At 41.4% G+C, this 122621-nt stretch overlaps 9 protein-coding genes across 20 annotated transcripts; 6 read left to right on the top strand and 3 right to left on the bottom strand.

Annotated features, from left to right (window-relative positions):
• Positions 1–14435: 14435 nt before the first annotated feature.
• Positions 14436–16919, top strand: klf2b (Kruppel like factor 2b). The gene is made up of 3 exons (XM_010746430.3): positions 14436–14804; positions 14987–15899; positions 16044–16919. The coding sequence occupies exons 1-3, from the start codon at positions 14733–14735 to the stop codon at positions 16217–16219; spliced, it is 1161 nt and encodes a 386-aa protein (XP_010744732.3). The 5' UTR covers positions 14436–14732; the 3' UTR covers positions 16220–16919.
• A 185-nt stretch (positions 16920–17104) lies between these two features.
• Positions 17105–35484, bottom strand: LOC104931428 (epidermal growth factor receptor substrate 15-like 1). Of its 7 annotated transcripts, none has more exons than XM_019254248.2 (25): positions 35339–35484; positions 34901–34942; positions 34289–34378; positions 34128–34175; positions 33939–34034; positions 33760–33825; positions 33550–33675; positions 33384–33443; positions 33008–33274; positions 30237–30394; positions 29738–29903; positions 29423–29485; positions 27893–27978; positions 27102–27174; positions 26685–26846; positions 26023–26220; positions 25330–25494; positions 24856–24967; positions 24547–24686; positions 24277–24338; positions 24116–24176; positions 22806–22891; positions 22454–22517; positions 20223–20239; positions 17105–19758 (listed from the first exon to the last, which is right to left on the bottom strand). In XM_019254248.2, the coding sequence occupies exons 1-25, from the start codon at positions 35363–35365 to the stop codon at positions 19689–19691; spliced, it is 2505 nt and encodes an 834-aa protein (XP_019109793.2). In that variant the 5' UTR covers positions 35366–35484; the 3' UTR covers positions 17105–19688. The 7 variants fall into 7 exon arrangements, 6 of the variants coding, with proteins under 6 accessions (XP_019109793.2, XP_019109787.2, XP_019109791.2 ...); XR_003463874.1 differs by lacking the exon at positions 20223–20239 and adding an exon at positions 20960–21096 and having other exon boundaries at positions 19675–19758; XM_019254242.2 differs by lacking the exons at positions 20223–20239; positions 24277–24338 and adding an exon at positions 20960–21096 and having other exon boundaries at positions 35339–35483.
• Positions 35485–37804: 2320 nt separating this feature from the next.
• calr3b (calreticulin 3b) lies at positions 37805–41332 on the bottom strand. Its single transcript, XM_019254258.2, has 9 exons — positions 41146–41332; positions 40591–40692; positions 40128–40331; positions 39932–40026; positions 39614–39823; positions 39383–39496; positions 39151–39294; positions 38968–39060; positions 37805–38878 (listed from the first exon to the last, which is right to left on the bottom strand). The coding sequence occupies exons 1-9, from the start codon at positions 41240–41242 to the stop codon at positions 38663–38665; spliced, it is 1275 nt and encodes a 424-aa protein (XP_019109803.1). The 5' UTR covers positions 41243–41332; the 3' UTR covers positions 37805–38662.
• A 1511-nt stretch (positions 41333–42843) lies between these two features.
• Positions 42844–70525, top strand: LOC104931426 (dynein heavy chain 8, axonemal). Of its 3 annotated transcripts, none has more exons than XM_027289229.1 (92): positions 42844–43013; positions 43530–43639; positions 43800–43919; positions 44374–44458; positions 44847–44998; positions 45151–45337; positions 45486–45649; positions 45761–45937; positions 46106–46219; positions 46799–46906; positions 47014–47115; positions 47968–48105; positions 48193–48390; positions 48481–48557; positions 48685–48784; positions 48883–49002; positions 49093–49228; positions 49359–49546; positions 49628–49708; positions 49838–49954; positions 50414–50536; positions 50625–50724; positions 50811–50899; positions 50993–51099; positions 51209–51275; positions 51352–51475; positions 51607–51776; positions 51870–51996; positions 52166–52401; positions 52589–52690; positions 52774–52887; positions 52977–53039; positions 53438–53538; positions 53676–53813; positions 54050–54290; positions 54416–54615; positions 54764–54917; positions 55017–55180; positions 55474–55576; positions 55801–55905; positions 56077–56238; positions 56405–56629; positions 56741–56913; positions 57012–57190; positions 57268–57455; positions 57558–57644; positions 57735–57842; positions 57920–58054; positions 58150–58311; positions 58408–58654; positions 58783–59024; positions 59130–59270; positions 59342–59573; positions 59660–59802; positions 59885–60019; positions 60088–60210; positions 60290–60503; positions 60591–60700; positions 60789–60952; positions 61038–61230; positions 61320–61442; positions 61530–61660; positions 61765–61918; positions 62064–62228; positions 62410–62636; positions 62720–62838; positions 62923–63026; positions 63215–63391; positions 63481–63648; positions 63809–64024; positions 64207–64344; positions 64450–64577; positions 64709–64880; positions 64982–65137; positions 65231–65386; positions 65795–65977; positions 66150–66255; positions 66337–66589; positions 66854–67044; positions 67131–67252; positions 67333–67445; positions 67518–67720; positions 67817–67890; positions 67978–68130; positions 68259–68531; positions 68619–68720; positions 68816–68976; positions 69077–69233; positions 69314–69466; positions 69659–69848; positions 69946–70067; positions 70161–70525. In XM_027289229.1, exons 2-92 carry the CDS (start codon positions 43595–43597, stop codon positions 70446–70448), a joined length of 13578 nt encoding a protein of 4525 aa, XP_027145030.1. In that variant the 5' UTR covers positions 42844–43013; positions 43530–43594; the 3' UTR covers positions 70449–70525. The 3 variants fall into 3 exon arrangements, with proteins under 3 accessions (XP_027145030.1, XP_027145028.1, XP_019109781.2); XM_027289227.1 differs by having other exon boundaries at positions 42845–43003; positions 43785–43919; XM_019254236.2 differs by having other exon boundaries at positions 42845–43013; positions 43785–43919.
• A 123-nt stretch (positions 70526–70648) lies between these two features.
• Positions 70649–75937, top strand: LOC104931442 (excitatory amino acid transporter 4-like). The gene is made up of 11 exons (XM_010746457.3): positions 70649–71390; positions 71585–71722; positions 71874–72081; positions 72160–72202; positions 72283–72346; positions 72453–72627; positions 72705–72938; positions 73068–73259; positions 73479–73613; positions 73825–75524; positions 75833–75937. Exons 1-10 carry the CDS (start codon positions 71210–71212, stop codon positions 73922–73924), a joined length of 1470 nt encoding a protein of 489 aa, XP_010744759.3. The 5' UTR covers positions 70649–71209; the 3' UTR covers positions 73925–75524; positions 75833–75937.
• Positions 75937–84841, top strand: LOC104931441 (caytaxin-like). Its single transcript, XM_027289252.1, has 13 exons — positions 75937–76019; positions 78008–78118; positions 79275–79327; positions 79412–79639; positions 80012–80170; positions 81179–81281; positions 81433–81564; positions 81653–81739; positions 81976–82074; positions 82453–82488; positions 82588–82635; positions 82943–82989; positions 84146–84841. Exons 2-12 carry the CDS (start codon positions 78042–78044, stop codon positions 82980–82982), a joined length of 1062 nt encoding a protein of 353 aa, XP_027145053.1. The 5' UTR covers positions 75937–76019; positions 78008–78041; the 3' UTR covers positions 82983–82989; positions 84146–84841.
• Positions 84842–87519: 2678 nt separating this feature from the next.
• Positions 87520–90055, top strand: LOC104931425 (nicotinamide riboside kinase 2). Of its 2 annotated transcripts, XM_010746426.3 has the most exons (8): positions 87520–87708; positions 87786–87876; positions 88657–88705; positions 88945–89113; positions 89214–89285; positions 89365–89471; positions 89585–89670; positions 89754–90055. In XM_010746426.3, exons 1-7 carry the CDS (start codon positions 87683–87685, stop codon positions 89668–89670), a joined length of 600 nt encoding a protein of 199 aa, XP_010744728.1. In that variant the 5' UTR covers positions 87520–87682; the 3' UTR covers positions 89754–90055. The 2 variants fall into 2 exon arrangements, with proteins under 2 accessions (XP_010744728.1, XP_019109800.1); XM_019254255.2 differs by lacking the exons at positions 87520–87708; positions 88657–88705 and having other exon boundaries at positions 87787–87876.
• Positions 90056–90541: 486 nt separating this feature from the next.
• loxl5b (lysyl oxidase-like 5b) lies at positions 90542–101114 on the top strand. Of its 2 annotated transcripts, none has more exons than XM_019254254.2 (8): positions 90542–91387; positions 95571–96206; positions 96642–96750; positions 97179–97316; positions 97515–97671; positions 99649–99744; positions 99821–99936; positions 100066–101114. In XM_019254254.2, exons 2-8 carry the CDS (start codon positions 95669–95671, stop codon positions 100070–100072), a joined length of 1161 nt encoding a protein of 386 aa, XP_019109799.2. In that variant the 5' UTR covers positions 90542–91387; positions 95571–95668; the 3' UTR covers positions 100073–101114. The 2 variants fall into 2 exon arrangements, with proteins under 2 accessions (XP_019109799.2, XP_010744727.3); XM_010746425.3 differs by lacking the exon at positions 90542–91387 and adding an exon at positions 91404–91533.
• A 5365-nt stretch (positions 101115–106479) lies between these two features.
• LOC104931422 (hypothetical protein) lies at positions 106480–114650 on the bottom strand. 2 transcript variants are annotated; one of them, XM_027291471.1, is made up of 3 exons: positions 112780–114650; positions 110984–111634; positions 106480–107088 (listed from the first exon to the last, which is right to left on the bottom strand). In XM_027291471.1, exons 1-2 carry the CDS (start codon positions 113797–113799, stop codon positions 111089–111091), a joined length of 1566 nt encoding a protein of 521 aa, XP_027147272.1. In that variant the 5' UTR covers positions 113800–114650; the 3' UTR covers positions 106480–107088; positions 110984–111088. The 2 variants fall into 2 exon arrangements, with proteins under 2 accessions (XP_027147272.1, XP_010744724.3); XM_010746422.3 differs by having other exon boundaries at positions 106480–107091; positions 112780–114649.
• Positions 114651–122621: the final 7971 nt, after the last annotated feature.

Below are 122621 nucleotides of genomic sequence, written 5' to 3'. Positions count from 1 at the left end.
AATGTAGTTTCTTCTTACTTGTAAAGGACTATTTTTACATGGTAGTTTTTGGGAAGTAAGCTTTCTAGATGCTTCTTCCACCACCGATGTTTGTTTTTTTGCAAATGCAGCCAAAAAAACTAAAAGATTAGGCAAAATGCTATTTCCTCTGTCAGGCGGGAGGACTTTTGAGGAGAAACGAAAGCTTACAGCTTTTAGGTTAAAAACCACATTTTAACTGTGGAATTTTGATTCTCCAGAGAAGTCATCAGTCAAACAGAGGACAGGACTGAGTTGTAGTTTCTTTAAGCTCAAGAGACAGCGCCAACAGTCCCACTTTTTAAGTGTAGATAGAGATATTCCCAGATGAGGCTTAGACAGGCCTAACCCCGAATGATGAATTAGGCTATTCACCTCTCCCGAATCCACACAGACCTCTGTGTGTTTTGTCACATGAAAACACAAGGTTGCCTCTTGTACGCCGGGCCCAAGTATGTAAAAACAGAGGAAATAGCTGAAAGAAAAGGTGCAATTTTTCTTCATCTCAGAGAGTGTGTGAGTGTGTGTTGGTGCACTGCACGACTCCAGAGAGAGAGAGAGAGAGAGTGAGAAAAAGTGAGAGCGCTTGCATGCATGCATGAGAAGCACATGGAGGGAAAGTGAGAGCGCGAAGGGAGAAAGAGAAACCGACCTCTAATTCGCTGATCTCAGCTGATTACATTTTCCCGTCCAGACGGTAGACATTCCTCCAACCTGTGGCCACAACCATCGGGCCCCTTGGTTTTAACTCTGCAGCAGAGTCCCATTAGACGTAAACAAGCGTGAGTCTATGCAGGCCGCAGAAACAGGTGGGCGTGAGGGGGGCGACAGTGGTCACTGAAACGCTGCGAAGAGGTCAAGAGACACAAAAATCACCAAAACTTTAGAGAGACAACACGAGGATTGAGATTTTCTTCATCATTTTTTAACCTCTGATTTTCTCACGGGCATCAAAAAGGGAGAGGCGAACGTCGCCTCGCGGTTTCTGTCTGTTTACACGGCTGTGAAAACACAACATCTGCTCCACAAAGAGTTAAACATCAGATCTGTTTGCTGCTCTAAGTACAGGCTTCCAATGTGATCTGATCAGAGCGAAGCTGTCATTCCCACAGGCACTAAACCACTTCACATCTCTGAGGCTGGCATGTGAAACACTGGGGAGGCATGACATGGCAGAATTTAGTACGATTTGTAGAAAATCCATCCTGTCCGACTCTCACAGGCCTGTGTGTTTCTGAAGACATAATCCTACCTGGGCACACAATATAAATCTGAATATTAATACAAAGGGTCTGTTCGAGCTGCGTGGGCCGCGTTACAACGGGTCGTCCACTAATCAGATGATCTGCGGTTCAATCCCCGGCTCCTCCAGCCGCTTATCGAAGTGTATCAGAGATCACTGAACCCCAAATTGACGCCGAAGGCTTTGTGTGAATGCATATGCCTGGTTAGCTCCCAAAAACTGATGAGCAGTTGGCACCTTGCATGAGAACCACGAGCGTGTGAATGAGATACGTAGTGTAAAAGCACTCGGAGTGGTCAGAAATCTAGAAAGACGCTATATAAGTCTTTCTATTCTACTACACATACATACGTTACCGTGTTTCACCTCTGTGAGCCTCAAACAGTTATTTAAATAAAATTGTTAGAGATGTTTAAAGGGGGAAATCTGTCCTTGGTTGAACAGCTACAGGCTCCATCAGACCTGTTTGTCAGAAAACTTTGGCGAGATTCAACAAAGGATTGAACTTTTCCCTCCAGCTCTCTGTTTTCTTTGTTGACACAGGTATTTCTGCTTCTCTCCGTGTGAACGACCCAGAGTGGAAATACACAGGTAATGTACAAATATTTTCAAAATCATACTCGAAGAAACGTACGACACATACGCATAGTCAAAACATACACCTCGGGCCAACAGGCTGCATCAGTTTTTCCGCTATGAAGGCCACAAAGGTCAGGGAAACACTGGCAGCTTTTCAACAAACCCCCCCCGCACTCCTCCCTCCCCTTTCTCTGTTCCTCAGCAGGTCACACGTTTACTATCAACAGGAAACATCTTTCACAGCAAAGGAAGTGTTACTCTCTAATTGGCCTGATGTGATTCAATGACCAAAGTGCTGTCAGCCAATGGGTGGAGGCTTATTTTAAGAGGAGGTATAAAAAAGAACAGAGGCCCTTCCAGAAAGCTTAGACGGCACAAAGTTCTCACACTGGCTACATGGTGTGCTCTCGGGGCTCGACTTCTGCAAAGTTGTTAAGACTCTACATAGACGCATTACTAAGCACATCTGGTTTCATTGTTGTTTCATGGATCCCATAACACATCATGAAACCACAGTCTAAGCAAAAGAAGATGGGGGGAAACCCAGAGTGTTAAAAAAAAAACTGACCTCGTTATGATTCTCCAGTCTTGGCAAACGTGTTCCCCGCTCGCACATTTTATGAACAGAGAAAAATGATCCATGTATCCAGTAGCCTGTAATATATCAAATCATAAATCATAGAGGAGCTAACTGGCGTATGAAGGTGAGAGGAAGGTCCAATTGAGAGGGATTTACTGTTTGTTTTTTTTTTACTTTTGGAGCTCTGCCTCATGACAGAGCAGTGTCAGTGATGCCACATTCTCATTTTTAGTCTGCACATTCCTGAAGGTGATTGTTCTTGCCAGCTTTGACTCTTTTTTTTTGCATGAGAGCAGATCCAAAAATATCATAACACAGAGAGGGTGACATTAGGGGGAACGCGAGACCCAAGCGACGGGGGTACTATGACGGAGTTCCCTGATTAGTGTGTTACCACGCGGAGACAAAGGGCTCTCTGAAATCACAGGAAACAGAACAATCAAAGAGCCCGGCGCACATTCCAAGAAAAGCAGCGCGCCACAGAAACACAACATGATCCAGGACATTGCTGCGTCTGGACGTTTGATGAAAGCTTTAGCTGAGCAAGTGCAATGAATTATTAGTAAAAAAACGGGTGCTGAAATCTTAAATTACTACAACGCAGTCGGTGACTTTGTTCGCTGTGCCGGACATTTTTTCTCGCTGAGAGAAGGAAAATCAAAAGAAGAAATGAATTGGAGCCATATTTGGATTAGAAGTGGCCTTAATTATAACTTCCACACTGTTTGAATCTGTCTTATCCAGCTGACAGGTATTTTCATAGACTTGATTATGCAAAACCAAGAAACCCTCAAAACTATAGGATCCCCTGCTTGCCCCTACCACCACCATCAGGCCCACACATCTTCTTCATGAACCATTAGATTAGCCTGGACTCAGGAAATAACTGGCTCCTTCCCTTTCTCCAAAATGGCAGCTCTGTTTCCGCAGCATTGGTTTGCTGGATTAGAACAATTCCCCACCAGCCCATAATTTGTGGGATTCTCATAACATGCCACACCCTGCCATACATTTCCATTATAACCCCATTTTGTCCTCTGATGAGGATATTTCAGGATGAAGCAGGATGGTCGTTTTTTTTTTATTTCTGGTGAAGGACCCTCTGGTTTTTTGGGGGTCTGCTCTCGGTTAAGCCGTGCACAGATGAGCTTCCAGCCGCTAAATGTCTCAGATTTCTCCTCAATTGTTCGGTAGCAGGTAACAACAGGGTTGGGTGGAAAACCCTCAATGTGGGTGCACAAATTCTAGGTCAAGTAGAGATGAAGGGGATCTATTTTCAGCAAAAATATGCTGTTTATCTCTGTGTGTAAAACCCATAGGGAACCTCTTCCCCCACAAGTCAGGCCCACTTCTCTAACTTGTGGTGTATGTGGCTACCTATGTAATACAGTCCTTAGATGATCTGTTTTTGTTTCTCCTCTGTTGGATCTTTTTCATGTGTGTTAGAAACTAACTCCCAAACTTATTAGCAACAACTAATACTGAGTTAAATCCAGTTTTAAGACCTTGTCGGAGATTTTGACAAGATTGGAGACGAAAAATCCCTTGTTTGAGTACTAAATGGAGAGAACAGATCAAGCTGTGAGTGTTTTCTCTGTATTTCCAGGCCAACAGCGTATCAGTCAGGCTTGTGCAACGCAATGGGGCGAGGGCGAAAAATACCAGATGAGTATAAATCTTAGCACGGTCGACCTCAGAGTCTGAGAAAACAAATTAGGGCACGGCAGTCCCCTTGGCTCACTCCGAGACACACACACACACATTATATACACAACTGGCGTACATGTGTTCCTGTTGTTAATAGCCTGATTTGAAAGACAACATTCGACATTTGGGCCTCATCGCAAGGCAAGTATGTGATATCACGTGTCGTGAGCCTGTGTGAGGTCCCCCACGCCGTTCAGATGATTGTAAGACAAAGCACAAAAGCGAGATGCAGAGATCGAGAAAACAATGTAAACGCGGCGCTCACGTTACTGTTCAGCTCAGCAGGAAGATTACAGCATGATGTCTGAACTGTGAGTGATGCATCAGTTTCCTGATAGTGATTTAGACAAAGAAGCTTTAACTAATCACATGGCAGAAAAAAAAACCCCGACCATTTTGTTCCATTACACCATCCCAGATACGACACATATATGCATGGCTGCACACACACACACACACACATGCACATTTAAAAATTCAAACGTTACTCGTGCACTCTTCCCAGAAACATTATGTCGAAGCGTTTAGCAGCAGCAGAAGCGTTTGCCGCTTCATGAAGGTGCACCACACTGAGCAGAGGGGAACTGTGATTGTTCATTGCAAACATGCAAGCCACCTCAGTTTTGCGTTAACCCACAAAACACAAGTGCCTGCAGCAGTCACACACACACACGAAACACACTTCAGGAAATTATGGCCAAACTGTGAGAAGATTCACTGTTCAAAAAACAGGAAGCGGTTACCAGCTGCATTAAACCAGAGTACGCCGCTGTAACACTGAAAACACACACTTGACAACATGCAATATATAACTACTTTAAACACTCTAAAGCAGAACTGAGAAAAAGATGTTCCACCGCCTCCGAAAATTCATTTTTTTATTCGATTTATTTGCATAGGAGAGCGCTGCGTTATTTATTTATGCTACTAGAATGTAGTTCCTCAAAGAAGCAGCCCCTGTCATTAGAAAGTTGTAGCGACCGACATGCATGCAGGCCTCCTCTATCTCTATCTCTATCTTATCTCTATCCCTTTAACAAAAGAATGTCTGAATTGCATAATATGCCAAGTAGATAAGTAGTGAAGGCTTATACCTGGCCCTGAGGTGAACAGAGCAGCTGTGTTTCAGAATGTCACCCAGAGCCGCGGGGCTCCCCATCCCAAAAAGAGCACACATGCATTTATGGATCAAGTTTGTTTATCCCCTCGGCCTGCCGCAGGTTGAAGTGCCTGGACACGCTGACGATTAAGCGAAAGGCTTAGATGGGAACAAAAAAGGGTAAAAAAAGAAGAAGAAGGGAGTTAATCGAGCCACTATCTGGGGGCGGGTTAATGTCAGCGACAACACACATGCAACAGGTCCTGTGACGAGCCGGTGTGAGAACAGGTTCTGACAGTTAAGCTGAGCCGCAAAAACAAGATGGGCCTGATAAGTGCTCGAGGGAGAGTTCAGGTGAATTTAAAGTGGTCAGTCAAGGTTGAGGGGGTGGTGGTGGGGGGTGGGGGACCTCGAGCTCTCTCCAAAAGGTCATTGACTCTTCCAAGCAGCCACTTTGACCTCTGACCCTTTGAAGAAGCCTGCGAGACCCGTGGTCACAGGGTCAGATGTCGGGGGAGGAAGAGAGTTGCTCTGTCTCGGCTTTCCCCGCTCTGTCACAGCGAATGTAGTTGCTAAGCACTGTGTGTGTGTGTGTGTGTGTTTGACTTACTGTGACAGTATGAGATGAACACATATTTTGGGAATAGTCAGTTGATGAATAAGATACTCCGTCGCAACGCCGTGGTGCAGTTACGTCAACAGTAGTAATCGTCCATTCACAAATAGAGCTGACTCTGTCTTGACATATTGGAAAAATATGCATTGAAGCCTAAACTGGACTTCCATGGCGACTATATTTCTCTGTAATCATTACGTCATTAGATTTTTTTTAATTTCAGCTTAGTCTTCAAACCTCCACATTTCATAAGAACCAGCCCTCGTCTATCTTCACCTGACAAAAAAAGCCCATAAATTACAGCCTGATCAATGGCGGGCCCCATTCGGGAAGCGAGTGAAGAGGCACAGATGATACAAGAGATACGGGTTATTAAAGAGCGGCGAGGAGCAGGAGGGGGGTTTGAAGTTAACCAGTCGGGTGAGGCCCCTGAGCCATTACAGCGGGTTAATTATACCTTAGTTGAAGTGTTAAATAGACCAGTAACCTGCGCTTTGGTGCCGTTTATTGAAGCCAGGTGTAGTAAATAAATCAATTAGGTATGTGGCTGCAGAAGTAATTTGACTCAGCTTGGCTCCTCTGGGGCGTTTTTTGAAGCTATCTTTGATTTTTTTTTGTCGTTGGGGGGGCTGTGTGGCTATTTTCAGTTCTGCTACAGTTGCAAAATAAAAAAAAAAAACACAACGTTATTTAAAACAGGTGGAAATCCTCCAAACGTGAACGTTCTGTACAGATTTCAAATCAGTTTACATCAATGAATCGCACATAGCCACAAAAGAAACTGCTGAAAGTTAGAGAGGAAACCGACGTGTGGCTCAGCAAACCACTCTCGCTCCGTTGAGGTAGCACACTTCACACATGATGAACTGAATATTTTTCATTGGTGTGGATCCTCTCTTCGCATCGTGGACCCACCTGGTTAGCTGAAAAACCACACTACAAACACCAGTTCCTGTCAGCAGGGTAAGAGTGAAAGAGGGACACATCAAAATATGAATGCTGCGCGTGCCAAATGGTCGGTACACACCGGATCTCGTTTTGTTTGTCAACCACAGGTTGTTATCGTCTCTGGGTTTTCGCAGCCAAGCCCAAAAATCTAAATTACTCAGTTGTAGATACACCCTACGCACCTGATCACTCCCTTTAACTGCTCTAACTGTTCAGAGGAGAAAACACATCGATTTGGCACTTGTTACACCCAAAAATCATGAAATCATCTGTATTTTTCTGACTGTGAAACTTACGCTGTGGTCGTAATTCTGATCAATTAAACAATAATACAGTTTCATTATTACAATGTGAGAGCCGACAATAGGATGGGAAAAAAAAGATGATACCGAGCACGCTGCGCTGGAAACCATCCGTCAGCATTTTTCTCACCCCTCACCCCGCTTAAGAAACAAGGGGTGTTTTATGACAGTTTGACTCTGGGTTAATGTCCCCGTGCTCCTTTGAGATAACATCTGTAATGTGCAGAGGAACTTGTCTGAGCCCCCCTGTGCTACAGCCCGATGAGTTATTGACTGAGTGAGTGAGTCCTGGATGGCTTGCAAGGAAACTTGCGATGGCTCCTGGCCTTGGGTCGTGGAAGAGAACAGGCTTCACCTGCGTGGATTTGAGTCTCCGACCTGCCGTGTTAGACATTTGATTTAAGACCTTTAAATTAGTTAAAATGATTACACCTGGAAGTGAGGCTTTACACATATTTTACTAACTTTGAATTACTTAAAAATTCTCATGATGTCAGTAATTAGAGGAGGTTCTGATATATTTAAAATCAGTTTTGATATAACGGGTACTTTAGTTTTGTGCTTTCCTAAAGCTAGAGGATTCACAAGAGAAGATGAAGCAACAATGACAGAGATATGACTTTTCTTATCGAAACCACTGGATCCTACATTTCCCGTAATGTTGCCTGATTCTGCTTTGGGTTAATGAGTAATCGGAAAAGTAGCGGGGAGCAAGAAATTGTTGGGTCAAGTCAAACATGGAGTCATTTGAAGCCATCCCACGCGATAAGTTTGTAAGCGTCAAGCCCAACTTTTGCAAAGCTTTCCCCTGAGGCAGCATCGGCTTTATACAGCTGGAGGTTGTGTGTGTGACTGAACTTCTTCATGACATTTAAGATTAACATGTGTAAAATATCTTGACACATCTGAGGCCCTGACCCCGAGATTGAGAAACAGTTCTTCTAGTCATATTCCCCGCTCTGTCTTCATCACATCCAACTATTTTTTTTTTCACCGATATATCTTGAACTCTTGACCGCTCTAGTTGACATGTCACCGACTCCCATAATGAAACAAACGCAGTGACTTCTACTCGCTACGCATTGATTTCAACATCGCGTTCAATTTCAACATCCTCATTTTCCCAAAACAACTCATCAATAAGCTTTCAACAGTTTCCCTCCAGGAAGGCATCAAGCCGTGTTTTCAATGTCATCCATTTAGAAAAACACAACGCCATTCATGAGTACGGGATCAATATCCACTCTCTCTGAAAGAGCGCGGGTCTGTGAAAACAGACGAGTGCACTCAAGGAATCGTAACCAGGTGTAGGGGAGGAAATACCTGGAGCATTCCTCGCTGGAGGAATGTTTTTATTAGCCTTTTTACAAATGTCGCCATTTCGAGGTGTGTACACTATAAAGTGCACTACAGGCTGGATCACTCCATCAAGCAGAGCGTTGCTTCAATGGGGAACCTGTGTCGAGGCCGGGGTTATGCTATTTGAACAGCTGGCACAGTTTAGTTCGGCATGTTCAAATGTGCACAGGTCTGAGGCTGTCGTACCGCACAGAGGAATAAAAACACACAGGCCCCCCCGAGCTTTGGGCAGGATAGACTCAAATATATACAGTGTCATCATACTGAAAGTGAAACAGTCGAGTTAACCCGCTTGACATGGGATGGGTCAGAAATCAGAGAACAGAGAAGACACATCGAACGATCAGTGAAAGTGTCAGCTTTGAAGGCATCGTTGGACATTTTCGGGGGGGAAGTGTTTGCTTCTTGCAAAGAGCTAAAAGCGAAATATTCCACCACTCACTATGCTGAAACTTTGATTTTTTAAGTACAGATTGAACAAACAAGATATAACACGTTGTTAGCTTTGGACAGAGGCTGTTCCCACCTGTTTCCAGCCTTAGCACGACAACAGCTTCCAGGTTGTAACTTCATATTCATACAAACATCACAGAGGTATTTTTATCTGATCCTATTCTCCCAAAAAATAACTATTTCTTAAGTTGCGCCGAGCGCCCGGTCAGCTCTTTGAATGTGTCACGTGTCTGTAAATGTTCCAGTCTTTTTCAGAGTGGCCCACTTCAAGCCCCCCGAGAGCCTGCCAATTCTCATTTATCAAATAAAAAGCACCTTTCTTAGCACTTTGGAGAGAAAAAAACAACATTTTCACAGCCAGTGAAGCCATGTGTGTGTGGTATGACGAGAGGGACCGGTGTGATTCCTGGTGTTAACAGCTAATAAATTGGGGGCCCATCCCCCCCGCCTCCCCTCCTCCTCCTCTCCGGTGCTCTACTGGCTCAATTATATCCACATGTAGCCATTTATTCCTGCCATGTTAGCCGGAGTGAGCTGCATATTTTTAAAAGAGTTGGTTTCCATAACACTTGCTGAAAGCTACGCTTGGTTGTCGAGACACATGTTTTGGGGGGTTCTCGTGGAAGCCAGACGCTGGCTCTGTTTTAATGCGGAGGTGCTGTGGGACGCAGCGGGGGCGAGCATGTGCCCTTTGTTTTCAAAAGTCTCACCTGGAGTCATGTGTTTAGAGACAATTAACGGGTTTATTACCTGGATAGAAAAATTCTGGGAGAAGGAAGGAAAGGTGGTGCGGGTTGTCTTAAGAACTTTTCTCCAAAGATACAGAGGATTTTTTTGGTATTATGAGGTTAAAGTGTTGGTGCAGCTTCTTAAACTGTATGTTTCTAATATTCAGTCTGCCCTCGTTAATGTAAACGACTTGCTGTCTCTATTAAAGAAACCTTAAATGTTGCAGTCGTGTTTGCCTTCATGGTAGAAAACGTCAGGAGTTTGAATTGGCCTCTCTGTGTTCTCAGGTAGTTTACCTTTACAACTTAACAATGTAAACAGCCCGGGTACTGTCATGCGACACATTATTCAAATGACTGCGGCGCAATTAAGTAGTGTATATACAGCAGGTTACCAGCAGCTCTGTTTGTTGACAGTTATCTTTAACAGTGAAACTCAACTTTCTTCAGTCATGCTAATTCACTACAGAAACCCAGTTGAATGTTCCCCGGCAGGTACGAATGTGTGTTCAGGACTATCTGCCCCGTCCCCGTGCTGTTTTTTTAACGAATGTTTGAGGTTTTTCTGAAATTGGAGCAGGACTAGAGCCAGCTCTTTGAATGTCACGCCGTTGGCGCGTGCCAACCTTTTCTGCTAAACATTCGGTCCGCCTTCACCCCCCTTCTTTTTCCGAAGGGGGGGTTGGAGAGCCTCAATGCTATCATTCTTTGATTCTGTTTGAATCTGGCCGCGTGTGAGCAGGAAAAGGAGCCAAACGTGCTTCCTGAGTGGTCCGGGGGGAAACTCTGTAATAAGCAAGGGGTGGGTGGTTAAAAATAACCGGGCTATATAAGCCTGGAGCAGGATCCCACTCACTCTCATACTCTCACTGACTCTCGCTCAGTCAGGACGTCCCGTGCAGGCAGGCAGGCCCCGGCGCTACATCTCACACTCACACACTGTTTTTCCATGGAAGTTTAGCAGAGTATGCCACATGAGGCAGAGCTGATGTGTCCAAATCCTCACCACAGTGACGGAACACTTACAGACCTGACCCAGACATAATGCGAGCCTGTGTTCATGTCACTGAATTAAAAACAGCCCAATAACAACTTACGGGGTGACAACACACAAGATTTCATAATGGAGATTATGAGACGAGCCGTGTGATACATCATTAGTCTGGTTTTTAAGAAGGTTTTAGATTTGACTTCTTAAATCTAAAAATGTTACAGGCGTATTTGTTTGTGTTTTTGTCCAAAACTTTGTATATGAGGAGACTTTAAGGTGTTATCTGCTTTTCCACAACCACTGAGGGACTGGACACAAGTCATGCATGTATTTTTTATTTTTTTTGCAAATTGAGGCATACTGATTTTGATGGAGGACTTTTATTTGTAAGAAAGCGTTTGTATTTTGGTCAAAATGATTCATGTAGATAGATACATGTCATGAGAGGGAGGGGGACAGAAGTAGCAATAAGTTCCTCCTCCTCCGTGTAAGATTTTGTTAGTGTTGCATAAGAGAACTTAATCATTAAACTTTTGTACAGATTTCATTGCATTTTTTTATTATTTGCATCTTGTTTTTTTTTATTTCTTATTTTTTCTGTCACGTTTGAAAATAAAATCTGAACGCAGACTTTGTGGCTCGTAAAACATCTTGCCGATAACCTAAATGAACAGAGAAGTCGGCAGCACGTATACAACAAATTTTATTATTGTGAAATGACACACGGGTTGCCCAATGGAAAAAGGATTGTGTAAATTGCGTCGATTCAGGGAAAGAGATTTTCAGAAGTTTCTGAGGAAATGTTGCTCATTCACATTCAACACTTATTTCATACCAAGATTTCAGTGGTTCCTCTTCTGCGGGGAAAGTAAAATAAACAGCTCACGCCGGGGCTGCAGGTAGGGAGACAGTGCTCTGACTCAGAGGACACGGGGTCAAGAGTCTGAGGAGGACGGCGAATCCCTGCAACAAGGTGTTTGTCCTATTTTTGACCTCTGACCTCTCTGTGCAAGCAAAAAAAAAAGAGAAATTCCTTACAGAGATTAACTGAGTACCACCTTTTTATGAACTTCTCACAAACTTCCACCGAGGAATGTTTTCATGTGGGCTGCTGCAGTGAAAAGCGCGTCCCACCCATCGTATGTGAGGTCCTGTATTTTCGACTCGACGTGCCCAAATGAAATTCTATCGCCGCGTACGTACATTTCTCCACAGGAAGTGATGGATCAGAATGAAACACTGTTTCTTAAACGTCATGAGAATTAGTGAGGGCTCCTTTCAGGGGAACACCAAAACTCGCCAAGTACAGCTTTCTTTCTTTTTTTTTCTTCTTTTGCCTGTCTTATCCCTCTGCTGCGCGTCACAGTGTGTGGAGTTTCAACATGAAACTTAGAGCAAATTTTTCTCTCCTGACTGGCTGACATTTGAATCCGCCAGGTGCAGGGTTGTCTGGTGAAGTCTTTATAAAGTTCTGGTGCAAATCTCCTGTTAATCAGGTCTGGCTACATTGTGACATTTAACCGCATGCATGCAAATAATGGATTAGGCTGAAAATATGACAAGCGTAGCGTGTTGTGTGAATTTTATATATATATGACCAACCATGCTTGGTCTGTAGTCATTTTGGGTTTATTCAAATTGAACTCAAACAACGTGTTATTCTCTGAGTTTTATGGGAGTCCAGTTTTGTTCCCGTTGGACAGATCCAGTCTAGCTGTTTGCCCACTTGTTTTCAGACTTCATGTTAAGCTAAGCAAATCAGCTTCCTGGCTGTAGCTTCATAACAAACACGGAGATATGAGAGCCATATCGATGTTCTCACCTCAGCAAGAAAGCACAGTGTTTACCCCCCCCAAAAAAATGACTTTAAACAAGACACTGAAAAGTCTAAGAGCTTTACACAAAAGCATAAAATCAACCAAAATGTATCAAACAGCACAAACAGATAATATACCTGTTTCTACATATTAGATGCCCACGGCGGGTGACGTGCAACAGCTTGAACGCGCAGAAAACAGAACCATCTTTCTGCGAGTGAATTGTGTGATATGAATATAACTACGAGAGGTCAAAGAATAGATGAGGTTCCTTAAATTAAACTTCGGGAGCATTACAAAGCATTAAAGGTGGCTGAGTAACAGAGGAAGTGAGAACACTCTCACTGGTAGCCGAGCAGAGCAGCTCTGCCTGCACAGGGGTCAGAGTCAACGGTCAGGAGTTCAGGCCAGCCACTCCGTCGCCATTAAAAACACACTTCCTCTCCGGCCTTACTGGACTGCTGCCGTGTGACGCACTTTCCACTGAACACACAGCACAGATCAGGGATCAGGATGTGGAAACCTCACGACTGCACTGACAGAGTGGACTGTTAGTGTTGCTGCTGCTGCTGGTGGTGCTGGTGCTGGTGGTGGACATGACAGGTTGATGAGAGATGTCATGTGGATTTGTTCTGTGTTTGTTCAGGTCATCATCACACCGAGTACTTGAGTACTCTGAGATACTCGAATAGTTTCATTTGACACCACTTTATCCTTCAGCTGCACGACAGTCGGGAGTGAATTATTTACTTGTAAGTGGACAGATTAAGATAAAACTGATAAGGTGGATTAAACTGTGCCAACATAAATACAGTAAAACTGAGCTCCATCTGGCTGGTTACTGTAATACTAGTGATACCGAGAGTGACATTTAAATGCAATACTTGTACTTGTAATGGAGTATTTTTACTCCTTCCCCCTCTTCTAAAGATTGTGGGATCGAACTAAAAAACACATCTTTGATTGTGTTGCCTTTATTTCTAACTTTATTACATCTTGTATTAAATTGTGCATTATGTCAAAGGGAGTGATGAGCAAGTGTGATCCTAAAATCCAGAGAGCCGAATTCAACAGGCCAAGAAAACAATATGTGTATTAACATTTATTCATGCATTTCAAACAGAGCTACGGTTTGGCCTAATGACCTCTGGAGCCAGAGGATTCCTGCTGGGGAGAAAAAATCAGCCTCGACTGTCTGTCATGTCAGAAACCAGATCCCTGAGCAGAAAACAGTAAACAGGCGCGCAGAGAGTTGTGATGTAAATGTCGCCCTCCAATCGACTCTGTTATGTCATTTACACCTGAATGCGACGTCACTTTAAATCGTGTTTACATTACAAGAGTTTAGGTGCGTTGAAAAAAACCGTGAAAAACCGTTTCAGACCGACCCTGGCGCCTGTTTAGACAAGCCTGCTGTGCGAGAATAAAACTATCTTCCATTAATGATAATGAGCCGAGAGGGAGACGCACAACAGCAGCAGCAGAAGCGCGCACACATTAGAGAGGATCTATATCTGCATCAACTTTAATATACAAGAAGCTGATTGTTTAGAGTCATTATAATGGATAAATAAAAATAAATGATGCAGTCACAAAACATAAATTTGGATTTTGGTGCCATACTCTCAATGATCTGCTTTCTGTTGACTCTCCTGTCATAGCTCTGTCTTTAATTCTCTGACTCTAATTATATTTTATTACTGTTCATCACAAAACATATCTCCTTTGTGTGTTGTGATGATTAAGTGAGGTACTGACAGCCTTCATATTAAGCTCCGGTGCGGCTTGGCCTCGATCCCTCTTCTGTCATTAGGCTTGTTCTTTTCTGCATATTACGTAAGTATCTATGGTTGCTATATTGCTCGTGTGTTTGTAATTTGCCAGCGATTTTTTTCCAACTGGCTCGGTCGGTGGGTTGGTCTCTGTGTTTTTTTGCGTCAGCCCGTAGGGGGGGAGGTCCCACACTTTATAGGCAGGTCTGCGCTGCGCTTGGACTGTCACACTGCGCACTGAGCAATGCTGCCTGCAGGAGCCGCTTTATAAAGAGCTAAATTTACCAGATTTTACGTTGTTTCCTGAGCTCTCACAATTGGCCAGGCGAACTCGGCTTAGTGAGTTATAAGCTTCGGAGGACCTCCTACCACTTTTAAACTTGTTCATGTCTCTTTGGAGCGCAGCTGTGGAGAGGCGACAGTGAGAAAGAAAAAGACGCACAGAGTCTCTGGTGCGGCTGCCGCTCGACACAAACGCGACTTTGACAAGAGATAGTTTTTTTATTATTTCACCAAAACGATGGCCTTATCCGGAGTGATGCTGCCGTCATTTTCGACATTCTCAAACCAAAGAGAGAAAACCTGGGAAAACGTAAGTTAACAAAAAAACATTTTGTCTTTAAAGATTTGTGGAGAAATGCGCGCTGCTGTCACCTGTTTTCATATGTGGAGCTGAACTTATCTGCTCCGCAGTAAAGTTATTTAAAGAAAGTTAGAGCTGCAATCTTCTTTACTTTTCTTTTTAAATCTGATCATATCTGTTTAATCTTTCAGAGATGGAAAGGAGACATGGACAAACTAGTCTCCACCAACTGCTCCATGCTTGAAATGGTACACAACCTGGACAATCACAGCAAAAAGGACGACGAGGATCTGAGTAACTATTTGGATCTGGATTTTATTCTCGCCAACACAACTTGCTCAGACAGCGCGGCGGAATTTGTGGGCACAGTTGACCACAGCATGTACACGACGGGGAACTCTGTCCCATCCTATCCAGCTGCAGACGACCACCGCTCCCCACCGCCCCCGTACGGCGCCAGCCTCATGACAGAGCTGCTCCGCGCCGAGGGAACCAACAACTATGGCATTACGCGCAACCCAGGCGTACAGGGTAGATTTTACGCCAACACGGCGCATTTTCCCCGCCAGGACATCAAAGTAGAGCCACCCATGGACGGTTATGGCCCCGTTATGGGCATGGTGCCCCAAAGCTGTGGCAAAATCAAGCAAGAAGGGAACGTTTCGTGCATGATGTCTTTCGAGCAGCCCAGGGTGGCCATCTCTCCGCGGGCAGCCAGCAACATGACCCCGCCTCTCAGCCCCGATGACCAGGGAGCTTCGGACTGCCAGGCACAGCTGTGCCAGCCCATGAACTTCTCACAGAAGTATCACACACCAGCGGCTTTCCCGCACCACCCTCAGGCTCCCCAGATGCAGATGTCCTACCACGGTCCGCACACTGCATTTGGCATGTACGATGAAGGTCTCAGCCTGCAGCCAGGCGCGCAAAGGGTGATGCTCACACCGCCCTCATCTCCCCTCGAGCTGCTGGAGTCCAAACCCAAGAGAGGGCGTCGCACATGGCCACGGAAGCGCACGGCCACGCACACCTGCACCTTTGCTGGCTGCGGGAAAACCTACACCAAGAGCTCCCACCTGAAGGCACATCTCCGAACTCACACCGGTAAGCTTGAGCCCTAAAAAATCCACCATGATAAATGGTTCTGTGCGCAATTACGCACAGACCTGCATAGCTCCAAAAACAATGTTTCCAAATTACAGCACATTTCAACACACTAAACCATTTTCCATTCCTTTGTCCTCGCAGGTGAGAAGCCGTACCACTGCAGCTGGGAAGGCTGTGGATGGAAATTCGCCCGCTCCGATGAGCTCACCCGTCATTTCCGCAAACACACAGGCCACAGGCCCTTCCAGTGCCACCTGTGCGAACGCGCCTTCTCCAGGTCTGACCACCTGGCACTTCACATGAAGAGACACATGTGAAGGAGCCCACATAAGGACTTCAGGGTTCATTGGGGAGGGAGAGGGGTTGTGTTATTTTTTATTGTGATGCAACTGATGTATTTTTTATTTAAATCCACATGACCAAAGTCTTTTATATATATATATAATATTGAATTTAAAAAAAACAAAACAAACGTTTGTGTTATTATTTTATAATAACGTAGCTGGTACTACTTTGGTTCCATAAAAGCTTTAGAAAAGCTTTGTTTGCTTTAGAGCAGGCAGACCAAGAAGGGGCTGGCCCTGTATATACTACTCTTCTTTGACAGAACTGGAATGCTGTGTTTGACACAAAAGTGCCTTTCTATGACTGTGCTACTGTAAAACTCTTCATGACAGAACGACATGGCCACACAAAAACAAGTTCATGTTCTTGTTTCTTGTGTAGGAGTGAGATGCACATACAGTTGCCTAACATGTGCAAAGACAATGTTTTATTTAAACTGCCTCAATGTCTGAATGGCCTGAACAGTTTTTATTTTATTTTATTGCTTCCTACTATCTGGAGTTGATGTTGTCTCCTCTTGTGTGAAAACTCTTGGATCCAGCCCCCCTCTGTTCACTCTCAGGGCTTGATGTCCTGTGCATTATTTTTCACTTAAATTTATATAAATATGTACATGGATTTTATACTGTAAAATGTATTTATTGTAAATATTAAAAAAACAATGAAATTGGACTTTTGACTTGTGACCTTTTCATGCATGCCTAGTCATTCTGGCTATATCTCGTTCACACATTTAATTTGATGAACCACAACCACCCACTCAACAACAGGTTTCATACCTTGCTTACAAATGGTCCAAGTAAGAGCAGCAGGACCTGCAGGCCATCAGCTCAGTTACACTAAATAGGTTATACATGTTGCCATTGTATACGCACTTTAATTTAAAACATGGGCACTTGATTTCCACTGTGATGTTTTGCAGCTGCAAGACAGAGAAGGGCAGCCGCTTGTGGGCTTAACCTATAAATACAAACACTCCATTTCCATAATTACAGAGTGAGCCAGGAGCCGTCTGGACAGAGGGGCACAGCAAACCCTCATCAGGGAGCCCTTAGACTCCCTTTCTGATGGGTAGAAATTATAGTAAGGACATCAAAGAGCCTTAATACTACAATTACACACAGTCACTCTGCACTATAGTTTCAAAGTAGTTGAGTCTGTGCACATCATGTCTGCATGGTGTCAGTGAGCATTTGTTTCTCCCGCATCAAAGAGCAGCGCTGAGTATCAAAGCCAGATGGCGTTTCCAAAAAAAAAAAAAGAAGAAGAAGAAAAAAGTAGATTAGATAAATATTAAACATTTTTCTTCAAATGTGTGGCTGGTGACTGACACGAGACTCTTCTTTCTGTTGCCACGATGTTTAAAACTTTAAAATAACTTGATTAACACCACACCTTCCATCAAGACCCTGCGGTTATTTCATCTCTTCAGCCATAACAAAATATACACTGTCTGCGACTTAGATGTGTCGATCGACTGTTTACTCTTATTGATATAAAAAAAAAAAGAGGAAGTATACACTAGGTAAAAAAAAAATCTGCAGTGGTAGATGCAAATGTATCAGTCTCATTTCACCTTTTTTGTTCCAATATCAATGCAGAACTAGGAGACAAAAACAATTCTTTTAAGATTCAGTGTCCATTTTTATCTGCCTGTAAGCTCTAAGAATAGAGTTGACCTAAGTTGCTCCTTCACAACACGTCATCTCTGTGCAATGTTGAGCTATTGTTCCTCGAGGCCGTCTAACGTAAATTTTATACCGAGCAACTGACGTTTTCATTTTCATAACTACAAAAACTATTCGTGACCTGCTGTGACACAATATTTCAAAAGACAAGTCTTACCTTGTTTTCAGGAATGTTAAAAATCACTTTTATTCAATTAAAAGTTATTACAGTTTGGAGCAACTGTTAATAATCACATACATATTGTGCAATACTACATGTTGATATGTTGATAAATAAGGCCCTGTCACTCTGTACATATCCAGTCAACTCTGGAATATACAGTGCATACATTATGTGCCGAATAAACCTGATTAGTGTTGGATAATTACGGATGCAATATTTTAAGGCGTTTTAAACAAATGTCCTCCGAGTGGATCATGAGACATTAAAGAAAAACAAAACCAAAAAAAAAAAAAAAAAGGATCCAAGAGTTGATCTGAAGGTTGAGAGAACAGAGAAGCACGTTGCATGTGCATCAGTGGTAGTGTGAAAGCGAAGTGTAACAGCACCAGTATAAACAATGTAAGTTCACACCATTTCCATTTTATAGAGGCGTTTAGTTGTACGGGAGCCAACCAATGATAAACCATCTGACAAACACGAGCTGCTGGGACGGTGCGGAATAATCTTTGTTCATAAGGAAGGAAGACCTCAATGATTATCGCTAGCATTATTGAAAATAGGTGACCAATAAACTTGGGGCTAAATCATATTTAACCAGAGCTATGTTAGTTAGGACTAAAATGCTTATAAGAAGTTCCCCAAACATCATGCTCTTACTTTGACATGTGCATCCCTGTTAATGGTTTTGATTATATTCAAAACTTTCTTCAATCCATGTCCATAAATAATCCATACGCAGGCATGGGACGGCAAGAAACACTAGTAAAAAAAATCTATATCATGCCACTATCATTAAGATCCGGTCCTTCAAGACAGGTTTGGTTTTTGTTTTTTTTAAAGGATGCTCTTCCGTGGCTTGTACGTAAAACCATCGTCGGATAATACGAAGGAGTTTCTTACAAAGAGGAAAGAAAGCGGACAGAATCGATCATAGGCCAACAGAGTAATCCGCGTAAATGAATTTCAATAGGATTATTTCTGAGTAATTAAAGGTTATATAAAACAGTTTATACAGTGCATTTTACAAGTACTTCATACACCACAGATTCAATGTTTCTGTATATAAATAAAACAGTAAAATATTCTTTAAAAGGTTATTTCTTTTCTTGCAGCAGAAAGCCTTTTTTTTGGATAAGTCAGGGTGATTAGCAATAGTAAGATATGGAGCTAGATATAGGTTGTAGTCGAGTACCCTGCTGGTTCAGGTTGCGTTAAAATCGCTATGTTCTTGCAGGATGAAGCCAGGCTTAAAATCAAGTGGCTCCGTATTGTCCCTGATTATAGTTGCCATGTAGTTTTGGGAGCAGTGAACCTTAACCGGGTTGCTAAACGTGGAGTCATTTGACATGAGTCCAGTCACGGCTGGAGAATCACTGGTCTCTTACACAAATTGGTAACAGGGGCTGCTAGTCATGTTGGGCCAGTGTCGGTGCTGCTGTCATGAGCCTGCGGATAGGAGGACCGTACGGCAGAAGAGAGAGGACCAGAAGCTGTGGTGGGGGTTCATGCCTGGTCAGGAGCTGGGCATGTCGGCCCTGCTCAGAGCGATAGCCAGCTCCAGGTCCTGTTGTTCCTGGAGCCGCAGCCTCCTCAGCCTCTCCTGCTCCTCGCGCTCGCTCTCCCGCTTGGCCCACTCCAGCTGCTGGTTCTCACTTCCAAACTAGAGCGGAGAAAGGAATAGTTAGACGCGGACAAAGATGCGGATTTAGGCTGAAATGTCAACACAAACAAGAGAGTAGTCACTGGGAGAAAGCAAGATGGATGCAAGTCTACAAATTAAATGTTTCTAATTAGGCAAAGACTACGTCAAACGCAACAGAAATAATTGGATATATAGCGGTAAATTGAGGAAAACAAACTGTCATTTAGATTTCACTTGACGTCACAAAAAAAAGGCAAAAAAAGCAGAACTAGAAGCTTCCTACACAAAACACAGTGATGTACTACTGCAAGAAATTACTGGTCACATATTTCCCGTAAACATCCAGTGCTTTTGGATCAATGTGACTGGAGATATTTATTGAAAATGGTGCTCATGAATCACCGTACTCAGATTATGCAGTGCAGACAGGGTTTTTTTCACATGCAAAAGGATTGACCACCACACCCTTTGTACAGTCTTACCTTGACATATTCAGATCCTGGCAGAAAAAACAAAAGTTACAATACAAGGCTCGATATGAAAAAAAAAAGAGAAAGAGAGAGAGACCACAAATCCCTTTTTCACAACTGTCATGCTTGCACGAGGGATAAAATAAATTCATGTCATGTCAGATGATACAAACCAGACACAAAAAAAGCTGCCATGCATCATTTGTCCACTTGAGAACACACTCGGCGGTTAGGCTATACACGACTGGCAAAGAAGCGGAAGATGAAGGACAAAGAGGCAGATTTACTTTCTGCTGTGCTCTGCTTCGAGGCATGTCATGCTTTGACAGCAAATAAGCCTATACCTTGTACTTCCAGAAAAAAATGCTCCTCGAGTGCTACCTGACCGGGCAAGTTCACTAACTCGCTGACTTAAATGTGTATACATTCTGACTTCCTTTTACTGAGCCTAAAAAGACAACAGCGAGCATGCAAAAGCCCCTTTACCAAGACAGACGGAGGCAACAAACAACATGATAGACACGAGTACGGGGGGGGGCTGTCCATGTCAGGCATGTAAAGCATTCGATTTCCTTTCACACCCATGTGAAGTCAGTCGGTTGTTAGTCGACAGCCAAGTAAGCACGGCGACCCTAAGGTCGCTCGCTAGTGTCTTGTGTGAGAAAGTTAACAGAATGAGGCCCAGTGACAGAGAGCTGACACCTACGAGCTTTCAGCTGTACAGAAAACTGTAAGCAGGCTACACTTACAGAGCCAAAATCTGCAAAACCCACAGGGCAGTCTTTGGACGTTTTACTCGAGTGTGTCGTTACAAACGAGTCTTTACTGTCTACAGCGGAGAAAACGCTCGGCTGGGTCGGCTCGGATGCAGTCAAACTGAGCGCACCTACCGGAGAAGGAAGACATTTCAAAAGTAAATACCAAAATCCATGTAAGATAACACAATTTATCCCCTTTTAGTTCAGGATGATAGCCTCCTGGGATACAACAAAAAAATATGCTCTCACTAAAAGAGGCTAATGTGTAATATTGTGCTGCTTCATGTTCACAGGAAGCCAACAGTTTAAAGCTGAAGGCTTCTTGAGCAGTCACCCAGGGGAAAGCGATATTGGTTCAAAAAAAGGTGTTAACCACATTTTTTGAGTAACGCTCACTGATGCATTGAAGCTTAACAAGCAAAGTGTGCCTTTTTTTGGAACGCACAATTGTAAAAGATGGACCCACCCTTGTCTACAGTAAGCTTCGAAGACATTTCCTATTTTTAATGGTGTTATAATGTAGCAATACTTATTCATCTCTCAAACTTTGTGCAGCAGTGCCACACTGGCTGCATCTGCAGATTGAAACGATGAGCAAACAAAGCTCTTCCACTTCCAACTTATTAAAAATGTCTTTTTTTTAAAATAAATGATGTGTTACACTTGTAAATAAATTCCTGAAAAGTTGCTTTGCAGGCAAATAGATAAAAATAATATCAAATCATATGCAACTGGATTAAAAAATGATTGTGCAACTGTCCCTGTGCTGCAAACATTCAGAGCAGTCCACGACTTTAAGAGTGGGCTTCTCACTTCCCCATAAATGTACGACGCACATCTCTGAAGTCGGGCTCGTTGGCCAACTCGGGCCACTCATCTCTGCCCTCTCTCTATGTGGTAAAAACAAAGGGGAACACCAACTTTCTCACGCTGCGGCTTCTGCTAAAAGAATAACTGCAAGGTCACAACGGAAGGGCATGTGCTTGGCATGTTCCGTGGGTGGCAGAGGACCGTGTGACTGTGCACGCAGATATAAACACGATGAACGTGAGCGTTTAATGTATCTAAAAAGGCTCAGAGATAGTGACGTCATAACACCGTGCACGAGCACTGGCTGTTTCAACCGTTGGAGACTAAAATGAATAACCCTTAACAAAGGTGCTGCCATTTTTTTTTTTTTTTAACCAACAGTTTTCCTGTTTACAACTTCAAAAGAAAGCACTTTCTCTGCAGCCTTGCAGCTCAACAGGGAAGTCAATCACAAGAACCACCCCGAACATGTCGTGCCTTTACATTTCAGTGACAGGCTGCAAAGCTCTTGTACTCTGCTACGGGCAACATTGGCATGAACAGTATTGAATTAAACCTGGTTTTCACCAACATTACATGCTAATCATGTAATTCATTGAACCGTTAAGCTGCAAGTACAGTCACGTTCGAGCACACACACACACACACTCACAGACACACAAAATCAGGGCTTACCATAGGGAGGTGCAGGTCGGTTAGGCACATTCTTCTTTGAAGGGAGCACGGGGTTGTCCGACTTCTGTTCACACACACACACACACACACACACACAAGGGGAAAGACAAAAAAAAAAAATCTTTCAACCATCACAAAAAAAGATGACTCTAACAGAAATGTCAGCCAAAATGAAAAGCCTTTGGCCTCGTACCAGAGGGTGTGTTTTCATAAATGTGATAAACTGGCAGAAAAAATAAGAAATCACTCATGATGAGAGTTAAAAAAAAAATAACAACACAGCTTTCTACAGCTTAAGTGGAAAATTATGCTTTATGGTGCAACTGATTCAAAAAGAGTCTCCAGAGCGTACCTTTGACATCTGACTAAAGTCGGCAAATCCACCCGCCTTTCCTCCGAAAGAGTTGCTTCCAAAGGGGTCCGCTGTCCCAAACACATCTGTGAGAATACATTAAAATGCATTCGGAACATTTGAATATGTTTATGGAAAGAGCCAGAAACTATAATGAAGTTCAGCCCCAAACCACACACACACACAAAACCATCTCTGCATCTTGCTTATTCTGAAAAGGGCCTGCGTGCTATTTTCAGAGTGGGGGGGTGGGGTGGGGGATGTGGCATGACCGTTTAATTTTCCATGACATTTCACAAAAACCTGGAAAGCGGAGGTCTTGTTTAACCTGACGTATGCATCTGATCAGCTAATTAAAGGCGTCAGTTGGCGTACTGTTAACCAGAACTGTGCCCGGGTTGTTTTGAAGCTCCGGCGGTATGCCGCTTAATGAAAAAAAACACAGCAAACTGCAGATGGTTACAGTGAAAAAACAAAACATTGTAACAGAATATGTTTGTTGTAGGAGCGCGACCACAAGAGAACCCATTCATGTGAAGGACGCGCTGTTTTTCTTTTTACGCGCACTAACTCGGCTAAAGGCCTACAGTTGACTCTGTGTTCATCTGAAGGTGTGCAGCATGGCAGAGCATCGACCAGAGGTCGCCACTAACTTAAAACAACTTCCGCGCCGAATGAGGCAGAACAGTTCTATGGCAGCAGATATAAAGACGGGGACAGAGGCAGCAGGGAACTGGTTAAAGGAGTGGCAGTGTATTCTAGTAGCGCAGGACCAGCAGTCACAGAGTTTCTGTTATGTTTGGCTCCCGCAAGCCTCCTGTTTTTCCAGGGGTAGGGGGGAGTATTTTTAGTTGGCCAGTAGTTAAATGCGTAGGTACTCGACTAAAAATAGCCCTAAACCACAGGAAAAATTGAAGCCGCAGTGAGTAAAAATTGTTTGCCCCTAATGCCCCTCCAAAAATAAAATCTAAATCTAACACGTCACTAAGAATGGCAAAGAATGAGTCTTTGAGAAAAGGTTTCACAACTAGAACGTTCTTTCACCTTCAGTTAATAAGAGTGCCATTCTGGGAAACCTGCATGGACAACATGCACGTATTTAGTACAGGGATGACTGTGCGCTTACGCTTTTTAAAAAAAATATATGACAAAGTGACACATAGCACAGTTTATTCTGCTGCAGTGTCGTCAAAGCTCATCTCTCTGACTAAAATAGTATCAAAAAATAATCAACTACATCTTAACTGAAAATTTTTATCTTAACCAACTTTTTAACAGTTACAAGAGAGAAAGTTTGAAGTGCAATGTACCTGAATCTTTCGGTTTTGGGCTGTTTGATGTGAAACGGTCACCACTGCTGAAGGCACTTGGCTGAGAAAGACAAAGAAGCAAAAACAAAAGTACAGTAAGCAAGCTATTCAAAGGATCTTGTTTAAAATACACACACACACACACACACAATCATACTCACAATGACCACGTCAGCATAACCACTAGGAATCTCTCTTTTGTAGCGCTGGTTTGCTTTTCCAGCTATCGACAACGGTAAAACACGTCACAACTTGTTTCTATTAGCACTGATGACTACAGCAAGTCATTAAACCAAAAAAAAAAAGGAGCTATCATTTCAAGCTTTTTGACAAAAGAGCATTGGGATTCTCACACACTGCAAACAAAAGGACGACAATCAGCACTTCAAACGAACATCTTTTAAGTGGTGAAGAGAAGAGGTGATCGATACCTTGGCTGGTGGCGTTGGTTTTCTACCAAAGGGGTCCGAGGATCCGAACAGGTCCGTCTTGTCCGTTCTCTTGAAGAAATCTTCAGACGAGGTGCCCTTAAAGGGATCGCTTTCTTTGAAAGGATCTCCTCCAAATGGATCTAGAAAAAAAAAAAAGGCCAAAGCAGTGAGAAAAACAGCGACTGGCATGGCTGAGTATGGATCATCCCCAGCCTATAAAAACAAATAATCACCCAAAAATACATTTTCGATAATACTTCACAACTTGGCATTTGCTCTCTACAAGAATACACAAGAAGGAATTCAGACCTGTGAAGGGGTCGGACTTAAAGGGATCCTCTGTCTGGAAAGGGTCTGCTGGAGGCTCCTTAGCACTGCTGTTGTTGTTGAACATGGCTATCTTTGACTTGAAAGAGTTGTCCTGATGAATGAACCCAGAAACAGATCGTCACTATCGAAACGTTACAGCAGAACACACTTTCAAAATAAAGTGATTAACATGGAAACATAATGGCATACGTTTCTTCTCCACCAACATATTCAGAAACTAAAATCATTTGGGACTACAAAACCTGGCAGCGTGAGCATATTTATGTTTGAGGCATGTGAATAGGCATGAACAGGCATATTAGGAGAAGGTCACCTCCTCATTTCCTTTTTAGGCGGTTGAAATCAAAAACTTTAAACCGGGAATCATTAGGAGAAAAAAAAGCACAAAGAGTTTCTGGTTTCTAGGTTAAATTCTTGTGGTGAAAAAGGAGTATTTATTCGTGATCTCCTCACTGTGCTTCTGAAACCTCCGTTCTCCTTCTCGGCGAACCCTTCACTTAAGTCCGGCAGGTTGCTCAAGTTTCCTCCGTTGATGTCGCTCAAAGCGCTGTTGTATTGCTCAATGGTCTTGGTCACCTCTTTCTGGCTGTCCTGGATCATCGACAGCTTACTGCGAGCCTAAAAACACAGAAAACATCCGAGTGGATTAACCCTGCTGTCTCGTTTTAAACAAAGGTGTTCAAAACTAGAGCTACTATGATTTCAAGCCACATTTTTTTTTATAGTCAAATATTTTGAAGAATGGCTTTACCTTCACCAATCATGTAAGCGGTGGTTAGTGGTTAGGCTGATCAAAAAACCCCAAAAACTAAACCACTACGATATGACAGTTTCACTTCAGCGTGCTTCGAACTTCATGCTTCAGAGCGTGCATACTTTGGCACAAAGGTCACAGAAGTAAAAGTAAAACTAATGTTTCCAAAAGTGAGTCTGCACTTCTTAAAAAAAACACTGCTAGCAGAACAAACTCCACAGCTTGTACATAAACATAAAACCCTAAAACCGTATTATGACGGACTTCCAGAGCTTAATTTGTATCAATCCTCCTATCTTTATGCCGCACAATGATGAACTGATCAGAGAGCTTATTGGCTAAAAGTTGCAGAACATCCTAATGTAACCTGTAGTTACTCCGCCTGCACTGACCTGGTTGATCTCTTCCTGAGTGGTTTTGAGCGACTTAATGATGCTGTCCAGCTGGACGCGACCAGAGAGCAGGCTCTGCTCCAGCTGGGCCTCCTCCTCCTGCAGCCGGCTCAGGTCCACCTTGCTGCGGCTCAGTTCGTCCTCCTGGCTTTGGAGGTCGGTCTCCTGAGAGCGGATCTGGCTCTGCAGGGACGAGATCTGGAGGGTGAAAGCAGAGAAATATAGAAGAATGTAAATGTAGCTGTAAGCATACTACCTTATATCAGACATTGGACATTATAGTAAGATGGTGGTCCTTATGCTTACTTTAAAAATGAACCGGTCTTAAAGAATCAGCAATGCAATGCTTCACCTACTGTTGCCTGTCATTTGCTCAAAAGGCTTGTAAGCAAAACATATGAAACAGCTAGTGTATTTTAAAACACAATATTGTGCAACACTTTCCAAACCTCAACCTAAACTGACTCAGTGTTTGACATTTGATAACATCTGTTATTGCACTCCACATATAAGTATAAAGTATTATCAACTCTGCACAAAAGGACTGCACCAAAAATAATAACAATGTGGTACAGCCATGTCACTGGATACAACACAGCATTTTTTTTGTTTATATATTTAATTATATTATATATACACACTTAATAACTTGCGTCACTAACCATCTGCGACTCTTCTTGACACTTCTGCTTGACGTCGTTGAGCATTCCCTCCAGCTTGGATCGCTGCTGGTCCATCTCCTCCAGACGTTCCTGCGCGACCTGCTTCTGCGACTCCAGGTCCTGTAGGGTGCTGCTCTCCCTGTCCAAGCTGTTCTGCATGTCCTGAGGGTCAGCCAAGCAAACACAAACACACACACACACACACACACACACACACACACACACAGTTGTTTACATGGTACAGCTACAAGTATCGTCTTTATTCAGCTATTAACTCTATAACTAGTTTAACCAGTTCACATTAACTCTACAGTGATTAAGTTGACTTAAACACCTAAAGAAAACGATCTGAATGGCTTCATAAGTTTGCCTTACACATTTCTAAACACACTGAATGTATTTTCAGGCTGCTCTTACCTGAACTTCACTATTTTGATGTCTGATGGCTTCCTCCTTTTCCCTGATCTCCTGCTCCAGAATAAATTTCTCTCTGAAAGGCGAACATGGTGAAACATGGGAGAAGAGTAAGTAAACAACATTTTGTTATTACTTCCTAAGAAAGCCTCTGTTGGCCGAGTCTAAAAAGAAAGAAACTGTCAAATGACATGTGGAATGAATTTTTAAAAAAACAGACAGAAATCACAAAGAGAGATACTCTCCCCTTGATCTGTCACTTCACTTGACGCTGTATAAACTGTCCTGATGTTGTAAACGTGAGGCAAAAGAATGGTTCAAAGTAGCTGTTGTAGACACTGCTTGGCATGATGTGAGACAGAAGAGGTATCTGTTGCAACCATTTGATTAGTATTATTTCAATAAACCTTTGTGACAACAGAGACTGTTCAGTGTATCAGTGCGATCACATCCTAATAATTTGAAATACTGTCTCCAGGTCTGCAAAGTGGGTTACTTGTACTCTAATTTAAATGTCAAAGCATGTGAGATGACCTATTTAAGATATTAGCATAACTGCAAGTATTGAATCCACATGTTAATAGTGGCTCAGACTGACCCAAAGCAAGGCTCCAGAGCTGAAATCTAATAAGAGCACCCAGCTAAATAAAGATTATTTGACGAAAATATCAAATATTTTAAGCTTTGATGCTGAACATCTCTTCAATGCAACCTCCCCTTGTGTTTTTTTTTTTTTTTTCCTAGAGGAAGAGAAACAAAGTTATCCTCCTGCTACTCAGAATGCAGGGGCTCACCTCTGCAGCTGAGCTATTTCCTGGCTGAGGTCATCCAGCTCTTTGATGCCTGTCAGCTCGGCCGACCCCGTGGAGCTGGTGCTGTCCTGAGGCGAGACACAAAGACGAGAGGAGTGAGAAAGAGGGGAAGCGAGGAAAAAAAAAAAGGTAGGCGAGGAAGTATGACGGAGCAGATAGAAGGTGAGACCGGAGTGGCAACGTAGCAGGTAGGACAGGGGCGACATTGGATGTGGAAAAGATGGGGACAAGACGGGGGACACAAAGGGGACACAAAATTTAAAAAAAAGGATGGAGAGAGATGAAGGGACATAAATGGAGCGCAGGGGGAGAGAGGAGCTCCATGCTGACACGTCTAACAAAACAAAAGACACAGGAAGGAAACACAACCACCTCGCACAGCTAGGGAGGGAGCAGGAGTTACAGACAATACATGGATGAGGAGAAATGCACACACACAGACACAAAGAATTCAAACACTCCAGTGAAACCTGACTTATATAGTATGTCAACATTCAACGCATGAAGACAAATCAAGGAGTCTCAAAATCACAGTATTCCTAGAAAAATCCTCTCTTTTACAAACTCTGCTCAGACTTATGCTACACTTTCTATTTCCCCATAAATTTGTTTTGTTAACTATCGTGTTCGACCTCAAAAAGGGAACTGTGTATTGAAGCTATCGGTTTGTAATGATAGTACTTGCGTAAGAATTACGAAAGAGTGTGTATTTGTACTGTATTTCTTTGAATGCTCTTGCTTAATATGTTTCGCTCTGTTCACGACATTAATCTCTTTATAATAAACCGTAGTAGATCAGACTTTTGATGTGGAAGGCTCAAGAGGTTATTTATTAGTGATGCCTGCTTCTTTGTAGTCAGATTTGAACCGAGACACTTGAGGCAGCTAATCCAAGATGTTTGCTGACGTGTCTACTGATCATAATGTGAAAAAACAAGCAAACTTTTTCTTTCTTTATGCAGATCAAGCAGCCCGATGTCTGTTTCAATGCTCTGAAACTGACTTTGAGTTGACTGGAGCCTGTCTTTACAAACACATCTTTGGCTTGAACATATTTTGATGTTTATTTAATCACTGGTTGGCCAAAGCACAACATCGCTACATGCTATAATTTCTCTATATTCATCACCAACAACAAGTAAAGTAAATGTCACCACTTGTTTAACTAGAATCACAAACATTAACTATGCTATGGTTGGGCATTACTTGGCATTGGATGCTGTTGCAGACCATTGAAGATGAAACAGCAGCAGGTGGCAGTGTTTGCCTTCAGAAAAGACAAATTTGGAGAAAATCCAACACGTGACAAATCTTTTGCAAAGAATAAACAAGATCTAAGAAGTTCTGTGTTCAGCTTTGTTGGGAAAATAAACTTGGAAACCAATAAGTTAATACAAAGTAATACAATACACGGTCCTGTTTATACACCTAGTGCTTCAGACTGGAGATGGAGTGTGACAGAATATGACAGAACAAAAGCGCCACCTTGTGACACAAAGCTCGAGTACTCACTCTGCGCATGTGAGCAAGTGCAGCGAGTTCAGGTCTCCCAGCTGACATAAGCCCCGCATAGCCCTGTCAGACAGGATAGAAGAGAGCTCAAAAAAGCAAAAAGCGGAAAAAAGAAAAACAAGGAAACGCGAGGCTGGAAAAACAGAAAGCAGCACTCGCCGCTTAAAATGCATAAAGTAGCAGCAGAACATAAGACTCTGGAGGTACATGTGCAAGTAAAAAAAAAAAGATTTGGAAGATAGGAAGAATTTCAGTAAATAAAGATGGTGAAAGATGAAGCGGTGCTGTTGCAGTCGGCTGAAGTTGAGGACTCACAGGACCCGCTGCTGAAGGTGTAGTCCTTTCCGATGGAGGGATCATGTCTGGTGTTAGAGTGGACGGAGGGTCTATGCCTTTAGTGGCCTTCTGCTGGATCAGATACATGGCCAGAGAGAACTGCTCCCGGGTCAGCTTACCTGTCTGTTTAGTGTCAGCAAGTCCCCTGCAAAGAGGACGAGAAACCGGACTCAAAGAAGAAGATACTGTATTCTTTATGAGGAATAACGCTCACTGTCCACTGATAAGAATGTCCTCTGATAGGTTAGCATCTGGCACAACAAATCATTTTTGCATCTTATGTTCTGGAGAAGACGATGATGATTTAAACTGTCCACCAGATGGAGCTATAAATCTAAACTTAAAGAGACCAGCTGTGCACAGGCATGGAGGATTCAGCATCATTTAGGTACCCAGGTAAAAGCTCTAGTAAGACTGGTTCTGTAGGACATGGTTATTTCTTGACAGTGTAAATTAAGAATGAAATGATGAATCTCACCATATCTGTGCCAGCATAGTCTGGGAGAGACTGGACAGCATGAAGATCTCGATGACCTCAGTTCCATTAACCAGGCCGTCGTTGTCGGTGTCGGTTTTCTTGAAGATGTCATCGTATCGCTCTCTGTCCGCCACCGGCACGACCCAGTTCACTGCCGGCTGGAATTAACAAACGACAACGTTAGTGCGATTTTAGATGTTTTTTAACAGGCGGTATTCATGTACTGTACTGTAGTAGTTAAAAGTATAAGTGTACCCGGTGACCATTGAGGAAAACTATACTAGATTTTCTACTTTCTGTGACAATGACAGCTGGAGAGATAGACATGAGATTAACTTCAGAGGGAATGACATTCGGGTCGCTGCGGTGAGGACTTTAACCATGATTTATTGAAGCTACTGCGATTAAATGAGTCTCTGCTGCTACTTAACTCTGTTCAATACCTGTACTGTACCTGTGTACTGTATATATCTACAAAGGTCATATATTTGTATATATCCAAATGTAGCACATCCATATACATACATGTACATACACACCCTAGTCTGTCTGTTGTTTCTTTTCAAACTGTTTAGTCTGAACGTAATGTGTTGTGTTGTAATGTGTGTGTTTTATGTTTCATGTAGCACCATGGTCCTTAGTGAAACACTGTCTCCTTTCACTGTGTATTGTGTATACGGTTGAAATGACTTGACTTGATAGTATATATGGAAGAAATCTGGCAAGTTAGACAGAAAATATAAATCTGGGGAAATGGTAATTAAAGAAAGAGAGAGAAACCGGAATGAGACGTGGCCTGATGAAATAACAAAGACGAAGAAATCACAACAGGTGTCATGAGAGCCATGTCAGATGACCTCTGAACAAGTGTGAACAGTGTCTTGCTTCAGGAAACCTGTTTCTCTAAAAGTCACGGGTGAGAAAATCCCTGCAGCTTTACCAAAGCACAGGGAAACACATTAGTCTGTGCATACTGCTCAAAACAATGTGGAAGAACAAGTCCATGCATCAGCAAGAGAAAAGAATCAATAGATGAAATGCTGGTTTTACCTTGTGTCACAAGTGCAGAGCCCGGTGTGTTCCTACTTTTCCGGTATGAGCAAGTAAACCGATTCATTCATTTGTTTCAGCTTATGACTCGACAACAGCTAACCACATTCAGAATAGTGATCCCAAGATTGTTCTTGACTAAACGACACTAATTTGAGCAATAAATCAAGCATCCTTTTTTTTTTAGGATTCAGCAAAGACACCTGTGTGAAACTACAAAAAATTAACAAGGCATGACATCCTGTGAGTCTTGTTTCGGTCGGCATGAACAAACCAAGACTAGAAAACTAGTAAATTAAGTGACAACTCAATATCATCAATTATCAACTTTTAGTAGAACTATATGTGAAAATCTGATCATATCTAATAATTTCACAAAATTCTGCATTTTAATTAAAACACTTTTTGTTTTACTTGAATGATGAGTGAAAAATAAATCACTGAATTTACAGTGCTGTAGTACTCGACCGCATTTCTACTCTGTCGTGTCTCTGGATTTTACTTCAAGACCATTTCCAAGACTTTCATGCTGGCGCACCACTGATGAGGGTAAAACAAATGATGGTGGAAGAGGCGGAGTTAGTTAGTTCCAGTCTGTAGTTTTAAAGTTCAAACACCTGTGTGGCACAGAAAAACTAAAGAGAGGACAGGAGGCTTCAGGTCGAGGTTTAACCACAAGACAGCAAGACAACAGCTGCTGCGAGTTGTTCCAACAAATCAAACTCGTCAATTTCAGGATTTCTTTATTTGAATATTTGACGTGTTGTTAAAAATAGTTAAATAAATAATGCTACACAATAAATAAAAGGCTTTAAATAGATTCCATGGTCAGTGATTAGTACTGACCGGGTTGTTGCTGCCCTCCTTCACGCACACTCGAATATGATTGTGTCTCTCTGTGAGGAGAACTCGGCCAAATCTCATGTAATAAAATTTGGCTAAACCACAAAGAGTTCATGCAAAACAGCGTTACACAATACAGCAGCAGAAAGCTGGGCGGTGGAGGCCTCACCGGCACAGGGACGTGCAGAGCCGGGAGTGGTGGAGCTTCTTCTCACGCACGGCGAATCGGAGGGCTCCATGAGCCACGTCAAGACTATTTAAACCATCGGGGCGGCTTGTTTTGTGTGGTGTGAGCTCGCTTCGTTGGTGAGGAGTATTTATGGGACTGGGCAGGGTTTAGTTTAGTTTATCTTACTGATCACACGTAGACTATTTCTGTTACTCATTAGTTCAGGGGTGCTGTTTTTGATGTGTGTTTTGTTTTTAATTATTAGATTTAGATTAGTTTCTCGTTTTCATTCAGCTTAGATAATATGCTCTGTTAGAGTTTGTTATATTTGTTTGTTCTTTTAAACAGCACTCGTGCGCCCTTTCTTCCCTTTTGCCTCGCCTCCTTTTGTTAAGAACAATTTGAACTTTCATTTAATAAATACCTTTGTTGATTAACCACAACATCTTGGTTTTATGTTACTGCCTCATACCCCTATATCGGGTTGTAACAATGTGATATTAAAGCAACATTGTGTAATTTTTCTACCATAAAATAACCATCAGGCTGCTCCGCCTCAACTCTGTCATTTACAGTTTCCTGAGTTTCCTGAGAGACAGTTTACTGCTGCAAGCCACAGTTACTATTATCTAATGTTAGTTACTATGAGGTCAGAGCACTGAGGGAGGGTTTTTACTACATGAAGAGAAACACAAGTGAAGCGACGTACCGGTGAGCTGGATTTAAAGGAGTGTTTCGGAGAGAGGTTGACTGCACTGGTGTTAAGAAGAGTAGCACTGCCCAGAGGAGGAGTGCTTCGCAGGGAATCCTTAAGAGGAGCGGGGCCGGCCATGAACCCGGACAGAGCAGGAAGCACAGCGACGGCACCTGGCAGTCCACTTGCAAACTTCTTTCTTTTTGAAGGGGGGATGAGGGAAGTAGGTAAGGTAGCTGGGATAGGCTCGTTTTCCATGGTGCGATACACGAGATGCATGGCCTAGAAAAGAGGACGGCGGATCATTTCTTAATGTAATATGAATATAAAGAATATTCGACAACAAGCATTCGCTTCACAGTGAAATTTAAGTCAACGAAAAGCAGCTTACCACCGTGAATTCTTCTTTGTCCAAGCTTCCATCTTTGTCGACATCACTCAGGTCCCAAATCTACAGAAACAAAAAGTTAATGAAGATTTAGTTTGCTCTGATATGAATACAGTGCAAAGTAAGGGAAGGGCGTCATGTGGCACATCACTCTGAAATGTAATATCACCTTTCCTAACACATCCAGAGGTAGCTTGGAGTTGATCAAAATAGGCCTGACTTTATCACCAAAGAGGAGACCGTTTACAGGAGCGAGGCTCTCAAAGATGCCTTCGAACTTCCCTTTTTCATCAGGCTGGGGGAAGAAAAACAAATCAAGTTAAGGTGCTGATTTTCTTATACCCTTCAAGGATTTTCTTAAGAAATGGCATCAACTCACCCTAATCGCCCACTGTGCATCAGGTCCTGCAGTCGAAGCACTTAATAACGGGCTGTTAGTGTCTTTCTGTAAAAAATTAAAACAGTGTCTGTTCATTTCTCTGCCCAGTGTGTTCTTCTATCACATCATTCGACAATATTCAGTCAGAGAACCGTTTGGACGGTCGATTCATGACTCACAAATTTGGGAGCGGCTAAGGTTTGATTGAGATTGTTAAGGCTGATGTCATTTCCACCCTGCGCTGAGGCCACCAGTCTCAAAGCTATGAAGAAACCCTGCAAAAGAAAAAAAAAAAGAGGAACAAATCTGGCGTTTTTATGCACATGTCAACTGCTTTTTTAACTAACTTGTGAGAAATGACGCATTACCCGCTTATCCAAATAGCCTTTTCTTTCCGAATCCGCCAAATCCCAAATCTAAAATAAACGACAGGAACAAAAAAAAAGGTTTAAAAGCTGATCACCCGGTGAATAAATATACATATACGAGCGTGTTTAAGTGTGTATATGTATGCGAGTGTTTGACCCACCTTCCCCAGCGTGCTGTCCGACAGCCCTGACTTCTTCAGGAACTGAGCTGCATCTCCGGCCGATATTTTGCCCGTGTTTCCAGGATCCAGCTACAACAAAGAATTAATAACAAAAACACTGAGTGGATTTACAGCACACACCAGGGTTCCCACACCTTTTTCATGAACAAATTCAAGCACTATTCAAGCACCTTCAAGCACCAGTTTTTCCATTTTTCCAGCACCTTTAAATAGGTAGCCTACTAGTTGTGTTTGCCATGATGGTCATGGGAAGCGCAGCGGTGCCACTGTATGGCATAATAATATGGGTCTAATTAGCATTATTTCATATGGTGGTAGATTGACTGTTTTGATTTTTAACTAATTGTGAATTGGCTTGTATTTCTCAGCTTGTGAGCGGTGTATTGTGTAACTACCATAGCGCAATAACAGTGACAAATAGACATCACACAAATTTCAAGCATTTTCAAGCACTGAATTGAAATTCAAGCATTTTCAAGGAATTCAAGCACCCATGGGAACCCTGGTTTACAGCATACACACACATATATAAGTGTGTTCAGTCATTGATTTACACATGACAGATCATATTTAGCTCCAGGTCCACCATACCTGTCTGTAGTAGGTCTCATAGGCTGGGGAACCACTGGATAACTGCAGACAGAGACAAACATGACAACACATGAAGCTCAGCTGTCAGAAAGCAAAAAGAAAACAGCTCTGACGTTAGCAGGCAGATAAACACAGCTTCAATGTGTCTAAAGGTTCGTTTTGTTCGGTTTTAACCAGTATTCAGTCCTGTCTGTAATCTAATTACTCCCATCTGACGTTACTTTCCTGCCAGCATTAGCTTCCTTCTCCAGTAACTTTGCTATCCTGACTTCACCGAGCTAACTGGCATCGAGAGGCCGCTCACGCAGCCGCGCTCGCTGATATTCACCAAACTTCTACACTAACGACGCGCTGGAGCCGTGCCGAGGCTGAGTCTGTCCCTGGAAGGTGTCCACGCTTCAAATCTGACACTTTTCTTCACGTATTCACAGTTGTTACCTGACTGAGAGTCATGAGCGCCGCCATATTTCCTGGTGTCTCGGGACCGCGCACACGCCCCTTAACCGAGCGGGCACGAGCGGCGACAGATGGGGAGGGAAGCCTGGTTCCTGTTGGTGTTCAAGGGCCTGGAGCTGTGTTCAAGGGCCTGGAGCTGTGTTCAAGGGCCTTGAGTCGTGTTCAAGGACCTGGAGCCGTGTTCAAGGACCTAGACCTGGACCTGTGTTCAAGGACCTGGAGCTGTGTTCAAGGACCTGGAGCCGTGGTCAAGGACTTGGACCTGAGGTCAGGACTTGGACCTTTGTTTAAGGACCTGGACCTGTGTTTAAGGACCTAGACCTGGACCTGTGGTCGGGACCTGGACCTGTGTTCAAGGACCTGGACCTGTGGTCAGGTCAGGATCCGGACCTGTGTTCAAGGTCCTGGAGCTGTGGTCAGGACCTGGACCTGGAGCTGTGGTCAGGACCTGGACCTGGACCTGTGGTCAGGACCCGGACCTGTGTTCAAGGACCCGGACCTGTGGTCAGGATCCGGACCTGAGGTCAGGACCCGGACCTGTGGTCAGGACCTGGACCTGTGTTCAAGGACCTGGAGCTGTGGTCTGGACCTGTGTTCAAGGACCTGGACCTGTGTTAAAGGACCTGGACCTGAAAAAGTATATTTGGTCATTTTATTATACTTTCTATACATTTAAACAGCATGTGATGCTAAATACATTTATTTGGTTACATTATAATATATTGATTGATCATATTACTATGTAATTATGTAAAATAATTAAAAAATAAAACAGTTACACTAAATGAAGGATAGGATACGTATGTTGCCTACATTTCCATTTATTTCATATGGAAAGATGAAAATGAAATTCAGTGTAAAACAAAAAAAAACAAAAACAATGCATAAACTAATGTGGAAAAGTAGAAAAATATTCAAACACTGAGTTTCATCAAACACTGAGTCTCAATTATCTGCACCCTCACAGGCACCGTTATTTTGGTAAAAATTGTCAGTTATTATCACAGAAATTGTAGACCCCCTAGGGGTCGTGGACCCCTGGTTGAAGACCCCTGGATTTGTGTGTTCACATTGTCAATAGATCTTTTTCAAAAGCAGCCATTTTGACATGACGTAGTAGGTAAATATGGGTGTTTCCAATGATACTAATTACTTTACTAATTTCATTCAGGTCAAACAGAGTCAGGGTGCTGCTGTAGTGCATGTTGGCTTCAGGCAGACATTGCTGGGAAATTAAGCCAATGCAGAAGTGCCAAAAACTACAGAGCCCGTTCAGAGGCTGCTTGAGGTCGGCTACAGAACATTAAACAGAACCTTAATTAGTATCATTGGAAACACCTGTGTGAAAAAGGTTACTGCCTTAGTACACTGTGCGTAGAGTTGTGATGTCTTAATTTGAGTACGGCTGATGTGCTCTTACTGGAAATATCCGCTTTTTCTTCTTCTTGTACAACTTAAATTTGTATGTTGTGGTATTTCCTACAACCGCTTCAGCTCTAGCAGTTTTCTCAGCCGCTATTTTTATGATGCCGGTGGTCCACACTCAACTTTTTGACCGTTATGAGTGCACCATCTGGTTACTTATAGTACACTGCATTTTGCCGTATCTGACCTTTTTCACAGTAGCCGTTTTGACATGAAATAGTCAGAGGATCAACTCAGGTGTTTCCAGTGCTGCTAATTCAAATTCAGCTCCACACAGCAGGGTGTCAAAAGGCAGCTTTATTGCCCAGAGCCACAGAAACCAACCAGTATGTCTACTTCTGCTGCTGGAATATGCAGGAATATGCATCCTTTTGTTGTTTTACCAAACCTTGAGGCCCTGTCTTGTTGGGAGAACTTTAAAAATTGTACTTTTCTGCTGATATTTTTCTCATATATGGTATAAGTTATCGTGTATGTCAACTGGCATGTGGTAAACCTGGATTTGAGTAGATTTCCAGTAGCAGGAGTACACCTGCAGGTTGGTTTCGGTGGCTCTCAGCGATGAAGCTGCATTTTGCATACTGCTGTGTGTAGAACCTGACACATACACAGTTCAAAGAGAACGAGAGGAACCAGTAGATCAGGAGCCACATTCAAATTTTGTCCCCAAAAAAGAGATTTCAGAAATTTAACTCATTAGTGCTTGAATGAGACACAGCACTTTATAAAAGTTTAGTATTTGTAGATGAGTATTCCCTCTGCTAAAATAAAACCGGTTTCTTATTCCTACAGTTAAAGGAACTTTTCTTCTTGTCTTCTAGCACAAATCTTCAAAAGAAAAGAACCTCCTTAAAATTGAACAGGGATCACAGAGACACCTTCACCATTATACATCAGCTTTTTTTATCCCACTGGGACAGCAGGTTCTGTTTTCATTATGTAAAACACTCCGAATTGGACAATTTACATTTTGACCACACACATCCAACAAGTGCATGTGCAGTACAAACGATGACCAGGCGATAAGGTTATAATCTTTTAATAAAAACTTTGGTATCAATAACATTCTGTCCAATAAAAATGTGTGTGTGTGTGTGACCCTTAGTGATGTCATGAGTCACGACAGGGGTTCGCCATCTGTTTTTCCAGATTTTCAGGATATTATGCAGGTCCCATCACATTACCACAAAGACATGTTGAACTCATGCCATTTCAATGCAGACAAACAGTTTGATTGATGACGATTAAAGTTCGGTCTAAACACTTCAATTATGCCTTAAAGAGTGTGGAAAGGAAAAGAAGTCAGTGCCACAGACACAACCAAAATAAGTTACATTACATCAGTTTTGATTTCTGTCTGTATTTTGTGATTTGAGTCTTACAGTTTATGTATCGTATGTTGAGTTGCGTGCGTTTTATATTTCACCAGGCTGCAACAGAAACCTTACATCGGGGACAGTACGGCTAAAACTCGAATGGCTTATTTGTATTCTCTGCAAATTTCAAATTTGTCACATGTTTTTTTTTTTAAACCACAGTTTCTGGTAAACTCTGCAAATAAAGTAGATCAAGAAAATCAAGAAAACATTGGATGTCAGCGCCTCCTTATTCTCTGTTATTACAAAATGAGGAATGGACTTTATAGGTGGAAAACTTTAGAATCAATCCAGCAGTTTAAGGGCAACAGGGTAATATCATGACCAAAATGATAGAGAAACTAAATCCATTAACATCCATTTGCCACCCTACACTACATTTGCCCCCCCAAGTTGGGTTGTGTCCAAATCTCAGGGAAAGGATGCACAGCAGCCACAATACCCCTGGGACATAAAGGACAGAGTTTCTAAAGGAGGGACAGACAAAATCTCTGGCCACACCTCCTCAAAGCTCATCTTTCTGGTTTACGTCCTCCTCCTCCATTTCTGAAAGTGCCTCCTCTATCTCATCCTTTGGCTCTTCCTCATCTGCGTCTTCATCCTCCTCCTCTTCTTCCTCGTCCTCCTCATCAGCAGCTTCAGTATCTTGTTCTTTGGTCTTCTCCTCCTCTTCTTTTCGTTTCAGGTCATCTATCTCTTGTTTCATTTTTCTCTCTGGTTCCTGTTGTTGAAGTTTAGATAAATTAATTCACTGGCAACACTTTCATGTGTTGTACAAATGACAATATTTTTTTAAAAACAGCAGCATACCTTTGTCACACCCCATGTTTCCTTTGCAATGTCATCTGCTTCCTTCACATCGTCTGTGATCACAAAGTTATCGAAGATGGTACCAGATTTCACCTATAAAAACAATAAAAAGTATTACACTGTAGTTTAGGCATCACTACGTCAATAACATTACCACAACAAGATGATCTCCTGCTCTCTCACCTGCCAGAGATCAAGACCAAGGACACCAATGTTGTCAAACTTGTAAATGTTTGAATCAGGGCTGTATTCAGGATTGTCGATCTCAGGATGCACCCAAGATCCTTTGTAGTCGGGGTTGTCGATCTGCTTAGGTTTCCATTCACCCTGCCACACAGAAATGATTTATCAATGCAAGGGCACTAGTAGAGTGAACAGTGTGAGCTTTAGCCATGACGATCCCAATTCACCCTACCTTGTACTCTGGGTTGGGGATCATGGGTGGCTCCCACTCTCCGTCCATATCCTCATCCCAATCTTCAGGCTTTTTGGCATCAGGGTCTGGGATGTTTTCAGCTTTGTCCCAGTCCTAAAGAAGAACAAATAATCTCAAATTTCAGCTGATGCAAAGCAGAACAAAAGTAAACAATACGCTAGATGAGGTTAATTAAACTGATTACTTCACAGTACTAGTTTGTTTATTTACCTCTGGCTTGGTGTCGTCAGCATCATCAATCTTGGCACGATCGTCCCAGTCCTCTGGCTTCTTGGCTTCGGGGTCCTTAATTTTCTTTGGGGGCAGGAAGTCCCAGTCTTCCTCCAGACTGCCAGATTCTACCTTCTCGTTGTCAATCTTCACCTCATAGGTCTGATCTGGATTCAGGATGAGTGTGTACAGGTGGGTCAGCTCATCATCCTAGAAGAGACAGAATGTGCTTGGGTTAAGCCACTGATGCAGAGGTTGTGCGTGATTATATAGTGCAAGAAAAATATGAATTTGTATATTTAAAAACACCAGAATTACCTTGCACTTAATTTCTTTCTTGATGAGGTGATTCTTGCCCTTGTAATTGAAGATGACGTGGACTTTCTTGGTGCTGTATCCACAGATATCAGGGCCTGGATAAAATCAATTGAATACATTTATTTTTCTGTTATTATAACAATTGAATTATAATGTAAATGTAATGCCCATTAGCGTGAACATCATCATCACTTACCAAACATTATGTAGTATGAGGATTCTCCATGCATCTCGGTCTGTTCCAAGTCAGCGGGGAAGACCTTCACGTAGCCGCCGCCACAGTCGATCTTTTGCTCATGCTTGACTGTAAACTGAATGACCAGAGACTTGCCCTCGTTGCTGAAAGGGTCAAAGCGGGCAGAGGCAGCATAGAAACGAGCATCCTGGCTTGTCTGCAGACCTGAAAAAGAAAGTGAAAGGGAAATCTTCAGCTCATTTAGAAACAAGTTAGACTGAATGTTATTAAGACAACGCCTCCACTGAGAGAGCCGTAATGTCTTGTTGTAGTGGCTGTTGACCTTTCCAAATGATCCAACTAAAATTTTAAATTCAATATTTACACCAAGGGCCACAGGTGAAAGGTGCAGGATCAACACTTAGGGAGCTGTTCCTCTTAGTAAACACACGTGAATTTGGATTTATAGAGTGGATTTTATTACCTTTGTCTTTCTCGGCATCTCCATAAAAGTTTCCAGCCGTCAGCTTCCACTCTCCGTAGTCAGATTTGTGTTTGGAGTTTATCCAGCGACTTCTCCACTCATCTGAACAAAAATAAATAAATAAATAAATAAGTTTGCTGAGGTTCAACACCTCTTTCAGAGCTACTTCCCTAAAAAAAAAAACACATTACACCAACTTGTTTATTCATTGGTGTTAGTCTTATACAGTCAAAACGAGGAAATTCATGTGTTTTTCTAACACAAATCACACATTTATTCTGCACAAGGAGCAGCTTAAGTGTCAGTGTAGGGTATGGGTGTTAGCTCTGGGGCCTTGCTAAAGTTAGCCAGCCAGCAACAACCCATTTGAAGTTTAAAAAACAAACAAACAATAAAGTAATATTTCGCTGAAAACTAGCTGATAAAACATGTTTCGTGACGACAAGCTTCCAAAAAAAGAAGAAACTCGATGATGAATATTTACAAAACGTCGGCTAACAGTCAAGCTAACGTGCAATGAATTAACCTTAACGTCAATGTGAGGCCAAAACTTACCACCGTCCAGAAACTCCTCCCGAAAGTAAACCGTTGCATGGACGCAGTACACCGCCAACAACACCGCAACTACACCCAACACTTGCATTTTCCCCATCTCAGGTCTGCTTTCCACTTGCTGCCGATGTCCTTTGCTGAGCGTGAGTGTGAATATTGTGGAGAAGAGAATATTTTAGAGTCGCTCCAGCGAACAGATGTCTGCCTCTCATTGGACAACGAGACGGTGTGCTTGGACCAATCACAGTAGACCACGAAACATATGTCTCCCCCAGAGGCTGGTCCAGGATCAGTGTTTAAATTATTTAGACGTGTCGTTATGGCAACCCCCCAGCAGGGGGTGCTAATTACAACAGACTATGAAGTGGATAAAATGAATTAAATTAGATTAGATTAGATTAAATATACTTTATTCATGCCACCACGGGGAAATTTACTTGTTACAGTAGCAGAGGAAAGTGTAGCACACACTACAGAATTAGAAAAAAGTAGAAAAGGCACAAAAAAAAAACAATAAACAGACAGAAATATCTATAACCTACAATAAACACGAAAAACAAACAACCTTCAAAAACAGTACTGAAGGATAAAAGTGGCATGATATATAAAAAGAGTATTGTAATGTAAAGTTACCATCGTGTAAGAGATATTGCAAAGAAAGTGACCGTGATACAAAAAATAATATTACTGCAAGAGTGGTGACCATAATATAAATAATATTACAAAAGTAAGTGGCCATGATATAAATAATAAAAATGTACTGTGGTAGTACTGTCTCCAATCAGTCGATCAATAAATGAATCAGACTGTATTTGTATTGCATTTGCATACAGGCAAAATGTAACACAAAGTGTCCACACACTCAAAACAACGCCCAACACCCACCACATCCTCTTTTATAAGCAAAAACACAAGCTGAGGTAACACTTATCATTTTGCAGTGAGGAAATACCGGAGGGAGGGTTAAAAAAAATAAAATTAAACGATAATGAAATAATAAATAATAATAAAACACAATAAAGTGTATAGAAGAATCCAACAACAGCATAAAAACACAGTAAACAGTCATTCAAATTAGACCTATAAAGATATAAGACTATATGCAATTAAATTAGACTGTTGAAAATGACTCAGCATAGTCTGTACAGAGATAGTGCAAACTAAAAATAATGACTTGTGTGTTGCAAAATGTCCAGAAAACAGTTCAGCTGAGTCTGAAATTGTCAAGTTTGTGTATTGTCTTTTGGGAAACAAAATAAAAGGAAAAAGAAAAAAAAAAACAGTTACATCTATAAATGGATAGACAAACTAAAAAAATAACTATATGTAAAAATAAAAGTAAATAAAAGCAGCATTCATTGTTCTATTAAATAAAGTTTGTAAAAGATGTTTCTAGCAGCCAACCATCATCATATCGTCTCCATATAAAGCTGGTTATGTGTTAACAACACTGAGGTTTAACTACTATTTCAAAAAAAGACACCTAATCAGAAGCACGAAAGAAGTATTGAGATGATAAAACACTCACAGAAAAAAAAAACAATTAGACATAATTAAAAGTGACATTAACCTGCTCATAGATAGACTTAATGAAAACAAATATGAGTTAGTAAAAGCCCTTTACCTTTTCTTATATTTTCTTTTTTTTTTTTTGAAGATTGGCCAGAAACGTTGAGATTTAAACGACATTTAAATTAACGGACAGGTCGCGTGGCAACCATCAACGACCAACGGTTAGCAACGGTTACAGTTGGACGGCTAAATTTGGACGAACAACGACAACGCACTGTCAGCGGTCAAAAAACATATTTTCTAACAACAACAGACAGAAAATGTGGCCTGAGGGCATCTATATCAGGTGGTGAGTGTAGGTAAGGATTGAAAATTATAGTTTTAATAAATGTTAAACTGTCAGCTGACTCAGTTTGCTAACGGCTAGCGGTTAAAAGCTAACGTCCCTCCAACTGTCAGTGCTAGCATTAATTTGACAGCTATCGCAATAAATTATAATTACTTTTTATTAAACTTTAAATGAGCTGGGAGCGTGTTTGGGAGAAAAAACAAACAAACTGATACTCGTTTTCAACGTTAACTTTTAATGCTAGTTGAACGTTAGGGTGCATCATATTCCGTCCCCACATACATGTAACGTTAATATAACGTTAAGATAACGTCAGATATATGTTATACCTGTTTAAAGTGTGTCAGCTTAAATAAAAAAAATGAAAAAACACACTTATTTATTAGCTTACATATATAACCACCTCATAAAAAATGAAAAAACACACTTATTTATTAGCTTACATATATTACCACCTCATAGAAGTGGAAGTATTTGCTAGATCCACCAGTTACACTGCATGTTTTCTTTTATTTATTTATTCCAGAGAAGGTAAACAACAGAACAGAGTATTTCAGCAGTAAGGAGGTGATTTTGGTGCCTGAGCTCTTCATGATGGATGCACCTAATCTGAAGGCAAACAATCATGGATCTCTGGTAAATGGATTTAACACCTTCACACAAAGGCTTACATACAAGTATATACAAGAAGTAAACAAGTCCATGTAGTCTATGTATATATATGGTGTGGTAAAGCTTTTTTTAACTGTGCCCTACTATTTACAACCATTGTCTCTCTCAGGGCCAATGCAAACAGACGAGAGAAGAGCGAGATAAGCTCCTCACCCCAGCACACGAGTACATGATTAACATCCTGGCTGAGAGGCTGTCCTTGGAGCCAACAGCAGTGGAGGGATTTATTTCAGATTCTTCATCTGTGAGTTGTGTCCGTGTATTTTTTTTTAAAACAATGCACAGGATATCTTATCAGAGAGGTGATTAATCATTTCCAGTGGTTTTGGACAGTTTGGTTGTCCATGCAGCCACAATTTATTTTTTTTAAGTTCACGTTTTGTTTTCAATCTGACTATCATATGCTTGCTTGTAAAGGTTTATGATGTGACCAAAAACATTTCAGATTGCCAAGACTCATCATATTGGTCTTCTGTGTGCCACTGACTTTTTTTTAACTACAGTACCAATGGATTGGACAATGCAGAAATAACGTTATGGATGTTCGGGAATGTTTCTGATGACATAATGTAATGCAGTACCGTTGTGGCTTTCTTCCTTCTGTTTCTTTTTAAGACAGAGACAGGAACATTGTGTTTTTGATTTAATGTCACCTGTGTTACCATGTGAGTTTCATTTTTTGTCTTTGTGCTCAACAGCTGGCTGCTTTTGATAATTTCTTCGCAAAAGGAGGTTGTAAAACCATTTCCTTTGTCTATCAAACGTGTGAACTCCCAGCAACAGGTAGGCATAATATAGAAAGATTATTAGTCGCTGGCTAAGACTGGTTCAAAATAGTCCTTGTTTACAGATTCTAACCTGAATTTCCAGATATCAGAAATCTAAATCTAAAAGAAAAACAGCCAAGTTCTTTTTTAACTAAATTATTGCAGTGAGTTATTCACAGGTCAGATACATGTATTTGTAAGAGATGATCCATGGGTCTGATTACTGTATGTGACAGGATGGCTCAATTTTTAGATGAGTAATTTTTATCATTTTGGGGAAGTAGTCTTAACCAAGTCTACTGAAATTTAATTGATTCTATTTACTTTTGATATCAGCAGTGAATTATTTTACATGTCTGTTCCAGTTTTCCATCTCATTAAAATTCATTTGGATTTCATTTCAGAATCCGGGCACACAAATCCTAAGAATACCAAAGGAAAAAATATATTGAGGCTGTTCATAGCCGATTTGTCTAAGACCTGCCTGACAGGCATTTGCTGCTCTTTCACACGGCCTAGAGTGGACATTCCTGTCACTTCAGAAAACATCCATGAAGTAAGACAGTCTTATATGTGTCAAGTGTGTATGTATGTATACGTTTTAGGGCTGTAACACATAATAATCATTGTGACTAAAATAGTTATATGTAACAGTAAAAGTTTTCATTGTAGATATTGAATGGATGTTCTTTTCTTGATGATGTGTAGGAAATCTTCTTTAAAATGATTGATGCCAGAGATGGCCTCCTGAAAGGAACAATGAATGCCTTGAGCTTCGTGCTACCAGCTCTGGAAACAGGGCAAAACTGGGGTGTCTTAGAGAAGTCTAAACATGGAGAAAAACTTATAAAGAATTTCAAGTACACCATAGAGCGCTGTCTTAACACCCTAAAGGGTAAGTCATTTTTTTCAGTTGTTAGTTGCATAATTTTCACACTTTGACGATAGTTTGTTGCATTATCTGTCCACAATGATACTATTGGAACCAAACAGTGGCCATGAAGTAGTAGTTTATACTTTTGTCTTTCTTGTTTGTACCCCAGACGCTCAGATGAGCAATGAGAGTATTATTCACGTGACTACAGTCACAGATGTTGACCTCTCTAAATTGGCCTCCCTTGAGGACATGAAAGCTGCAGCTGCCAACGTTGACATGGTGCATAAAATGGAGGAAATTCTCATGCAGTGGTATAAGCAAATCGAACAGGTTGGTAAAATGTTAAATCACTTTCTAAATGTGTCTCACTGTAGATGAGCTGATTGAATTGCTGCTCTGTAGAAGTAAATTGTAATCTCTCTTTGTATCCATAATCATAAGATCTTGCTAGAAAGTGATCAACTGAGGAAAGGGGTTGATACTGGTGGGCCACTGACTGAGTTAGACCACTGGAAGAAAATGTCTATAAGATTCAACTCCATTATCAGTCATATAAAAAGCCCGGAGTGTAAGGCAGTGCTGATGGTGCTCCATATCAGCAAATCCAAGATGATGAAGGTACAGATGCTTGAATATTAGACTTCAACAAAGTAACACACAAAGTTATTATAGAGTGTTTTACCAGGTTTGTCTGTCTGTGCAAATTATGTGATATTCTTAAGTGGAGATACAGTTATTATGATTATGCAAATTAACTATGATTCCATGTATCATGTACTGATGCAGATGTGGCAGGAGTTGGATAACAGGATAACAGATTGTGTCAATGAGGCAAAAGACAATGTGAAATTCCTGAGCACACTGGAGAAAGTCTTTCAGCCTCTTTACAACAGCGACCCGGTATGTGTGAATAATTTGATGTGATGTATGCCTAGGAAAGGTTGTAGCAACTGTTAGTGATGATTGAGAATCTCTCCGTTTCATAATTCTATACTCATTTTGTAGTGCTGGTGACATTTTACAGTAAGGCAAATTAAAACCTTCATACAGTAGCAGATATCTTACAACAACAGTAACAGTGGATTATAAATGTTAGATGCAGTGACATCTAGTGGATATCTGGAAGAGGATAGCTGTGGTTCAAGCACAGTTTATGAGGAAACAGTGACAGAGTTTAGGACACTGATTTGTTTCAGACAGGGTTAAACTTGTCAACAAAGTTAATGACAATACCCACACCTTCGTCAAATTCTTGAGCCTGTGTTAGCCAACAATTGTGTGTTTACTATCTGATTAGAAAGAATACAAGTCTCCGATTGGATAGGCAGTATTACATACTAAGAGTCAATGGGTTTAGTGGTAATATGAAAGATTTTGCATCGTGTATTAAGCTAAGTTTGTAATATAATGTAATAGAAATATAATTGTTTCCACAGAGGTCTTATATATAATGTAAAGATATATATGATGTGATTTCAGGTAACCATAATGAAAAACGTGCCGAACATCATCAGCGCCATACAAATGATTTACTCCGTTTCACTGTACTACAATACGAGTGAAAAGATATCTCGTCTGTTCATCAGTGTAAGTGTGACGTATCGAGTCTCAGGAAAATAAAATAAGTTTAGAAAATCTTAAGGTCCAGTTTAATTTATGAAACTAATTCCATTCCTGAAAAAAAAAAAATCTAGGTCACAAATCAGATGATTACAGCATGCAGATCATATATTACTGTCAACGGCACACAGCAAATATGGGACCAAGATCCTGAAGACCTCATCAGGAAAATGCAGGTGATGATGGCACACACCTGCTGTCATGTTGATAAGTTTTCAATATTACTACTAATACTACAGATCAATTTAGTATGTTTTTTACATACAAAATCATATACATTCATTAGTTCAAAGGCACATTTCTTCTCTTTGGCTCAGTACTTTTACCGTTCTGTTTGAATGAAGGTGTAAATGAAAAGGTCTACATTTTACATACCATCAACCAAATTCTCAAATTTAACTCTTGAGAGTCTCTTTGCTGACATGCCAATGTAGACCTGCCTAGAATATTTATCAGTTACTTGTCGAAATCCACATGAACCACACTTCACATTGGCATAAATTGGATCCACAGAAGAGCACTTATTTACAAAGCAAATCTGTGTCTTTTAAAGCTGATTCGCCTGTTGCTGATCACTTCAGAAAACTTCACAGAGAACAGTGAGAGCAAAACAGCATCACCGATATGTTTTAGCTGAATATTCTGTGTTCTAGCTCAGCTAAAAACACCAAATTAGTCAGTACGCTTGTTCACTACCAAGTCTGTTTCGAACCGATATGAGACCTGTATGTCCTCTGCTCTGGACCCTCTGTCACTGGCCTTAAGTAAAGAGACACATAAGTAATACCAAAAATGAAATATTTTGTTTTAGCACAGATTTGTTCACATGTGATATCATCAGGAGAAAAAAGTGTAATGCATCTTTTCAGGTTTTAATGTATCAAAGGCAGAACACGTGCCTAGCAACATCACTGCACATATAAGAATAACATCTGTGGTATTACTGATGAGGCCTGAATATAACACGCTGTCGTCATCATGTTCGGCATGTTCATGTTCATGTCATTCATGTTTTTTTTTTCTGGCAGGATTGTGTCTGCTTGTATCAGGAGTATCAGACTTGCTTCCAGGAACAGACAGCTGAAAACCGTGTAAAGAAGCCCTTGGAGGTTTCAGAGAATCTTATTTTCAGCAAGTTTGAGAGCTTATGCAAACAACTCAAAAAGGTGCAGTCCACAGTAACCTTTTTAATTTAAAACCCACTCTTACCACCAGGCCTTGCCAAGTAACAACAAACATTTTTTCTTTTGTAGATCACACAAATAATCACAGTTTTCAAGACATTTGAATCTCTCGGAAAATCAAATATTGAGGGCATTGCGGTTCTGGCGAGAAATTTCCACACAGTATCCATGAATATAAAAAGGAAGCAGTATGACATGCTGGCTCCAAAGGGAGCTGAATTTGAAATGGATTTTGCTAAGTTCATGGTTCAAATAAGCAACCTAGAGGTACGTATCATTTTCTTTTGTTTACATTTATCTGTGGTGTAGCTTCTACTGTCTCCCTCTCTCTTATTATTTGGGTATCTCTATTTACAGAACCAGCTGGTGGCATTTATGAGTTCATGGTTCTCAAACATCATCTCATCCCAGCAAGCACTATGTCTACTGAAACTGTCAGTATTTTTATTTTATTTAGTATAGTGGCATAATGTAATAATTGCACCCTATTGTAATTATTTCAACTGAATGATTTGGCATCATATACTCTAGCACAGGTCTTATAAGTTTCTTTATTTGTAGTTTTCAGGGGCTGAACATTCCCTGTCTTGACCCAGAAATTTCCAGAGTCTTGGGTCTCATTCTCCAGCATTATGCCACAGAAATAGAGTTTGTGAAAAAGGTATCCTTTTTTCATGTTTGAGTACATACTGAGAATAAAGTAAAATTATTGTCATCATGGACACTCAAATCAATCAAATCAATAAATTTTCTTCGCAGCTCTATGAGACAGAGAGCAATGACCCCCCATTATGTAGAAATATGAGTCCTGTGGCTGGAAGGATTGTTTGGGCCAGGCACCTCTACAGAAAAATAGAGGAACCCATATTATACATTCAAGTAAGCCTTTATTTCTCCAACTGAAAGGTGTTGTCTCAAATTATTGTCCTGAAATATTTGAACATTGAATGTATCTGTTGTCATCAACAGAAAAACTCTGACATCCTGCGCAGCCCAGAGGGACAAGAGGTGGTTAAAATGTACAATCTAACTGCAGCAGCGCTGATGAAGTTCGAGTGTGTTTACCACAGCGTGTGGATAGAGGAAGTGTCAAGACTGGATTACGGTTGGTTTTCTTGCTCTCACTTAATATGTTGATACTCCACCTGGCTAACATTTCCTTTGTTATGTTGCATCATAGGATTCTGTTAATCATTTAAAATACTTTCTCCCTCTTATTGTTCTGTTTAAAACAGTCTGGAATGTTACACTGCTGGTTCGTCACCCAAAGACTAAAAAATATTATGCCAACTTTGATCCTAAAATCACTGAGGTCATTCGGGAGGCAAAGTGTTTGTTGAAGATGGGTTTGGAGGTTCCAAAGCAGGCTTTGCGCCTGGTCAGCTCGGAAAGCAAATTAAACACTTATCACCTCCGACTACAGGTAAATCACAGAATAGTTTTTTACAGATAGATGGGTTACCTTAATATAAAATGACTTGTATTCCTTCTTTCTTTTTTATAGACCATTTTGGCAGATTACGAGTCTACTTGTGCGAGCATACCTGAGGAATGTGCCAACTTGATGGATTCACAAATAAAAAATGTAAGCTGTTTGTAAATACAGCACAGACATTTTCATGGATATCATATTTTAAAGAGATATCGTTTTTAAATGTATCATTGCTTGTATTGTTTCTAATTTTTATTGAATTTGTTTTTGATAAATTAAAAGGTGGAATTTGCGCTTCGCCATGGGTCAGTGTTGCACACCTGGTCATCCCTCCTCCTAGACAAATTCTTCCTAAATGTTGACACTGCTTTGTTTGAGCTCAAACATATCACAAAGAAGGTATAGTACTGAAAAAAAGTACGGAGCAATCTCTCCTTTTCAGATATAATATAATACCAAGATTAACTTCTGAAAAAGATTTTAAAAAATCATCCACTATGTTTGATTCCTAGTTCAGAATGTAAATGTAAATGTACTTTATTTATACAGCCCTTTACAACAGTCCTTTCGGTGTACCAAAGTGCTTTACAGTAGATAATAAATAACGAGAACAATAGGTAAAAAACAAACAAAACAAAAAAACAATAAATAATAACAATAAAATGCAACAAAATTGAATAAGAAATGATAAAAGTGTCATCATACTACTGGGTGTTAAAAGCCATCCTAAATAAGTGGGTTTTTAGCTTGGATTTAAAAAGGCCCAGGTCAGAAACGAGACGCATCTCGACGGGGAGCTTATGAGAATGATTATTAATAACTTTCTAAAAATACTGTTGCTCGTATTTCTTATTTCAGGTGCAAGATATCTATGAAATACACATTGATAAGGTCCTTAAAGACATCTCAAAGACTGTGATGATTGAGCTCCCAGAATCGTGTCAGGTGTCTTCACTGCAGGATCTGATTGAACATAATGAGGTGTGGACCCGTTTTACTGCCTATTAATGTCCTTTCATTCAACGTTAAAAGATGTTCATAGATCATTAAATATATCTCTTTTTTTTAGATTCTATGTAAGGAGCAGACAAAGACATTGGACTACAAATGTGGTCGTGTCAAAGAAGCAGTGGAGGAGCTGGATCACGTGTTGAACATCAGAAATTCAGGTACTGAGTCAGTCATAGAGCACCCAAAATTTTGATAAATGTATGTGCGTTTTCCTTTTTATTTGACCTTTTTTTAAACAACTTAGGCCAGAGCAGTACGAGATCGTCAGGAGAACGAGAGACAGAGATCCCAGATGAGGGAAAGGGTAAAGAGAAAGCGATCAAATTTGAAAGGGTATGTTTACTGAGTAACACCAAAACATTGATCTTGTATTCAGTATATCAACAAATGTGTTAATGCTTCGAATAAAAATCTTAACTTTACTAGGAGTTTAGGAAGCTTTATGAAAACTTCACTGCAAGGGTGTTAGAAGCACTGATCAAAACAACCAAGTTATCGCTGGAGACCATGAAAAGGAGAATGTGTGACAATAAGTAAGTGAGTCTGTGTTTGTTAGCATGTAAAGAAAAAGGCCAATATCTAAGATAAATATGTAATAAAAATGATCTCCTACTGCTCAAACTCAACCAATGTTTATTTTAGTGCTTTCGAGAAGTCTCATCTGGTCTCACTATTCAAATCTGAAGTCCAGATGGTTAAACCTGATGTGGTAAGTTTCCACTCTTCATCTACTGATTCCAGTTCACATGAGAATTTTGTTTTACTCACTGATATTTGTTTATCAGGTAATGACTCCAACTTTAGATGAGATCCAACAGACCATAAAACAACTAATTGGGTTGGTGTTGGACGTTAGCAAGGGTGTTTCATGGCAGCAGGAGTATAGCCAAGATTCCACAAAAAACAAAGGTAATGTGTGGATCTTAAATAAGTTGTTTATAAGTTGTTCATTTGTAGATCTCTGTGCTTTAAGAGTATAGTCAATATACATGCAGCCCTTTAAAAAACTTTTAATTTGAATTATTAATTTAATTATTTAGGAGGAAAAGTGAATTTCCATCAAAGAATTGTTGAAAACAAGGACATCAAAAAAGTTGTGGTCATACTGAAATTAGCCATCAGCTCCCAGAAAGGACCAGTGACTGAAGTGCTAGAGCGGTTCAATCATTTCAAAGCACTCTGTAATGAGGACAAGAACCTCAAAGTCAAGGTTTGATTTCCTGCATGTTCCTGCTTGTTTTAAATTGTTGAGAAAATCTAACTTATTTTTCCTTTAACAAGTAACATTATGATTTTTTTTAAGGAATTCATGGACACCAAACCATCCTTGCTCCAGATCAAAGCTGAAATTCAGCACTACGATGCAATTGAACAAGAAATTGATGATATTAAACCCATCATTGCTGTGGGGACTACCGCATTGTCAACAGGTAAGGTAGCCATAATGTGTCCTTGACCTCAATCACATAAACTTTAAGTTTTAAGCTTAAGACGATTTTTTCTACTGGTCATGTCATCACCTGTAGCTTGAGAGCTGTATGCATCAGAGGACTTCAGTAATGCAAATTCAACACTGCTAAATGTATCTGTTTCCCACAGAACCATTAAAGGTGACCTTGAGACTTGAGACCAAAGCCTGGAAGAAACTGTTGTGCAAATACCTGAGGGAGCGGTACAAGAAGATAATGATAGACAATAACATAAATTTTAACAAATATCTCACACATCTTTCTCATCCTGTGGTTAATATGGAAGATGTGCGCCAAACCATGGGTGCCCTGTCAAAACTTCGGGATGCTGAAATACAAACCGATATGACATTGATATCCATTGAGGTATGAACACAACAATATTTTAGTTAAGGATATAGGCTGTAAGTGTGTACATAAACTGAGCTGGCTTTGCATGATCCATTGAGGCGTTATTAGTGAAAGTTATCGAGGACTGTTTGCCATGATTGTGATTTTCACCACCATTAAATTTTTGATCCATATGTTATAATAACAATGTTATATTTTACAGGAAGCCTATGAAATTTTGACGAAATATGATGAGGTGACCAAAAGAGAAACAGAGGGTGTGTGCAATCTGAGGCAGTCCTTCAAAAAGCTTGAGACCAAAGCTGTTAGTATTGTTATATTTATGCATATTTTTTGGGATTTATAATGTGTTCTTCTGTAACTGATCTCTGTTGTCTATTTCCCCAGAGATCAGTGCAATATGAGCTTGTTCGTATGCAGCCCATGTTCAAACAAAACCTTCTGGAGGGAGTTTCCACTTTTCAAAATGCTGTTGGCACTTTTTTGGAACAGTATGATTCAGTACGTAATCTGCAAATCCTTAAGTGTAATCAGTTTTCAGTCAACATATTTGAGGTATTAATCAGTTCTTGTATCATTTTATTTTTCAGGAAGGCCCCATGGCCGACGGAATAGCTCCTCAAGAAGCCAGCTGCAGGCTACGGAATTTTCAGGTAACACTGTAGATTTATTTAATACAGTCCTAACGCTTGTCACTGTTAGATATATAAAATGCATTTAAACAAGTAGAAATGCCATATACTGCATGCATGTGGGACACTGAAAGTTTAGTTTAAGGTTGAAATCATAAAAACTAATTTCTTTAGATCTCCCACTTTAATACAGACCTCAATGCTTTAAATCCAGTCACTCAGGTGAAAAAAGAAAGATTTAACAAAATGAGATGGAGAATACTACTGTCCAATCCAAAAATGAATTCTTATTTATGTAGACTAGCTAAATACCTCACCTCCAAGGGCTGTAAAAAAGTATATCTACCTTTGCTTTTCTGACACAGTGGATGAAATGTTGTGCATTTTTAATACATTTAATACATATTCATTTTAAACAGGTTAGATTTGAAGAGCTGTGGAAAAATTTCAACACATATACCTCCGGGGAGCAGCTTCTTGGCTTGCCAGTCACAAATTATGACTGTCTAGAGAAGAAAAAGTGCGTAACCACTCTTCAAAGGTTTACCCTACATTATCAGAACAATGACAATTTATCAAATGTTACAGTGTTAATCTTTATGGTGCTTTATAATGAATTTCAACTAATAGATCTATGATTTCCCATTATTACCTCAGAAAAGAACTTGATCTGCTACAGAAACTCTATGGCCTGTATGATGCAGTGATGAGTAAGATTCAGGGGTACTATGGCATTCTGTGGACAGATGTGGATATTGAGAAGATCAATTCAGAACTTTTGGAATTTCAGAACAGGTAAACTAAGTATTTCTGTAATTCTCCTCACCTTACTGTTACAGATAGTTTGCAGTGCACTGTGATTTTTTTATATGAAGTAGCCATTATGTAAACTTTACCAAACTTAATACAATATTATCTAAATTGTAAAAAAGTTATACTTATAAGTATTTAAAAGTAGATAAAAAACAGAAAGTACAACTGTTTGTGTTTTTTTTTTACACATATACATGAATGATTATTCCTGTTTCTAGGTGCCGAAAGCTGCCCAAAGGATTGAAGGACTGGCAAGCCTTCCAAGACCTGAAGAAGACAATTGATGATTTCAGTGAGTCTTGCCCTCTGCTTGAGATGATGGCAAACAAATCTATGATGATGAGGCACTGGGGCCGAATCACAGACCTGACTGGGCACAAATTTGAGGTGGAGTCAGATACCTTTACACTGCAGAACATCATGGAAGCACCTCTGTTGAAGTACAAGGATGATATTGAGGTTTGCTGGCAGTTTGGATAGTGTGCTTAAATATTAATAATTAATAATAATTTCTCAACACAATATTTAATCTTATTGTTTTGTTCACCCTCCTGAGCTTGACTTCTTTTGCATTTATACTGTAGGACATCTGCATATCAGCTGTGAAGGAGAAGGATATTGACGCCAAGTTGTCACAAGTGAAAGAAGTGTGGTCCAGTCAGACTTTGACCTTGATGACATTCAAGGATAGAGGAGAGCTGATGCTGAAAGCGGCAGATACAACAGAGATCCTTACCATCCTGGAGGATAGTCTGATGGTGCTGGGGTCACTGCTAAGCAACAGGTACAACAGAGCAAACACTGACTTGTAACTATTAACAAATGTTAATAATAATGCAATAATGCAAATAATGGTGGCTCTATTTATTCAAGCTATCCTTTTAGACAGTGCACACAGAGTGTCTTGTACTGAAACTTGTGTCCATTTACAGATATAGCGCCTTCTACAAAGCAGAGATTCAGGATTGGGTCTCAAAGCTTTCAACATCATCTGATGTCATTGAACAGTGGGTTATTGTGCAAAACCTGTGGATCTATTTGGAGGCTGTGTTTGTTGGGGGCGACATTGCCAAAGACCTCCCACAGGTATAGTCATTATACCTTATTGACATTCTGAAAATTGCAATGTTGAGCTCTTCCTTCCTTACTAAAATACAAAAAATATGTTATTTTTTCCTAATGTAGGAAGCAAAGCGTTTTCAGAACATTGACAAGTCCTGGATCACGATCATGCAACGAGCCCAAAAAGTTCCAAATGTGGTGGAATGCTGTGTGTGTGATCCAATTCTAGGAGAGCTCCTACCAGATCTTCAGAAACAGCTCGAGTTCTGTCAAAAATCTCTTGCAGGGTAAAGCTTTGTCAAATTTTTTTTTTTAATTTCTCTGGGGCTAAAAAGATTAACAAAAAAAATATTCTGAACCTACCCTATTTTTTCTACAAATGCTGCTGTCTGTGTTTTCCAAACCAAAGCACTCTTGTACTTGTATTTCATGGTTCTAAATTATTTTCGCTTTAATGTCTTTCATTCAACCATTTTAATTTTTTAAAATTTTATTTGGGTTAATAAAACGTAGCCCTGAACGACACAGGCAATAGTTTTTTTCTGCTAAATTTGACGGATAATGTGATCTAATTCAACAGGTACCTTGAGAAAAAGAGGCTCCTGTTCCCACGGTTCTTCTTCGTGTCTGATCCGGCCCTCTTAGAAATCCTTGGACAAGCCAGCGATTCTCACACAATTCAGGTTAGACACTTTATTTTAACAAATACAAGTTTTGTTTTATGTTTTTTTCAAACTCTTGCAGGATATCCCAAAACATGCCAAAATATTTCAGAATATCTTAATATTGTGACAGAGAATTTTCATTTTCTTGTTAACTGCTTTTTTAGATGAAAAATCTAGCACATGAATCTTGAGTCTTTTCAGAGTACTGACTGTACTAATTTTAGCTACTAATATTTTTTCAGTCGCATCTACTCGGTGTGTTTGACAATGTTAATGAAGCAGAGTTTCATCAGAAAGAGTATGACAAGATTTTGGCTGTTATTTCACAAGAGGGGGAGAAACTACCGGTATGTTGTCCTACTTGCAATTGCAAATTATAACTGTAATGTTATTCTACATTTGCAAAACGGAAATATAATATTGACCTGCACATGTTACTCTTACTATAAAGCATTTTGTTGCAGCTTAACTGCACATGTATTTTGTATGTCAAGTAAATATTTGTATTGTGGTTTCAGCTGGACAAACCTGTCATTGCACAGGGAGCAGTGGAGCTCTGGCTGGGGGAGCTGTTGATACAACAGCAGGCTTCGTTACACTCTGTTATCAAATCTTCAGATTTAGAGATCAATGATGAAGACTTCAATCTCCTGAATTTCCTGAACGATTTCCAAGCCCAGGTTGGAATACAGTAGTGAAATATCAAAAATGATAATCCTGTGGTGTGAATACCCTTTAGCTGTTTTCTAGTACAGCATGGCATGACAACTAATGTATATTAGCTCATGTATTCAGGTTACATTTAGATAGTTAATTTCATTTAGATGCTTTTAATTTTTTTTTTAGGTGGGCTTGCTGGGAATCCAGATGCTTTGGACAAGAGATGCGGAAGAGGCACTGCAAAATGCTGAATATGACAAGGACATTATGCCTTTCACCAAAAAGAAATTCCTAAATATACTCAGCACACTCATTAAACAAACCACCTACGACCTGAGCAAGTTTGACAGGGTCAAATATGAGACACTCGTCACAATTCACGTGCACCAGAGTGATATATTCAATGATCTAGTAGGTTCTTTGAAATAATCTTATTCATGTCATGGATTCTTTCAAATTGTTGACTGACTATTACTGTCGTGTATGTAACACATTCAGATTGACTTCCTACTTTGTCCTCAGGTAAAAATGCGTATAAAATCTATCAGTGACTTTGAATGGCTGAAGCAGAGCAGATTTTACTTTAGGGAGGACTTGGATCAGGTCATTGTGTCCATCACGAATGTCGACTTCATTTATCAGAATGAGTTCCTAGGCTGCACTGACCGTCTGGTAATCACCCCTCTGACTGACAGGCAAGTGAAGAGGACTTTAATTTTGTTACTTGATAACTGAAGTTTTCACACAGGGTTTAATTTCTAAGTTGAATGGGAGAACTGCTTTTTATCTGCAGGTGTTACATCACACTGTCCCAGGCTTTAGGCATGAGCATGGGAGGAGCCCCCGCAGGGCCGGCTGGCACCGGGAAGACTGAAACCACTAAAGACATGGGTCGCTGCCTCGGCAAGTATGTGGTGGTGTTCAACTGCTCAGACCAAATGGACTTCAGAGGACTTGGCAGGATATATAAAGGTATCCCTGACAATGAAACAATTCATCCAACAGTGTGGAATCAGTACCAGTTATCTCATGATGAATTCTTTTTGCAGGCCTTGCACAGTCAGGGTCATGGGGCTGCTTTGATGAGTTCAACAGAATCGACCTCCCAGTGCTTTCTGTTGCTGCTCAGCAGATCTACATTGTACTGATGGCACGCAAGAAACACAAAAGCACTTTCATCTTTACTGATGGAGACTGTGTGGATCTGAATCCAGAGTTTGGCCTGTTTATCACAATGGTAAGATACACAGATGGACAGGAATCTTCATAAGAAACACTTTAAAACTAGGTAGAACATATAAAATTTACTCTAGATAATGCGTTGTCATTCCATGTCTAGAATCCTGGATATGCAGGTCGCCAGGAACTTCCTGAAAACTTAAAAGTGCAATTCAGGACAGTATCAATGATGGTACCAGACCGGCAGGTGGGCAAAAAGTGCTTTTCCTCTAAAGTATTATGTAAAGTAATATTCTAGTCCTAACAGACGTCACCTCTTCACTGTTGTCTTTGGCAGATCATCATGAGAGTCAAACTAGCCAGTTGTGGATTCAATGACAATGTCATCTTAGCCCAGAAATTCTTTGTCCTTTATAAACTGTGTGAAGAACAACTTACAAAACAGGTGAGAATGTTGTGGCCAGTGCTTAATAACTTTGAATAATTATTGCCCTTCTGACACAACCTCTGCTATGTGTCCAGGTGCACTATGACTTTGGCCTGAGGAACATCCTGTCTGTGTTAAGAACACTGGGGGCCTGTAAAAGAGCACGGCCAGATGACACAGAGTCCAGCACTGTCATGAGAGTGCTGCGTGACATGAACCTTTCTAAACTGGTATGACAGGAACTCAGTGTAGACCATCAGGGATAATGGAGATACTGTAGTTTATCAGCAGATACTGTGTATGTGAATCTTTCTGTGTGTTTCAGGTGGATGAGGATGAGCCCCTCTTCCTTAGTTTGATCAATGACCTGTTCCCTGGTATCCAGCTGGATGGGAGTACATATGTTGAACTTCAAGCTGCTGTTGCCCATCAAGTTGAACTTGCTGGAATTGTCAACCACCCACCATGGAACCTCAAGCTGGTTCAGGTACTATTAAAACATTTTTTGCATGTTAAGTTTCTGTTGTGTTTTTATGCCTGAGGAAGTTATTGTACCTCACTGATATCTTACTGTCACTAACAGCTTTATGAAGCCTCACGAGTGCGCCATGGCCTGATGACTTTGGGCCCAAGTGGAGCTGGGAAGACCACGGTCATCAACATTCTCATGCGAGCTTTGAGTGAATGTGGAACCCCACACAGGGAGATGCGCATGAACCCCAAAGCAATTACTGCTCCACAGATGTTCGGTCGTCTTGATGCAGCTACCAATGATTGGACAGATGGGATCTTTTCCACTCTGTGGAGGAGGACACTTAAAGCCAAAAAAGGTTTGTCACACAAAGTTTAGTGCACATTCAAACTAATATTCCTCAATTTATGTGACAAATCATCATAAAAATGTTCTTATACTACCCAAGGATCGAATTGTGATGGCTGTAAAATGTGTACACTACAGGGGAGTTCATATGGATCGTGCTGGATGGCCCCGTAGACGCCATATGGATTGAGAACCTCAATTCTGTGCTGGATGATAACAAAACACTGACCCTGGCTAATGGTGACCGCATCACCATGAGTCCATCCTGCAAGCTGGTGTTTGAGGTGCACAACATGGATAATGCCTCCCCTGCTACTGTGTCCCGGGTGGGCATGGTCTTCATGAGCTCTTCAGCTCTTAGCTGGGAGCCCATACTCCAGGTACAGTTGTTTTGTCAAATCATCAAAGCAGAGAGCATTAGCAGAGACAAATAATGTTTCTTTTCTAATTAAGTGCTGAGGTGGAACGTTGGCTTTGTGTTCTAGGGATGGGCTCACAAGCGCAATGCACAAGAGGCAGAGAGCATTATGGGTTTATACGATAAGATATATGGGGACGCCTACCTATTTATGAGGCAGAACCTTAAACCCAAAATGGAGCTTTTGGAATGCAACTACATAATGCAGGTATGTATACACAATTAGATGATGGCTCTAAACTTTCATGAAACACTGAATTATCTTAATACTATCTACAGTCTGTGAATCTGCTGGAGGGCCTCATCCCAACCAAGGACCCAGGTGTTTTGGCCGGCAGCAAGCGACTTGAACGCCTCTTTGTCTTCTGCCTGATGTGGAGTCTGGGAGCCCTTTTGGAGTTAGAGGATAGAGACAAACTGGAGGCTTACATCAGAGCGCATGAAAGCAGCATTGATGTGCCTCAAATACAGTCAGGGGAGACTATGTTTGAGTATATGGTCAATCCAAACGGTACACTAATTTATTCCATTAAATATCGCCAGTGTGTATTTGTTAATCGTGCGCACATGACTAACTGTATGGCACCTTCTGTTCAGGTGAGTGGTGTCATTGGAATAACCATGTTGGGGAGTACATCTATCCGACTGACCTCGTGCCAGACTATGCCTCTATCCTTGTGCCAAATGTGGACAATACAAGAACCTCATTCCTGCTGGAGACTATTGCCAAGCAACGCAAAGTAAACATGTCTCTTTTAGACATACCTTTTAGAATAAAACATATGGAAGACCTGGCTATAAAATATCAATATTGTGTTACAGGCTGTACTGCTTATTGGTGAACAAGGGACAGCTAAGACAGTGATGATAAAAAGCTACACAAAAACATATGATCCAGAGACAGACCTGTTCAAGTCCCTAAACTTCTCATCAGCGACAGAACCCCTGATGTTCCAGGTAGAATATTTGCCATGTTCTGTATGCATGGTTTTGTACAGTGCTAAACTTTTTTTTTGCCATTACAGCGAACAGTGGAAAGCTACATTGAGAAAAGAATTGGCAGCACCTATGGACCCCCAGGAGGACGCAGGATGACAGTCTTTGTTGATGATATCAACATGCCTGTTGTCAATGAATGGGGAGATCAGGTACTGTATACAGAAAGATTATAGAAGAATGTTTTCTATTCATGTTCAGTCTGACTACCATGTATGACTGTCCAACCAGATCACCAACGAGATAGTGCGCCAGATGATGGAAATGAACGGCATGTACAATCTGGACAAGCCAGGAGACTTCACCAACATTGTAGACGTACAGATACTGGCTGCCATGATTCACCCTGGTGGTGGGAGGAACGACATCCCACAACGACTGAAGAGACAGTTTACAGTCTTCAACTGTACTCTGCCGTCCAACACATCCATTGATAAAATCTTTGGTAGCTGTCTCTAAAATGATTCATTTTTCTGCTCATTTAAAGTCATATGAAACACTTCAGTTGTTATTTTACACCCTTTTTCTGCAGGTGTAATCGGCTGTGGATATTTCCATACATGCAGAGACTTCAAGCCCGAGATTTCAGATATGGTGATGTGTCTTGTGTCTGCTGGGAGGATTCTATGGCAGTGGACAAAGGTAAATGCCTGAAAAATGATGTGAAATGGATTATAAGGACTCATTTATTAATGAAAGCATGACCTGAATTGATAATTTTACATTACAGGTAAAAATGCTTCCTACGCCATCCAAGTTCCACTACATCTTCAATTTGAGAGACCTGTCCAGGATCTGGCAAGGAATGTTAAACATTAAGTCCGAGGAGTGTAATGATATCCCCACTCTCCTGGCTCTTTTCAAAAGTGAATGTACGAGGGTGATTGCTGACAGGTACAGTGCTTATGTACAGTAAGTCTACTTTTAAATACAACAAGAAATGGCAAAAAAGACAAACAGAAACATTGTTTTGCTATAGGTTTATTTGCTCTGAGGACAGAGAGTGGTTTGAGAAGGCTGTAACTCGTGTGATTCAAGAGCACGTTGACCCCGACCTTGTCCCAGAAATTCATCCTGAGCCATACTTTGTGGACTTCCTGCGAGATGCTCCTGAGCCCACTGGAGAAGAAGACGATGATGCCTGCTTTGATGCCCCCAAAATCTATGAACTGGTATGTGACTTTATTTAAACAATTGCACGAAAGATACTGTAGATGTAAACAACTGTCACAGTAATCTGAGCAAACTAACATTCCTCCAGGTGCCAAGTTTTGAGTTTTTATCAGAAAAGCTGATAATGTATCAGTCCCAGCACAATGAGACTGTGAGAGGCTCCAGCCTAGATCTGGTTTTCTTCACGGACGCCATGACTCATCTCGTTAAGGTCAGACTAATAGTCATTCTGTATCAATACACAACCTTTAGAACAAACTATAAATAATCCTGATTTATTTGAGTTTCCTTCCTATAGATCTCGCGAATCATTCGAACTGACAATGGTAACGCTCTGCTTGTGGGAGTCGGAGGATCTGGGAAACAGAGTCTGACTCGCTTAGCATCATACATAGCTGGATACAGCATCTTTCAGATCACACTGACAAAGTAATGACAGAGAAATTAGCTTGTCTTACTGCATTCATCCTTACAGGACAATACACAGGATGTACTGAGGATTTGTTTCTTACACTTCTCTGTTTTCTCATCAGAACATACAACATAAATAATTTCATGGAAGACCTGAAAGTGTTGTATAAAACAGCTGGGGCAGATGGACACGGCATCACCTTCATCTTTACAGATAATGAAATAAAAGATGAAGCCTTCCTCGAGTACCTCAACAATGTTCTTTCTTCTGGAGAGGTGAGTAAAAGTTTGATGTCTTTGAAGCCCCAGTCAATGGTCACCCAAACCATCTGAGTCTGCATTTAGACAATAAAGTTCAAAAATACTCAAAGGAAAGCTGTTAGAGGTCCTGATTACTTCACTTTGAATTAACTGTGTGCAGGTCTCCAACCTTTTCGCTAAAGACGAGATACAAGAGATCACCCAGAACCTGATCGCTGTGATGAAAAAGGAGTTTCCTCGTGTTCCTCCAACTTTCGACAATCTTTATGACTACTTCATATCCCGGTCCAAAAAGAATCTGCATGTAGTTCTTTGCTTCTCACCAGTATGTTCAAACTTTGTTTACTTCATATTTCTCTGCATTTTTTACATTATTTTTTCTTTCTTTCATTGCCTTTATTTGTTTCGTTTCGGGTATGCTTACTATAAACTGTTACATTACACACGTGTCCCTGTGTAAGTAAAAATCCTCCTTTCAATTCTATTCCTTCTACTCTCCTTGACAGGTGGGACAGAAGTTTCGCTCCAGAGCTATGAAGTTTCCAGGGTTGATTTCTGGCTGCACCATAGACTGGTTCACCCCTTGGCCCAATGAGGCTCTGGTGGCTGTGTCTAACTATTTCTTATCAGAGTTTCCGATGGTTTGCTCTGATGAAGTGAAGGCTTCTGTGGTGACCACCATGGGTACATATCATGACAAAGTGTCTGATACCTGTGAAAGCTACTTTGAAAGGTATAACATGCAAATGAAATCTAAGTTCACACTGGAGACATATTTTACATGAACTTAAAGTCGTGTGCTGTTTCATGTTTCAGATTTCGAAGAAGAACTCATGTCACCCCTAAATCCTACTTATCTTTTATAAATGGTTACAAAACACTGTACACTGAAAAACACAACTATATCAACACACTAGCAGAGCGCATGGATGTTGGTAAGGGGAAAAAAATTACATGTATGGACAACTTTGCATGATCTATTCAGGGAAAGGATTTTAAAAGGTGTTATTGATTGCCAGGGTTGGACAAACTCATGGAGGCCAGTAAGTCTGTGGCTCAACTATCCAAAGAGCTTGAAGTCAAGGAAAAAGAACTGGCTGTAGCATCTGTCAAAGCTGACAAGGTAAGTAATAATAATACAGGCACCAGTCTCCCACAACCATGCACAAGAACTTTTGATGTAGAGGAAGAAAACTTTGTATTATTTGGTCAATGAGATTTATGTAAATATTTTTCACAGTAGTATGAATATCTGCCCCAGGTTTTGGAAAAACTGGATAAAAGACTCTTGTTCTTGTTGCATTAATATAGGTGGTAGCAGAGGTGACAGTCAGTGCTGAAGCTGCTACCATCATAAAGAACGAGGTCCAGGTTGTGAAGGATAAAGCTCAGAAAATTGTGGATGAAATCGGGGTAGAGAAAGCAATTGCGGAGAAGAAGCTAGAGGCTGCCAAGCCGGCTTTAGAAGACGCTGAAGCTGCACTAAATGTGAGACTTGTGTGACTTGGAACATATTTGTGTATTTGGATCATCCGCTGTATAGTACATATCATGATCTACTTGAAAAATCTTTACAGACCATCAAGCCTGCTGACATTGCCACTGTGAGAAAATTGGCCAAACCTCCACATCTGATCATGAGGATCATGGACTGCTGCTTGCTTTTATTCCAAAAGAATGTGGACAGTGTCACTCTTGATCCAGAACGAGGTTGTCTTAAACCATCATGGTCAGAAGCACTGAAGGTAACAAAAATACTCACAACCAGCACATTGTAATCACTTTCTGTGAACCCATACAGAGAGATGTGACTGTCTGTACATTCTAGTATGCATGAATGTGCCAATGTTGTTGTGAAGTTACTAACGACTCCCTTTTGCCAAATTTTCCTTGTCTGCTCTTTAGCTTATGAGCGGTGCTGGTTTCATGATTTCCCTCCAGCAGTTCCCAAAGGACCAAATTTCAGAGGAAATGGTAGAACTGCTGAAGCCATATTTTGAAATGGAGGATTACACAATGGAAAATGCCCAGAAAGTGTGTGGTAATGTAGCTGGTCTGCTGGCATGGACCCGGGCTATGGCCACATTCTTTGGCATCAACAAAGAAGTGCTGCCACTCAAGGTAAATATAATCTTCATCATGGCAGCTAATGGATATCTTGCTTAGATCACTATTGTACTTTAATATTGTGTTAACAGACTGTTTTTAAGATGTCCTTAGTTGAATAATGCCGGAATGGTAGCTTTAGCTCAAAGCAATAGATAATTTCTTTACCTCTTTTCTGTTTATTTATCTGTGTCCAGGCTAACCTGGCCATTCAGGAAACCAAACTGATATCGGCTAATAATGAGCTAAGTAAAGCTGAGGCTCAGCTGGACGAAAAGCAAGCAGAGTTTGACAAAGTGAAGGCCAAATGTGATGCTGCTATGAAAGAGAAACAGGTGTGATTCAGTATTATAAAACATTTCTTATATTTCATTTGATATAAGATAGAACTTGAAAATTTGAAACACTTATAATAATAATAATAATATTGTGTTATTCAGGACTTGCTGGATGGTGCTGAGATGTGCAAGAATAAAATGCAGGCTGCGTCCCAACTTATTGATGGACTGAGTGGAGAAAAAGTTCGCTGGATAGAGCAAAGCAAAGAATTTAAATTACAAATCAAAAGGTAAAACTGAATTTAATAAGGCACACATAAAAATTGGGCTACATTTGTTAGGCTGGCTTTGTCAGGGTAGATTTGCAGCTTATTAATCACGAAAGCTTTTAAATAAGGTCATCTGCTTCTGTCCTCGGCAGACTTGTCGGTGACGTGCTCCAGCTCACTGGCTTCTTGTCTTACTGCGGGCCATTCAACCAGAATTTCCGTGACATGTTGTTGAAGGACATCTGGAAGGCTGAGCTCAGGAGACATAAAATCCCTTTTACAGAAGACCTCAACCTCATTTCTGCCCTGGTGGATCCTCCCACTGTAAGAACAACATGAACTCATTTTAATTTTACTTTAATATTTGCTGCACAAGAGAAGTAATCATGTGATGAAACACATTCACACTCCTGTTTACGTTTAAGATAAGTGAGTGGAACCTTCAAGGACTCCCTGGAGATGACTTGTCAGTGCAGAATGGTATCATCGTCACAAAAGCAACAAGATATCCCCTCCTCATCGATCCCCAGACTCAGGGAAAGGCTTGGATTAAGGAAAAAGAAAAGGCTAATTCATTCCAAGTACATAGTGAAATACAGTGGAGTCGTGCCATTGTCACCCAGTTTAGTTTGGTTAACATGTAGTTTGGAAGTAATCTGTAATCTGTCTTACAGGTGACATCACTCAACCACAAGTTCTTTCGCACTCATTTGGAAGATTGTCTTTCCCTGGGACGCCCACTGCTTATTGAAGATGTTTGTGAGGAGCTGGACCCGGCCCTTGACAATGTCCTTGAGAAAAACTTCATTAAATCTGGGACTAGTTTCAAGGTCAGATCAGCTGTAATACCCACTTAAAATCAACAACACAACTGTAAAATGAGTCCTTAAAGCTGAGTCCAGTGTTCAGGCATGACACCAGCTCTGCTCCCTATCAGCATTTCCCTATGCCCCGGCCTAAAAACTTCTTTTTCCCAGCCTGTGGTACAAACACTAACACTGCCCTGGAGCTCTGAGGTCACAATCTCAGCAGACGGACTAACAAACTGAGCTAACATTAGCTAACAGCAGTTATAGATCGCAGCAGTTCACTTCACTGTCCATCAGGAAACTCTGTAAATGTGATGATGTGATGTGATGCAGTTAGTGGAAATCAGAAGAGAGGATCTTTTATGAGATGATTTAAAATCTGTTCTTTTATAGAAAAGTTACATTACAGGGCTTTTTGTCTTTGTACAGGTTAAAGTGGGAGACAAAGAGGTGAATGTGATGGATGGCTTCCAGCTTTATATAACCACCAAACTGCCTAATCCAGCATACACTCCAGAAGTCAGTGCCAAGACATCGATCATTGATTTCACTGTTAATATGAAGGGCCTGGAGAACCAGCTGCTCGGTCGTGTCATCCTTGCAGAGAAATATGTAAGTGTTTTAGGTACACGGCAGACAGACTAGTCCATTATGTCAGCTAGCTGAATCAATGTTTCTTTTTTTATCAATATTACCTTGTTATAACAGTATTATGAAGTATTGATTGTGCCTTGGGCTGCACTTGAATTTTAGAACCATTAAGTTATTCTAATTCTTTTAACAGGAACTAGAGGCAGAAAGATTGAAACTAATCGAGGATGTAACTGCCAATAAGAGAAAGATGCAAGAGTTGGAAGACAACTTGCTGTACAAACTCAGCAGCACAAAAGGTACAATCGTTACTAGTGTAGGTTGATGGCAGTTTCTAGAAATTTCTTAAAAGTAATGTGTTTCTGTTTGTGTGATTGAAGGTTCCTTGGTTGATGATGACTCAATGATGAGCATTTTGACTGTGACTAAGCAAACTGCTGCTGAAGTTAGCACAAAGCTCACTGTCGCAGCAAACGCGGAGCTGAAGATCAACGAAGCTCAGGCAGAATATCGTCCCGTCGCCTCGCGAGGCAGCATCCTTTACTTCCTTATCACAGAAATGAGCATGGTCAACGTCATGTACCAGACTTCCCTGGGCCAGTTCCTCAAAGTCTTTGACCTGTCATTGGCAAGGTACGGTTTCATCAAAGTTGATTTAAGAAGCATATTTTGAACAATGTTGTTTGTTTTCGTTTAGTTTTGAACTTGAGGAATGAGGCTGTGACAGCTGTTGTACTATGAACCTTATATTCCACACCATGCTACAAATTAACTCTGAGTTAAGTGAACCATTGCTCACTCTAACAGCCAGCCTTTGTCACTTGGTCACATTTTTGCACACTCACTCTGTCACTCGCTCTGTTTACAGTTGATGCTCTAATGAATATGCTTTTACAGGTCGGAGAAGTCCTCCAAAACTCAAAAGCGAATTGCTAACATCATTGAACATCTGACTTACGAGGTGTTCAGATATACAGTGAGAGGCCTGTATGAAAACCACAAGTTCATCTTCACACTCTTGCTGGCCCTCAAGATTGACTTGCAGAAGAAAGTAATAGAGCACAACAAATTTCAGATCCTCATTAAAGGTAAGATAATTGTCACTGTCAGAAAGATTTAATGCACTTTTTTATAGCATATTATAACATGATAACTACTTTGAATGTACAATTAGGTGGCGCAGCTCTTGACCTGAAGACCTGCCCCCCAAAGCCCTTCAGCTGGATCCTGGATCTGGTGTGGCTAAACTTGGTGGAACTCAGCAAATTGTCACAATTCACTAACATCATAAACCAGGCGAGCTTACGTTCCGTGAATCATACGCGTGAATCCTCCATTTACGTGTTCTTAGTTATTCATGTTGTCATATTTGGCAGGTGTCTCAAAACGGGAAACCCTGGAAAGCATGGGTCAATCTCGATGCCCCGGAGGAGGGTGTCATCCCAGAATACAACTCCCTCGATGTCTTCCATAAACTGTTGTTAATAAGGTTGGTTCCTGCTGCCGGTCGTGTTGCTTACAGTATGATAGTGAATATTCTTACACGCTCTTTATGTCACAGGTCTTGGTGCCCTGACCGTACCCTGTCTCAAGCCAGAAAGTATGTAGCAGAGTCCCTGGGCATGAGGTTTGCTGAGCCGGTCCTCCTAAACCTTCACAGCACATGGGAGGAGAGTGACCCTCGCACCCCTCTAATATGCTTTCTTTCTATGGGCTCAGATCCCACTGAGCAAATTGAAGCACTTGCTAAGAAACTTGAGCTTGGTGAGTTTTCTGCCGTATTAAATCTACAACTTTTTATGGGCTTCTCATCTGAACTTTAAAGAATCGTCATGATCTCACTACACTCGTGTCTCATAGAATGCAGAGCTATATCCATGGGGCAAGGGCAAGAGGTGCACGCAAGGAAGCTTATTCAGACATCAATGTCGCAGGTGTGTGTTCTTAGTTACATTCTATGAATGAGTACTTTTTAAAGGCATGGCTGACTGTGTCATCTGATCTGTGACCTGTATGTACAGGGAGGCTGGGTCCTTCTGCAAAATTGCCACCTGGGGCTGGACTTTATGGATGAGCTGCTAGAAACTATCTCAACAGCAGAGACCATGCATGATTCTTTCAGGGTGTGGATCACCACAGAACCACACAATCTGTTCTCCATCACACTCCTACAGGTGACACTTTGTAAAACTTCTATGTTATTTTATGTAATTACCTGACCTAACTTGTTCAAATACTGTGGTGAACCTATATACAGTACTTGCAGGTTCAGAGCAGTTCTTTCTCACCTCTCAATCCGTAGTCCTCTATCAAGTTTACGAACGATCCACCCCAGGGAGTGCGCGCTGGCCTGAAACGAACATTTGTAGGAATTTCACAGAACCAGCTGGAAGTCAGCAACCTTCCCATGTGGAAGCCCATGCTGTACAGCGTGGCTTTCCTCCACACCGCTGTGCAGGAACGGCGCAAATTTGGGCCGTTAGGTTGGAACATACCGTATGAGTTCAACTCCGCAGATTTCACCGCAAGTGTTGAGTTTGTCGAGAGACACTTGGATGATTGCGGCCCCAAGAAGGTGAAGATTCAGCAACAGCGGCCTGACTTTAAAGATCTTTTTAACGTCTGCTCTCGCTCATCATTTTGTGCTTTTTTTTCCCTGCAGGATGTGTCTTGGGTAACTGTGCGATACATGCTAGCTGAGGTGCAGTATGGAGGAAGGGTTACAGATGACTACGACAAACGCCTACTCAAGTGTTTTGCACGTGTAATAACCACATTTTTGCTTTCGTTCACCGCCTTGATCAGTAATTTTATTTGATCTGATGTTACAGTACATGAGGATGGTGTTTTTCATTACAGGTGTGGTTCAGTAAGAAGATGTTTGATCCCTCATTTTGCTTCTACACGGGCTACAAAATTCCAGTGTGCAAGACAGTAGAGGAGTACCTGGAATACATTCAAAGCTTGCCCACTATGGATTCACCCCAAGCGTTGGGGCTGCATCCTAATGCTGATATCACGTAAGGAAACATTATCCTACAACTATTTGTCACACAGCTGCGTATCGTGTGTAGTATTATTGCTATCATAGCATTCATGCTTTGCTTTAATGTTGGTTAGGTATCAGACGAACACATCTGCTGAAGTGCTCGACACAATCACAAATATCCAGCCCAAGGAAAGTGGAGGGGGATCAGGAGCAACTCGAGAGTCCATTGTTTACAACATGGCGGAGGACATGTTGGAGAAACTGCCCCCAAATTACGTGCCACACGAGGTCAGTTTGTTCGATTTTTGTTCAGTCGTTCAATTCTTGCACCAGCTAAAATCTAAACTGCACCTTTTTCATCGTTTAAGGTCAAAGCCATGCTGGTGAAGATGGGAATCCTGAACCCAATGAACATCTTCCTACGTCAGGAGGTGGACCGAATGCAAAGGATCATCGGTGTGGTGCGCACAAGTCTGACCGACCTGAAGCTGGCCATTGATGGTACTATCATCATGAGTGAGGTCAGTTCACTGATTCATGCTCTTACTCACATCAACATCAGTGCTTGACTGTTTGTTTTTTTACATACAAACTTCAATACGTCAATAAGTTTGTATTTCGATTTTCATTTTTTATTGGTTGACCTTATTTTGTGTATTTATCTTATTAAGTGCAAAATACAGTTTTTATATATATCTGTACTTGACTTCTAGAATCTCCGTGATGCCCTGGACAATATTTTTGATGCCCGTGTGCCAAACCTGTGGAGGAAAATCTCCTGGGAGTCATCCACGCTGGGCTTTTGGTTCACAGAACTTCTGGAGAGAAACAAACAGTTCTACAGCTGGGTGTTTGAAGGAAGACCCAAAACATTTTGGATGACGGGTTTCTTTAATCCACAGGGTGAGTAACAGTTTTTGTAAAGAAAGGTACATTTGTATATTAATCCCAACAGATTTCATTGTAATAATAAAAATGTCTTTCCTGGGAATGTTTGCAGGGTTTCTGACGGCTATGAGACAAGAAGTAACAAGGGCAAACAAAGGATGGGCTCTGGACACAGTCACCCTGCACAACAAAGTGCTAAAGCAGGCAATGGAAGAGATCACAGCCTCGCCTAAAGTGAGTCAAAAAAACATGGAAATACTTGATAAACTTGGTCTGGCATTGCATTAAAGTTTTGATCCTGAGACGTGAAATGCCTTTCCTCAACAGGAGGGAGTTTATGTCTATGGTCTATACCTGGAAGGCGCCGGCTGGGACAGGAAGAACACCCATCTCATCGAATCTTCACCCAAAGTGCTGTTCACAGCGTTGCCCGTCATCCACATGTTTGCCATCAACTCCACTGATCCCCCGGATCCTAAGCTGTACGTCTGCCCCATCTACAAAAAACCAAGGCGCACAGACTTGAATTACATCACAGCGGTGGTGTTGCCTACCATGGAGGCACCAGACCACTGGATCCTGCGTGGTGTCGCTCTGCTGTGCGACATCACATAAGAGATAGCTAAATGTCTTATATGATATATAATATGTAATATTTTATGAAGGAAAAATAAATAAATGTTAGTGTCCAATGCCTGATCAATGTCTCCTTTTGGAGGAAGTTGAGTTTTCGGATAAGGATGTGACTGAACAGTCATGTCAGCAGCACTAGTGCTGTACTGCTTTATGCTTTGTGTGTGGCTTATCACAGTCAGCCATGTGGTCGGTTGCTGCAATGATGCAGACCAACATTTCTTTAGGCCCACTATGTGCACTCAGTGCTGTAACATTATTTCCATGCAGCAAGCTTTTACATTTAACTACTACATGGACTGAAGCGTTTGTGCCAAGCTCTGTAAGTAACACTGAAGGTTCGGTTTCATCTTAAAACTGGCAAATATGGTGATTTTTATTTAAGCATGAGCAACATATAAAAAAAAAATGTTTTCTTATTTTATTAATATCACTGTCTGGTTGCTGGCTGTTCTGAATTAAATTTGCACATGACTTGAGGGAGACACAAAGCTGATGATTAATGTGGTGAAGCCAAAGCTGGACTTTCACACTGTTGGCCATGCCGTGGACTTGGACGTGCACCTGTAAAGACTGTTCAAGGAATCGCATTTTAAAGGTGAGCTTTTTCTATCATTTCCACGTAACTGAGGACAATGTAAAATCTGTTAAAATTAACTTATCATAGTCAATTTTAAAGATTTCATTATTCTAACCTGCTTTCATGTTTTCTCTCCAGTCTGTACTGCTTTCTGAGTCTAGTTATGAAAGAGGTGCTGCCGTGTCCTAATGATCTGCCTGAGTTGGACTCGGTAGAGGTTAGAGAACCTCAGGAAATCCATAAGTCCCCAGGTTTCAGATCTTCATCCCCGAATGGATCTAATGTCCTGGCATTTTTCAAGAGGAATACTTTTGTTGTTCTTATGATGTCTGCTGTTGCATTCGGTAAGTGTTCTCTCAGAAAAGTATCTTTTAATCTGTCATACTATTGTGAAGTCATACTGCAACCTGCTGCTTTCTTGAGTCGTATTAATATATAACCTCTCTGGCAGTGCTGTGTGTTTGGGCTTATTTGGTATTTTGAGCTCACCCTTTGATAGACCCACTAACTCGCTGACTTATGTTTGTGTTTCTCTGAGGGATTGGTCTGGGCTTTGCTCTGCGGCACATTAATCTGTCAGCCAGGGATATAAAATATTTAACCTTTCCTGGAGAACTGCTGATGAGAATCCTGCAGATGTTGGTGCTTCCTCTCATCATTTCCAGTCTGATTACAGGTTAGATCCACACATTTCAGGTATAATTTTCACATTGGGCGAGATGCAGGGTGCACCCTGGACAAGTCACCAGTTCATCACTGGGCTAACACACAGACAAACGACCAAGTTTAGTTTAATGTATTATAACAGTCACATCTTTATAATTCAGGAATGTCATCTGTGGACAGAAAGGCTCATGGGAAAATTGGGCAAAGGGCCCTCGGCTTTTATATGGTCACCACGGTTATTGCTGCATTTACTGGCATTGCCTTAGCTCTTCTTATCCAACCGGGGAAATCATCCAGGACTGCCTCGGTGTCCTCTAGTGGTGATGCAGAGGCTGTGCAGACAGTGGACTCCTTTCTAGATCTCATCAGGTGTGTTTGTTCAGCATGGATTTCAGAAAATGTGTGCTGATACAGTTAAAACATCTAATCTGTGTTTCTGATTCACAGAAACATGATTCCTTCAAATTTGGTGGAGGCTTGTCTCAGAAAGGTAAAATCTGTGATTACTTGTTCATTTTCATCCTGACACTGTTTCATACTAACAGATCTTTGCTTTTGCTCTTCATGTAGTATAAAACAGTTTATTCCAGAGAGACTCGAGGTGTCGTCAATACGACAGAGACCAGTGAGAACAGTGAGATTTCTTTTGTGATTGTAACCGAATGTTCGTCCTAGTGTCCTTTACGTTGCTTCAGTATCTTCATAATCGCTGTCACTACTCTTAACAACATTCCTGGTAGATGACAGAGTACCAGTGCCGGGCACCTCAGATGGACTCAATCTTTTGGGTCTGTTGGTTTTCTGTGTTGCCTTTGGCCTCACACTGGGCAGGATGGAGACTGAGGGAAAACTTCTGAGGGATTTCTTTGACTGCCTGAATAAAACCATCATGCGTTTGGTCAACATAGTCATCTGGTAAGTACACTCTGCATGCTTTATTCGTGTTTGTGACCAGGTTTTGGCACACATCTTTGCTTGTGATTTTTTCACAGGTATTCTCCGGTGGGAACCCTCTTCCTGATGGCAGGACAGATTGTGAAGATGACAGACACCGGAGAGACAGGTCGTGAAGTTGCCATGTATTGTCTCACTGTGATCACTGGCCTACTAATCCACAGCTTGTTCACGCTGCCCCTCATCTATTTCATGGTTACACGTAAGAATCCCTTCAGGTTTATGGGTGGTCTACTCCAGGCACTCACCACTGCCTTTGGGACGTCATCCAGGTGAGTCTGTAGTGTTCATTTTAGTATTTAATATACTATATGTCATGGTTTTAGGTTTATAATTTCCTCCTCCTCTGAAATTATGTTTTGATTGTAACTAAATGTGACATTATATGGGTTTATTCACAGTTCTGCAACCCTACCTGTTACCCTCCACTGTATGGAGAAATATCACTACATGGACAAAGTGGCACGCTTCATGCTGCCTATTGGTGCCACAATGAACATGGATGGTGCGGCGCTCTATGAAGCTGTAGCTGCTTTATTTATTGCCCAGGTTAATAATATGGAGTTTAACCTGGGTCAAATCATTGTCCTCAGGTACGTTCAAAAGACGCAGAGCTTACACTTTTATACGTTTTTATACGTCATGTCTTAAAGCTCATGTCTTAAAGCTCAGGTTGGTAAATTACTTTGGGAAATTTGTCTTGGACATAAACAAACAAAGAAAGATGCAAACTGCCAGTATGTGGATCAGCACTGTTCTTATACACTAATAAAGATGGCATCGCATAACTATCCCTGTTTCTCCTGTTTCAGTTTGATTGTCACAGCCGCAAGCACCGGTGCAGCAGGCATCCCACAGGCTGGCTTTGTCTCCATGGTGATTGTGTTGGTGTCAGTTGGACTGCCCACTGAAGACATATCACTGCTGTTGATTTTTGATTGGATTCTGTAAGTGTACATGCTGCAACCGTTATCAGATTTAGGTTAGGGTACAGTTTATACCTGTGAATGATTTTTTTACCTGTTACATGCTTAACTTTCACCCTAAAAGTATCCTGTATATGAACATTTTGAAATCATCCTAAACTAGTGTTTCAAGTCACACTCACACAGTTCTTATTATAACCTCAGATCTGGTTGTTTGCATGTTTGCTGACAGGGATCGTCTAAGGACTACCACCAACGTGCTCGGTGACTGTATCGGTGTGGGCGTAGTTCAACATCTGTCCAGACATGAGCTTCAAGGGTTTCAGCTCTGATCTTCATGAGGCTCGACACCATCGATACGATATGTTATCACTGATTGATAACAAAAAGTACTGCCCAGTACACACAGTTACCATCGGGAACATGTTTGAGGAATTAATAGCACACTGCAGATTTGCAAATTTGAAACATGAAATGGTGGAGTTCTGCAAACAGTATGTTGGATATGAAATGTTCCGACCAAGTAATTTGACTGGACAAGAGTTGTTCCACGAGTTCTGATATAGAGAATAGCAACACGTATCACTCCGCTTTACAACTGTTCTAACAACTGTTATAATAATGAATCGTCTTCTTCATTTATCTTAGATTCTAACAAACTTTGAACTTGATCAGCCACCGTCAGTAATCAATGCACAACCATCAGTTTAGGAAAGAGACAAAAAAGATTTCTCACTAAAATAAGAGCCGGTTAGTGGATCAGGTACACGCCAAATTAAACACTGACTCAAAACAATTAATTCACCGTCTGTTATGTTTCGTGTTGCTGTCATGAGTTTTTCTTGGCCATTACCAAAGTATCTTTGATGCTAAATATACTAACCGTATAAAATATATAACACAGGCCTTACATGAGGTTATCAGTGTAAACATGAGAAGAGCAGCACACTGTTTCCTTTGTTGTAACTGAACAGTTTATCACCACCTGGTGGCAGAAAAGTCAGCATGCAAGACAAGAGAAATATCTCAATGACCCAGTTGGACATGGACAATTGCAAATACATAAACAGCTTTTTAATACTACGCAGTAACACAATTTCTGAAAACATAATGTGGGCGTGGAATTTAAATATGATTTCCTACAGAAGTGTTTCTGGACAACAAAACATAACATTAAAAGATCATCAGAAGAAGATGATAAGCCTTTCTTGGAAATAAGGCAGATTATTAATTTATTAATGACAGTTAGTCATTCAAATATTGTTCTCAAACAGCTAAAACTATCTACTGTACATTGAAGTACAGTTCATGTCTGAACTGTACAGGATCTCTGGGGGAAAACATGTTATTTCTGTCACAAGTCAGGGCATGTTGCAGTATTTCTGCGCTGTGCAAAATAGCGTTATTAATAGAAAACTGTAAACGCGCCCGAAATGCATTATTCTACCATCAGCCAATGGCAGGAGAAGAATGGGAAACTGTGGCTGCTCCCTCCGGGCGATGTCAGTGGCATCTCTCTGACATTGCACTCATCGCCCGGAGCTCAGTGCAGCTGTGTGTAGAGCAGGAGGGAGGGAGAAAGAGAGGGAGGGAGGTGTAGGAGGAGGAGGAGGAGGAGGAGGAGGGGGAGTCAGCATCAGAGCCAGCGAGCAAGAGAAAGGGAGGGGAAACTCGTGTGGAGGAGGGGTTTCACCAGGAGTGAGAGAGCTTAAAAGAGATGCTGAGAAAAAGTAAAGAGAGAGAGAGAGAGGCTGTATGTGAGAGAGGAAGATGCTGTTGCCAGGGAACAGCGGTGAAGTAGATCCGTCCGTCTTTTCCAGCTCACGGGAGAATGAAAACACGTTAAATCATGGATGTGAAATGGACTGAACATGGACAGAAGATAAACAACTGATTCTGAATCCAGGCAGCTCGGAGAGAAACAAAGAGAAGGTAGGCAGGTGTTATTACATAACCACCATAACACAGCACCCATACGGGTGACGTCATCACAGCAGGATTATAGAGCCTGGGGTGGTGGGTGGAAGAGAGGGATTCAGCAGAGACCAGCAGAAGTAAATAGGACCGAGAGAGATGGAGAGTGATCGTCATGAGACGAGCTAAAAGCGAGCCAGGATTATTCTTTTTAGTCTCCAAAAAGCAGCACGGGATCTGACTCTGAGAGGAAATGATGAGAGCAGGATGGCATTTTCTGTGTGATGACCCTGACTCTTCTCTCCTCACCGTTCTCCTCTTTACAGGAGGACACCATTTGTCTCTCAGCCTCCATCAGAAAACACCCAGACCCTCCCAGTCCTGAGCACACACGAGTGTCCCACCTGCAGACGTAAACAGACGATGAGCCTCACTCTGCTCAGGTAGATTGAAAGAGGAGGAGGAAGGAAAGATTTCAAAACGGCAAAGAGGAAGTCTTCCTAATTACACTATGTGAGTACCCCTGTCTGGATAAAGTGCTTTTCTCAGTCAGTGACATGATTTGTAATGTTTTGTTTCATCCTGCTTGGTGTTTGTGATTCAAATTAGCGAGACGGTGTCTGTTCCCGTTTGTCAGATGAGGAGAGGGTGGGAGTCGTGACAGAGTAGCTTCTCTCCTTTCACACGCCCTGAAAATGTAATTTCTCAATCAGCTTTTTGAATATAAGTAACCTACACGAACACACTTTGTTTTTATGCCAAATTTTTTAGACTTTTTCTTTGTCATTTCACAGAGGATGTTTATATTTCTCTGAGCTCTTAATCTAACAGTTAGTGGCTTGTTTGGTCAGTCAAAGCACCGTGTTAAGCTCTTATTAAATGCTACATAAAGATGTTTTTTGAACTTTGATTTTTATTGCATAAACATTTATAGAGAAATACTTTTTTTTACATCACTGTCCTTTTGTCTGTAAATTGCTATCAGACAAGTTTACAGAGGCTGTATCATAATTGCCTTGGATTTTATCATCAGTGGCTCTATTGATGTTTATCTATCATGTAAATGATTTCATACTGCAGAGGAGGAAACAATACTGTCATGTTCTATTCAAGCTCTGCTGTTTCAGCTATTAGCTTTCCATTTCTGCGACAGATTAAGAGGTGTTTGGTTCATTATCTCAGCTCATGAGATAGTGTTTGGGAAATGAAGGCTGCCCTGCCATCTGGACTCAAATCCCTAACGAACACGTGCGTACAGCAACATTATTGTGTGTTCTCAGCAGTTCAGCTTTGGTAAGAGACAACAAACCAGCTTGTCACACTGCATTCTGGGCGAAAGGATCTATCTGTTTTCTGAAATCTTTTGAGCGCGTGAGAACAGAAGAAGGTGGCGTTTAAGGAGTTCCCCATCAAGCCCACATCAAACAGTGCAACTTTCTCGTGGGATAACAGAGTGTAAACACATTCTCCTCCGTCCTTCAGAGTCCAATGTAGACGGAGAGCCTCTTTTTTTCTCCAGCATAGGCTCTGATCTGTCTCTCAATAACACATCAGTGCCATCCCAGTGGACAAATGCACTGTGGTAACGTCTGCTGTAGCATGCAGCTCTTTCTGGGACAGTGATGTAGGGAGGACGCCCCTCCCCCATTATTTTCACATTTCTGACACGGGACTCCCGTATGATGTTCACTGCAAAAACAGACCTAAACACGAGACGCTGTAAAGCCTTACGTCACATGCCAGGAAAAGAAAAAAAGAGCCGTGCAATGTTGGATGGAGACTTCTGTCATCTCTGATTTGATTATGTAAAATATGAAAGTTCAGATCACCATCTATGGCAGTATGTATGATTTGTTTGCATCGCCCTGAGGGGATGTATGAGCAATGTGGTGTTTTATTTTTGTCTCTTTCCCTCAGGGTGCAGAGAAAGGAGCTTAGTTCAGCTCATTTTTAATTTATTACGACATAATTATACAAGAAACAGTCATGGCAGAGTCGTCTTTGTAGAAGAGTATTTTTGGCAAGAATGCTGTTTGGATTGGACTTTCCAGTGCACTTAATTACACCTACTAAAAGCTATATATTGTGGATATGTTGGTTATTTAAAGTGGCACTCCAGCAATCAAAGCTCAAGCAAAACTTGTGAGAGACAGATTTAAAAAAAAAAAAGAGGTTGAAATTGTGACTAACATTTTTCTTTCCTCTGATGATTCAAGCTAAAAAAAATGCTGAATCCTACATTTCCCATGTTGCAATTGGATGATTTCTTCCATTACACCCTCCCTGTCTGGTAAACACCCACGTCTTTCAAACTCCACACCTTTTGAGTTTGTAACACCGGCTTTCTGTCATAAGTCTGAAGTCTCAAGAAATTCTGACAATCCTGATGGAATCATCGGGGTTGGGTGAAGTGGGTGGAGTGCCGGCGACAAGTAACGCATGTTTTAACAAGGTTTTCCTTCCTTCTGAATGACATTGTTTTATCTGTTTGTCAACCACAGTGAGCTGAAGGAGCTCGTCCTCCCCGGGCAGAGGATGGGTACAGCAGAAGCCACTTTACGGATGGACAGCATGGAGGTTAAGGATGAGTGGCAGGATGAGGACTTCCCCAGGTAAATCCTGTGTGTCTGAGTGTTTGTGTGTGTGTGAGAGAGCGCGAGAGTGTATGTATGCGTGTGTACGGTTTGTGTACAGGCTTCGACAAACCCGGCCAGCTATGATGGAAAGTTAGTCACACATGTTGAATGCTGAAAGGCAGCAGGTGTGTTCTCTCCTTGGTGTAAGTCGCGTGTTACGTGATGAGGTTGTGTCATGCCAGTGAACAAAATAGCTGTCAGCTTAAAGGGGGAAAGAAAGAGGAGTCAAACACGTCACAGTGTCCAGAGATGGAAAAATATTCAGCCACCCACACTCTCTTTTCTACAGCGGAGGAAATGTGTTGGTGAAAAATGAGCAGAGGAAACTGAATATTCAAGACAATCACTGTGTATGCATCACACAGCATAGAACATGTTTGATATCTATCTGTGCAGGTCATCTTGATATATCAGTGCTGTGCTGGTGGCTCATTTGACTAAAGCTTATACAAATGATGAAATCACATAAGAGAGAAGGAGTAACTGGAGTGTATGCAGTCAGTACAGTGGCAAGCTGTTTAAACCTTCAGTGAAACGTTTAGGAGTTAAACTGTTAAATTGTTTCTCTCCACTGTTTAATCCGCTCCTGAATATCCATTGGTGCTTTCTTTAACATACGTCTACAGAGCTGCTGACAACATAATAACAGCAATTATTCCAGCAGCTCCATCAGCGAGCCCATACTTGTGGTTGTTTCAGGGTGTGTTTGTCTGTGCATGAATGTCTGTGTTAATGTCTGTGTCTTCCTCTGTCTGTGTGAGTGCTATCGACTATAATCTAGCCTTCCCCGTCCCCGCAGCGCTGAGGGTTTCGCTGTCTTATTATAATGTCAGAGGGGAGTTGGTAATTATTGGTGTTGCTTTCTCAAACAACACGTATTGTTTCCAAGGACACGCTGTAGTTAAATCACAATAGAGGCACTTCCAGGAACAAAAGGCTAAGAGTGAAAATGCTGCTCGTGCTTCAGAGTTTATTTTTTATTTTTTTTATGACAGCAATCTATTTGAAATGTTAATGCTTTTAACTGGCATCCAAAAACAGACAAAAACAGTCATTAACTTGAAAACAATCAACCAGAGAGAGACTATAATTCCTCTTTGTGTCATTTATACTGTGCGTTCATTCTCTGCAGGCCACTTCCAGAGGACGGAGATTCCTCATGTGGCCTCACTGACAACCGAACTAGTAAGTATATAAACACACGGCGTTGAATATGTGTTTTTATGAACTATGTGCTGTGTCTAAACGTTCCTGGCCTGCCTTGTCCAGATCCTCCCACTTCGTTGAATGTGGGTGAGTCCATGGCCCAGCGTAAGCGTCGCACTCTGGTGGCCCCTGACATGAACCTGTCCCTGGATCAGAGCGAGGGGTCGGTGCTCTCTGACGACTTCCTGGAGACGCCCGACGACCTGGACATCAACGTAGACGACATCGAGACCCCCGATGAGACGGACTCACTGGAGTTTATCAACAACGGCAATGAGCTGGAGTGGGAAGGTCAGACGAGAGTAAAAAAAAAAAATACAAATACATCAAAAAGAAAAGAGACACTGTACACGCTAATCACTCATCACATACTGATGATCGAGTGAGTGAATACTTTCTCATCTACAGCCAAAAAAATAGTATTTTTTAGATGTTGTTGCACTATTTTGTATTATATTGAGAAATATCGTCAGGTGTTCCCTTTATTTTGTCCAAAACCTCTAAAAAGCAGCCTGTGATGTCTCATGAAGATAATATTGTGGGAGCTGTGCAACAGGTTTTTCAAGTGTCAGAAAGGTGATCTCAAAAATGTTAAAGCGAACATGGAAGGATGGTTCAACAATCTGACTCAAACATTTCTTTTTTTTGTCACCTTGTGTCTAGATGACACTCCTGTTGCCACTGCCAAACGTCTCCCGGGTGAAAGTGAAGAGGAGAGAGACTCGTCTGGTCGTCTGTGGCGAACGGTGATCATCGGCGACCAGGAGCAGCGAATCGACATGCAGGTCATCAGACCGTACCTGAGGGTGGTCACACATGGAGGTTAGTGTGTACATGTGTACTTTAAATACCCATTTAATAACATAAACTGATTGGAAACAAGATTTATACTCATATTTATTTATATACAAAAAGGCAAAACTCACTGATGGAAGCAAATATTAAGAGAAAAGTTCCAGTCTGCTTTGCATTGCTTGAAATTAAGAATAAATAAAAATAGTACCTGAGGCACAAACACACATTATCTGGGACAGTAGAGGAATGCATCATAACCACAAAAATTATTATGGATTATATTACAAAAATGTGAGCTGGCACCAGCACAAGCTCTACGCTCTGTCACATGTTCACGTACACAGTGTCTTTCTTACCTTCAACTGTCTCAACAACTAATTCAGTGATTTATTCTGACCGGCAGGGAAAAGGCAGAAAATAAATTTAAATATAATGAGTTGTAATTCATTCCCAATAATAATTAATTCACGTAATTCATGCTGCCGACAGTAATCACAGTCCATGGCTCTTTTTACCTACAGCATCAACACTCAGGCTATGTCAGAAGCTTGTTTGAGTTTGAGCCTGTTTCTATAGTGAGTTTGTGAGCTGTAAATTTCCATCAGAAACAGGCAGTTTGCAGTGATTTATTGCATTTATTGATCATCCTCGCTAGAATCTATGCCAGCTGACTTTGGGTGAGAGGCGAGGCACAACCCTGGACAAGTCGACAGCTCATCACAGAGCACAGAGACAAACGCACTCATTCACACTCACATCCACACCTACGGCCAATTTAGAGTCGTCAATTAACCTGTTAAGTGTCTTTGGAGTGTGGGAGGAAGCTGGAGTTCCCCTATGGTGGGACGTCCTACCGGTTCCTGCCAGATCAGGGGCGTCCCTCTCTACCTTCAAAAACCTCCTGCAGACCTCCAGCTCTTCAGAGAGGACCTCCTCTCCAACACTACCAGCAACTGGACATGCTAAATCTATCCTCCTCTACAACAACATGTCCCTGTCACATTGTACCATTATTGTGTCTCTCTCCTCCTTCAGGGTACTATGGTGAGGGTCTGAACGCCATCATCGTGTTTGCAGCCTGCCACCTCCCTGACAGCAACTGTGAGGACTACACATACATCATGGAAAATCTTTTCCTGTAAGGTCTTTTCTTTTTACGGTAGCATGCTGTATTATGAGGACATGACCGGAATATGCATGTGCATTTCTGTCTGAAAGGATTATTAACATTAAAGACGCACACGTTCCTGTGCTGAGTCTCATCTAAGCTTTATTTGTTCTGTCCTCAGATACGTTGTGAGCAGCCTGGAGCTGCTGGTGGCAGAAGATTACATGATCATTTACATGAACGGAGCGACCCCTCGCAGGAAGATGCCCGGCATCAGCTGGCTGAAGAGATGCTACCAGATGATCGACAGGAAGTAAGGCCAGCAAAATATCATGTAATAGCTCGGGTGTGAAGTGATGGAAAGTCAAGGATGTAAACTTTAATGTGAATGTCGCCTGCAGACTGAGGAAGAATCTAAAGTGTCTCATCATCGCTCACCCAACGTGGTTCATCCGGACCGTCCTGGCCATCTCGAGACCTTTCATCAGGTGACGATACACTCACTGATGTTTATAGTCCATCAGTCTGTCCTTTGAGTTACATACTGGCTTCTCCAAGCGGATCTAATCAACAGAAAGAAGATAAATTAGGGAGGCACACAGTGATCCAGATTCAGATTATCACAAAACATAATGCAACGTCAGCCCGGAGAGACGAGAATTTTCAGATCCAAGATCATTTGGGACAATAATTTGCATGTTGTTGATGTTTTTTCTTTCTGCAGCGTGAAGTTCATGGATAAGATCCGGTACGTTCACACCCTGCAGGAACTCAGTCAAATCATCCCCATGGAGCATGTGCAGATCCCTGAGTGCGTGTTGCAGTAAGTACTCTGAACCACCAAGGGTCACTGCTGAGGCACACGTCTATTTATTGCTTCCAGTAATACGATGTTGAAAGGATCCTGACCGTACACTGATTGAACTAAACCTGAGCCAAACTGTGTATGTAGCTGTGTGTGTGTTATTGGTATGCAATAAGTTGTCAAGCCAAGCTGTGTACAGCTGAACAGTGAAGTAAACCGTGTGTGACGTTCAATAGGTTCATAAGCAGGCACTGCAGTGAATATTTAAAGACAGAAAGCTGAAGCATAAATAATATATTGACTCATGCTGCAGTGAATTTTTGTCTTTTTTGGTGCCACTGGTGAGAATTTTGTTGATGTAATGACACTGAGATTTCTGCTCTCTTTTTTTAAAAGGTATGACGACGAGAAGATAAGAGCACAGAGGGAACGGTGAGAAATAGATTTAATTATTTTAAAAAAAGAGTTTTAATGAAGTCTCTTTTTGCTGCATCTAAAGAGGATTATTAATATTTCCCTGTCTTGTTACAGACTCGAGCAAGAGCAGCAGCAGACCAACTCAACACCGCCTAAAGAAAGGTGACCTCATTTTGCAGCACATACAGTCCGCTGCCATTTTTGGATAAATCAAACGTTTTGTTTTTTTTCTCATATCTAAAGCTGGTGGCTGCTAGAGGTCTGAAACATTACACACGCAGCACTTCTTTACTGAAATGAGGCTGCTGCTTGCATAAGTATCAAGAAAATGTGACATGAAATCAAATCTGCATCACTTTATTAAGCGTGAGTTACCTCTGCAGCCACGTAGCAGAAAGCACAACCTAACATGGACTACATGACCAAGCAAAACATTTATATTTACTAAACTTTAATCTGTCATTTCCAGGCCAAAGTCCATGATAGCAGACGTTGGCCGTGACATCTGACATTAAGGTAAGGGTTCTCATTGACTTAACTACCTTTCCATCGACTGCATCCAGCCCGGTTTGTAATGTCAGCCCCCCTGTAACTAATCTCACACGCATACATGGAAACGTTGTTTTCTGTGCGCACACGCATACTTATGAGCTCCTACAGAGAAGCAATACAGTAAATCAAGCAAATGTTGGACAGTGGCCTGTCTGGAGTGTTTGGTCACTTGGCCAAAGATCCAAAGGGTCAGCTCGCTGTTCAGGAGCTCGAGGATCCAATTTACAGTATCAGACTGAGTCAGATGAGACCGACCACAAGATGAATGAGACTCAAACCTTCTCTTAAAGAAGACGTGCAGCTCTTTTCAAAGTTGAGGGTTTATTGTTTGAGCTCTTATTATGAAGGGCATGTATTATAGATGAAACAGTTCATTGATTAGTCAAGAAAATAACTGACACAAGTTCAGTACAATGTACAACTCATTAATGGACCCGAGGAGGAAACTGAAACACACACTTTAGTTTATTGTGACTCTGATGAAGATGCAAAATGGCCCCAAAATGTTGCATAAAAACAAATAAAAGTAAAGAAACAATCTTGTGTTGTGTAGTTTTCCTTTTTGCTTAGTCATGTTAAACTTTAAATCACTCTGCGTGTGACTCCAAGAAATGTTAGCTGATCCCCAAACATCATATTCCACCTCCCTGTACGCCGTGTTACGTAAAGCACAGCTGCTCGTCTCTTTAAGAGTGTCTGCATGCAGCCGGATCGATTCTATTTTTAATGAGTTGCACAAACGAGGCTCAGGCAAATTGATCCGCCGCTCCTGAAATTGGGGGGAAATACCCACCGCAGCAGATCGGCGTGTGGCAGGGGTGGGGTGAGGTTATTTTAGGAACACCCCCCTCCTCCTCCTTCTGTGCTGTCCTGTGGTGCTGACCATTCCTATCAGAGCCTCCATATATCAAAGAAGCTATCAGCCGGAGGACTGGCTGACATCCCAGGAATGGACACAGGCACCATCTACTAACTAAATGCCAAGGGGAGGGCAAACCTGATACGTGTCGAGTTGGATTTAGTTTAGATTTTGTGGATGCCTACTGACAAATTTAAGTATTATATTCGAAATATTGTATTTCTGGACATGCACAGATGTCTGTCTCTGTTTGCATTACAGAGCTTTAGAGCTGAAGAACCAGTGTGGGAACATTCATTCATTCATTCATGAAACGCCGCCATCACTCGCTTGTTGACGCAGGATTTAAACCTCCTGACTGGATCCATAATCTGCAAGACAATCCCTTCTCAAAAACAGCATCTTCAGTGACATGCCTGCTTCTTAACTAAAACTCACACCAAAACATTACAAGACAACGTTAAATCAAATCTGCCCCATGCATGTCCAGCTGAGCTTTATCTATAGCATGACTTCAACTATATAAATGAGATATGAAGGACTTGGATGAAGCACAAAGTCTCTGCGTGTACATACTTGTATATATATATTTTTCAGAAAGGTAAATCTGGTTTTTGATATGGCATGGGTGTTGTTTTAGGTTTCATGGCTGAAAAATAATGTGCAATGATAATTGTTCTTCTTAGACCTCCAGTAGATGTTTACTAATGCAAACAACGTGTTACAGTTTTCCAGAGTTTGATATGCAGGTGGCATGCTTGTTTATAATCCTTCTCTCGTCTCTGTTGCATTTTGTTTCTGTCAGTTTTTAATGTTTCCAACGGTACTTTTACAGGACGGAAAGGATAAATTGTTACAGATGAAATTAAATATATTTAAACAGAGTTGCTAAAAGTGTTATTTATGAAAAATGTGCCATTAACTGTTTGTAAAAAAATAAATAAATAAACGAGTGAACTAAAACCAGCTTTTGTCTTTTTGTGATTCGTTACCTAACAGAACAAGTCAAGGACGACCTCGCTAACGAACATAACTGTTGATATTTTCATCTTTTTTTTATTGCCTCCGAATATGTTCAACTCTGGTCCAGATTGTTTCCTCACAGACTGTTCCTCCTCGTGAGTTATTGACGGGCATAATTATGATTTATGTGTGTGCTGGCCAACTCGGTTGATGTCCTTTGTGTCATCTGACACACTCCTGAAGTGACCTTTCTTTATTTTTATATGCAACATTACTGTGATCACAAGGTACCACAATAAATAACCCATAATAGGCTGTACTGTCTCTCATTGCATCCAAATACAATAGTTATATTTTGTGTATTGTTGGCCCTCTCCAGTTCCCTGTCACCACAGTATGTTTTATTTTAATGCAGATGGGTTTTTTTTTTATAGTTTCCTGTAATATTTAGTCTGCATTGATCTGTTGTGACAGGAAAGGCTTGGACTGGATTCAGATTCTCTGTAGCGTGAACAAAATATAATTCAAATGCAGCTTTCAGCGATCAGCAGCACTTAAAAAATGTGAAATAGTCATGAGTAACAGTAACTGTGCTGTTGTTGTTGGCGAGTCCATTATGAAAGTCATTAAGTGTTTTTAAGTTTTACTGTAATGCTGTGCAGTGACTTTTACTGCCTAAATTACAAATAAATACATTACATCACATTTATATAGTCTATGTGTAAAATAAAAGTTTCTTCTGGCTTCAGGGCTGAGCCTGAAACATCAAGCTGACTGATATTTTTAAGCTGTACTCAAAAAGAAATATAGAATGACAACTCATGATTATAGGAGTAGATTTGCATTTTTGCATTTGGAACAATTCAACAACCAAAATATCCAGGAGATGTTAATGAGCTTTTGGTAAGACTTTCAACTTGAGGCTAGCTGTTTCCCCTCACTTCCAGCCTTTATGCTAAGCTAAGCTAATCGCCCCCTGGCTGTATCTCCACAATCAACACACAAATATGAAAGTCAGTCTCCTCATCTAAAAAAGCCGATTATCCACCATGCAGGCAGGCACGGCAGCCGGGTCATCGTGTTTCAAACCCTACCAGAACTGCCACAGTCTGTTTCGGAAGCATCAGAGAAAGCTGGTCTCTATGAATTTCGTAGCATATTTACATATTTAGAAGCACATAAACCAAGAAAAATGAGCAAGTCTGGTAGGCAAAACGCTTCTGAAACACTCAGAGTAGGGTTACAGCCTTGATGTGACAGAGATATGCCCGGTGGGGTCTGACGTAAGTCTCTGCAAGTGCTTTAAAATGTCACTCTATACCTTAAAGCCTGTAAATGTCGGTAAACTGGCATTATTCCTGTAGATTCGCCCACGAGTATAATTAGTTTTAATAACTTACAGAGTGAATATTGGAGACTAACTGTGAAAAGTAACACAAATATATAACGAACTGCCGATAAAGTTTGTCTGTCATCTAAGAAGGAAACGGTATGTGCACCACATGCTTCACATGGCGAAGCACACATGACCTGCTGCCCTACAGAATGTCTGAGTCTATGTGGGACAGTTTTGTAATCCAAATGTCTTAAATCATTTCCTGCTCACCGACACTACAACACATCGAATCTGCAAAACCCGAGCGGTTAAAGGAATCATCATGTCATGCCGTGAACAGGCATCGCTGTATACCCAGGTTTGTCATGGCAAACATGAGACAAACGTGAGACCATGTGCTCTCACAGCTTTGGGACTCAAAGTTCACCTCTTTCACACTTTCAGAATAAGCAGTGGAGGTATTTGTTCAAACGCTGTGCAAACAACATGAACACAAGGTTAGACCGCACGCATCCGGAGGTGCGTAACCGTCAAGGGCTGATAAGCTGGTGGTTCAAAGAAATAGATCTGTCCTGTGTTATCAAAGTTGTATCCATGACTCGAAAGACTGCGGCCACATGGCTGGGGGCCATGTACTTCAGCTGGTTGCATCAGAAATATGCGTGACGCAGCAGGCGGACACACAACAGCCAACTAAATATAGTGCTTCTGGTTCTGAGCCACCCAGACTCGTCTGAGCATGGAAACTTTTCCCTCTAAAACATCCAAATAAATAAAGTTTTTCTTTGAACTGTGATGCAGATGTTTCAGTAACAGGATGTTACTTTTATGCTTGTTTATTACAGCAAATCTTAATGATTGATTGTGTACAGAAAGTACCTTTTGACAAATGTTGTCTGCACTTATATCATATATTACTCCTCAGTCTAAAAGATTTGGAGTTTCTTGAATCATATTTACCTCAGATATTAAGAGTAAATAAAGATTTCACAAGCTCTGACCTATCAGCATCACTACTCTGCAGCAGTTCCCTCTTTGGGACTCTGCATGTGACCGTGGCTCTTTCCAAAGAGAGAATTAATTTTTTGTTTCACACATTATATTCCAATAACTGGTGGGTGTAGGATTTGTCATGCATTTGCTTGGTCAGAGTCCACGGGGCCCCCCTGGGGGCAGGTGGAAGATTTTGGATCCGCTTTCATGCAAATGTGAGGCTCCTAAGGCCCCTTCCCATTGGTCCTGTGCAGCTGTAAAGCAGCAGCTCATTGGCTGCAGGAAAAGGGGGCCGATTGGTTTGAGGCTCTGACGCTGGAGCTAAATCCTTTATATGCCCGGCAAAGAGATTGTCTATCAATGAAGTAGTAAAAGGGGGGAACATCTGTGGCGGAGAAGAAGGAAAGGTTTTTCTAAAGGAAGCCTTTGATAGACTGTTTGGCTTGGCTTGGTTCCCCTTCTTTTATTTACTGAATTCCAGAGGTGACCAACACACAGAAGCGAAAATGAAGTTCATCATCGGCATTGGAGGGTGAGTCTCATTCAGAGGGTTTATCTTAGCATTTAAACTAGAGTGTGGTGTGACATGAAATGTGTTTTCAATTTCAGAGTGACCAACGGTGGGAAGACCACTTTGACAAATAGACTACTAAAGACATTACCCAACTGTTGTGTGGTCCATCAGGATGACTTTTTCAAGGTATGTTGAATTAGAGTCGCCTTTTTCTTTTGAGCTTTTGAACATTTGAATCACTAAATGTTTAGTTTAAAGCTACAGTAACTGTTTTGATGTGTTAATGTTAAGTGAATGCAAGTATTATTTTGGATTTTTTATGTTAAAATATACCCTTGATCTCAAAAAAATAACCGGCCAGTCTGACCTGCAGATGTCCTGTCATCTCAGTAGCCTAGTAATACATCTGGCTGATTGTCTCCTGGACAGCCAATGAAAGGGCTGAGCGTCCCCACTTAAAGTCAGACTTTGTCCAAACATGTTGCAAAATTCTGCAACCAGCTTTTCTTCTTTTTTTTTTAAAGAAGCCACATGCATCTTTTCGTGCTGCTTTCAGGGACAGTCAAGGACAATTGATCACCAATGACCAATTGTCCTTCAAATCAGAGCTTTACTACTATAGAAATACATGAAAGGTATCGTCTAGGGCAGCACGATTGCGGAAAAATCGAAATCGTCATTTCAAAATCGCGATCCCGACGTTTTTTTGGACGTCAGTTTAAGCTCAATGAGCTAGAGAAGTCCCATCTTTAAAAACACATTACCAGCGTAGCTCTAATTTTAAAAGAAGTCAATCAATCGATATTTTTTTGCAAGCGCAATAGTGGGAGGAACATTTAAAACCGCACCGTGTCACCGTGCGCTACTTTTGGTGGAGACGAGTCCTTGACTTGTCCTGTCCAGGTGTGATCAGCTCCGACTGATTACTAGGTTGCAGCAATGTTTTGTTGGTGACTGTTATTTCAGAAACCCGATCAAATAGAAGTCGGGGAGGACGGCTTTAGACAGTGGGATGGTAAGAATGGATTTCACGTAGGAAAACCATGCAGTAATGTACTTTTTCTTTCCTGCACATTTCTTCAGTTTGGTAACCAATCAATCCTAAACTTTGTGATTTTTCTATCATCTATTGTGTGAATGCTACAGACATTCACTAAGCGTGATGTAATGTGTGTTAAAGGACATTGGCGTGGAGCGTTTGTTGCTTGTGTGGTGAAGCCTGCTCTTCTCTGTTCTCTCCTTGTTCTGTATCAGTGATCTCTGCCCTGGACATGGAGGCGATGATCAGCACCGTGAAGGGCTGGCAGGAGAACCCGGTAAAGTTTGCGCGCTCGCACGGTGTCAGCCTGTCACCTGAAGCCGAGGACGGCGATACAGGTATCCATATTCTCATCGTGGAGGGCTTCCTCATCTACAACTACAAGTGGGTCATCTTGCCTTCTTACTTTTTTTTCTACACAAGCTCTAAAATATAACCTACATGCCTCTTGACCACTGATCTGACCCCGGGTTCCTCTCTGCAGGCCTCTGATTGACATCTATGACAAATGTTTCTACATTTCCATTCCTTATGAGGAGTGCAAAAAGAGGAGAAGGTAACAAGCTCTTGGAGAGACTCTGACAATTTACTCATAGGTCTTACAGGCTTCATTTAACTTGATTGTTTTTCTGCAGTACAAGGACATACACAGTCCCTGACCCCCCAGACCTGTTCGACGGCCACGTCTGGCCGATGTACTTGAAACACAGGAAGGAGATGGACAACAACTGTAGCAGAATAGGTGCGACAAACCACAAGTCTTTACAAACTCTTCATGCAACTACACTGCTCTGTCTCTATAACCACATCCCTTGACGTCAAGGATTTAACTCTTGTTGTCTTTTTTCTGGACAGAGTACCTTGACGGGATGACATCGAAGGACGATATCTACAACAAGGTGTACGAAAGCGTACAGAACTCCCTGCTGAACAACTTATAGGTAAAGTTTGAAACATTTTCACGGACAGATCACCGATGATTGTTTAATTCTGAGTGACTAACTCTCTTCTTTTCTCTCCGCAGCAACACGGGGACGACGGTGGATTTGTGTATAGACTTGTAAATATCATGATGCGTCGATGTGTAACACCAGTACTTCTAGCCTGATTTGTAAATAGTTAATCCTGTAACTTATTAAGAACTAACAGCAGAAGCGTTGTGTTTTGTATAATCCTGTGTAACTTTTTTTTTCTAAAAGATGAAGCCACCTCTGGACATGCCCAGAGTTTAACATCAGGGACAGATCTTAACTCTGATCTTGTCTGTATGTGAAAGTATGAAAGCACCCTCTGGGACTCGTAACTTAATGAAACAACTGAATCCAACTCTCGATGTTTCCTGTCTTATTTTTTTTCTTTTTTGCATTTCACACACTCAAACGCACACACAAAAAAGGTTTTACAGCACAAACACTGAGGATGACTGATAACATCCATGAATGAAACTCTTTATCAGGAGAGATAAAAGAAGCCTCAATAAAAGTGGTTTTCCTCTGAAAGACAACAGGTGAACTATCGCAGTTTACAGCAGATAAAAACATTTTAAACATCGTGACCTCTATAAATATAAAAACACGTTGGAGCACTTCATTTTTTAATCATCCACTTGGGTAGCCAGAACTAAATTTTAAATGCCAAACCGTACGTATGAAAGAGGTCTCGTAAAAATATAATAATATAATATAACGCTTTGGGTGTCAGTCAAATCTTCTATGAAGGAAACACGCAGCAGTGACTTTTACTGTTTCTAAGAGGAATCGCAGCACTGACTGAATAATAAATAATAAAATATAAAAAAAGGTCATTATATATCTGCGTCATATTTCCGTTTCTCTTTTCACTTTCCTCGGCACGGGAAGGTCAGCCACACTGACTGAAAACACTGAATGCTGTCGGTTGTTTGGACAATCGTCCACTAACATGAAATAATTCTTTCTAGCTGGTCGCTTTGCAGAATAAAAAAACAAGAATCCCCATGTTGATGACAGCTTTAGTGGCGATCACCTTAATCAAGACACGGAGTTAAAGTGCTTACGCTTTTCACTGGCGGGTTATCAAATCTCTGAAAGGTCAAACGTCCTTTCAAAGGTCGCCCGTGTTGCTCTGCCCTCATACACCTCGTCCCCGCTGCACCACAGACATGAGGGAAAACACAGAGCTGTAAATTTTTCACTTTTATTGATATTTCAACATCAAAATCCGGCTGAATTATGCGGTAACCTTGAGGGCTGTGTTTCCTATCTAAAGCTGATTACGCAGCATAAACCGGCAGCAATGACTAAGACATCAAAGGGTTTATAGCCCGAGCTTTATATACCTACAAATCTTTAGTGTCATACCGGCCTCTTTCTGAATCTCCCTTTTCTGATCGTATAGCTTGCCTCACACTGCACACCTGCCAGCTCTGTCCCAAGACCTGGCTGGGTGTGTTAGGAGGGGGGTGTTCAGGGTCTTGTGATACGTTTCTGGCAGTCTTTACATGCCAACAGTTGGCCCTGGAGCAGAGGGTAGCTGGTCTGTCAGTTTATATTTAGGCTAAGTGCCTTGGGAGTATATTTAACAAGTGCACAGCCAATTACTGACCTACACGCCCACACCCTGCACTCCACAGACCCTGGCCTGACTCAGGGGGCCAGTCTCCACACGCCACACAGCCGGGTGAGTAAGGCGAGAACCTTGTGGGCTAGCACCCTCCGCCATGGCAACACCCAAAAGTAAAGCTGGGGGGCGTCCATGTATGGGTCGAGAGGCAGGGACACAGGAGATGAGCGGCTGTCACATGCTGTACAGACGCCCCAGTATGAGTGAGTGACTACCCCTGAGGCATGTGAACAGTTGTGGTTATGCCAACGGATGAACGACAGGAATATTTATGGCAGCCACGCTGTGACTAAACATATGTGAGCTGAGTTCATTCTTGACTTTAGCATTATTGGAAATATATATATGCATTTAATAAAAGGTTTAAAACACACTATAATGTAGCTATACGCAGATATAAGGGATTTTTTTGTGTTTTTAATTTGTCAGAAATGATAATTTCTCAAGTTTTACATTATGTATGTCGTATGGACAAACAGAGGAGTAACTACAACTATATAACTGTGTGTTATACACTGTTTATTGCATGTGAATATACTGCTTATTAATGCTAAATAAAGTTTTGTAATAAAAGAACAGGCTGTCCATGTCTTCATTGTTGACATAAATGACTTCTACCTTTTAGGAATTCATCGCACAACATTAATCCTCAATGAGCTCTTTAGAAAAATTATGTTTTTGTTGTTTTTATTAGTTTATTTTATATTTTATTTGGCTTTTTTTATTTTATTTTATTTTATTTGTGAATGTGGCGTCAGTTCCTTCGCTTGTATATTCTCTTCTAAAAAAAAAAAACTTTAATATATTTGATATTTACAACCCTCAATAAAACACTGAACAAAACTAAATATCACATACAGTGTAATGCACATTTAAAAACTACCACCAGTTTTTGAGAGTCAAACATAAACTAACCTATTTGATCAAATAATATACATTTGTAGATAAATATCACTCCTCACATTGGCTTTAATCAATGTGTGCTATAAAAAATAAATAAATAAAGTTTATACTCTACAGTATTTGGCAGGGGATAAAAAAAACATCATCATACAGTGGAGCTTAAATGCCGAGATAAACCCTTAACATCACAAGGTATTAACACTTAAGTTTAGGTTAAGGGTTCACTGATTGGAGGTCCTTTAATAGCTCACATATTAAGTGCTCTCTACAGAAATTTGTCACGTGTATACATCGACCAAAACGTGAAGAAGATACGACAGCGTGTTGCTCAAACGGCTGAAACATGAGGAGAGCTGACCACGCCGCTTTTGGGCAAATGTTAATCAATGATAAGCAGGACGTGTTTCAAAAGAAACCTGAGGATCCGCAGCACCCCGCAGTTGTCAAATAATTCATCATTTATTAGACATTTCTATTTTAACTCTTGTAAAATCAACAGTTTTCAAGGGGGGGGGACTAAATGTCCACATAATGGGAGAGTGTCCCACACAACACAGTTGTAAGCATTTTTATTTTTGTTCAAACATTTCTTTCAGCAGCTCACCTGTATTGTCTCCCCATGATCTGTGGTAAACCCTCTGGATCTATGATTTAGTTGTAAACTCCTCAGACTGGCAGTGTGAGGCCTCAGGGGAAGACAACAGGTATATTCCTTGTGGGGAAGTTTTCTTGTGGTAAAACCATTTTAAGACCATCATCTTCGTTAAATCTCACAAGAAGCAAAGCTGTGAGCAGCCCTGGATACCTAGATTCATGGGATAAGATATATTCAAAGCGTAAAAGAATTAGTCTTTCACACGGGGAAAGATCTGCTGCTGCTGCTGCTGCTGCTGTAGGTGTACCAAGAAAACAACCAGAAACTGTTTTAATTTTATTTTCAAGCACTCCTAACTTACAGTAAAGATTAGTTTTTTTCTTTGTGGCAACATTTGTTGTGATTTGTTTACTTTCAGGTCAGACACACAAGAAAGACTGAATTCAACATTAATACTTACTGGCTAAATTTTGTGAGGTTACATGTCCTGCTCGGGAAGTCTTGTGCCAAACCAGTGCCGAGGATCTGCGGCTCTTATAAATCTGGAGTGCAGCAGAGAGCAGGGCGGGGGCCGGACTTTGGACCAGGGGAAGGTTTCTTTGACTAAGAATAGAAAAGTATGCAGGCTCACCATCTTGATGCCCTATTTGGCACTTCATCCGAGAGGTGACAAATACGGAGCTCTGCAAGACTCCTCTGTAGATCACAGTCTGTGTATTCCTAAGTTCCTTACCTGAAAAACTTATAGTGGTGTTGATAATAGTTTTAGGCAGAGTCGATCTGACAGCAGGCTGAAAATCAGTGAGTTTATACCCACATATATATCTATATACAGCCTCAGTGGGCCTCCTTTCTCTTTCAGTGCATCGTCACACTGGTACAAATATGAAATAAACAAAAACAAGTTTCAGTGTAAACAGCTTCAAACAACACTTAGTAACCACTTCATGAGATCAGCTTGTCAGAAATCAGTGGTGGAATGTAGCTAAGTAAACTTTAAGGTACTTTTACTTTATTTAATCTGAAGTATAATAGACTAATAAATTGTGGTTTATTCTAAAAATAATAAACTAAAAATAAACTAACCAGCAGAATATAAAGTAGCTGAAACCTGCAACCTTAGTGTCACATTAATGTGTCACAAATCATAATCCACTAATATAATTATTCTGAAATTAGCCATTTTGCTCGTTTAGTTAAGTAATATTATGAATATATGACTTTTACCCATAACAGAGTATTTGTACACTGTGGTATTGCCGCTTTAATGAAGTAAAAGATCTGAATACTTCTACCACTTCACGCAAAGCTCATCCCATCACCATCTACACACACTATATATAATATATATAGTGTGTGTAGTAGAATAGTATACTAATATTTATCAGAAATGTACGGAAGCCCTAAGTGGTCATACATTCACACATGTTTTTCCTCAGTTTTCTCAACATAACAAGTTGATTTCATTCATTTTCTCGAGATCTAAAGCTCACCAAACATTGTTTTTCTGAGACACCAATAAAATTATTTTGAAATCTTGAAAAAAACAAAATGATAGTATGTTGATTTTTCGACATTTGTTATGATCTTAATAACAAAAGATCATGAGAAAACAAATGAAAGTAAGTCTTCATCACAAAAAAATGGATTGTAAATGTATGAATGTATGACTGCTTAGGGCTTCCGTAGAAATGTATTCAACAACAGTGTGACATACTGTGCAAAGAAAATACTGAAGTTATAATCTAAGTGTTGCTTTGTGCTGACTGAGCTCCAGTTTAAAGAGTGATGTGACAAAGCTGAAGTTTTGAAAGAGAGATGAGGAATGTGTCAGTCAGTGGATGAATGATGAAGCCCTGATTGAGAAGTGAGTGGATGCTGTGGATAGACTGCCAAAATTAATTAATTAATTAACATAATTGGCTACAGTGTTCAGTTTAAAACACAAAACACAAAAGAAAAGGCGTTTTTCTTTGTGGACCTGCAGATTCTCTCAGGCTGGTGATAAAAAAAGAAAAAGTCTCCTGGAGAGCGTCAGTGTCTGCAGGATGTAACACAGAGGCAGCCTGCCGCCGTGTGGTGGCGGTTTAGTGCCGCATCTTGTGCAGCCTTTACGCATGATGTTGCACAATGTCATCTCATGACTGCTTTTTAATGTGGAGTAACTGTCTGACCGTGTGTGGCGCTTAAAAGACGTGAAAATGAACGAAATATTTATATTATTTCGGTTTTTAATGACATTTCAATGCAACTAATTCTCATCAAAGTTTTATTTTACACTGTTTGTTCCCTAGTGGAAAAGTTTTTTTCCTTTACTGGGCGCACTGGTTCTTGGAAGAAAAGAAAAAAAAAACAGATAACATTTAGATGACTTCAGTTCACACCCGTGCGTAAAGTTTACTCAGCAAACGTCCTTGTGTAAGTCCTGGGTAACACAACTTAACCACGGCAAGGCATGGGTTAATTCTCTTTGCTAGAAAGTTGGACTTTGCGTAAGGAACTGGGCTGAATTCGATAAATGACCAGGAAAAAAAAAAGGCTCCAGCCCTCCTCTTCTGTCTCTCAGTCCTCCTGAGAACTGATATGTGGTTCTGCTTTTCATCCACTTCCACACAAAGCAACATCTGTGCGCGCAATTCATCTCATGATCTGCTTCACCACTGACTTACAAGAGGGAATTGTCTTTTTCTAGCATCACTGCAATGGCAAAATGTTCACTTTTATTTTTATACTTTTTCCAAGGACTACTTCCTCTCATCTTTGGGCAGCAGCAGCAGCGCACAGCTGGCCCTTGGAGACAACGGATTCAGTGGCAGAACAACGGGCAGGTTTATAGTTTAATGACCACTGGATCTGAGTACCAGGCTCCGGTTCGGTCCAGAAGCCAGTCGAGAGTTTATGTGAGCAGCAGGAGGGATGGCACCAGGAGCCAAATGCCAAGCAGAGGAACGACGTTTGTAAGAACCGGCCAGGCTGAGTCCAGTCCTGTATCTATTGCTCCAGGACAGCCTGTTGGTTATGTGCCGTTCAATGGTCGTGCGTCAGGGACCAGACAGCAGCAGCCAGGCGCACGACACTTTAACCCCGAACACACCAACACCATCGACTCCTCTGCAAGAAGAGTTGCAAATGTGGATGCTACTGCACTGCACACCAGAGGAGGAGAACCAGGGCCCGGTGCGCAATATCTGGTGAGGGAGTCTGAGGTTCCTACACCGGGTGAGGAAGTTTCAAACGAGGAGATGGTTAACGACGACCCTCGAAACCCGTTAAAAAACCACAGGAATTCTGTTTTATACAACCCATATCCCACAAGAGGGAGGTCAGTGGCCCGCCGTCCGCCTGGCACAGGATATGGAACAAGATATTTCCAAAATGGTAAGTTCTTAATCATATGGAGTGAGCTTTATCCTCCATAATTGACGTGCATTTAAATGATTTTACATGATGGTCCAGTGGGTGCGTCAATTTGGAGGAAATGGACTGGGTGTAAATAATAACTCCATTACATGAAAATGAAGTTTTAAATCAGACATTTTGAAACCAGTTTGCAGAGTCAGAGAGAGGAAAAAAGGGGGAAAATTTGTATTTGGGGTTTGAATTCCAGGCTGACAGCTCAGGAATGTAAGACACTTTAAATTATGCCAACAAACACAAACAGCTGCTCTCATATTCAGCCTGGACACCATCTACGGTGTTTCAGGGAATTGTTCTCATGCATGAATAAACAGGCGATATTAACATCTCAGAATCATGACATGAAAAAAAGAAAGAAGGTAAACTTGTATTATCCCTTTTGGTCTCGTCTCTCAGGACTGCCAGACCTTGTGCCAGACCCATATGCCATCCAAGCAGGTGCCTATGTCCAGCGCATGCAGATGTATGCTCTCCGCTGTGCTGCTGAGGAGAACTGTCTGGCCAGGTAATCTGTGGTGCCAAAAGTGATTCACTTCTTCAGCACGTAGACGCTGAAGCAGACACACACGCCCAACATACACTCTCACATGCACATACACTAATTTCTTCCTGCTCAATGAAGATGAATTAACTTGTTTTTGCACATTTTCTTGCTCGTTTTAGGATACATTCCAATCATATCTGTCTAACTTTTCAACGTGGCACGGTAACTGTTGTGTCGATAGAGTTACAAAAAGTGTTTGATCTTATTATGGAGCAGTGATCCTCCAACATGATGTCCTGCCAAGACGTAAATGTTCTGGGTTGGTTTTCCCAAAAGCATTAAGCACAATGGAACAAACCCTTTGCACTCCGTTACTTTTAAGAAAACTAGCTCAGCCAGTTGCACTTTCCAACGCAGCTCATGCCCGTTTCCCCTGTGATCCATCCAAGGTCGGCTTATGGACCTGCCGTGAGAGACATCGACTTCAGAGTCCTCCTGCGGTTCCCCCAGAAAGTGAAGAACCAAGGCACCACCGACTTCCTCCCAGTCAAGCCGAGATATCAGTGGGACTGGCACAGCTGTCACCAGTGAGTTTACACAGCCTACAAGTGAGATGATCTCACGTGATTTAAATGTTGTGATTGGCTCCATTGAGTCTGATATGACGCTGCACCCTCAAACTTCATGCAAGAACACGAACTTGTCATCTTAAAGGCATTCGTTGACCAGGTTTGAGCCAAGAAAGAAGCTTTTATTCTGTTGTGTCGTGTTCTACGCCCTCACAGACATTACCACAGCATGGACGCCTTCAGTAACTACGACCTGCTGGACGCCGTCACTGGACGTAAAGTGGCCGAGGGACACAAGGCCAGTTTTTGCTTGGAGGACACCAGCTGTGATCCCGGATTCAGGCGGCGCTACGCCTGTACGTCTCATACGCAGGTAATATAAAGTGTGTACATGTTCTATAACCTTTCATCATTTAGGCAATCTGACCAAGATTAAAGCTTCTTTCACAAGACAGACCTCAGAAAATCAGATGTCTTTGTATGTTGTGCCAGCTTGCGAGGACAGAACATCAACCAGATGTGCTTGGTAAAACAAAAGTTATTTATTCTCTTGAATTCGGATCAATTACAGTAACAAAAAGAGCCGAGGATAGCTACAAAGGACGAGTGGATGCTGTTCAAACCAACAAATTAATACAACCAAAACAGAATTCTCATAAAAAATCAGAGCCTGTGCTATCCAAAACAAAATGAAAACAGACAAAAAAAAACCCTCACGATCTCAACTATCTTCTAAAAAAAACAAACAGAAAAACAAACAGCACCTCTTAAAAAATCTCTAGGTGTTTCCAAATCAGTCAAAAAAACTAAACCTAGCCCAGTCCCCATGAAGCAACGAACACCTCAACAAAAAGACGAGTTAACACACTAGTTACGCGTCCCCCGACTGTTGGGCGGTGCTGGTTTAAATAACGCTGATTCTTTAAATTGGACACTGGGGATCGGTGAACATGTACTAAATATGTAATGAGTTAAAAGTTGAAAAACGCCTGGGAGTTAGAAGTTAGAAGTTCCTGTTCCGGTATCCCTCATTGTTTAATGTGGGAGCGACATTTTGGCTGACATAAATCATGGACAGTGTAAACAATGGACATCGTATCCATGACGTCACCCACAGGTATCTGAAGAGCCTTTTTGACGCTCAAAATGTGGCAGTCCCTCTTAACCGGCTAAAAATAGGCAGAAGAGGTGGACCTGAGACCTGAGACGGGCCAAATGAAGCCTGGTTGCTCAAACAAGCCACCTGTAACGGCACCTACCTGTCAATGGAAGCGTCCACGCTGTTTAACTTTAAGCTTTAATATAATTTGAACGGGTGAGTTAAAAAATTCAGACAGTACAGTCTGCTGTGTCTGCTGTGTAGTTGGAGATTTTAACATGGGGGCTTATGGAGACTGACATATCCCGTAGCCAGCCTCAAGTGGCTGAAGGAACTGCGGTTTTTGGCACTTCTGCGTTGGTCTGACCTCCATCGAGGTTGATGACATAAATCCTGTTTTGTATTAATTATTTATCAGGAGATGACCACACAGAACGGTGATGCCAGGTATGACGGTTCAGGGTTAGAGTTAGTCAGTCTTGAGGTATGATCTGGAGAACAGTAGCTGATGTAATATAGTGAGGCACTTTATAATATAGTGGTTAAACTGTCAACAAATTGTCAGAATGAATATCTTGGCAGCAGAGGCTCGAGACATCCTGATTTTTAGATCCAAAAACTGGCTCCAACCCTTTTTTTTTCAATGAGATATGATGTTTTGTCAGACCGTCCCTGCTTATAGTTTCAACTTTCAAACACACACTCCTCTTAGTCTCTTAGCCAAGATTATTCACGAAGGTCACTTTTTTTTTTAGACTCTCCCTGTGAATAGTAAATTGACTTTGACATGTAAATGTGGTTGGAGTGGCCCTTTAAAGAATGAATCAGCAATTCTGGTATGCGATCCAAAGTTTCTGCAGAAGATATATTTATTTTTTATTTATTTCCTGAAACAATGCGTAGTGTACTCAGCGAGGATCAGGATTTCACAGTTACTCTTTTTTCGCTGATCCTCCAGATCCACTTCTGAGAAATGTTTTTATGACTAAAACTCCACTGTATGCCAATAAAGAAAAAACATCCTGAGGACATAGGAATATTTATTATATCTGTTGTCTGGGCTCTGTGATTCTAGCTTTGCCGTGCTGGTTTCTTGTATCAGCTTTGCTTCCAAAGAACTGTTTGTATAACTAAAACTCAAATTTACCTCATTTGCAGCACTTGTAGGAAAATACTAGTCAAAGTCGTCTAAAGAGCCTGAGTCTGAGCTTTAAACCACACTTGTGGGGGGGGTTTGGGTTGTGTTCTCAGGGACTGAGCCCAGGATGTCATGACGTCTACGCTGCCAACATCGACTGTCAGTGGATTGACATCACTGATGTACCTCCAGGAAACTATATCTTAAAGGTAACACGTGTCATATTCATTTTATATCAACTCACCTGCCTGCAGAGATGTTCAAACTCATAATTTTCTCTTTCAGGTTACAGTCAATCCCAATTTCCACGTCATGGAGTCAGACTTCAGCAACAACATAGTGAGATGTGATATCACATACACAGGAGTCTATGTTCAGACACACCACTGTCGAGTAACAAGGTACTGTACGAGTGAAACATTTGAAACATCCTTAATCTAGATGAAGATCTAAGAGTTTAGAGGCTGAAGATATCTAAAGATCTGCAATCTGGATGTTTGCTTCATGTCTCCTTTCTTTCCATTTTCCAGGGGTTGAAATCTTCCATCTGCCGGAGTTTTACTTTACTTACAGCAAACATCTCTCCCTGTACTGTACAGCAACATCAACTCTGCGACTAACACAAAGTGCAGTTGGTATTAGAACTGTGCTACATAAGTTTATGTTGCATTTACTGGAAAATAAATGCAAACGTTTACACCAACCTGGTACATTAAACTGGTGAGATCATCAGATTTACTTGATTATGTACTTCTACAAATGTGCCATGATTCATAACAATAAGATTTTGCATATACATTTATTCCTTGAAAGATGGTTTACTGCTTGAAATGTGTGTTTTGTTGCCTGCTTTGTGTTTTTTTGTTGTGCACATTGTTAGTTTTTACAGTTTTTTTAATTTAAAGGATAAGATTTTCTATATTTTGTTATTTTTGTTGTCGTTAAATCTCAAGAAAAGACCAAATCCAACATGTAGTGCATCACTCAGTACTGTCATACTTCAACACCCAGTGGTTCCTACTGAAGACATGAATCTTCAAAAGCAGGTCACAGATTTATAGTTTCACTTCTTTTCACTTCTAAATTTTCTGGGCTGTATAATTTTATTTGCAAATGTTACTCGAGTGAATACATCTGGGCCTACTTTTAGCAGCGTATTTAGATATAAAAGTCAGTGTAGAGTAGATCATGTTTATGATAATGAAGGAACATTTAGGTGAAATAATACAGCTCATGATAAGATAAAGATATATCAGGCTTTGCATAAACAGATAACACATGTCAGTAGCATAAATGTATTTCCGGTGCTGGTCTTTTCATGTGTTGACAAGAAGAAACACCAAGAATATGAGCAGACTTATCCTTTAATAACCACTCTGTGGTCACATTAACAAATTGCAACTATCCAATTTTATGCCAGATACTAAGGATAGATGTTGGAATGTGTTTATACGAGTGTGTGTGTGTGTGTGTGTGTGTGTTTGTGTGAGTGGATGAAAAATGTGTGAAACTGAAACCTTGAACGCTTTATTATATTCTGTCGGTATGTTGGATTTAATGCAATAAAGATGGCGAGAGGCGAGAGGAGTTTATTATTGTAACATTTCTTGCTGATTCTTTTTTAATTGATAACCACAGGCATCCTTTCTTCTTCTTAAAAGTCAGACTATCGAAATCGTTCCAATTCATTTATGAATCTCTGAAGATTTTTCTTCTCTGTTTGAGTTGCATGCCTTTGTTTTATTATAAAAATACCATCGATCCTGAGGGAATAGTTTGCTTTAACAGTTTTAAATCCAGTGGACAAAAGTGTCTTGTTCAATCAGTATTTCGTCCTCGTCCTCTGTTGAATGGAGGACTTTTACTTTGAGTGATGCGTGCAGATCGTGGCCTCAGAGACAAACAGGGCTGCAGGCAGACGCTGGCGGCATGTTTGCTGACGGGCTTCTGTGAAGACACAACCGGCAGGATCTTATAGAGCCGTGCCATATCTACTAAAACACAGCCAGAGCAGCATGAATGGAGGCCTTTTCTCACTCACGCTCCTCTGCTCCCCTGTGCATGTCTGTCACCCGCTGTAAAAGACTTCTTCCTGGCCCCAGAATTAATCGCGTCATGGCTTCGTTCACGGCACTCCTTCGGGAATGCTCGGGGATGACAGACGCTTTAACTGCACTGGGATATTTTGTCTGAGTGGGAGGACTGACACAACCCGCCAGAGTCATTCAAAGATGTTTTGAACAAGGACAAACAGTTTTTGCAGCAAGCACTAGACTGTTTCAAACAGCAAGAGAATGACAGGCGAAACACTAAACCTGCGTAGATTGAATTCAGTCTGGGATGGTGCTTCACCTGATTCAAAGATCTTTTTTTCCTTGAACAAATCACTTTGTTAAACAAGCTTTATATACTATACGACTTATATATATTTATCGTGAACAGTTCTGACTGATGTACTGGAAAACACGCAGGCTCCAGACAATGTATGCACTGTTAAAATGCACAGATGTTCGCAACGAAACAGAGCTCAGTCTTAGCTTAAGAAAGCAGCGAACCGGGGAGATTAAGCGCAATTGAAATGGTTTACGTTGGAAGTTGCCAAGGCGCTCGCCTGCCAGAATAGATTGTCTATGTTATTGAGAGTGTCTGGAAAATCCCCCCGACTCCTTTTCAGTCGACTCCATTTCTGTCTGTCTAGGAATATTCAGGACAACGTTTACAAGACAGCGACTTTTCCAAAGGAATCACTGTCGCGGAGGGTTAATAAAGTGTAGATCCGAGTCTGCAGCCATGCAATCAGCTCTGAGTGCTAACATTAGCGTGCTGGCACACTAACAATGATAATGTTAACATGCTGTTATTACCATGCTAACTTAAGCACTAAAAACAAAGTGCTTAAGATGGGATGATGGGAATGTCGTTAGTTCTGCAGGTATTTGGACAGAAACCAAAGTCTTGGACGAGTTTTATTAAAAACCGACCCGATGACGGCGCTAGTCAAAGTCAACGGATCACCAATTATTACACTATTCATCCTGAGGGAAACGTTAATATGTGTGCTTCATTTTCACGGTGATCCATCCAATACTGGTCAAGATAAAAAATGACAACTCGATCAACAAAGTGATTAGACTTCATCCTCTGGGAACTATTAAAGTCTGAACAAAACTTCATGGAAAACATCCAGCAGTTGTTGGAATATTTCAGTCTGGACCAACGTGGTGCACAAACTGACAGACAGGTATTGCCTTCGCAAAACATCCCGACTAAAAACAATGTTCATCTCTTCCAATGAAGTCAAAACCAATCGTGTAAAATCTTTTTACAGGCTCTTCACATTGTGTTTTCACTCACTTATAAGTCAGACCAACATCGCCATGCCGAGAGCCAACAAAAATTCAAGGGGTGTTGAACTTTAAGCTGCCCGATCAGGTGATGAGTGTTTGGCTGACTGTGTTCCTCAGAACTCAGCTGGTCTCCTCCTTTTTTTGGACCAGCATGTCATTTTAAACATGTCATGCTGTAGAGAAGACAGCGACTGTTTGCTCAGCTGTGGAGCTTCATACCAACATCTGGATGCAGGCTCTTGTTAGCCTAACACAAGCACAGGACAGCATTGGCAAAAGCTAAAGAAAAAAAAAAACTGGCACCTCTCATCTGGCTTTCAACAAACACAATCCAGCGTACAGGTAGGTAAGGTGAGGAGGGGATGGGGGGTTTTTTTGCCATATGCCTGCAGCCTACACTGGACATACTGTGGCAAGGAGAGACATTTTCCGGATGCATCTGCACGTAGGTGGGCAGTGTTTGGAGAGGTTACTAAGGCCAGGGTTTGGTATTTGCAGGTCATATTCCAACAAAGCTCGGGCCACGTGAGAGCCGGCGAGCACGTAACAGAGGAACTTGCTCAGGCTAAATGAGAGCATCTTGACAGGTTAGTTTAGGCAGAGAGCAGAGAAATTCCTCAGCAGTTCTGTCATCCCGTTGAGATTAAGAACAGCGCTGAGGTCAGCCGTAGAGCGTCGAGGGCGCGTAGGGGCAGACACACTGGGCTACTTCCTCAGCCGTGGGGTTACTTACACAACCGGTGTTGTAAACTCTGTGTGAAAACTGCATTGTGTGCCGGGACAAAACATGAAATGAATTATGTTTCTCTTTCATGCTGGGTGGTATTGTCACTTGGGTGGTATTTGTAGGGATCGTCTTAATGCAAGCTCTTCAGCTCTGCACACACTCGTGTTCATTGTTTTAGTTGCTTTGTTCTCTTTAAAACACCCGAAGGGAAACACACCATTCATAATACACAATGTAAAACTGTTTTGGTAGAAAGTTTCTCATTTTGTGGCAACAAACAATAAAAATTTATTCCAGTTAACGGTGAATTGTGCTTGTTTTACTTGGACTTTTCTGTTAAAACTGAACTTTTCTACCCTAAGATTTTAAATCATTATGACGCGATTGTAATCTTTTTTTACTGACTTATAATCAGGTGAATAATGTCTGCTCTTGCACCATGTAACTTTTTGCTCCGGGTATGATCACCTGTGAGAAGTACGTAACTTTTTACGGCACAAAGTCACACACAGCTAACTATTTCACAAATTTTGGTAAAAACTGGATCATATTTTATTTTTTAAGTTTCCAGATGCAGTTGCTGTTAGCTAAGTAAGCTGCTCGGACTGTGAGCTCACCACGGGCGTCTTGGACCACCAGGAAGAAGAGGTTTTCACGTCTGCTGACAGGCAAGCAGGTAGGCAATGTAACCGGGCTCAGCAGCCTCTATGGACGTAACTACAGAGGTGGAAAGACCGAAGAGGACGTTGACGGAGGAAGCTAAGAAGAGAAAATGAGAGAGAGTAAATCTGTGGAATGACTTTAGTCATTGGCGAGAGCTTGGTGAAATAAAAGGCTAAAATATTGAGTTTTTGAGCAGTAATCAAGTAATTTAATCATAACAAATACACGTGTGCAGCTGTCTATATTTACCACGGCGGTTTCACACTCTAAAACTGTTAAATCACAAAAATACCAACCTATTATTTACGGTATTTTCTAGTTCTTAGTAAAGTAAAGTATTATATAGTATAAACTTATTTAAGCTCATAGACAATGATGTACACATACACAGCAGTGACTATGACTTTAAAGGAGCAGTGTTTGGGATTTAGTGCCGTCTAGTGGTGTAGTTGTGAATTGCAACCCTCTCGTTTTACCATATCTACAATAAGCTATATAATGGTATGGTTAATTTATTACTAGTTTCTATTTAACATATTTTGAAGTAACGCAGCAATATATCAATATTTTATATAATGTAGTTTAATTTTTATGTAATCAGCTGAACCATGTCATCACCTCCCTAACTGACTGTGTTTTAGCACCTGGCTGTTGTTCGTGTCATAGTCTCTGAGACTGCAGCTGTTCTGCACACTGTACTTTTTCCAATCCAGAACCTAAGTGGACCAGGAAACAGTACTGAACAGAACACCTCTCACATTAACAGCATCGACCTACTATTTTTAGGCAGATGAGACAAACGTGAGGTGCCAATACTGTGAGCTGGTGTTGTTCTTGGTCAAAATCTCTGTCTGACATTCCAGAGTCACTCCACTATTTACAAAGCCGGCAAGGCCAACGGCTCAGTCGGTGTGCTTTCTGTCTGACAAGATTCATAGCCTTAGACGGCGGGCCAAGACGTGGCCTTTCTCAAAGCCCACCAGGTTTTAGGTGCGGCAGATAATATCGGAGAGGCATGCAGACCTTTGAGTCAGATTGCAAGGATTGATGGTTGTTTTTTGGGACTTGGTATTCACACAGCGTGGTAACCATGAGACACTTGTTTTAAAAGTTAGATTCTAGTCAAATAGAAGAGTTGAAAGAAAGGTCTTTTGAAAAACAGACTTTTATCTCACTGCCAGAACAGACCTCTCCTGTGAATAGCAAGAAGAGTGTATCTGGAGGATGGAAAATAGTCTGACACAGTTCATGACTAAGCTATTAAGGTATTTAGTCATTGTTCGGGGAAGAAAACTTGGTGAACTTATGATTCATTACTCCAGTGTTGAAACAAGTAATCAATAGAAAAAAACAACACTTTTTTATCATTTGAGCTTAAAGTCACAATCACACTGAAGTTAAATGATCATGTTTCATGTTTGTGACAACACGTATGTCTGCAGCTTTGGACCAAATGTCTTGAGTTTCGTGTCTGTTATAACCTGCATGCATGCAGTGGCAGTGCTGGACAGTAAGAGGGCAGCGTCCTCAGGGGTAGCTGCTGGATTTGGCTCTGGTGTGAGGTATTTGGTGTCACACTGAACTCTGGAAAAGTATGATTAGTATTTATCACTATTTCCTGATAAAAAAGGGACGTATTAACAGATATTAATCTTAATTGCAGGCCTAGTTTATCATCAAAACAAGAAAAAAAAACATTTGAATGTTTCTCTCTCTGGCACTTGACCTCGCCCATCTATGTAACCTTCAGCAGCTTATCACAACCTCACCTCTCGCTCGACCATACAGCACAATTACTGTACACCGCTACAGGCTTGGCAGACACAGACAGCCAGTGACAAAGTGGCCGCGGCAGTAAACAGTTTGCGTGCGTCACCCTCCATCTGTCTGCATGTGGGATGTTTTGTGAGGTGGATGGATTGTAGTAGATGTCAAGAGAGGGAAGCGGTGCGCTCTGACAGCAGCAAGAGCTCCTGAGAGCAAAGTGGTGAAAGTCTCAGACAAGATTTAAACAAACAGAGACACAGACGTTGGCCTGACTGGACCTGGATGCAGCAGCGGGCGTCCTGACAGAATAAGGCCATGAGAGATCACACACTGCCATCTCCAGTTCAGCCTAAGAAGTATTTCTAAGACTTCCACAACCATTTGGGATCCTTCTATCAGACACTGTGAATGCATAAATCATTTTCCAGACTCGGGGGCGATGAAATGCTGGCGTCATTTATTTTATTTCATATTCCAAAGTAGGACATTCAGCGGTCAATGCAACGATCTCTGGAGTTCGGAAATTGAGACATCAGATTGATTTGTGTGAGAAAAGTGCAGCAGAATTTATTGTATTGCGATTTAATCCCAACTTTCCTTCCTCCTTTTTTTTTCTGACCTACTGTAACAACCATGTATCTGTGAGACGAACAGTCTAAACTCTCTATATGGAAACTATCTGTACAACAGTTCAAATGATATAAATCTTAATATAGCATACATTAGGTTAGGTAGTATCCAAACTGGTGTAAGCTGCCTGAAAATAGATTTCTTTGCCATAAAAAATAGTACAAATAAATTAAAGATACTTCTATGTTTCTATGTGTGGTTGTTGAGTAGCAGTTCACAGTTTATCCCTCTCATTATTTGCCACTACATCACCGGTGAACAGCAGAAAGCTTGACTGCCACTCCTCCATGCTTCTGTGCCTGTGTGACATCCGTTCGCTGGGTTGACTCTTTGGGGGAGTTTTCCCTTTGGAAATACCCCCATCTTCAGGCGATGCTCTGTTTCCACCGGCTGACAGCTTGTCTCAGTGGCATCAGCTCCTGCTGGAAACGTAAAAAAGGAAGACAACAAAACTTAAATTCAGCAGCTTAGCACACTCAGACTCACTGCTTCCCCCTCCCCAATCAAACATCGCACGTACAAACTGTGCTTCCTCTGAAAGCTCTTCTTCTCGCGACGTCATTGACAAATCCAAAAGAACTACTGCGTTAGTCTGTACTGTACTGAAAGTGAAGCGGCGTGTTTGTCCTTGTGAGTCATGTTGCCGCGCTTGTGGAGGAGCAGTGTAAACCAGCTTTTATTGTTTTGTCTGTAAGAGCTGTGCGCGAGTGTGTGTGTGTTTGTTCATGTACTTCTGTCATTGTGAAGATCAGTGTCAGTTTTAGACCTTGGGAGAGAAGACTTTTAAGGTCTTTGCAAGTGAAATATATTTGTAATTACGACCCGATTAACCCAGAAGTCTAAAAGATGAGCTGTATGTCAATTCGTGCTGGTTGTGCAGATAAAACACAAAGCATATGAACACACTGTGTGAATACAAGCTGGAGATGAGTGGAAAAACAGATAAAACTATAAAAAAAATAAGTTAAATTACAAGAATAGACACATACAGTCATGAAATATTAGACTCTCAGTGCACTAACATGTTTATTTACATCAGGAACAGACTTAAAAGCAGTACTATTTGAATTAAACATAGATATATTTAAGGATGTGCACCATAAAAGTGCAACATGAACTGATTTCAACACAGGACTCATTATCGTTTGAGTTCATCCAAGTAAATAAATAAACAAACCACACACACACACACACACACACACACACACACACACACACACCTGGGCTGTTTGGGTCCCTGCGGGTCTGGGACTGGCGGACAGAGCAGTTGCCCAGTTTTCCAGGTTAGTAATCCAGCCTGATTCTGACAGAAATGTCCAGATTTATAATCATCTTTTTAAACCTGTCTTTGTTATTTTCCCCCTGGGTTACACAGAAATCTTGTTTTAAGCTGATTGGTTTTATTTTATTTATTTACGGGCACTCGGGTGGGTAGTAACACACAAGAACATGAGTAAAAAGTCGTCTTTTTAAGGAATAAGCGCTTTATCTTTTGTCCTTTTTTTGAGACAGTAATCTATTCATCACAACTAGTCTTCTTTAAATGTGGGGGTTGAGTGTCGGGGGGTGGTGATGCGTGATAACGGAGTCCCTTTCCACATCTGGCAACACTTTTTATACCAAAGTACAGTACAGGATGAAGCTTTTGTCTCCTGAAACACAGTGATCTCTTCTAACTTCACATGAACATTTAAGGCACTTTAAATCTTTAAACTAACATTAGCTATGTATTATAATAACTTATTTTTTAGCTCTTACATAACGTTTAATTACATTTACAGGGTTTTTTTTTCTCATTTTTGTCATGAGAGTAATTATACTTCATTACACATTAGCTAATGCTTATCCTATTACAACCATCAATAAAATATTAGAATAAATGAAGGGCTGTGTGAGGATTAAGACTCTTTAAGAGGTTTTGGAACGTATTATGTCAGTGAGGATTAAAGTGCAGTTTATCTCTCTTTGAGTTATATAAGAACACGGTCTTGTGATTATTATAATTAATTCCTTTTATTTTTTTATCCATGTTAAGGGCAGCACAGTGGTGCAGTGGTTAGCACTGTCCCCTCACAGTATGAAGGTCCCTGGTTCAAACCTCGGAGTCTCTCTCCGGGTACTCCGGCTTCCTCCCACTGTCCGAAGACATGCACTTAACGGGTTAATTGGTGACTCTAAATTGGCCCGTAGGTGTGATGTGAGTGTAAATCTCTGTGTGCCCTGTGATGAACTGGCGACTTGGTCAGGATGTGCCCCATCTCGTGTCCTAAATCAGCTGGGATAGGTTAAGGATAAGCGGTTACGGAAAATGGATGAATGTCCAGACTTTTGTCCCGTGTTGTTTTGGACGTAATCACGCTCCCCATGATGACTAACAACCACATCAGAGGAAGCTAATGGGAATCCATTGAACACAAAACAAAAGGAGTGTTTGATGTAAGACTCAGTTTTAGGGTAAATGTCAGATTAGTTAGATCAGATTACTAAGGGTCAGGGTTTGCAGCAGAACAATGAGGGTCCTCTCAAGCTTAGAAGTATAAATGTGTGTTGAGTTTTAGACCTTGAAAGTACAGTAAGTCTCTCTCTGAGTCGTGTAGGAACACAGTCTTGTGAGGATTTTATTCATTCCTTTTATTTCCGAGGAAACAAATGTGAATCCTTTGACAACAACAAAACAAAAAGGGGGGTGTTTGGAGAGATTGGTGTAAGTACTCGGTCTTAGGTTTAAGGTCAGATTAGTTAGATTAGATTAGGTTTGCAGAAGAACAATGGTATAACAGAGTCCCCACGAGCATAGTGTATATGTGTTTGTGTGTGTGGGTATGGCTGCACAAAATCTGTCTGTGCTAGCCCTTTTAACATTGAACCTGCTCTGGGTGACTAATTCGGATGATTCAGGCCTTTAAAATGTCAACAGCATCTGTGCTTGTGAGAGACTGTGAAAGTGAAAATAAAGGACGGCGTTCAACAGAAAGGCTACATCACACTTACAACTAATTAAACGTTTATCTCACGATGAAAATGAAAGCACTTTTTTGACACCCCCAACCCCCTCCTCCCCGTTCATTGGCTGCCAGCCTCGACCTAAAGCTGCAGCCTCTCTCTCTCTCTTTCTGCAGCACAATGTGGAGAGCTGCTTTGCTGTGCAGCGGTGCTTATGTTTATATGGACGTCACAAATATACCAAGAGTTTGCCTCACTCCGTTCTGGCACGTGGCCAAGAAGGTTTTATGATTAAAACCAGATTGCGCTTGCCCAACACGGAGAGGCCAGAAAAATAGATTGCAGTTACGCATAGTCTGCACAAGAGGGAAGTGCAGAAACATGCACGTCTGCCTCTGCAGCATCCGTAAAGGTGGGCTTTTAATCTGCGTGTGCTTAATGTTTAATGTGTCGCGTTTTCCCCTCTGCTGGAGGGAATTTTTCACAGATGTCATCTTGTTATTAAGTCTGCTTCTAGTTCACAGTCAGTAATGATACATCTGACTGTGGCACAAGAAGAAAGGTTTAGTTCTTCCTCATCAAACCTCCCCCCATCTCTCGCAGTAAATCATGACAATCCTGAGTCAGAGCTATGATCATCCTGTAAATATAATGACGCCTCTTTTGTGTCACATGATTGGAGTCAAGTGGTTGTGGGGTCTTCCTTAGCCAGAAACATCTGAGCTTCTTGCCAAGTCTAAGTGGTGACTGAAGTTGCACTGTAAAAAGAAGCAAGCCCTGAGATTTTTAAACTCCTGTCTGAGTTTAGATGCAAGAAAATATCCAAATGAGATGAGTTTTAAAGCTGCTTAACTAAAAGTTATTTCCACTGTTGTGTATTAAAACGTTAAGAAATATGTAATAACAAATGGAAAATCAGACAAATCAAGAAATCTCCTCCAAAAAAAAAGTTGAATTTTACTCCTGCAAGTGAGATTTTCTCACCCCGCTGGCTGATTCTGACCACATGTGTAACCAAACCTGAAGAATAAACACTCGTTTCCTTCGTTTTCCCTTTGCCAAGACAGACACATTTTGCAGTGTAGCGAAGACTGGGAAATCATGTGACATCAACAAAAGCAGACACATTACGCCCCCTCCCCTCCTCCTCCACCGCCGCCACCGCCGCCCACACACAGACATCACACACACACACACACACACATCAAACGCCACATAAACCCTTTTTTGTAGTAGGGAGGAACACTGCTATTCATTTACTGACTTTGAAAACTACGCTGCCAGTAAACACAGCGAACGTCATCAGCTGTGAGCACTGACAGAAACATCAACACGGTAAAAGGAAAAACGTCCTGTTGTATCTGAACTTACCATGAGTTGTTCCCCTGCCTGGTCCCACTCTGACCTCCACTCGCTGCAGCGGGGTCTCATGTTTCAGGCCCCCATGGCACTGGGGCAGACCACCCCCCTCCTCCTTCACACCATGCTGGTGTTCAGGCGGCCTCTCCCGGGGTAGGCAGGGGTCCTCACAGGCTTTGGAGGCAGGTACGGGCCCTTCCCACATCGCCCGTTTTGAGGGTACAGAGGAGGTTTCTGAGTCCTTAAATTGGAGGTGCTGTTGCCAATAATGACCTTAGGGTCTAGGCTCTGTGGATGGGCCTCCGGATGAGTTTGCCCAATGTGGTTGGAGTCTCTGTGGGGATACTGATGAGGCAGGTGACCGTTCACGCCTGGCCTCTCGTGGTTGACGTCCTTAATGTGGACGGGCGGGATGAAGTGGCTGGTTTTGACGACTGACGCCATGTGAACGGGGGAGGGAGAGTTAGTTCTTAAAATGATGCGGTCTTCATCGATGTGCTGCAGCGCCTGGACCGGAGCAGTTTTATGATTGGGCAGCGGGGCCACCCTTAGGTCACCTGGATGAATCGGGCCTTGAAAGTTACTGGACGGCCCTTGAGTGATGCAGGGCACCTCCTCACTGAAGTCGATACTGGCTGTGAGACGATCGATCTGCTCGACCACCTGAATGACAATAAAGAGAGTTGGTACTCGTCCAAACTGCAGTTGTGGAAAGAAATGACGTGACTGAAGAACAGTACTTGCTTATTTCCATTTAATTCTACCTTGTACTACAGTTCAGAGGGGAAATACACTCAACTATATGTCTCTGACAGCTACAATCATCAGTTAATGTTTCAGATTTTGGTCTAGTTGGGGCACCTTGCTACATTTTAGATGAGTTGTTCCACCAAAGAGACATTTTTCTTATTATTATCAAAGAGGTAAAACTCACAAAAAGTGTATAAACAGAGATTAGAGCTCAAACATCTGTACATCATCTCACACACCTCAGATTTATCTTGTGACCATTTGAATGGACCCTGACACCATGACTGGGAACACTAACCGAATATAAAATATCTACTGTGCTGTATCTAACAGCATAGCTCCACTTCAACCAGATGTGATGATGTCATGTGTGATTAAATATCAGTAACGGGGGAATTTTTCATGAATGAGAACTTTAATTACTTTGATTTAAAAGCAGGACTTCTACTTAGTATGGTCTATTTTAATTGTTCCTAAGTAAAAGTAATCTGAGTACTTCTTTCAGCACTGCCGGATTGTATTTATAACCACAAGTGTGTCTCTGACTGAAGCAATGATCATCAATTTAAACATCAAAGCTGGTTTATCTTGATGTTTCTCACAGTCGTGGAGATTTTTTTTTTTATCTGTAACGTCTCACTTCACTACAGCGGTGTGAATCAATGCTATCTCACAGCTGCATGCAAAATGGAATACTGTAAGAGCAAGGTATAATTTAGTAACGGTTTCAAGCCAGACTTTTTAATGTGCTCACCGGAACGCTGCCAATTTTTGGCAAAAAAGGTCAGAGCAAATTGTTCTCAATCACGGCTTCAGAAAAAGATGATGAGTGAGTCACAAACAATGCAGTCAGCATGCATGGACACACACACACACAAGTATTGATATGCACTCAGGAACATGCACCCACAAGATACGCAACCTGTGTCAAACTGAGCTTTGTGTGAATCATTTCAAATGTCACAATATCCGAGGGAGCGCCCGATAAAAGGCTGCACCTGACGCAGACCTTCGTGTTTAGACCACGCACAAACATCTTTAATGATAGACCCTCCTACCTCTTTCATCTCCACGTGAACTTGCTTCAAACCCCCCAACACATCCTCCAGATCTGTCACCACTTGTCTGATTTGATCCCTCACCAAATCCTGCCTCCTCTTCTGCTTCACCACCTCCGCGCCCTGCCGAAGGTGCTGGTCGTTGGCTGTCGGTGCTTTGGAGGGCTCTAGGCTGGTGATGCCAGAGGGAGGGGCGCAGGGCCCCTTCTGTCTGCTTTGATTCAAGTGTTTTTGTGGGACTTCAGTGGGGAAGAAACCTTTGTGAGAGCCGTCGCGTCCGTTACAGCCCTCCTCTGATCCACCCTTCAGTCTGCCCCGGTCCTGATGACTATCTCTTTCCTCCCCTCCCTCAAAGAACACAGGCCTCGGTCCACAGTGGCCGTTCGGCTTGTGTGAATGACTTAGATGTGAACTGTGCTGGTCCAAATGAAAGTTCTCAGCGGTGCATCCGCATGCTTCCTCCTCCTCGTCCACAGAGACATACCTGACAGTCTTCCTGTGCTTGTACCCTTGACCTTTGACCTGAAGATGGGGTAGAGGATGTGGTATTCCGGCGTTAAAGGGGTGTGCCCTGGTGTCGCTGCGCACCACACAGCCACACTGTTCTCTGACAGACGGGTAGTGTCTCACCCCAGGCTCCGGCGGGTAGCTCCACTGGGCAGGGTTCAATTCCCAGGGGTAAGCTTGGCTCAAGTCATCTGACTGACTGTAAGGGCCGGGCCCTACGAACACAGGCCTCCTCTGTGGGCTGCGATGACCGCTTCTCTCTACCCTGTCCACTACGAAGGCGCTCCCTCCTACATCTTTAACCTGAGGAGCCTGGATGTCTCTCCTGCAGTCCAGAGATGGGCGGTCTGTCTGCCTGGCTGATGCTGGTTGGTATCCCGGCCCACCGTGATGGCCGTACGATGGCTGCTGCTCATAGTGGACGCAGTGTTGGCAGGGGCAGGGGTTGGAGTTGGTGTTGATGTGCTGAAGAAATCGGTGGTGTCCCGTTGTTTGTGCGCCTTCTGTGTACATGTCCAAAGAAGTCCAGAGGCTTGTGTGGAAAACGCCTTAGAAAACAACTGGTTTCCTCCCGTCCCTGCTCTCTCTAGCCCAGTCATTCACTCGCTCTGTTTTCCTCATCTGTGTCTTCCCACAAGAAAACTTTTCTTCAGCTCTTTTCTTTTTTTTTTTCCTCCTCCTCTACCCAAGACTTCTCCCTCCCCTTCCTTCCTGTCTGTTGTTTCCCCTTCTACTTCTTCTTTTTCTTCTTCTTCTTCTTTCTTCTTCCTCTTCTTCTCCTCCTGTAGTTGTTAACCTCTGCGCCCTGTCCTTTTCTTTCCTGTGAACCTTCTTTCTCCTACTTCTGCTAACTTTTTCTCCACTCCTTCTTCTTCTTCTTCTTCCTCACCCTGTAGCCCTCTCTCTCCTACACGGGGCCCCTCTCCACCTCCCTCCCTCTCTGTCTCTCTTTCTACCTCTCCCGCCTCGTTGTTCTGTCTCATTTGCTGCTGCAAGCTCCTAGTCTCTCTCTCTCTCTCTCTCTCTCTCTCTTTCTCTCTCTCTCTCTGGCTGTGTATTTCCCGTTTCCTCCCCTCCCCTCTCCCGCTCTCCTCTCCTTTCTCCACCTCTTACTCTCGTCTCTTGCCTCTGGTATATTCTCTCACATAGTCGTCTGTACCTGAATTTATGAATCCCTCCTCTCCCCTCCACCTAAAATCCAGCCGCCCCGTGAGGCTCCTCCGGTAAAGGACTCCATATGTGGTTTCTGTCTTCTCAAGAGAGTGCCTAAAAAGAGTCCGAGCTCCGGTGCTAGAGCTCATTAGTCCAACTAAAGCCTTTGCACTCTGCAATTAAACACTGCCTGGGATTCCTTGGCTGAAGACTGAGAGAGGAGGGGAGGGCAGGGGAGGAGAGAAGCACTGGGGGAGGTGGGGTTTCTAACATACACAGACGAGGGAGTAGACAGCATTCTGAGTCAAGGAGACAGAGTCACTGCCTTTGTACGAGGAGAGCATTTTTTCACCGTTCTGTATCTGCTTTTTTCTCCCTCTTTCCCCGCCAATCCCTTCCCCTCTTTGTCCTTCGCCTCTCCTGTCATTCCCACTCTGTCATTGTCTCGCTTCAAGTGATTACACCTCAACAGTTGAGCGAAACTCCACTTTGCTGAGGCAAGCAAGTACATTATAGTAAGCACTGTATTGTAAAAGTATGCACTCTTCTTTCCTGTCAGGTCCACACAATAGTGTTTGAAAGACACTTTGAACGGCTCACCGTCAAGAAAAAGTCACACCGTGTGTCCAAGCCATGTTAAATCATCGTGCTTTTCACTATAAAATCACTATAGATGAACATAATCTCCAGATAAAAGGAACAAAAAAAACTCAAAATTAGAAAAGCAGGATGAGCAATCAAAGATCTCTCTCGCTCTCTCTTTCCAAAATAGAATAACTCGCCTCGTGTTGCAGCTCTTAATCCACATCTACGGAGGACAGCTCTGCGTTTATTTTCAAAGAAAATAACTGGAGCTTGGAAAACAATGGGTTGTTAATAGAAAAGAGAGAGGGGGGAAAAAACTACTGAGAAAAACAGCTAAAGGAGGATGAAGAGAGATTCATCCATCCCAGCAGGAGGATGAGCAGTCCAGTACCAGCTGCTGGGAAACATTGTTGTTATAAATGAAACACAGCTGGAGTGACTTTACGTTAACGTACATATATATATATATATAGTCTCACAGGAGGGAGAGGATGTGCACATCTGAGTGAATGTTGCAGCAAAGGTTGGTACAAAGTGTTTAATGTACACTGAAGGTGGGAGATGTGGATAAAATCCTCGATAGTGATATTATTGTAGTAGATTGTGATAATAGTAACTGTGAAATAGAGTTAAACCTACAATCTAATGCATTTTTTGGCCACTTGGGGGCAGTGGAAACAAGCTGTGAACACAACACTAACATATTACTAACTTAGAGAGCTGATACAGTTAACCTGCCAGCAAACGGCGGCTTATTTACATATTTGAAACACATGGAGCAACATTCAATTTCATTCATTTATTTGGAGTCTGTGGACTGTTTTGTTTTGCTCTGTTTTGGTCTCCACCAACTCCATCCGTTACCTGCTAAATGCTCCACTCCGTTCACCAGCAGTTTGGTGCTGTACAGTCTGATTTTAGAGCCAGTAAGAGTGAAGCAAAAAACAGTTGTTGACCATTGAGGCAGTTTAAAACATGGATAAAATCTCTGTGATGTCACCCCCAGGTTTCTGAAGAGGTTTCCTTGGTGGCTCTGGTCGTCACCATCTTCAACAGTCTGGTGGGCAAAGATGTGGACCGCGAGTTGAGCTGAGGCGGGCTCAAACAAGCCACCCACTTGTGGATCAAAGCAGCTGTGCTCTTAATCCTGCATAACTTTAAGCCTTAATATAATGTGAACAGGTGAGTTGTATATAAATTCACCCTCAGTACAGTTGTCATGAACGGGGAAATTAGCTACAGAGACCAAAACAGTTTTTTGTACCAGGCTGTAAACATGTTTATTTCTGCTGTGAAGTTGGACATTTGAACATGGGGACTTATGGAGACTGACTCACTTCTGGAGCCAGCCTCAAGTGGACGTTTGAGGAACTGCAGTTTTTGTCACTTCATTTCACAGCCATGGTGGTTGAGGCTCGCATTAAACCAAAACAATGAGCTGAAAGTTACTAAAACACAGCAGAGTTGGGTGATCATGTTATCTATTGTTAATTAATTAAAAATACTGATAACTGCCAGTGAATTAAATAAATCATCACACTAACCTCACAATAATGTAATATTTAAAGGGACTGAATCACAGTACGGGTATAAACCACTGACATTGACAGTTTCTATATATATTGGTGACCTCTAATGCTCAATCATCTTTATAAACACAGTCTCAGCACATTTTGCAGACTCTCACAAAACACAGAGTCTGAAACCGAGCCCATTGTAAAATGGCCAGTGGATGAGCCACCCGCAGCAAACAGTCAGCCAGTGAGCCGAGAAAGAAGAGCAATCTGGCTCTACTTTATTTATTTATTTATTTATTATAGTTGTCTGTGTCCTTTCAACCTTTTTGGCATTGCGTCATTGTTCACTTATGAAAACAACAACAACAACAAACTCTTTTTTTCCCTTAAGATAAGCAAAATATTTGCATATTCGCAATATTTTCCACCTGAGTAGGACAATTTGGGATAATTTCTACCCTTAAATATATATATTCACTGCACTTCCACTATATCTGTCTCATACATATATGTGCATATAAACAATCTGGACAGATGAGTGAAGACGGAGCAACAACTCAACTTGTCATCTTAATCTCAGTGGTTCTCAGTTGTTGGTTCCTCAGGCATGTCCATGAAAGCAAAAGGAATATCAAAGCTTGGAGTTGTCACACTGTCTGCACACATACACACATATGTATGGGTGTAGTATGCGTGCATGTTGCTTCAGTTCCCAGCTAGTGCAGCTCTTACATCACACTGTTTTGTGTTGGCCCGCTCGCCCGCCTCCCCGCTTCGCTGCATGACTCCAGGGCACCCACGAAGAAGAGAATTGAAGCCACACTTCATGACTCTGCCATTCGCCCGTCTCTCCTGTCCTCACCGGGGTCAAGATGACCTAATTAACACATATGGATACTTCTAAATGAGTCAATAACAAGAGCTCAATGTGAAGTCAGGGATGTGTCAGATGGCGTGTGGCCTATTTTACCCTCCTGCAGATGCACAGGCCCAGATATTTACTGACCCAAGTGTCTTACATATGGTACACAATATGCAAATTGTTTGTATTTGTGCATTAGCTTGCAGGAGGTACTGAATGTGATATGATTAATGCGACACGGCCGTACCGTATAGGCTGGTTTTAGCCTCATTAAACTGGCTCTCAGTGCATCTATTGATTTTATATTCATTTTAATTACCTTAAAGGAGCAACAACAACAACAACAACAAAAAGACCAGATCAGTTGGTATACAAGCACCAACAGAAGCTGAATCTAAAGGAAATAAAGCTCATGGAGCAGCTGATCATATTGGAAGAGCTAATAACATCTTTCTTGTCTCAATCTGTCCGTCTCAGTATTTCATTGTGTCTAATATATGGCGTCTTCTAAGACAGATCCTGGAATAACTTCGATACTGATACAAATAACTATTTAAGAAATATAGGTTAACAAAATGAGCCAAGTATAGACAACAAACTGCACAAAAACTTTAAGAAAATTGTGTTTAAATTTAAATCTGGAACCATCTGATCAAAAGAAAAGTGGACTAGACCAGACTACCTACCTTACTGGAGTCTTAAATTTAGTTTAACATTTAGACTGGACACCAAAACATGACATATAACTCTTCAAGAAAACCTCGAAGGATCTGTGGAGGACTGTTTTAACCTTTCTTAGTTTTATGGAGCAAACTTGAGTCGGCAGGTCGTGACAGTGATGTATGTGTCATTTCTTGATATGTGAAAGTGACTCACGTATCACACCAGCGCACAGATACAATGTGTTTAATGAGTTCTCTATGATAAAGATATCATGGTGTGCTACTGCGAACTTTAGAGCAGACTAAATGCAACTTGAGTATTTTAAATTCACATTCATTATAACGCTGCACATTCAAGATAAAAAGAAACAGACACTTCCTTCGTGCAGCTGCTCGGTGCTTTAAGGTCCACTGAATGTATAAAACATGAGGGAGTCTCTTTATCTACACCTTCTCCCTGAAAACGGCTACGACTTTCACATGGAAAATCAATGATGGATAATGGCTTTTATCTGCTTTCATGTCGTTTATCAAGAAATCAAGAGACAGACAGAGTATCCCTGGTATTTTGCACAGTCAGGCTGCTTTAATGAGGATGAACGGTTCCTGCATCTGTAGATGAGGTCAATCTAATTTCACTCCCAAATGATCTCCTATTGTGAGTAAATTATAGCATTTCCTGAGGAGACGTCATGCCACCATGAAACAGCAAGATTTTCATCTAGCCCTGAAATTAGATTATGTTCTTTTTATGGTAAGAGGAAATAGAGTAATGCTGAGCGATGGTGTACTGAAAGTGTCAAAAACGGGCGAAAAATCACACAAATTAAGTCAATTCACCTTCTTGGTTGCACTTTAAAAGGTGCTTAATGTCCAAAAAACCGTTTGAAGTGAGATTGGACTCGCTCAGGCGAGAGAAAGCGGCCAGAAAAACTGCAGTCAGAAGTGATTTCTCCACCGTGGGATAGTAACTAGTGACAGTGTCGAGCCTATTTTACAGAAGACCATGTGAGATCTAAAACCCAGTGAGGTCATATCTTATATCAAGTGCTTGATGTGTCGGTGCATGTCCTGCTTTTTGGGAACACAATGGTTAGGTTGTTCCAAAGAGGATTATGAAACAATTCCCATTTCCAAGCCAGGAAATCCAGTTGCATCATCGTGCCACAGAAACGCTGCGTCATGCAATTCATGAGATAAGTTAGTCCTTGAGTTTTTGTGAGAGAACAAAATGGTTTCAGTGTGACGCTGGAAGCCGAGAGACTGAATGTGTTCTTGCTTCAAAGGGCAAAAGAAATAGACTAGATTTTATTCTTCTATTCTTTGTGCAAGGTTGGAAAATGACTGTCGAAAGAGAAACTTTAGTCAATACATCTTCATTATAATTAAAATAAAATCTACAGCTCTTAGACCTTGAGACTATTTTAAATGGTCACTTATTATTACATGCAAAATTGCTCAGACGGTGAATTTGCACACAAAGCGTAAAAGACCTCAGGGTGCCGGAGCAAATTTGTCCGTATCTGGCGAATATCAAGGACGCTACAAGGGAGTCTGCTGTTAAAAGAAGGCCTGGGACCCAAATAACAATGGCAAATAGCACTAATGGACGGGATAATGACGAAGGGAAAGGGAGAGCGAGCGTTGCCTTGAGAAGCACAGCTGAGTTGGCTCACAGAAAGCTGTTGCCATGGCTGACAGTATGAAAATGGGAATGAAGTGATTCTTTTTATTTTTTTTGCCCTGCTGGCGTGAGATCGCACTTGCTGTGAGGACAAGAAGACGGCAGGAAAAAAAAAGCGCTTGTGTTCACCTGGTTTCGCTCTTAGATTGTGACAAGGGGGAAAGAGAGACATATAGCAGGTATAGATGGGAGGGATGAGGTGGGGGGGTTATCAGCTCTCCACTGACAGCACAAAAGGACACGTTACAGCAAATCCAAGGGCATGTTTGTAGGTAAGACTGCCTCAGACGGGCGTAAGCCAATTCTAAGACGAGGTCCATGTGAGCTGAAGAGGAGACCACGTGTTGAGACCACGTCAAGACTCAAAGCAGAGCAAATCCTCCTCCGAGTGATAAATGGTACGTATTTCCTCTTGTCAAATTAAAACCTTCTCTGAAGGATGAACAAAGATGGAGATCAGTCTGGAGAGTTTTGCATTAATTCTAAAAAAAAATCAATGCTTGAAGGAAAATTACATAGTTTAACAACTAAAACTGCTTGTAAGGCTGAAGTGGGCTTTTAAAAAGATGGATCAGGTGAAGTAAAAGAAAACTTTGAGCAAGAGTTACCACATTAGTAGCTCTGCGAGGCCACTAAGTTGCAGTGTTTTGAGCAAAAATTAGTTTTCATAGCATAGTTGTTGGGATATTTCGGTCTGGATCATAGCAGTGGACCTAAAATACGTACACCACAGAGCCATGTTGTTTAAAAAAGTTATGACAAGATCCAGAAATGTCCAGAGGTCAAAAACTTAAGTTAGGAAAGTGTTTACAAGTCCAGACACAAACACTGAAACCGCAGCCAGCGGCTACACAATGACACAAGAAAGAAAAACAAAAACATCCTGTTGACATGGCACTTACCTAAACGCTGTGGTACCATGAACACATCGGTCTGGGTCATGAAAGTCTGGCCCGGCGTCGTCTTGCAGCCTGAGACGCTGATTCTAAAACAGGAACAGACAAACTTCTTTTTTACTCAGATATGACCCGCAGCGGTAACATGCACTGACCCAGATAAGCCCAATTTACATTGTTCGTTAAACAGCTCGATGCCAAGGCCTTTGGTCAATTAGTCCAGTGCAGAAAATTTTAAATGAGCACTGACATAGTCTATTGACTGTATGATCATTTTGTAGTATTCAGTATAAATCCTTGTATAAATACACTGTTACAGGGTACTTTACTTAGAGTACCAGAGCTAGTACTTATATTTTTACTGTTGCATTTATGTGTAAGTGCTGTTAACTTGTAGTATAAAGGATAAATATAAAGAGTGGCCCAAACTCATACAGTGCAGACAAAGGTTTTTTTAATGAGCTATCGAGGTATAATTACATATATGTTCAATATTAAACGGATATTTTAACTTTCTAATTCTGAATGTAAGAATGTAATATTGAAGAATTTCTGAGGACTTTGTGACGAATGACCCGAGTAGATATTCCCACTTTGATATTTAGAAAAGACATCATCGAGGCATGGCTGTGAAGGTCAGTATTCAGGTTTTTCAAGGACTGTTATACAAAAAATAGACCATGAACAAAGATCTTTAAAAAAATGTTACAGCAAAGTGGCACATTACAGTAGGTTGAAGCAGCTTGAGAGGCAACAAAAGCATCTTCATCATCAAATGTCACGCTAACACGCTCACAATAACGCGCTGATGTTTAACAGGTTTAATATTTACGTCATTGAACATCTTGGTTTAGAGTGTAAGCATGTTAACATGTACTGACATTATACAATTTCCCTTCAGGGATAAATAAAGTATCTCTAATCTAATCTAGATTTACAGGTTTAAACCAAACCCAATGACGTGAAGTCTGGGGATCGTTAAAGTCATGTTTAACATTAATTAACATGAATTCTGATCCTTATAATTTGTGTTGCGAGACCTCTCGCTGTTTATCTGCCTCATCCAAGCTCCTTCATTTATGGACAGATGATGCTACCTCATCATATTTATCTTGCATGTCATGGTGGCGATAGAGGAAATGTCAGGCAACCACCTTTAGACGTTAGGGTTCATCATCTGGGAACCATGAATGTTTCACAAAACTGTGTCTAATGGTTGTTGAGAACTTTCTGAACCAAAGTGATGAACCTAACTAACTGCCAATACCATCTCTAAAGCCAAAAAACAACATTATGCTCCGGTAAATTATATTTATAGTTTCTGACATGGGGCGGCATGGTTAGCGCTGTCGCCTCACAGCAAGAACCCCGACTAGGATCTTTCCATGAAGAGTCTCTCTCTCCGGGTACTCTACCAAAGACACTCAGGTTGATTTATGACTCTAAATTGCCCGTAGGTGTAAATGGTTTTCATGAAGATGAGCAGTTGTAGAAGATGGATCGATGTTTCTGACATTTAACATTCTTTGCATTATTTCTTATAAATTACTTGAAGGTTTTACAAAAAAATCATGAAAGTAACACCAAAATCTTTCGCTCTTATGTTGATCTGATCCATAACCAACGGATATATGTAACCCCCTTTTTTTAAATTTTATTTCAGTGGTTCACAAGTCAAAGAGTTTGGAAACCACTGGTGTATTTACATAATTATGTTTCCAGATATTTAAAACTCATCACGTAACATTTGGGGTATTAGAGGCTCCGTTCATTACACTCGGTAGACCTACCTCATTCAGATTTGATTAACTCGTTCTCAAATGCAGGCGAGTTATAATTACTGCAAACATCCATGCTGCAAACATAGAAAGCAGGAAATATTAGTCCTGTCCTTCATTTTCTTGTATGTTTTTTTTACAAACCTCTCACAGATTTAACATTTGGTTCTGATATAGCTACAACAGAAATGTTCAATTT

This window comes from Larimichthys crocea, chromosome II (genome assembly GCF_000972845.2).
Source record: "Larimichthys crocea isolate SSNF chromosome II, L_crocea_2.0, whole genome shotgun sequence".
NCBI lineage: Eukaryota > Metazoa > Chordata > Actinopteri > Sciaenidae > Larimichthys > Larimichthys crocea.
Note: the sequence above shows the minus strand (reverse complement) of the source record. Positions and strands in the feature narration are given on the sequence as shown.

Coding starts and splice junctions, on each gene's coding strand:
- klf2b (XM_010746430.3), top strand. CDS start 14,733: ATGGCCTTATCCGGAGTGATGCTGCCGTCATTTTCGACATTCTCAAAC. Junction 14,805..14,986: donor GAGAGAAAACCTGGGAAAAC/GTAAGTTAACAA, acceptor TTAATCTTTCAG/AGATGGAAAGGAGACATGGA. Junction 15,900..16,043: donor ACATCTCCGAACTCACACCG/GTAAGCTTGAGC, acceptor TTGTCCTCGCAG/GTGAGAAGCCGTACCACTGC.
- LOC104931428 (XM_019254242.2), bottom strand. CDS start 35,365: ATGGCGGCGCTCATGACTCTCAGTCAG. Junction 34,943..35,338: donor CGCTCATGACTCTCAGTCAG/GTAACAACTGTG, acceptor CTCTGTCTGCAG/TTATCCAGTGGTTCCCCAGC. Junction 29,486..29,737: donor CACCTTCAGCAGCGGGTCCT/GTGAGTCCTCAA, acceptor CCTGTCTGACAG/GGCTATGCGGGGCTTATGTC.
- calr3b (XM_019254258.2), bottom strand. CDS start 41,242: ATGGGGAAAATGCAAGTGTTGGGTGTAGTTGCGGTGTTGTTGGCGGTG. Junction 39,497..39,613: donor CTGACGACACCAAGCCAGAG/GTAAATAAACAA, acceptor GTTCTTCTTTAG/GACTGGGACAAAGCTGAAAA. Junction 38,879..38,967: donor AAACATGGGGTGTGACAAAG/GTATGCTGCTGT, acceptor CTTCAACAACAG/GAACCAGAGAGAAAAATGAA.
- LOC104931426 (XM_027289227.1), top strand. CDS start 43,595: ATGATGGATGCACCTAATCTGAAGGCAAACAATCATGGATCTCTG. Junction 49,955..50,413: donor TCAAACATATCACAAAGAAG/GTATAGTACTGA, acceptor TTCTTATTTCAG/GTGCAAGATATCTATGAAAT. Junction 63,649..63,808: donor CATGGTCAGAAGCACTGAAG/GTAACAAAAATA, acceptor TCTGCTCTTTAG/CTTATGAGCGGTGCTGGTTT.
- LOC104931442 (XM_010746457.3), top strand. CDS start 71,210: ATGAAAGAGGTGCTGCCGTGTCCTAATGATCTGCCTGAGTTGGACTCG. Junction 71,723..71,873: donor CATTTCCAGTCTGATTACAG/GTTAGATCCACA, acceptor TTTATAATTCAG/GAATGTCATCTGTGGACAGA. Junction 73,614..73,824: donor TTGATTTTTGATTGGATTCT/GTAAGTGTACAT, acceptor GTTTGCTGACAG/GGATCGTCTAAGGACTACCA.
- LOC104931441 (XM_027289252.1), top strand. CDS start 78,042: ATGGGTACAGCAGAAGCCACTTTACGGATGGACAGCATGGAGGTTAAG. Junction 78,119..79,274: donor CAGGATGAGGACTTCCCCAG/GTAAATCCTGTG, acceptor CATTCTCTGCAG/GCCACTTCCAGAGGACGGAG. Junction 82,489..82,587: donor ATAAGAGCACAGAGGGAACG/GTGAGAAATAGA, acceptor GTCTTGTTACAG/ACTCGAGCAAGAGCAGCAGC.
- LOC104931425 (XM_010746426.3), top strand. CDS start 87,683: ATGAAGTTCATCATCGGCATTGGAGG. Junction 89,286..89,364: donor GAGTGCAAAAAGAGGAGAAG/GTAACAAGCTCT, acceptor GTTTTTCTGCAG/TACAAGGACATACACAGTCC. Junction 89,472..89,584: donor CAACAACTGTAGCAGAATAG/GTGCGACAAACC, acceptor TTTTCTGGACAG/AGTACCTTGACGGGATGACA.
- loxl5b (XM_010746425.3), top strand. CDS start 91,428: ATGGCAACACCCAAAAGTAAAGCTGGGGGGCGTCCATGTATGGGTCGA. Junction 91,534..95,570: donor GTACAGACGCCCCAGTATGA/GTGAGTGACTAC, acceptor ACTTTTTCCAAG/GACTACTTCCTCTCATCTTT. Junction 99,745..99,820: donor CAGGAAACTATATCTTAAAG/GTAACACGTGTC, acceptor TTTCTCTTTCAG/GTTACAGTCAATCCCAATTT.
- LOC104931422 (XM_027291471.1), bottom strand. CDS start 113,799: ATGTACACAGAAGGCGCACAAACAACGGGACACCACCGATTTCTTCAG. Junction 111,635..112,779: donor TTCACGTGGAGATGAAAGAG/GTAGGAGGGTCT, acceptor ATTGTCATTCAG/GTGGTCGAGCAGATCGATCG.